At 41.5% G+C, this 143570-nt stretch overlaps 9 protein-coding genes across 12 annotated transcripts in view; 5 read left to right on the forward strand and 4 right to left on the reverse strand.

The window, feature by feature from the left end:
* The first annotated feature begins 15557 nt into the window (after positions 1-15557).
* slc5a1 (solute carrier family 5 member 1) lies at positions 15558-22530 on the forward strand. The gene is made up of 15 exons (XM_053411124.1): positions 15558-15792; positions 16358-16429; positions 17232-17336; positions 17553-17612; positions 17762-17866; positions 17968-18073; positions 18529-18609; positions 18718-18926; positions 19988-20123; positions 20217-20324; positions 20403-20553; positions 20656-20824; positions 21214-21429; positions 21547-21652; positions 21734-22530. The coding sequence occupies exons 1-15, from the start codon at positions 15652-15654 to the stop codon at positions 21946-21948; spliced, it is 1980 nt and encodes a 659-aa protein (XP_053267099.1). The 5' UTR covers positions 15558-15651; the 3' UTR covers positions 21949-22530.
* Positions 22531-26063: 3533 nt separating this feature from the next.
* Positions 26064-34371, forward strand: rnf208 (ring finger protein 208). Its single transcript, XM_053411003.1, has 2 exons — positions 26064-26831; positions 32229-34371. Exon 2 carries the CDS (start codon positions 33230-33232, stop codon positions 34007-34009), a length of 780 nt encoding a protein of 259 aa, XP_053266978.1. The 5' UTR covers positions 26064-26831; positions 32229-33229; the 3' UTR covers positions 34010-34371.
* Positions 34372-34603: 232 nt separating this feature from the next.
* Positions 34604-39013, reverse strand: si:dkey-106l3.7 (uncharacterized). Its single transcript, XM_053411925.1, has 6 exons — positions 37934-39013; positions 36334-36486; positions 35998-36160; positions 35792-35874; positions 35559-35656; positions 34604-35231 (listed from the first exon to the last, which is right to left on the reverse strand). The coding sequence occupies exons 1-6, from the start codon at positions 38540-38542 to the stop codon at positions 35120-35122; spliced, it is 1218 nt and encodes a 405-aa protein (XP_053267900.1). The 5' UTR covers positions 38543-39013; the 3' UTR covers positions 34604-35119.
* fam166b (family with sequence similarity 166 member B) lies at positions 37589-45110 on the forward strand. The gene is made up of 7 exons (XM_053411926.1): positions 37589-37700; positions 40163-40298; positions 41015-41220; positions 41907-42061; positions 42808-42925; positions 43495-43704; positions 43837-45110. Exons 2-7 carry the CDS (start codon positions 40234-40236, stop codon positions 43929-43931), a joined length of 849 nt encoding a protein of 282 aa, XP_053267901.1. The 5' UTR covers positions 37589-37700; positions 40163-40233; the 3' UTR covers positions 43932-45110.
* Positions 44956-51097, reverse strand: LOC128425346 (AP-4 complex accessory subunit RUSC2). Its single transcript, XM_053411924.1, has 9 exons — positions 49787-51097; positions 49241-49493; positions 48112-49119; positions 46762-46838; positions 46439-46613; positions 46228-46345; positions 46080-46126; positions 45202-45883; positions 44956-45067 (listed from the first exon to the last, which is right to left on the reverse strand). Exons 1-9 carry the CDS (start codon positions 51095-51097, stop codon positions 44956-44958), a joined length of 3783 nt encoding a protein of 1260 aa, XP_053267899.1.
* A 4425-nt stretch (positions 51098-55522) lies between these two features.
* LOC128425044 (liver-expressed antimicrobial peptide 2) lies at positions 55523-56631 on the reverse strand. The gene is made up of 3 exons (XM_053411531.1): positions 56516-56631; positions 56267-56406; positions 55523-55980 (listed from the first exon to the last, which is right to left on the reverse strand). The coding sequence occupies exons 1-3, from the start codon at positions 56579-56581 to the stop codon at positions 55947-55949; spliced, it is 240 nt and encodes a 79-aa protein (XP_053267506.1). The 5' UTR covers positions 56582-56631; the 3' UTR covers positions 55523-55946.
* Positions 56632-58099: 1468 nt separating this feature from the next.
* scarb2c (scavenger receptor class B, member 2c) lies at positions 58100-66679 on the reverse strand. The gene is made up of 12 exons (XM_053447747.1): positions 66397-66679; positions 64972-65129; positions 64185-64329; positions 63877-64068; positions 63678-63769; positions 62786-62905; positions 61827-62005; positions 61598-61716; positions 60296-60369; positions 59823-59874; positions 59492-59644; positions 58100-59146 (listed from the first exon to the last, which is right to left on the reverse strand). Exons 1-12 carry the CDS (start codon positions 66517-66519, stop codon positions 59108-59110), a joined length of 1446 nt encoding a protein of 481 aa, XP_053303722.1. The 5' UTR covers positions 66520-66679; the 3' UTR covers positions 58100-59107.
* Positions 66680-66748: 69 nt separating this feature from the next.
* Positions 66749-103006, forward strand: rai14 (retinoic acid induced 14). Of its 4 annotated transcripts, none has more exons than XM_053447745.1 (21): positions 66749-66796; positions 71285-71366; positions 87984-88114; positions 89849-89937; positions 90145-90209; positions 91250-91307; positions 91607-91677; positions 94334-94440; positions 94561-94745; positions 95140-95165; positions 95559-95648; positions 96030-96119; positions 96910-97035; positions 97618-97719; positions 98335-99033; positions 99235-99722; positions 100027-100195; positions 100293-100460; positions 100557-100718; positions 100806-100871; positions 101250-103006. In XM_053447745.1, the coding sequence occupies exons 2-21, from the start codon at positions 71331-71333 to the stop codon at positions 101334-101336; spliced, it is 3015 nt and encodes a 1004-aa protein (XP_053303720.1). In that variant the 5' UTR covers positions 66749-66796; positions 71285-71330; the 3' UTR covers positions 101337-103006. The 4 variants fall into 4 exon arrangements, with proteins under 4 accessions (XP_053303720.1, XP_053303718.1, XP_053303721.1 ...); XM_053447743.1 differs by lacking the exon at positions 66749-66796 and adding an exon at positions 68964-69303; XM_053447744.1 differs by lacking the exon at positions 66749-66796 and adding an exon at positions 69578-69595.
* Positions 103007-133906: 30900 nt separating this feature from the next.
* The window catches only part of fgf10a (fibroblast growth factor 10a), a 16622-nt gene continuing 6958 nt past the window's right edge, over positions 133907-143570 (forward strand). The window contains exon 1 of the mRNA XM_053411113.1: positions 133907-135455. Coding sequence (XP_053267088.1) covers positions 135005-135455 — 451 coding nt within the window. The 5' untranslated portion in view covers positions 133907-135004. The remainder of the gene's footprint in view (positions 135456-143570) is intronic.

Below are 143570 nucleotides of genomic sequence, written 5' to 3' on the forward strand. Positions count from 1 at the left end.
AAACAATTAAAAGAGAAATATAAAAAGAACAACAACTATGAATAAAACAACTTATGCAAATTTCCACGGTGTAGTAAATGTGTTCTTGGGGGTGGTGCAAAGGGTTTTCAGGGTGTTCTCCGGCCTCCTGCGTCACTTATCCTTCCTATTATTTCATAAACTTGCAGCTTTCAATGATCCGCAACTTGGGAGAGAACGTTTCGTCCAAAATCCTTGCTTCTGTCCTCATGACATAAAAAGTGTTTGTCCTCGCCGTACAATGTGGCCGCTGGAGCAAGAATAATTCGGACATAGAGTATGCAATTAAATTACTCCTGAATGAACTTGGCCTATGTGTGACGTGGTGACAGCGCACAGTGCCGTACAGATTCCACTCTAATTAGTTTATAAACCCCAGCTGACCCGACATGTCAGCTGACGGGTTTGAGTCCCCGTTTTCTGTCTTTTAAAAGCGCTCAAATTGTCACGAACACGATTTAATTCAATGCCGAAATTTATCTGATGTCTTTTCGGGGGAAATGTCAACCATTAGATGAAAACTGAGATGCTGTTATGTCTCAAGCTCTGCACAAGCTCTACATAAAGAGGCCTTCAGAAGTGTCTTCACAAAGACATGCAGACGAGACATGACACCACATTTGGCAATGATCAAAAATCTGTAGCACGACACTCTTTCCATGTAGCAGGCCGCCCTGCTAGCTCGCTGTGATGCTCACATGCTATTGATTGTTTTTCCTCTTTTAACATTATTTAGTATTGATGAAAAACAGTACAGCACTGGAATGAGGTTTTTTAACAAACTTAATTTCTACATATTTCTCCAATCAACACCCTCTCTTGGGGTCACGGGGGTGCTCTATGTGGATTGATCGAAGCAACACTGGGAATTTGTTTGTGAGATGAACATAAATACAACACAGAAGAAGGGAGAGTTCCGCTGAAATCAAGCCTTGTGACTATCATGTGGTTGCAGTTGGAGCCAACAATAAAAAAAATACAGAGTTACAGAATGGGAGAATAAACTGCCAAAGAAAAAGTAATCAACAAAAACAAATATCAAAGGAGGTATAGAAACGTTCTCTATTTATTCATCCAGACGAACCAAAGAGTAAATAAGAGGAATTTTTTGTCCAAATGGCAAAGTGGTCTGTCTAAGGACTGCTTGTCACAAGGTGGTGCTAGGCAGCTGATGTTGATTCCACTGACTGATTTACTGCAGGGAAATTTTTCCATAGAGGTAGCTTATAAACAGTCTAGTTTGAGAATCAACATAATAAGCATCATGCGTACAAATACATGTTAGTGGCTCCTGCTAATCACCCATCTGGTGAAAATCCTACAGCTATGAAAAAGAGATCCCTTATGAAATCACATTTAATATAACGAGATCTGGATTTTTATTTTAATCTGCACCAAATTGCACAAACTCATAAATATCCTTCATCTTTCTGTGCCAGATTTTTTAAACCAAGACCAATTAATTATTCTCTGACAAATCAAGAAAATTTTCAAAAACCATCCCATCTTGCAAAATTAATGTAAGTGAAATAAAAATCCTGGATCCGCCTCTTCATCTGGATCCACACCAAAGTTCTGTGGGTTCTTTCCTGACCCGTAACGCATTCTACTAGCAGGGTTTGTAGTAATCCGTCAATATATTTTTGCATAATCCTGATAAATAACAGACAGACAAATAGAGAAGAAAACAAAGGAGGAATTTAACTAGAAGGTCGATCAAGAGAGAGTGAGCGTCCCTGCTAAGGCTAATGCTATCTCATCATATTGAAGAAAGTGTGATATGATGTTAATAAGCCCTGATCAGAATTAGTTCTGCCTTTACTTTTAGATTTTGGAAACGTTAAATCATTTTTCTCTGTCGATGCCAGATTTAAGATGGGGACGGTCCAAACCTAGATTTATCATCAGTATTGAGACTTCCAATATCCAATAAGGAGAAGAGATTGAGGGCATTTTCTAAAAAGTAGTTCACAAACAACCATGGGCACAAACAGAAATTCTCGGCCCAATGAAGACAGTTGTGAAACAATAAATATCTATAATCCCTGCCATGTTCCATGGCCCTGTCTATTTCTAGGACTCGTGAATCATTTAGAATTTTGTAAAAAAATTAAAGGATAAAAAGAGAAGACGAAGGTCCTTGCCACCAGCCTTTTGCTGATAGCAAGTTCCACAAATCTGCTTTTCTGAAAGACTTTTAGAATCTCATCTCCTCTTTTCTTCGCCTCTATCTGCTTTCAGATCAGCTATTTACCGCTTTAAATCCACATATCTCCTTCTGACCCACAGAGGCTCGTCTCAATCCTCTGCTCCCGACTTGGCACCACTCCCCCCCTCCTCTCTTCGCTCCGTAAAGGAGCGATGAAAGCCGAGGATCATCCTGCAGGCTACCCTCTGGTCACTGTCTTCTCCACTGACCCCTCTAACATGAGCTTAATGTCTCCTTCATCCCTTCCTAAATGAAGTCCTAAAAAAATTCCCATGAGTGGACTTATCTTCCGCCCTCCGTGAACCCGCTCCCTTCACTCCCCTTGCGGACCATGGCTGCTGATCTGCTCTACTTCCTGACTGATATCATCAACCCCTCCCTGACATCTGGCTGTGAACCATCTGTCTTTGTGGCAGTTAAAGCCACTGTTCTCCTCTCTTGACCCGTTTGACATCTATTAAAGTCTCCTGTCAAACCTTTCTTACACGCTATGCTACTGCTTCATGTGGTTTTAATCAATCCACACATAGGATCCTATCTAAGGCAGTGTCATTGTTAGAACCATGAACGATTAAGAGATCAAATATTGCTGAATATTGAATTCTTTACATTTAAATATTGTTAATTTATCAATGTGCTGGTCCAGATAAGTGGACTTTTAAAAACGAAGTGATATCCTCATAGCTGGATTAATGATGTGACCAAGAAGAGAAGGGATCAGGAATGGAAAACTTTTATTCATAGAATGTTTTAACAAGATACTTGAATAAGCTGATTAACGGAGACGCCTCCAGAGGCAGCGGGCAGATCAGCTCAATGAGGTACAGCCAGATGTTGGGCACCTCTTCATCAATGTCTGATTTATGACGTCTTCCAGCATTGGCCCATCCTCCTCCAGCTCCGTGTCAGGACCATCTTCAAACTGATAAAAGCCTGGCGCACAGTCTGCCACAGTGCTCTCCAAGCTGCCATGGTTGAGAAAACGGATCTTGGCTGCGTCTCCTCCTCGGTGTTCTTGGTGGATGAAGCATCAACATCATCTTCCACCTGTGGCTGCTCTACAGAGGAGGCAGCAGCTGCGACCGGCTCAGTTAGAATGGCTCTGCACTTCATCTTCCTTTTGGGCTTGATCTTAAAAACGACTGGCTCCTTCCAACCATAACCCTTGAAAATTGTACTCTTTAGCTCCCACTGCAGGACATCGGTAGTTGGGTCCGTCTGGTTGCTGAATGGCTGCTCAGTGTGAGCAGGTTTGCACGTCATCTTCCTTTTGGGCTTGATCTTGAAAACGACTGGCTCCTTCCAACCATAACCCTTGAAAATGTTACTCTTTAGCTCCCACTGCAGGACATCGGTAGTTGGGTCCGTCTGGTTGCTGATTGGCTGCTCAGTTTCAGCAGGTTTGCCATTCTCCATCTCTTTGAGCTTCATCTCGAAAACTGTCAAAAATTATGTACGAAAGCGTCTCCAACCACCTAAACCCTGGGAGATTCCACTCTTTTTCTACCCCTGCAGGAGATCGCCCCCAATTTCAAATTGCACGTTTCTCTGTAATACTTTTGTCGAGGTCAGAGAAATTAAAAAGCAAATTGCATCCAGAAAGCAAAGTAAACCAAGCGAATCGGTAGCAGAGCGCCAAGTAATGACCGGGTGAACTGAGTGAACCCTGTAAACCAAGTGAGGATTGAACATTGATTCATTTAATTTATACCCACCTTCATAAAAGGATCATACACCATAAAAACAAAAAAATTAAATAAACAATTTTCACCACTTTCTAATTTTCTGCATATTTTGGTAATAATTTGAGCATTTTAAAGCCCTAAAAAAGCCAATTCATTTGCCTGAAAAATAATAATATATAATAATAATAAATTTAAGTTGATCTGATCAAAGCCCTGGTACAAGTACCTCAAAGTAAAAATGTGGAATATGGCCAAAGAGCATTTTAAAGCCCTAAAAAAGCCAATTAATTTGCCTGAATAATAATAATAATAATTATTACAATTTCAATAAGGCCTCCCACTGTCAGTGCTCGGGCCCTAACAAGCCTTTGAAGTGTACGCTATATTATATCAATGATTTATGCAAGATATCAAAATTCAGACGGTTAATCGTTTTTGAGTAACATTTGCTCAAATGAAGTTATAGACCAATTTCAAATTGTATATCTTATTACGTCTCAGATGTTGAAAATGTGTTGTGTACTGAAATAATTCCTTTTATACACAGCCAATTTGAGACCTCTGCAGGCTCAGTTGTTGTTTGGTTAGGCTTCCTCTTGTGCCAGCCGGATATGCCAGGAGACTGCAGGCCCTGCAGACAGTCTGGCCAGTGAGCCATCCACAGTCTTCCTCTGAAGCTATCCACACTGAATGTAACCGCTGTCTTGAGCAGTTCTCTATCGAGCCCAATCACACATGGCTTTTGTTCTCTTTGTGTGCTCCCTCTGAAAGTGACGCTCGCAGGAACAGTTGGCCCAGGACTAAACCTCTCGCTTGATATCATTAACAGCAGAACAATCTTCGCTGAAGTTGTGCTGCTATTGTGTGTGAAACAATACCAGGAATCTCTGCTGAAGCCTTGATGCTCCGAAAACAGTGGTCTACCTTACCTGACCTCTGGTGAAGCCAAAAACTTTGATCGAGTCTATCTTACAAAGCTTTGCCGCATCAGTTAAATATGTGTGCCAACATTCTTCTGCTGAATCAAAGGATATAAAATGGGACTTATATTTAACTCAGCAGCAAGAGGTTGTGTGTGGTTGCACATGACAGACCAGGAAAAACTAGATTTGGGGGGTTCATTCAATCAATTCATTTCATTGAATGATGAGGGTTCAAATTCTATTCGTTTTAAAGAATTAAATGAGCAACATTAGAAAAAAAACAATGCAAAACTATGGCATTATGTGGAACGGATATAAAGGCCCAACAGACAAACAAAAAAACAGCTTGAAACCAGTGATATCAATGACGCTCTGCAGAGTTTGCAGCAATTATATGTAATACCAACTCAATCATGATCCTCAAGCCTAACAAATAGTGGCCAAGAAAGCTAAATGCATCTCAGCTTATGAGAACACATGATGAAGAAATTTGGATACATTACACTCACTTGAGATACAGATTCAACAGCAAACTCTTTGTGGAGAGTGGGACTGAATTCCAACGAATCTCTAAAAAGATTCATTTCAAAACACCTTTATTTGTCCCCGGAGGATAATTCAAATTAATAGATTCCGACTGTCCTGGTAGTTGCACCAACAACCCCGACACAAGCAATATGAGCTGAACACTTAAGTATTAAAACTGTATTTCTCCCTCTTGTATTCCATATTTAAACACTCATCACTCCCAATGAATGAATGTGTGGTTGTTTGAATATGAGGCCTTCTTCTCAGGTATCTTTTCAAAGGATCACAGTAAGACTGCTGAAGCACAGTTACTGAAATTGAACAGCATGCAATGTCATACAGATAATACTGTGATATGTTCCTGTTAAAAGATAATGGGGGATTCAGTGATATATTAGACGTATCATCTGCCAATCATGGGTTCAGGACAGTGTGACATGTTCGGGTGGCACGGGGTTCAGGATGTGAGGCGTGTGCTTTCAGTTTTCTACAGATGAAAAGCACCCGACTGTCACCGCGGCACACCGTGTCTCTTCAGCCTCCCTGTGCCTCTGTGCCTACTCTTTTCAGCAAGGCAAAAATGATTCATCTTGGCACTCTTTCTTTTTGGTGATATTTTCTAAACAGCTTGCTCTGTATTCACTTGCAACACAACTCAGAAATGTAGACGGTAGAATTTTCACATTTGATAAATGCCAGCTTCCCCTGAATGTCATAATTTGTGGCTCATCTGTATCGATTAGTGCATCATCCACACTGTTTGGATGTCGATAGAAAAGCATGTCGGCATCATTAGTTTGTGGAAAAATAATATCCTGCCATAAGTTAGCCCCACTTCATTTGCTGCTCTGCCTACTGTATACAACCACACTGCATTGCCCTTATTGACTGCCTGCGAGGCTCTGTGCAGCTGCTGCTCTGGGCGTGAACTGGTGTGCCACTTTTCTACGAGCATGACCCTGATTGGCTACGGTCCTCGATTAGCTCACTTTCGTGACTAACTGACACATCAATCTGCATATGCATGTTATAGCAGCTCAGAGCTTGGATATCAGGCAGAGAAGCAGCAGTTGCTGAGACGGCCAATGAGAAAACTCAAGCTATTCGTCATTACTCAGTCATGTAGGAATTTAGCTGATGGATGGGCGTAACTCTGTCACTCAAACATTGGCGTTTGCGCAGCTGGGTTTATCGTTGCTGTCCAGCCGAAACACGTCTTACTAATATATAGTTTCACTTTTAAAAAGATTCAGTAATTTTCCAGTATTCGCTGGGCAGTGACGGTTTTAGTCACACAAACAGGAAAACATTGTGCATTCTTTGTGGAGCATCATCAGATCCGGATTAATGGCTTGTTTTTGTACAAAAGTAGGGTTACAGGTCATATCAGGCTTTGGGGAAACAAACAGTACTTGCTAGCAGGATAAGTAAATTATGGGCTTTGATTTTTGATGGGATTAGATGAATATAAAGTTATCCTTCAAAATCAGAGGAGGGTGATGCTATTTACTGTTTCTCAAATGCAGCTTTTACTAAATTGAATTGACTGGTTCAAGGGAATGTTGCACAAGAGCTTGTTGCACAATGTTTTGAACATCTTTCTGGTCAACTAATGTATATTTTGCATTAAGGAGCAAAATAGATTATTCTTCAAACTCCAGGTAAATACAACCACTGACGAGATGAATGATTTCTTTATGATTACTGACTAACTCTCAAATATATAAATCCTCATTCCCATCCACATCAAGAACACAGATGCAACCCGTTTCCCAATTTGTCTTAAATTTATCTCCTTTTCAATCGTGACCCACAATCCCATGACCCCTCATAAAGACATGATACATTTCAAGCCTCTGTAAATCCTTTCATTGCCATTTGTTCCATTACTTCACAAAGATCACAAAGATACCAATTCAGAGGAGCAATCCACCTATAATTAATAGGCTTACTGGCTTCCAAATTCTGGGCAGTCTGCCCTCCTGCCATACTTTATTACACAACTCTAAAAATACCTCTTATGCTTTATCACTATCACCATATGACCTGACATTTTTGATCATTTTAGTCTTGATGTATGTGCATCCAATAATATATTTTTTCGCTATCACTCTAAATATTGTTAACTTTGTGCATTGTTGCTTTTATCAAGGTCTTGTCTCATTGGACATTTCACAGGAGTATGAGCTAAAAATACATATCTTTCACATTTAAAATAAAATATGTTGTTTATATCCTTGATGTTTTGATATTCCAGACCTTATCTTTTGACATATTCCTTGTTAGAATAACATAAAATGGAGGTTCAAGGAGAAAGTTTGAATTTTTGTTTATACGACAAAAACCCCCAATTCAAAATACAACTCCTCCTCAGCCACCAACGTAAGCAGTTTAAAGCAAGTCAAAAGGTCTGCTGTGAAAAGGGCCTGTTTGTCTGAGAACACACTCGAAGACAGCAACAGAAATGGCTTCAAAATGGCTCCTGCATTATAAATCAGTTTATTTTAAAACCAAGCCAAATACTGTGTTTAAAAACTGACCTGTACGATATGTCTTTCTCTAAGTTTGTGCTTTGTGCACGTTTCTAAAAAGCTGTTTCATCACCTTGCAACATATTAATTGCAGTTCACAGAGGGTCAGGCAGAAGCACTGGTTGGAGATACTGACTGGGTTCTTGGGCTCTGGAAACATTATAATCAAGCTTCAAAGCAAAGTGAGTTGTTTTCACTGATGGTTGACATGAAATCCACAGACAGTGGAAGGACAAGGGGAAAGTCAAGTTTGGAGTCATGACTTTGTCTTTCCACGTGAAAAGATCAAGGACTGCGATGCACGAACGGGTACTTTATATTTATAAATAAAATTGTGTTGAATTACTTTCTTTTCAAAAGTAGGTCTTGAAGCAACTAATTTATTCAAACATTTTAAAAGTTTTATTCATTTTGTTTCATATTATATTCTTTCACTATTTTTCCTTTTTGCATGACATCATTATATGAGATGCATATAAACATCATTACACGTGTGTGGCCTTAAAATAAAAAGTCTGAGATACCGCTACACAAAAGATCACCATCACGTGCTGTAACTGTCAAGGAATCCAGACATCAGCATTTATCACATTGTAGCGGGAAACCTTTGCACATGTCTTCTGTGATTTATTGTTCAGATACTGTATGTTCAGACTGCATGTTCAGCAGGTGGGAAGGGTTCAGTTGAGGGGAGGAGAAGATTGTACTTTAGGACACCTGTGCTTTCGCTTTGTATAAAAATAATATAAAAAGCAACCAGGGCAAAATCAATTCAAGGTGTCAGATTAAAAAAATGTCGGCATTTATGTGGAATCAGAATGAATAGGCAGTTTTTTTCAAAATAAAATAAAATAACCTGCAATTTCAAAATGGAAAAAGGGAAAAATAGTTTAAATGACAGGTGATAAACAATCTTGGGTACAAACTCCATTTTCCGTTCATTTTAGGTCAATACATAAATGTTTCCCTGAAAATAATTCTCAAAGTAAATGATATTTGCCACAAAAAAAACAACAAAAAAACAGGAGAGGGGTTGAAGCTAAAATGTTGAACTCAGGAAATTGGACTGAATTTGGTGTAAGATAGTTGACAGGCCAATCTCTCTCTCTCTCTTAATGACACACTCTCCGTCCCTCCCCTGTCCATCGCCATCCTCACTCCATATCTTGCTTTCATCTCTCTCTCTCTCTCTCTCTCTCTCTCTCTCTCTCTCTCTCTGCCATTAGGCAGTAAATGGTCTCCTCTCTGTGATGGAAGGTTTTCTCTTTTTACTGTAGCTAATAGCTGCTATAATCAGAACTTTCTCCAATGAACTTTGAATCAGATGTACAATCTGGGCAGATTTTACTTTGAAATCTTCTGAAACTGGACATATTGACAGTCTGGCTCCATCATGAAAAAGTAGTAAAACTTTAACTTGCCTTACATTTTCATAATACGAAAAACGTGTACATAACATTCAATTTCCTCAAACCAAGTTGTGACGAGGTTTTCATAAACAAAAAACAAACAACAATTAGCCTTAATGTGTTGTTGTTGTTGATTTCTTCTAATAACTAAACCATGACGCTCACCTCTCTGTAGCCTCGTCCACTTGCAGACCGACTGACAGCAGTTAAATCCCACCGGAGTTCACGTCAGGCTTCGGGTTGCTGTCTTGCTGGGGGTCCTCTGTGTCCTCTCTGTCCTGGTTAGCGTTAGCATTAGCATTAGCATCCACGGATATGACATGCTTCCTGAACTTTGAGAAGCTTGTTCTCCAGTTGAAAGTCTCTTCCACCACTTTCCACTTACCGAAAAAGTATATATATATATATATATATATGTATTTAAAAAAACAGGAGGAAGCAGAAAAGGATCCTTGTTGTTTAAACTGGACTAAAGACTGACTGGTGGGACTCATGCTGAACACAACACTACTTTTTTTCAAACGAAATATTAATTTTGTTTCAATGACAATTTGTCTTTTAACAGTATTATATGGACTGTGCAGTGTTTCACATCCAGTACATACAAGTAACAATGTTTAAACGAGATTCAATACTCAATATTAACAATTACAACAAAAACACATAACCCTCTCCCCATATATCTGTGGATGTAAAATACAGAATAAAAGCAAGTACAGTAAAAACCAGTGCAATTATGAAAGGATATCTGGTGCTTAAAATACGCTAAAATGCTAAACACACTAACATTCACAAAGTAGTTATTGCTTTGTGTTAGTAAAGTGCTGATGCAGGATTGATGAGGCCATTCAGTGATTTGATAGATCTGCAGTAAAACATTATGAGAAGATTTTAAAGATTATTAAAAGATCACTGTTGGGTCATTTATACTTTTCTGTTGCTGATGTGCAGCCAAACACAACAGGAGCCGAGCTCAGCCTCCGACCTGCAGAATAATAACACAGTACAGTTGATGAAATGGAATGAAAACATGGACTCCATCTCTCTGACTGTGCTTTTGTGTTTTTAGTGCAACCAGAGCTCTTTCAGTTTATTGTCCCTCAAGTCACAGTGATGCATCATTTCTGCAGAGCTGTGTGACTGCGCCACCTAGCGGCCAACATAATAACAGAATGAAGAGATAGATAGATAGATAGATAGATAGATAGATAGATAGATAGATAGATAGATAGATAGATAGATAGATAGGTGGACACAAGAGGAGCTTCAGCAGTCTCAAGTTTAGCTGGGCATCATCTGACATTGTTTTTTGGCCTGAGAACTGTTTGGATTAACAACACTTGTTTTGTCTAACTCAGACTGATAAGGCAGCCGCACCTTACATTACAAAGCATATTTGTCCACAGCAGGCACAATAGATTTCCATATTACTGGTTGGGAATTGTTTTCAGGCAGACTTCCAGATAAAGAGTCACAAGCTAGTGGGAAAAGGTAGACATTTTATCGAAACATATAATTCTCTCTGGTTCATTCTAATGCCACTTTTAATTAGTTGTTTCAACCTCATAGTCAACATATATCAGGTGGTGTGCATGTGTGCAAAATGTGGCTTTATATTATTGTGAGGCACCTATTAAAGACTCTTATTCTGTTGCGCACACAGCCAACTATAGCTGACTATATTAATTGTGCTGTACTTAATTGCCCTCAAAGTTATTAGATATTTATTCATTATGAATAGAAAAGTGGACTGTAAAATGTCCTACTTGTTATACCATTTCAGGGTTGGGAGTTGACCCATCGGGCATCCCCCTGGGTCAAACAGCTCTGAGTGTCTCCAGAGGGATAAAAAGGTACAGCCAATTAAATAGTTGCATATTAGTGAATCTGCATATGTATCTGATTGTGTATAAAAGCTTTTAAGTGATTTCAAATTAACCAGATGGGGGGGGGGACTTGTGTGTGCAAGTTCCTGCTGATCACCAGGAAGCTCTCCCCTCACCCTTGTCTTTCCTGCACGAAATCAACAGCTGCTTGTGTGAAAAGCCCCTCATTCGTTGTCATGGCTTGTGGTTACAAGGCCCCTCTGTCACAGAACATGGAACCATGCCAGGGATAGTGTTGTGATTACAACTCTTGAACTACTGCAAACGAGTTATGCTGGCCTTCAAGTGAACTCTGCCACGTCTCTCTTTACTGTTAATTCATTGCACAGTAGATACGTCCAATATTCAAAGTATTTGTAGAACTTTCTTAATTCAGAACGTGAACTACAAGATATATCAGTAGTTTCATCCTCAGCCTGTTTGAGTGTATAAGAGTTATAAGAATGTGTGTGACTCAGTTCCAGCCCAGTCTCCACAGTGTTTCCTATTGACCGACATTGACCTGGTTCTTCGATTTGTGAGAGATGCTTTATCAAACTCTGGGTGAGGCCTTTATGTGAGAGTCGTTCAAGAAGACACAACCAGAATCAAACAAACGTTGATGGTGTGAAAATAATTTTAAAAAAAATGATCCCAACAAGTATTATTATTACTAGTATTATATTCACAGCAAAATAATAATACAAACTCACAAATTTGGTATTTTCTAATTTAAAAACGAAAATGTAGGTCTTGAAAAGAGGCCATTGGCACTGTATATTGTTAGGAACTGCCTCTGACAATTAAATGTCAAGCTAAATGTAAAAGCATAGATACGTATATAAATTCGAAGAGCCGTAGTGTATTTTAAGGCTGCATTTTAAGGCCTGGATAAATGTTTTCTATCCACTTGGTTCTGAAACATAGACCTGAAACATAGACAAAGCACAATGTGAAGCACTAACTTGAAGTCACAAGATAAAATATTTCCCATACGCCTTCCGTCTGTGGTCAGGCCTGGGGGGTTAGTATCCCTGCTTCAGTCCAGGGGCCCCTCCGCCTGAATCATACATGTAGACACATGGAGAAGATCATGTAAGATACAATTGTGACTGTCTGGACCACAGGACGCTCACCACACACACACATCGCTGCTCCATTTGCCAGGACGACTACAGTATTTTCTCACACTTTCATATAGACTACAGGCTGCTGTGTGTGAGCAGCCGACTCCTGCCAGAGATCAATTCCTCGCACTACTCAGCGCTGTTTGTTTGCAGTCTCGCTGCTGTTTGCTGATCTGATCGGCTCTGAGGCATTTTAAACACCACTCAGGCACTCGCCAGCTTTGTGATCAGATTTCTCGTCTTGGAGGACAATAGATTTAAACTGAGCCTCATGAAGTCAAACACGTCTGAGGAAACATTGACCCGTGCGGAGGTGTTAGAGGAGGGCACAGATCTCCTCTCTGGGTCTGAAATCAGCAGGTGCGACCGAGGCTTAATCCCCACCGAGCGCTGGCCTCATTCCAGTGATTGATTCTCATTCAAGTGAATATTGATTGTCCCCATTTAGAGATTTCAAGCAGCCATTTGCAACAATACTGGTCCGATAACTCCCTCATCTCACCCCAGTTATGTCTTCCACTCCACAACATCCAGGCTGAGGTGATCATTTCTCATGGCTTTGTTTGTTCCTCTGTTGGTTGATATGGAACGATAACACAAATCAAATAACATTGTTAAGCTTTTCACTTTGTAAACTTTGCTAAATTATAAAAGCAGGCAGTTTATTTGATGACTTTTTACTGACTGGAATAAGTTGTATATAGTTGTATATATAATATTCCAAAAAAAAATTGTCATTTATGTGTGTTTGATTAGAGAAAACCTAAATACATGAATGTAGCCATTATCAATATCATCATTAAATCATTATTGTGAGTGGAATCAAGAGTTGATGATATGTCAATGTCAATGTCAATGCATATACAATACTGTAAATGATCAGTTATACCTTAAGTGTTTGTTTTTGTGTGTGATTATCAATAAAAGAGATTTAATTGTCTCACGTTAACCACAAAATTCTCGATGCTTGAAATGAGATGTTTATGTTGTGCCATGTGCTTTGACAAGGCTTCTACAATGGAAGTTTAACAAACGTCCTTTGTGTTCAGTGAAAGATAACACAAATAACGATAAGCGTGCTAATCAAGACAAGGCAAGTGAACTTCCTTAGACAGCCCTAGATAATCGATTTTATTATAAAAACAGGGCTAGCTAGTTCTTGTTAATCTGTAGGATTATTGCACTTGGTTCTTAGATCTTCAGTTTTTGCAATGAATACATGCTTTTATGTTTCTGCCACATCATCGATCAGAACAACAATAACTTCCTCTGCTTCCTCGCCTGGTTCCAACTCTGCTCTTCCCCCACTGCTTCAGTGGTGGGGGAAGAGACTGCCATCTAAGCCTTATGATTTGTGGGTGTGTTAAGAGACTATAACCTTGGACTTGGATGTCATCATTAAAATGACAGATCAAGCTGCAAGCAGCAGTTTAGCAGGTCAGACCGGTCCAGTCTCACTGGGGGCATAGGTGCTGAGGTACGACACGAATGTCCTTATGCACAAATAAAAACTTAAATATTGATCACCACTTTTCTTAAAAAGTGCAGATTTTTTGTTGCCTCTTCCAAGAAGGTTTTATTTTTTACCCCAGTTTTTTGTTAGTTTGTTTGATTGTAAAAAAGATTCCCAAAAACTACTGGTTACTGTTTGGAGTATATGGGTCAGTGAAGAACTGATTCAATTTTGATCTGGATGCAGATCAGGGGATGAGATTGTGAGATAGATGCAGATATATTGTTTCTGAAACGAGCTGTCTTAAAACCAGATTTTCAATGGAGGACAACAATTCCACCTTGTGTCCAAAGATGGGTACAACAACAACGACTTATTTCTGTGATATATTTGGAGAAGCATGATTTAACAGCTCAAACTGAACAATCTCATGCACCTATTACTAACATTTCTCTCAGAAGATAGACAAGTGTTAACCTTTTTATTGTTTCCATTACATGAGCAAAGATGTGTTGACCTCATTCTGGTGCATTTGTGAGTCAGCAGGGTTACACAAAAAGCACTGAAACTATTTGCAGCAAACTTGGTGCAGCGGTTGGGCCTGGATCAGGTGAGAACAAACAGAACTTTGGTTTGAACGTAAGGTGAAGATCCAGGAATGTATTTAAAAAAAAAGTTAATGTTGGAAATACTTACACAGTTCAAACAGATCCATCATTAATCCCTTGTATTTAATCCTAATTATTTATCTAAGTGCGAGACAGACATGAATAGATTGCTCGGCCTTGATTGAGGTAAAGTCAGAGTCTAAACAATGAAAACTGCTAAATGAAATGTTTTTTATAACCCTAGACGACCGTCATCATCTCTGTTTATTGCTTCCCTCAACTAATAATTAACAAAGAAACTCTTGAGCGTATTGAGATGTCTGGTGTTTTTCACTATGGGCGGGAGCAGTCAGGGTCAAGTGCCTTTTATTTGTCATCGCATTACAGTAAATGTGACGTATTTCCATGTTGGCAGTAGAGCTCAAAGGTAAAGGACTTGCTTTCATGGCAAAAATATTCTCATGTAATTGATCATGGTATTTTACAGCCAATCGACAGAGCAAATTGATCTTTGATCCTATAAACATAAATACATAAAACTATGAATTTATTAATTTATTAATCACCAGGAATTATGGTTTATTTCTGTGACTGAACAGTAAATGTTTTTATAACACACAGTGAAATTGTTTTACTTACATTATGAGCTATCTATTCAGTTGTGTTTTTAAAATAGTATATGAACACACTTTTATTCTTACAATTTAAAGGAAACTTTTGTAAATGTGTTCTTGTTTTATCTTTATTTCTGTTATGTGTGTTTGCATTGAAATACATTTCAATTGAATACAAATTATCTAAATTTATAGCTGTATTAATTTATAATGAATTCAAAATTAAATGAATTGAATTGAAATTGATTTGAAATTGAAATGAAATGAATGGAATTGAATTGAATGGAATTGAAGGGAATTGAAAATTCTGATGCAGTTTATCTGTAGGTCCTTTGTTCATGAGCCATTTCCTTGTGGGTTAATGTTAAACAGGATTATTTGCTCGAAGGTTAAACATTTTTACACATTAAATTTTCACATGGACACTTAAGTTTACCGACCAGGTTTATTTGTACATCCAGATACAACCAAACACCATATCTGGTCATTTATTAGATAAACAACAGCCCCCCCCCCCCCCCCCCCCCCCCCTCTCCTTCCCACACTCATTTACACACACACACACACACACACTCTATCAGGCAGGACCCAGGTTCATAAAGTCAGTCTGAAGCAGGTGCTTCAGTCAAAGAGGAGCGACTCCAGAAACTCTCCTGTTCTCTGGTCACACTCTCGGCCAAGATGTCTCAAGATTACTTTGGATGGTCCCTCACGAGGAGCAACGTGAGGAGCAACACGACCACGACTGTGGCCCTGAACAATGCAGCAGATATCTCCGTCATTGTGATTTACTTTCTGGTTGTGCTGGCTGTCGGAGTATGGGTGAGTTTGTTCAGTAATTCAGACGAACATTCTTTGAATCCTTCCTGTCTGTGAATAGTTAACTCCTCTTCGGCTTTATAACTGTGAGAGATTCTGTCGGTTTGGGCCCACGATGGAAAAAGTCATTATAAACGAAGCTTTACAAAGTTATAAAGTGATTATGAAAATAAATATATTGATAATATGTGTTATTTCCTCTGTGGGAAAACACAATAAAATCATTATTTATGGGCCGATATAAGACGCTTCTTACTTTTGAAAAAAAAGACGTCTCAGTACCTTCACAGCAGAAACTTGGAAACAGAACAGAGTTCACTCATATTGTGCAAATATATTATCTTACATAACAACCTTTAATAATTTGTTAACAGCAGAGCAGAGGATTTTAACACTTATTTTTAAATTTGCATAATTTATTGCAATAACTTCATAACTTCACTTTCACAGCAGCTGTGTAATGGAAAACAATGTCATCATTGACAAATGTGCAGGGAGTGTTGCAATATTTGTTGTTGCTTTCGCAAACTTTATTGTTCCTCTAAAATGTCCGTGTCTTACGTTGCAGGCGATGCTTCGCACCAACCGATCCACTGTTGGTGGCTTCTTCCTCGCAGGGAGGAGCATGGTGTGGTGGCCGGTGGGTAACTCATTGATCAGAGAGCCACTTCCATGGATGTCGAGGTCAATCTCTTACAGTCATGACACAGCAATAACAGCTGCAGAGAAACATGCTTACTGTGCTAATTGCTGGTATAAAATATGAAGCACTAATCAGGAGTGCGTATCATCTGTTGGGCTACTCATTAATTACACTGGTTACGTGAAACAGCACAACACACGCTATGGGACGGTGTAACCACAGTAGGAACAAAGGGATGATGGGACGTCATCATCACTGATATTCATTTATAATCATTAGACAATGCTGTAACTAATCATTAATCAGTGTTAGGGCTATCAAATGCAAATGGAAAATGTCATGACTCTATACAGCTTAATATTAATTAATATAGAAGAGTGATTGGCAACTTGTTGGTATTCCAAGACAGAAATACACTGTAGGCTTAGAACACTGTCAGTGCTGATGCACTTCAGAACATTATGTGGACTCAGTGTTGGATGCAACGAAAAACATTTACATATTTACTAATCTTTCAAGTATTTTTATTTTAAATAGCTGTACTTTCTAATCCACTTTACAAAGAATCGGTTTACATTTAATCAATAGCTGTAGTTCACTAGTTTATGGATTTATGAAGAAAGTGCTTCAATTGGCAACACAAAAAAGAATTAAGTCTAACAAGTTAAAATTAACTAAAGTTAGACCTTTGGTGGGGATAAGGCTACACTTGACAAGTTCCACCTGGTGTAGTTGTTGTTTTAAATTTCAGAAAACTGTGCATCTACATCACTTTCATATTTAACGCTGCACTCCACAGATCGGAGCGTCGCTATTCGCCAGCAACATCGGCAGTGGCCACTTTGTGGGAATCGCTGGGACTGCAGCGGCCTCAGGAATAGCCATTGGTGGATTTGAATGGAATGTGAGTATAATTGCGACAGATGTTCCAATTTCCCAACTATCACCTCCTAGACAAATGTATTTCTGATCTGAAGCACAAATCTGTAAATTATTATGCGAGTGTCACTCAGCAGAGGACAGAAGGATTCACAACGTCAGAATTCAATTTTTTGCCATAAATGGTAATTGCTTATTGCTTATATCCTTGTGTGTGCCTGTATGTGTGTGTGTGTTACAGGCTCTCATCGTGGTCGTCATTCTGGGATGGATCTTTGTGCCCATCTACATTAAAGCTGAGGTAAACACAACAAATATTTTAGACACCAAAAAACACTCACTTTTTACGCACACACAACTGATTCCCCCTTTCCACATGTGCATTTACCTCTGTTGTGAATTGATTTTTGTATCGACAGTTAATTTAAACCTTATGATCTGTGTGTTAAGATCGTCACCATGCCCGAATACCTGAAGAGGAGGTTTGGGGGTCATCGTATTCGCATCTATCTCTCTGTGCTCTCCCTCTTCCTGTATGTCTTCACCAAGATCTCAGTAAGTCAGCCTCAGCCATGCCCTATAAGCTACCACCACTCAAATGCAATATTTCTATTTCATCATTGATATGAATTATATATTTTCTCTTCTCCTCTCAGGCTGACATGTTTTCCGGTGCAATCTTCATCAACCAGGCACTTGGCCTGAATATCTACCTCGCTGTTATCATGCTACTATCCATCACCGCCTTGTACACCGTCACAGGTCTGTTCACTCAGGATGCACTCGCTTCCTTCAACATTTAGTACACCGACATGAAACTCGTAAACAGCAGCCAGAGGAGTCTTATCTTATTTTCTGAATGGCCCCATGGCTGGGGGTAAAGGTAAGGCCATCCATAGACATGTAGATATATGTGCACAGCTCTTCTCCTGGGCCGTTTATCTGTGGTGTGTTGTTGTGGTTAATTACCCGTGGACTGTGATGAGCAGAGAGCGGCCTTCTGTTGCTGTTCTCTGACAATGAATCCACACGTGAACTTTAGTTTTGCAGGTTAGGCAGTGAAACATCACTTTACACGTAATACCTAATTTGGCGAGAAGAATTGGATAATGCCTGAACATTAGTTGATTACTATCCACAGTGATTTGACTATGTGGATTGGTGGAAATTAACATTTTCATTAATAAAATTGACAAAGTTATTGTTGTGTATTTTAGGTGGATTGGCTGCAGTGATCTACACAGACACCCTACAGACCATCATCATGGTTGTTGGATCCTTCATCCTTATGGGCTTTGGTAATATTGTGTTATTTTGGTTTTTATTAGTTATGATAACAGAACAAACCCAATCTGTGACAGAGGAGTAAAAGTGTACTTTATTCCACCTTGTTCACATATCTTCAGCCTTCAATAAAGTGGGAGGCTATGAGCAGTTCCAGGTGCGCTACATGGAGGCAGTCCCTTCTCAGACGGCTAACATCAGTGCAAGTTGCTACGAGCCTCGGGCGGACTCCTTCCATATTTTCAGGAACGCGATAACGGGAGATCTGCCGTGGCCTGGCCTGGTGTTCGGACTCACCATTCAGGCCACTTGGTACTGGTGCACTGATCAGGTCAGTCCAGCGAATCGGCCGAGCAGTCAGGGCCTTTGTCTTGTCTTGGGAATTTGGTGAAAATGTCTTATGCTAAACAAAGGTTAACTGGGTCCCTCCACAATTTGAATGGGTTCTTCCTTGGTACATGTCCCATCCTTCCACCAAGTTTTGAGAAAATCTGTTTGATCAAACCAACAACAGCGAGCAACATAACCTTCTTCCAGGAGCCAATCCATTTATAAACACTACCACCAATCCACGATCACAATCGCACACACACCGACTCATTCAGCTGATTACAGCCCATTTGTAAACACATAATGCATCTTTATCTCTCCTGTTTTTGCTGGACGGCGCTTAAGTGGGCTTAGTTGGCCGGCTTTTAGTTGCGCGATAAGATAAGACGTAAGATACACACATGAACACTTTATGGTCAGTTTCCCTTTATTCCTGTTCAGTTAACAAAGGAGAGTAACAGTTCAGTGAGCATGTCCGATTGGCGTCCTTGCCTTAAGGGTTGTATTTACTCTGCAAATATTTTGAGTTGAACCTGAGACGTAGACACTAGTTTGGAGTCAACAACCATTTACCCTTGACTGTATCATGGCTCTCTGCCGGAATACAGTGGATGGCTCTCACTTGGTTGGGGGTGATTTGCTGCTCCAAGTGAAGGAGTCTGGGTTTCGCAGGGTCTTTGTTTCTGTTTGAGGGGAAGATGGAACTGAAGATGGACAGGGCTCTTAGTGGTTCATCTATGTTCCAACCCTCATGGCTATGAGCCCTGGGTAGTGAATCAAAAACGGACAGGTGAGGTGGTTCAGGTATCTAATCAGGATACTTCCTGGGCACCTTCCATTAGCGTGTCATAGGAGGAGACCCCAGTGTAAACCAATAACTGGAGGGACTACATATCCCATCTGGCTTTGTAATATCCCAGGATCCCCCAGGAAGAGCTGGAAATGTGGCTGAGTAGAGGGATGTCCGGGAAACCATATTCAAACTGGCTACCTCCACGACACTAGGCGGATAAGCAGAGTAAAACGGATGGATGGATAATGTCTCTGTCTTTCTTTCGGTAGGTCATCGTCCAGCGCTGCCTCTCAGCTAAGAACTTATCTCACGTGAAGGCCGGCTGCATCCTATGTGGCTACCTGAAGCTGCTGCCCATGTTCCTCATGGTTTTCCCTGGAATGATTAGTAGGATCCTCTACCCCGGTAAGTGTGTTGTGTTTTCTTTTATTTAAATAACCAATGAATGAAGGATTTAAATATTCTCAATGGTTGCTGATCTTATTCATTGTATTCTAGATGAGGTTGCGTGTGTGGAGCCAGAACTATGTGAGCAATACTGTGGGGCCAGTGTGGGCTGCACCAACATTGCTTATCCAAAACTGGTGGTGGATCTCATGCCCAATGGTCAGTCGCATTTGTCTGATGCCTTTTTCTAAAAGTTATCTACTTCTCCATTTCAATCTGTTATTCTGTCTGTTTCAGGTCTGCGAGGTCTTATGCTGTCTGTGATGATGGCCTCACTGATGAGCTCACTTACGTCCATCTTCAACAGTGCCAGCACTCTCTTTACAATGGACATCTACACTAAGATCCGCAAGACCGCCAATGAAAAGGAACTCATGATTGCCGGCAGGTAAAACAACACGCTCGGGGGTTGGGTTCAATTTGATTTCTGATTATTGTACAAATTCCTAACTGCTATTATTCCCATGTGTGTGTGTTTGACTGTGTGTAGAGTGTTTATCTTGGCCCTGATTGGTGTGAGCATAGCGTGGATCCCTGTGGTGCAGTCGGCCCAGAGCGGTCAGCTCTTTGACTACATCCAGTCCATCACCAGCTACCTCACACCACCCGTTGCAGCCGTTTTCCTGCTGGCCATCTTCTGCAAACGTGTCAATGAGGCTGTGAGTTTCCATTTCTACCGCATCTTTATTTACACAATTCACTTGTTATCTGTAAGAGTCCACACCCAAGGCAACGGCTCTGTGACACGCTATGGCCGATTAAGTATTTGGAGTGTTTATTAAGTTAAAGATGTTAGTTTAGGGTGACATGTCGCCTCGCAGCAAGAATGACCAAGAAAGGTCATTTGTAAGAACTTTTTACTGCTTTTCTGACCTCTTGTGGAATCGAGTGTCTTCTCACAGTAAAGCAGATGAACATCATGGACATAATATGTTATATGTTGTAAAAACATGGAAAGCCTTTTCATTTTAAATGTGAACACGTAGCCTCTGTTGGATTTTTTGTTTTCAGTTTGAATCCATGTATCTAAGTTTCTTTCTTTCCTCAGGGTGCGTTTTACGGCCTCACTATTGGCCTGCTCATCGGCCTGTCCAGGATGATAGCCGAGTTTGCGTACGGCACAGGCAGCTGCGTCAATCCCAGCAACTGTCCCACCATCATATGTGGCGTCCACTACCTCTACTTCTCCATCATCCTGTTTGTGGTGTCCTGTATCATCATCCTGGGCATCTCTCTCATGACAAAACCCATCGCAGACGAACACGTACGTGACTGCTGCTGCGAGATAAGGCCAGATGAATCATTGATTTACCCGCAGCCATTTACACAAGGACACTGCCATGACAAACGTTATAAACATTTCCCTTGGTTGTTTTTCTAGCTGTATCGACTCTGCTGGAGCCTGAGGAACTCGACGGAGAAGAGAGTAGATCTGGAGGAGGACCAATGGGTTGAAGACAACGATTCGGACTCTTTGGAATTAGAAGGTAATCAGCAGACGTACATTACAGGCACACACAATCGCACACTGGTTGGTTTGCCTCACTGATTTTTCCCCCCCTTCCCAGAATCTGAGGAGGAGCCCGGCTTCTGCAAGAGGGCAGTGCTGCTCTTCTGTGGCCTGGAGCACAAAAAGGCCCCCAAGCTGAGTCTGGAGGAGCAGGCGGAGCTGCAGAAAGCGCTCACAGACACCTCGGAGAAGCCGCTATGGAGGAACATCGTCAACGCCAACGCCATCATCCTCCTGTGCGTGGCTGTTTTCTTCCATGGGTATTACAGTTAAAGAAACTCCACTCACTCCACTCACTCCACTTGCTATACGGTAATTTATATTTAAGTGACAGGATTTTTGCATGGCTGTAATGTATGATTAAACAAAACAGTAAGTATCTGTCGACACACAACTCTAACGCAAGAACTGTCTTCACCTGAATTCTGCTCGTTGTAGTAGAAATGTATTTATATAAGAACTCGATTAAATAATCAAAAGGCTTTTAGCATTAGCAATAATGACAACACGTATTCTTACTCAACCCAGTGACCGCTCAGCCACAGCATTAAATCTAGTTTCTAGTTCTAATGAGTGTAAATGCTTCTTTACAGTTTACATGTGAGTGACAAACAAGTGACATACCCCCCCCCCCCCCCCCCACGGCCCCTTTTTCTAATATTATTGTCTTTTATTTCGACATGCTGCCCTAAATCATGGAAAAAGACATCACATGATAATTAAAACGCCTGTAAATGACATGTAACACATTATAAATGTAGGTTTATGTACAAAATATGGGATTTTTTAAATTCTTGACTATTTCTGTATTAGCTACCTCATTCTACCGAAGGACTATTTCCCCATTATGTGTGTTCAAAGTCCGTGCGTGGTGACAGCTCTGAGATCTATGCACCACTACAGTTTGTTATTTCAGGTGTTAATGAATAAAAACGTCTCAGGAAACAGAGGTTGTGAATTACTTTGTCACTGTCTGACTTTCTTTACTGCCCCCTGGTGGCTGCTGCTCTGATTAAATCTGCTCTCACTCAGGGTAAATGATCATCCTTTTATGTGCTAGTTAAATAAATGCTGAATAACACATGATCACTTTTTTATATGCCGCATATCTTAAGAGACATCCGCCATGATGGTTCCAAAAATATTTATACCATCTCTTATCGCTTTTCTCGTTTAACCCTTCATAATTCCTCACAAGCCACATATCACCTAATACCTGTTTGACTCATTAGTGAAACAAGCAGCGGTTAAAGGTCAACATCGACGACTGTCTCGCCCTCAACAGTCAGGCCCCACGGATCGGTTGTGGTGCTGCAGCCACATTAACTCGCGGTGACGAGGACTGAGGAGACCAGACAGGATCTGAATTCCATGAAAATAGCAAAGACTGGAAAGTTTGTGAACGATGAGTGGAAGAGGATAATCTACCAGTATTCATGGCTTTTCTTTAATAATAGTAAACAAGTATTTCAAATACACGTTTTCTGTCAGTTTCTATACTGTTTCAGGGTCGGCTTCAATCTAAGAGTTTTTGTCAACTTGATCCAGAGGTTAAATCTCTCCCAGCAGGGGCGAGATGATCATTTTCAACATAAGATGCACACTATCTCTATTAAGATTTGGCTACCACTCCTCTGTGATCCTCAAACAGAGCAGTAAAGATGATAGATAGAGGAAAAGGAGTTAACCCATACAATGAGCATATGCTATACATTAAAACAATTATAATGCAGTTAAAAAGAGAGAAGAAAAGTAACAACTCTCTCCCTTCAAATGTTTATATGAGGAAATGCACAAACGCTGCAGAAGGTACAATATTTTGTGCAGCCCTGATGTTAGGAGATTGAGATAGTGCATCATCTGATTGAAGATTAACACCTTTGAAAAATGTCCATTCTGAACCTTTAAAAACACATACAATCCATGGAATGTATATGAAGATAAGTATATGGTAAAAACATGGTGTGACGCCTCCTGCTGGCACAAGATGCAACATTACAACATGCCCGTCTCTTCCTCTGTGCTAACATTAGCCTAACAGCTATAGTGATGTTAACATTAATGCATTCAACAATAAAGTATGTAACATTAAAATGTTCTGAAATGGTGTATTATATGCATGATGAGAACTTTTGGTGCTTTGATGCCACTGCTTGAGCACTTTTATTTTGGTAAGGTTGTGAATGCAGGAGTTAAGTGCAGAGTATATTGTGCTCTGCAGCTGAAGAAGAAATCACGACGTGTTGACAGAAATATGCCCGAGGCCATTTGGAACCTTGGTGCGTGTGACAGGTCTCATTGTCCCAGCAGCTACAATTATAGAAGTCTTCAATGCCTAATCTCTGAACTGCACTTTTATCTGAAGACAACAGTAGGCATTTTATTAAAGGAGAAAATACACTGCAACTTTGTAACTGAGCAACTGTGACTTTGTGCTGCACACACATTTCAGGAATGTTTCGGGTTCACAGCTCTCAGCTGTTTTAATGATTTGTTACGAAGTTGCTCATTCAAGATTTGGAGCCATGTAGGTGTACTGAAAAATAAACAATGCTGTGGTTTTGAAAACGTTTTATTTTGTATTGTTTGTTGTTTTGATCTGGATTAATTTGGCTGCTTCAAAAAGAGGTAAAAACGTTGAATATAATTTGTCAACTTTTAGTAAACAGAGATTTTCTGTTTATTTTCAAGTTATGTTTCAGAATTTTTATCGAGTCTGATTTGAGCCAGAAGCAGAATCATTAAGTTCATCACGAGTGTCAAACTGAAAGATGTTTTTTTCTTTCAATGTTTGAAAGACTTTGATTCTTATTTAATAATTCAGTAGATTTGAATGTAATTATCCATGTAACCATATAACTTAGTAAAAATTTAATTTAATAATTTAATAATCAGTCACCGGCAAAAGGAATGAGTGGCATGAGAGCACAGAGGACTCACACAACTCCAGATGCTCCAAAATCCCAAACTACATCTTTTATATATTTCATATGTGGAAACATTCAACAAGACGTTGTGGTTGGTGGGGTTTATTCAGTTGTAGGCTCCTGACTGTGAGGCCACGGGGATCAAACCCCCTCTAACTCTGGACAAAACCAGGTGATTCACTGTATGTGAAGAAAACAAGTTTGGACTTTGCCTGGAGGTTTGTTTCTTTTCTCTGTTCCTAAAAATAGGCTCAACACATCCTACACCAGACCATTGCAGGTATCTGAATATCATCGTCTTTTATCAAAATGATGATGAACATGATATATTTACCTGAGAAAGGCTGCGGGCTAAAATAAATGAGAACATGACAGAAAACTGAAATAACCACAGTTGCAGGAACTCGGATTACATCAGTGATGTGTTGAGCTGATTCTGTGGCTCTTTCACAAGCATCTCACTTCTGAGAAGCCTGACGATCTACAGAAGTGAACTAAAACACAGACAGCTTACTTCTCAAACTAATCTAACATGCAGCCATTTGGTGATCAGACGTTTCAACTGGTAACTTATTGCCCTCATTACATTATGCATGTCATGGCCACATTATGTAAACATAACCCTCTTACAATGACTGACAGATCACAACAGCATTTGATCTGAAGATTATTTATTGGTCAGCATGGCGGCTCCATGCAGCAGATACAAACACCCTCATTATGCAACATCGCTGCGTGTGCAGATCTGTGGTGGGAGCTTATGATGCTGCCTTCAAGTCACCGAGTGAATTTATAGAAACTCGGCCGTGTCAGATTTAGCAGTCAAGTCAAGGACGACTGAAAGCAAATGACACCTCTCTGCTGTACTGTTCACATTTTGTGCTTTGAGGCAGAGCTTGCAGGAATCCATTTCCAGGCCTCGACAAAAAAATAAATACACAAAGCATGTCGTCGGTGCTGAATGCGATGGGTCTGGTGTTGTTTTTGCTGCAGCCTCCTGTCAGCATCCTGACAGAAAATTAATTTGAGAGTGAATTTATTACTTTGTTTTCATTTTCTGAGATGAGCTGCACAGTGTAGATTAGATCTATATCCTCCTGAGCTTCCTGTGTGTCTGGCTGTGTGTGTGTGTGTGTGTGTGTGTGTGTGTGTGTGTGTGTGTGTGTGTGTGTGTGTGTGTCTGTATGTGAGTGTGTGTGTGTGTGTGTGTGTGTGTGTGTGTGTGTGTGTGTGTGTGTGTTGATGCATATGTTCATTGGGGGGGAGGTGGGGTGTGTGGGTGGCATAGTTGACGTTCCTCATCGGCTGAAATATTTTCTCTGGCAACCAATAACAGTGATCCTGTCTGCAGAGCCACTGCAGTGTGTGCTGCAGTGAGAGAGAGTGGATGAGAGGGAGAAAGAGAGGGAGTGTGTGCGTGTGCATGAGAGAGAGGGAGAGAGAGAGAGAGAGAGAGAGATGGAGAGAGAGAGAGAGAAGAGGGGGTGGGGAGGCAAAAACAAGCCACATGCATAAGGAGGGAGCCAGAAGCCCAGAGACAGAGAGGGAGAGCGTGTGGGAGCGTGCATGTGTGTGTGTGAGTGCATGTATGTGTGAAAACACTGCGCATGTGTGACTGTGAGGCGCACTGACTGAAGCAGACAGAGGAGGACGGAGAGGAGTAATGAACGGCAGCTGAGGCGAGAGGAGAGGGACACAAGGAGAGGAGGTGTTTCACTGAAGACCAGAGGAAAGAGACAGAAAGAGAGAGAGAGAAGCAGCACAGATCCTCAGGTCACTGCACACAAGAAAAAGGCAGAATAATATAGGCTCAGCAGGAGAGGGAGAGAATAGAGGGATGGAGGGAGAGATACCAGAGGGAGACGAACAGCCACAGCTCATCAGAGGAGGAGTGAGGGCGGGAGAGTGAAGGACGAAGGTACCAGGGAGGAGAGGAGAAGATGCAGAGCTCGACGAAAGCCGCCCGAGACATGACGCATCCAGCTTGCAACAGCCTCCTCCATCTTACTTCCCCTCCATCTTTTCCTGCCCTCGCTGCTGCTCGCCGTTCACCGTGCTAGAGCCAAATGGGTGGAGGAGCGCATCCTCCCTCTGGCAACACATCCCCCTGAACAAAGAGACAGAGCGGCTTGGGTTTAACATCACGGGGCAGCATCAGCAACATCGACAAGGACTGGAAGAGGAGGGCTGGAGAAAGGACTGGAACAAGACGAGTGTGTAAGCAGACAGGTGAGGATGAGGAGAGGCGTGTCAATCTTCATATTCTGTATCTGTGTCATCATGTTCCAGATGTGCGACGCATAGCGCTCCTCTGACTGTGTTGCATACTGACACCTATTCATCCCTCTTTGTGAAAGGACACATTAGACAATCTTTGCTGTTGGCTTTGTTGCTCTGAGCTGGGATTTACAGGGTTGTTGCATCATGGCCGTCCATTTTGCAGACAAACAAACACACACACACACACATGGCTGCATGAATGGAGGCATACGTGCCCACACACACCTGCACCACCCTCTTATCTGAACAGACAAATAGAAAAGGTTTGAATGTGCAAACATGGCCGTGATGATGCACGAATGTGGGTGCGGATGGTGTCACGCAGGTGTCACTTCCACAGCGGTTATGACATTTGACAGAACTCTGCACACATACTGTGGGGGGGCGGGGGGGGATGGGACGAGGAAGGGAAGGTGGGGGTGACAGGGACAGGGCAGGAACGGCCTGTTCTGTGGTTGTCAGCAGGCGTCTCTGTGTTGGCCATACATTGGCGCAGCAGTGAGAGTGCTGGGTACACCATGCTGCGATTGCATAACTGCTGCTGCCCCCCCCCCCCCCCCCCCCCCCCCCAGGCTCAAGCTGCTGCTCCATCTCACAGCGTTCCGAACATTTTAGCCAACTCACCTCTATCCCCCCTGATGACCCCCCCACCCCAGCCCCCAACCCTCGTCGAGTCATGCAACATCAACAACCCAGCGCTGAGACGGCCTCCTTCAAATATGAAAATCAATCACCTCAGTCAGTCAAGTCACCGGTGCTTTTGCAGAGCTGAGCCTCTCCCTCATTAATCTTCCACGAGGTCTGTGTCGGCGCAGAGTCGCTGGTTATCGCTCAGGTTTTTCTGCCTGTGTGGCAGCTCTGCCATGTTGCTGTGGGGGCAACTCAGACGAGAACAATGAGCACTTGAGTTGTAATGAATCGTGAGGCAAAATGGCCGATGTCTGCCATGAATGAACGCAACTCCCCCACACGCCCACCAGGCAAAAACACAAACACTGGACTGCAGGTGTACAGAGCACATGCTGCAGGGGATGACAGTGTGACGGACTATATACATCATCCCTCTGAGACAAACACTATATCTGGAGCTGGATTCTCCAGGAGTCAGAATGTACTTGAATGTGCATCAGCCTTAAACCAACCCACTGTAACCTGCGCATGGGATTTATTCTGCAGAAAATGATTATGTACAAAAAGTCTTTGCATTTTAAGTTTTGTGTATTCACAGAAAAACCAACAAGATACAGAGCTGCATCTCTCATGTGCAAATAGCATCCGCCTGCATGCAAACAATTCACCATGTTTCACTAAATCCCTAAAAGCAACATTATTGCCACAGAGAGGAGATGCGGCCGGCCACCCTACAAAAAAATCTGGGGATTTGTTCCCAGATTACGCAAAATATATTATGTAATCAAAAATATAGAGCATTGAAAGCCCACACGGACTCGAGCACCTCTGTGTTGGCAGATGTGTTTTACCAGCCGAGGCACGAATGTGGATACAAATCTCGACATAGCTGCTGACATACTGCAGGTATGTGGTGTGTGGGCGCACAGAGACCCCGGACCCTGCTGTTCTGATCGAGAGGGAGATTTTCATTCAGAGGAAAGAGAGAGAGAGAGAGAGAGAGAGACAGAGAGAGAGAGTGAGAGAGAGAGAGAGAGAGAGAGAGAGAGAGAGAGGGTCTGTATGACTCATTCAGAATATGGTGCCCTTCTCTTGCTCTTCGATTTGCACAGGTGGAATCAATCCAGTGTGTGTGTGTGTGTGTGTTTGTGTTGAGGGCGAGAGAGAGAGAGAGAGAGAGAGAGAGAGAACACAGTGGGTGTGTGCAGGGCCTGTCCCTGGCGTGTGGGGCATGTTTGTATTTTCCTCTCCTGCAGGTCAGGTGTGTGTGTGATTAATCAGACAGCGTTGAATCTAGACTGACTGATAGTGTGTACGTTCAGAAGTATTCCTCTTCTTGGCTCCTGTCTGCTTGTTATCAGTTTGTTTGTGAGTCCACTGGAATGTAAAGGGTGGTTCCGTGTACGTGATGGGAGTATCTCTGAGGATGAGAATGTTCTAGGTGGGATACGTGTGTGTGTGTGTGTGTGTGTGTGTATGTGTGTGTTTGTCTGTGTGTGTTTGTGTGTGTGCGTGTGTGTGTGTGTGTTTGTGTGTGTTTAATGGCATGAGGAATTCGCTGCTCAGACAGACTCCTCAACATCTCTGTGGTCAGCTCTCCTCTTCCTCCTCTTGCTTGTGATGACGAGGTCAAATGCCTGCCATGATTTCATTAGTGTGATAATTCCTCTGCAGGGAGAGGAACCAGAGATATGTACACACACACAAACTCACACACATACACACATAGACACACACACACCCTCTCATGGTGCGGCAGTTTTAACTGTGGTAATATGATGGCTGCATGGGCCCGAGATGAGCTCCTTACGTAACCGGAGAGAGGGCTCGTGTTGATGAGGAGGAGGCTGCGCCAAAGTGGGCCCATCAGCAGGTCGTCTGCATCAGTTATCAGCCCTTTTCATAGCACTGTCACCAAATTAGAGGGTAATTTTAGCTGCTTCATCTCCCCCAGGCTCAAAGGCTCCTCTCATGCAGTCTGGCTGCTTTATCAACTCGAACCTATCGGCCACAACCAGACTAAAGTATTCTCACAAAAGCTGTTCACAGCCACAAAAAGCAGCTGAAAATAGAACATCTGAGAGAGAGAGAGATGTGAATTGCCTTCATGGGAAAACAAAAGTCAACCTGATGTCGGATTTTCAGACACTATATCTAAGAGTTTGAAAAACTCTAATTTAAATATAAGTATGAAAAAAAAATCTTTTAGATCATAACTTTTTTGTTATTATAATTTCTTACTTTTGGACCATATACACCAATGCCTTATGTCGATCAATACAAAAATGTATAAATACAAAACAGTTTGATGAAGCCAGAACTCTCAAAATGTGAATTATCCAAACACAAGCAAAACCTTTTACTATTGTTTATCTGTAAACATCTCTTCATATAAATAATAAATAAGACTAAGAATCTGTTTAGGTATGAAACACCAACATATCGGACAGGTTTAGATACACCGTGCCAAAGAGACCATATTATTGACTTTATTTAAAAGGTTAAAAACGTATTATTATTATTTTGAAGGTATTTGTTCTAAAACAAGTGATTATTAATTTCAGGATATTCTGTTCTCACCAGATCAATTGGTATTTTCGAAGTGATACAAAATTCACAATGATCTTTGATTATTCTTTGGTGATGCAGGAAATATTTGGTGTCACAGCCGAAGCCATAACTGTAAAATTGAATCTTAAGATATTTTCCAGTATCTTTACTTTGGGCCTGATAGGGAATCATAAAAACATTCTTGAAGGTGGTTTCTCAAAAACGTCTTGTGTAAATATCCTCTGACAGCAACAAGACGAGATGCACCTCGGTGAAAATAATGTAATATTTATCTTTGATGCTGATTCCTCTGCAAATGTGTGTGAAAATGTGCATGCAGCGGGATGAGAAAGAAAAAGGAAGCTGTTTTAAGTGTTGCAGCACTGCAGGGATGCAGAAACCCATCTGGTGACTCTGTGTGTTTGAGTGTGGAAACACGTCGAGAGATTCGCACAGAAAGATGAAAGAGGACAAACAAACGTCTGCTTCAGCATCACATATATGTGCCCAGTGCGTCACATGAACATAATCGACCAAACCACCCGGGACTGTTATCTCTCTCATTCAATCTTGCAGGTTGGGGGCAGGAAACCACTGAGAGGTGCATAGATAAAGAGACCATAAATAGAAACCAGGACCAGTGCTGCGCTCGCTCCCTCCTTCTTTCTCTCTCCTTCTCCGCACCATGTAGGTCACCTCCTCTGCTCGGTTCTTTTATTTCTCCCTCTAAAGAATCATCGCTCATGACAACCGCGCGCTGAATGAGAGATGTGTCATCCTCCCTCTTGTGTTGTTTGGCAGCTATTGTTTCGGTCATGCTAAAAACTCGTCCTCTCTCATAAACCCACACACAGTTAGACACAGGCCCTGCACGCAGAATTAAAAAACCTGTTCCCACTCAGGCCAGAGAGGAACTGACGCAACTCGCGAGGCCATTGAGTGTTGTCAGGAAACAGGAGCCGTGATGAGAGCAAGGCCGCAGCGTGTGTCACAATCACCTGCTCGGAAAATACAGTGTGTGGTAGACGTTAGCCTCCGGTTGTTTGTCAATTTAGTCATAATCAGCACTTTATAGATCAGTTTAGCTTACATCCTGCATTAAGGCTCTATTTTTACATATTAGTGTCTCTTGCTCGTGCTCAGGAAAAGATTATTTCCAAACCAAGCCCATCATAACATCAGCAGAACGACAGAACTACGGAGCAAATTAATCTTAACCCTCCTTTCAGACGTGCAGCAGTGGGAAGGGAGGACGCTGCAGGTTGAGTATGATTGACTCAGTCCCAAGCAATCCATGTATTTTTGAAATATACATCAGTGTGATAAGAACTACCGTAAAAAAACATTAACATAATTTAACGTAGCCAATACTTTGACTTTTTAGTTGGTCCATGCCCTATCCACTAACTTGGAGGATATAGGGTTTATATAGATATATACTGCAGCCAGCCACTAGGGGGTGAGACACTTTGGCTTCACCTTTGGGGAACTGTTATGTCGTCCATATTAACAGTTCATGGTTTCAATATGTGCTTCACATGACCACACCTTTTATGTTATAAGAAACACATAGGAAATGTTTCTAACACTGTGTCAAGGAAAATGGTAAAGATAAGAAATAATAGTTTTGACAAATTGTTTACTGCCCCCTTGACCCAGAACCTACTTACCAAGCGTGACTAAAAATAATTTCATTATAGAAAACTAACATCTCAAAGCCTGTGTTCTGTCGTTACTAAGTTTAGCAAGTCCTCCATGTTTTTTATCTCATTTGTATTCCATGTTAAATGCCATTGAAATTCAGCAAAACTAGAAAATGTTGGTATAGTGGCCAACACTATCACCACGCAGTTCAAATCCCGGTTTGCCAAAGGGACTTTCTGTGTGGAGTTTACATGTTCTCTCTGTGTCTGGGCCTCATCCCACAGTCCAAACACATGCAGATTATGGTCAGGAGACTAGGAGACTCTAAATTGTCTGTGTCTGTGTGAATGTGAGTATGAACGAGTGTACGTTGGCCCTGCAATACGTTAGTGACCGCCTCTTGTCTGATGTCAGCTGGGATTGGCTCCATCACCCCCATGATAGATGATGGAAGGATAAAATATTTAATTATCAGTGCAGAAATTTGTATTTGATATGAACTATATTTTCCTTTTTTCACAGGAGGATCGAACCGAAGGAATCAGTTATCAAGTCGGACTCACTGAAAAAGGGAGACAAGCACAGAGGCACCTTGCTGACCGTTACCACTTCTGCTGCTCGGGTGGGAGGACTGTTTGAAAACCAGAAAGAAGAAACACCCTTCCCTCCCACCTTTGAGGAATTCAGGAGTCTTGGAGCTCATTCCAACAGCTCTCTGGAGCACTATAGGAAACCTCCCAGGAGAAGACCTCCCTCCCTCTTATCAACGAGCCACTGGGAGGGGTCAAACAGGGTCGCCTGACCAAACTGGACCAAGAGCAAGGAGAACGAGGTTGTTCTCATTTTCAGAGAAACACACTCACAGCGAAACACAAGGAAGTTCAGTGAGTGTTTTAAGTGAGACACATGTAAAGGCAAGAGTTTCCCTTAGCAGGCCACAGGATCTAGTTAGAGACAACAGACTTCTTGGACTTATCTGAACTGCCAGTATACACTCCCTCACCCCCTCCCCCTCTCTGTGAACACAGAAACCCACCACCCTGTACTGTATGTATATAAGAGCATCTGTGTGCATATGAGATTATTTATTGATGTCCACCGAGTCAGAACATATCTTTGTGCTGAAGTTCTAACTGTCCGTGTGTGTGAATCATTGTTTCTGTAACTAGTGGTTACTGGTCAGAGACAGCACAAGAAACTATCTTAAAGTCGCCAACACTGGTTCGGTTCTGTAAACCGGATAGTTAAATCCTCCACATATAAGCTGTGACAGTGTGAGAGCTGCAGGTTGTGCTGCTCTGGCGGAGCTCCACTATCTGTCTTCCCCTCATAAAGACTCAGGCTGACAGGGGCGTACACCAGGGGGGGTTTCTGAGGGAAAACATGGAGGAATCCATCCGTCCCCATGTCCCCTCAAATGGCTGACTTCAGACCAGGAGCCCAATCCGTTTCCCCCTGTGCAGAACCAGGCAGGGGCGTCAAGCGCTGATCTCTCTCTCACGACCACCTCCACGCACGTGTGAATGTCCTGCCTCAGGCGTCAGACCGTCACCATCCCTATGGACACCGTCAAGATCATCCAGTCGGAGAAGTTCCCCAGAGAGTGCCCCGTGCCCGTCACGCAGCCCCGCTATGCCCCGCCCCCCAGAGTGGCGTGGGACGGCGGAGGCGAGGGCCAGATAATCGTCAACCAGGCCTGCAGCGACCTGACCCTGGACATAGCAGTGTCTCCCAGGCCAATGGTGTCCACCCCGGCCCCCGTGACGCGCAGGGAGCAGAGCTTCCTGGCGCAGCGCAAAACCAGTGCCAACGAAATCTGCTACCACCAGTTCCAGTACAAGATGGAGGACGTCATAGTCAACCAGTACGTGCTACGCTCCTCCTCAACCTCCTCTTCCACTTCCTCCTCGTCCACCTGCTCGGGACCCGTCATGCCCTGCGAGCCCCTTGACTGCCCCACCTGCGGCCACACCTACAACTTCACCGGCAAGCGGCCGCGCATCCTCTCCTGCCTGCACTCGGTGTGCGAGGAGTGCCTGCAGATCCTCTACGAGTCCTGTCCCAAGTACAAGTTCATCTCTTGCCCCACTTGCCGGCGCGAGACGGTGCTTTTCACTGACTATGGCCTGGCTGCTCTGGCCATCAACACCAGCATCCTGAGCCGCTTGCCCTCTGACCCCAACGGGCCCGTGCAGTGGGGCGGGGAAGCCGACCGCAGCTGCTACCAGACTGTGCGCCAATACTGCCAGTCAGCCTGCACCTGCCAGATCGCCAACCCCTTGGCCTCCTGCGGCATCATGTAGGCAAGGGGGGGCACTGCAGGTATGACTCGACGTGGGCCCCCCAACACCACTCTTATCGTCTATAAGCTCGACCCTTTCTGCCAATTCCTTCCCCCTCACACACACATACAGTAAATAAATCCCTCCACAGATGTTATCTCTATATATTTAATAGCACAGATTGATGCTATGTGGGACTAATGGATGCTGGTGGTTCGATAAATAGTAAATACATGTATTTTATGTATGGACTGGAATCCTATTCGCCCTCTCTTGTTTGGTTGGACGTGTTTGTCATTGACATCTCTTTACATGGGAATGCCAGGGGAGGTCTGTCCCCCCCCAACCTCGGTGAATAAAGATTAAATAATGATAAAAGGAAACGCTGTGTGGCCTGGACTTGTTATACGTCAAACGAGAGATTGCAGCTGAAGATTAAAGCCTCTTCGTCCTCTTATTTATTAGCAGTAGTATTTTGTGACTTAAATATTTGTCTGGGGAAAGTTCATGGATTGAATAATGATCATAGGATATATTTTCTACTGGATACTGTCCAAAGTTTTTTTTAGGGTTTGTGAAAACTCATTGAAATGCATTAAAACACATCCAAATATATTCAATTTACAAAAAGTTTATTCTGAATTGGTTTAAATGCCACACAAATTAACATTTTCATGTTTTCTGTTAAACATGAAGGGGTTATTACATGTTATAAACCCACATGTTTACCTGCACACAAAAGCAGCTAAACATCTTTTCATTTCTCGCTAACTTTTTTCCAAACCGGAACCAATTAATTGATCCAATAATTTAACAGCAACACCGAACGAGGACGCAAATAAAGACATTTTTCAAACAAAAATAAAATTTATTATACAATGAAATTTATATTTATGGATTATTAACATCTTATGTACAGGACGGAAAAAATATACATTTATTTTATTCTGAGTTGCACAAAATAAAAAAATTTCAGAGTAAAAATGAAAGCAGGTATACAGCGTAAATGCATGGTGGGCAATAAATTAACATGGCAGATTGCTACATCACATGGGCCAAACAGGAAGTAGGTGAAATCAGTGATCCGAGCATCTGGGTCCACTGCAGAACCAGAACCAAAAGGTCCAAACATCACGGCTGACTCTGTGTTTCGTTAAATACAGGCGAAGGCTTCCTCCTCCTCCTGAACAACATGCTGAGCCGTCTTCGGGTCGAGTTTTTCTCAGATGACTGCATCTGCTGGCTGTGGAGATAAAAAATTAATCAGACGTAGCTGAGGAAAAGCAATGTGGAAAACATGAGGAGGGGGGGGGGGGGGGGGGGGGGGGCTGTGTTTCATGAGGAAAGGACAAACTGTTCAAGAGGAACAAATCCAGGGACTGAAAATGAACTCCCACCAGCGGCTCTGCCATCACTGTGGGCCTCTGCCATCACTGTGGGCCTCTGCCATCACTGTGGGCCTCTGCCATGCTTGAGCAGCACATACGCTTCCCCAGAGCAGCTTGCATCACATGAGATGAATAGCACTGCTTCCTCAGAGGAGGTTATAAATGCTTAATTAATATTTTACCCCTTCATTTCTCTCAGAAAAGGCTCCTCTCTTCTGAAAGATGAGAATTTGGTCCTCCAGTTCTTGTTAGTTCTATTGCTCTCCTCTTCTGTAGACCCCTGAAAAGACATATTGAAATATTTGTCAAGCATTTGTAAAAAAATAACATATTTCTGTGAAATAATATCTGTATTTGTTTGATTGTATTCATTACAGAGATTAAATATTATATTTTGCATTAGAGTGTATGTTACCTCCTGTGGATGCTCTTCCTCTATCCTCTCCTGCAGGACATCTGTGCTCAGATGCTGCCCCCTGCAGTCTGATTTTATCTGTCCTGCACCGAACACACACATGCACAACATATTACACAGCATTCTACTCTTCTCTCTTAATACAAGGGGTCCATTTCTAGAAATATATTGAATATATAAAAAATAGCAGGTAGAGCATGACTTACTTAAATGCAGCGTGGTAAGCATTGTGTCTGAAGCAGATCTCTGTCGAAAATGTCCATAAGAGTTCCTCTTAACCTGCTGGGCTTCACTGGAACTGGGTTCTTCGTTTTCTGCATGTCCGTCCTCCTCAGCAGCTTCACAGTCAGGTTGACAGCTGTCAGGAGCCTGAAAGACAATGTCTTCATGGTTTAATTCAATTCAACCCTCCAGCGGCAAGAAGACATCTCGTTCTCCACCAGCTCAACAAGCCTGTGTCATGTTCACGAACCAAGCACCGCGTGATGACTGTGACAGCTTCTTAATTGTCTTGCAAAGATGCCATACACAAAAGTCTTCACCTGCACGTCTTTAAGTTCCCGCAGGGCGTCCATCTCCATCCGCAATGCTCGATTCTGAATCTTCTGTCTGGCGATGTTCTCCAGCATTTGGCAAACCTGCTCCAGGTAGCAGAGCCCAGGACTCAGGCCCGTCATGTCCTCCTCACCGAGCTCCTGCACAGAGCATTGAGAGAGAAAGTGTTATGATATATAGTATATTGATTTGTGGTTATGAGTAGACAAATGTTTATGACCTAGGTTTTCCTATGGCGCCACCATGAGGTTTACATATGTGGTTCGGGTGAAACAACCATTTGACAAATTTCACACATTTATGATAACTTTTGTGTTTCCTTCATGTCTCATACAGAACCATCACCAGGTCAAATCTAAGTTTTGTCCAATACTTGGTGTTTATACAACATCAGCCTCTGTGGTAACCCGAGTAAACTGAGATGTTTACCAAGACAAACATCATACCTGCAAAACATCAACAGTGTGTACATGTTAGCATGTTGATTTAGCATTTAGATCAGAGCACTCACATGTCCAGGCATCAACTATATACAGTATAAATAAAGATGGACGACACAACAGCTCAGCCAGAAGTGAAGCCAAATCATCTTGGTCGCCTCAGAAACCCTGTCTCCTCCATGTGAGTGGACGGGACATGGACCAAACTAAAAAGACAAAGTTCGCTTGACTTTTTCTTCATTTTCTTTTCAAAGATGGTTTTACAGCTTTTTATCATTTAAATAAAGTGAATATAATATTTTAGGCTTTGTTTAACTTTTTGAATTCATTCTCTCGTTTACCTTTAAATGAACTTTGTAAACAACAAAGGATAATCTCAACCTGTTCCGTCAGAATGTCCAGATGTGTCACATTTTCGATTAATGCTTGCATGCATAAGGTGACAATGGAAGTGTAATTAAATATAATTATATGTTAATCAGGAATATATAATTATATACATTTAATTGAGTAATTACAGCTGGTTGGTACAGTTTCTATTTTTCCTCAAACCCTGATCCTCATACAAGGAAATAAACACAACCATTTTTTTAACAATGAGACTCAGTGACTAATATGAAGAGGAGCCAAGATGTCAACCATTGTAAATCAAAATCCAGTCTTGAGTCCAACTTTTTTCCCCGGTGCCTTGTTAACAACATGTCAACCTTATTTCAAAGGAACTTCCCAGACTGCTCCACGTCCCCCACTTCCATTCCTCTCATGCCTGTGGGCGTACACCCAGCTGGGCAGACTGGTTTAAGGTCCCTCACACCACAGATGGACTCATGTCAAGTTGCGTGCATTAAAGTAATCCTGCTAAAGTAATGACACACCCGTCTTTCAACTCGTGTGTTGAAACCCTCTAACTGTAGGTGAGAAATAGAAGCTTTGTTAAACTTGTTTGACTTTCTTTCATGCTTTCCTTTAACATTTATAAGCCAGTGCTGCTGGGCAGGACCGAACATGTTTGGGTGAAACTGGTGTAAGTGTGAAAATAGGAGAGCAAATGAGAACAACCCTTTTCATTGACGGGAATAAGACGCTGCGTAGATTTGTCTCCGGCTTTTCCAAGAATGACAACACAGTTTGGTGTGTGACAGCTCACCTCTGGTTTCGGCTTGTCCCACATCAAAGACATCGGCCGTCTGCAGGTCTCTGACATCGGTCGGAGGGACGCTGACTGGTTGAGTGTCCTCCCTGGCCCAAAGCTATCTGACCTTTGACCTCTCACGAATCCTGTTGAGTGCCGTTTGTCCAGGGAAGATGCTCGAGGCTGTCTCCTGAGCACCGCCTCCACCATGAGGAGCTCTGAGTTGTCCTTCTGATTTTTGGAGTCAGTCCTCTGCAGCGCTTGCTCCACTCTCGAATGCAAGGCACTGGAGCCGTCCGGAGATTTGCTGGGACAGAGGCTCAGGGACGAAGAGGAGAAGGAGGAGGTTACAGGACAGGACACTACAGGAGACAGTGAAGTGGAGGCCAGAGTGAGTCCCATCCTTTCTGGCATGAAGGCATCTATCTCTGCATTATCTGCTGAGGTGGTGGAGGGCGAAGCAGGAAAGGATGTGTCCGTGCTGGCCGTCTCCACTCCAGAGTCCACCGATTCTGAGCGGAAGTTTGGTCCAGTGTCAGAGGACGGTGTAGGAGATTCTGGGTACGTGCCTCCTTCATTCACCCAGGCCTCCATGAGGTTTCCAAAGCTCCTGTAGAGATTCATCCCTTAAGGTTTCTGTCCCTCACACCTGAGCAGGAACAGGAAAGAGACGCACTCACCCACGCCGTAATTAGCTGAAGTGAGGTGGTGATGTAGCATTCAAGACATTCCCAGAGATCCACCTCCTTTGCTACACCACGCCCCTGCCCATCATCCGTCCTGTCACAGAGCCATGCTGCATGTTCACACCTGCTGCTTCCTGTCACTGAATATGGGAGAGGTGCTGTGACTCACCTTCACCAGTGTTTGACATGATTTATATGTCTGAGCATCTGTAAGAAACCCCAGAAAAACAACAAGAGCAAGTCAGGACCTGGCTGCACGGATTTAACCTGTGTACACCCTGACAGTCCTGCAGCAAAGGCAGTAATTACAGAGGAATGCCGGTAAATATTAAAGACACAACAACAAGTCTGTGGGCTGTTTTTAAATATCCCCAACGAGACGACACGGAAACAAACACATCTTATGAGCCACACGTCCTAGTGTGACAACAGACGTTCAAATTCCTTTGTGGACATACAGTACAATGGTATGTGTGTGAAAGGAGTGTGTAACAATGAGCTGGAACAGATAACACGTCTGTTTCGTCATTACTGCAAACTGAGATTTACCTGAGACTGCAGGAATGTGTGTGTGTTGGATGTCTCAACCGTTGATATGATCTACATTCCCCAGGCGAATAGAGAGAGAGCAGCTTAGCTGAAAAAAAAAAACAAACCCATTCACATCCTGGAAACACAAAACAAAAGCAGGTTTATACTGAGTCACCGCAACTGTCTGGTGAGATTTATATCCACTGATGTGGTAATGATTGTTGACAGAGTTATTCCCTCATCAAATCATATGGGACTTAAAAATAGGGAACACTCCTTTTTCCTGTTAATGAATCTGTGATCACAACAAAGTCTGCACATCATATCTGGTTGTATGGACATTCTATAATATGGAGGATAAGATAGCTTCTATGGTCTGTCATTGTACAATTATCCATTTATTTGTTTCCCTATCTTTATTTTTCCCAGCGTTACAAGATGGATCAATGTGTTGACTTTCTTGATACATTACACACATGCCTTGGTATTTTGTGTGGACTTTAGAGTTTCATTGTACTTTTCAAATAAATATATTGATACATGGATAAATAAATAACACATGGTTGCTATTTTACAGACTAATAAATAAAAAATAAAGTACTTTTGAAATTACATATATTTTAAATTGTGCAACTCTGTTGCTATGGTAAAAATTTTTTGCAGAAAATACTACTAATATATATATATATATATATATATATATATTCTATCAGTGAGAGCTGAAGAACGTCTCTAGGGGCCATTGTTGAACATCTATCAATCTATCTATCTTTTCAATTTAACTTTTTAATATAACAAATACATATACAATATCTATAAGGCAACTTGTTGGCTGAAGTAAATGATTGTTATAGTCAGTCAGTGGGTTACTGTAACTGAACTGCGTTCAGAGCACAGACCAGCTGAGAGCAGCAAAGCTCCTCTGATGACTTGCTGTTGGACATCATTGTTGTCCAGGAAGTTTTCGGTTTCAGATTGTCGACACTGAGCTGTGAGCCCCTGTGCGTCTTTGTTTGATTCTCTGTAGCAACCAACACACTCCACAGGCAGGAGGCCCCGGACCTCAGTCCTCAGCCTGCAGCCTTCAGACGGAGCAACATGGAGACGTTTGCCCCCAAACTCAGCGAAGCTCTGCTGACACCTGATCCACATTATATTCCGGGGTGAGTTCACGTCTGCAGATACGATAACGCTGAAAAATATTCTGAGGATTAAAAGTAATCCCACGTAGGCTCGCTGCTAATTGCGCTACATTACGTTTGTTTGGGGTTAGGCTTTCTGTAGACTATGTTTGTCATTTAAGGGAGGCACACATTAATTAAATTACATTTTTGAAGCCCTAAATTAATCTAAAGAGACACAATGTTAAATAAAACTGAATTTTTATTGATTAAATGATGATATGTTAAATCATGAGTTGAAATCAAGTTCAACTCAAACAAAACATTTCTTGTTTATCTATTCTTAATTGTGGAAATACAATTATTTTCAGGGTGCCAACCTGATGATAAACAAATATTAAATTTAAAAATGTATTTAATGATTTTAATGATATATTATTGATTCACCATTGGTTATTTATGAAATCACGATGAGGTAATATTGGAAACGCGATCAGTTATCGCAATTATAATAATTTATTTATTCAAAGTTGACTGGTAATTAACTACCAAAATATTTGTCTTAAAACAGTCAAATCCTGTATCCCTTTGCTCAGACCCCCAAGTCTGGTGGAAATTTATTTTTCAATAATTCTAATAAATAAACCAATTGATCCATTGTGTATAAAAAATATAACCTACAGTATACTTTACATTAAAAAACCTTAACATATATAAACCTGCGACACCTTTACTACAGATGCTTCTTTACTTCCCAGGTATTCAGGGTATTGCCCACAGCTGAAGTTTCACATGGGGAAGACTTACAGCCAGCACACGGCCGAGCTGCTGAGCAGTCCTGATGTGAAACACTCCAGTCGCCTGGTCCTCCACACGGCTCCGTCTCCTTCCACTGACACAGCTGCTCTGACACTGAGAGGCATCCCCAACGGTAACCTGAAGAAGGTGATACCTGGATACACAGGTATGTGTCACACACTCATCACACTGGGAGTCAGCAAAGTAACCGAACACCTCATGGAAAAATCATTTCATACTGGAGACAAACAAGGTTTTATAACAGTTAAATTCACTTTAACTCTTTATTATTTAGTCATGATGTGACTGCATGGCTGGTGGCTTCAGGTGTCAGTTATAAATAATGTCAATTAAGCAACATGAGAAGAAATATTCTGTTTACAGCTGCTAAATTATAAAGTGAACTAACCAGGCGAGTGCAGATGTATTGAAAATCAGGATCACACACACACACACACACACACACAAACACACACACACACACACACACACACACACACACACACACACACACACACACACATACCACACACACAGTTGCATGAAGGGGTCACAGGCTGAAGCTCACAGTGATATAATGAACTTTACGTGTGGTGTGTGACTGTTTGTAATAAGACCAACTTGGGTTTGCAGTGGTGTTGTTAAAGATTAAGTTGTTTAGTAGTTTTTTTTTATCTATTTATAATTGCTGTTTCAAAATGTGTTTGATTTCTTTATTGTGTAATTTGAAAGGGTTCGCTCACTCAACACACAAAACAACTCCTGATAAGACATGTGCAGTAGATAGCCTTATTGTTTTATTTCAGATTAAGGTGAAAACAAACCCTTTAATGTTGCTCGGTGCCGTTTCAGGTTTCATCCCGAGGAGTCAGAACTACTTTTCCCGCAGCTTCTCTGACGTCTGTTTTAAAGCTCAGGCCGAGTTTCACCAGGAAAGAGAAGCGAGGAACCTAGAGCGGTCAACAGAGCTGCCGCTTGTTTTCACCTCCACCAACCGACAGTTTGAAGTAACCCCTCTCTCACCTCTGTCCTACACATACATGATCACTGCACCTCAGAGTAGGTTCACTCTGGTTCAATTATCCATGGTGGAGCTCTGCTGACACTCACTGTGATGTAATCCTACAAATCACAAACAGAACGGGAGGCCTCGACAACAACCACGGGCAGATTCACCCATTTTATCTCTTGATTTATTTATTAGATTAGATTCAACTAGATTCAACTTTATTATTATTGCACAGTAAAGTACAAATACAACGGAATGCAGTTAAGCATCTAACCAGAAGTGCAAAAAAAAGGCAGTAAAGTGCGTATTTAAAGTGGAATGTAAATAAATAAGATATGTACAGTAAGAAATATATATGGAATAGTACAGTATTAACAGGTAATGTATGATATAAGAACTATGAGCAGTAAGAAATATATATGGAATAGTAGAGCATTAACAGGTATTGTATGATATAAGAACTATGAGCAAGATAAATATATAAAAATATATAAATGTGAATATACTATAGGCGGGATAATACAGTAGTAAAAAAAGTAACAGTGTAGTGTATAGTGTATATGTATTTAGCAGCATATCCACACCTCATCTATATAAGTTGCCAATGTTATTCTTATTAGAGTGTTTGTATTCATTATATGGTATCATACAGAATCTCGCATTCATAAGAATTATGTTACATTTTGTAAACCGTCTAATAGACTAATGCATGTTTTAATTATTCTCCATCATCATTCGACCCAGAGACCAAAACGCTCCCTGACAGCCAACAAGGTGGTCTCCTTCAAGCCGTCCTACACCCCCGTCACCATTTCACCGTATTCAATGGACGATGATAACCAGCACAAGCACTTTATTTCAGGTACAAGACAGAGTTTGAGTTGCTAAGCATGAAATATGCACGATTCTTACTGCATGCTTCAGCTGTAACAGGCCTTAAATCAGACTCCTTGGACATATATTAAAATGTTCAATGACAAAAATCATGAATGCTAATTTAAACATCCACACAGAGCAACATTATTATTCATCTGTGGTCACAATTTCAATATTTAAATATCGTTTGAGCTCTGTTTTGGTCTCCACCAACCCCATAAGAAAAATCTCAATAATGGTCAGCTATGCATGTCACTTGGTGGTCGGCAGGTAGCTCAGAGTTGGTTTATTCACAAAAATAGATTAATTTAATAATTATACTGACAGACTTTACGTCACAAACAAGCTGACAGATGCATAGTCCGAAAATGCTACTTGCCAAACTTGTATGGCTAATTAATTAACAATAGCAGTCAACATGTCAACAAAGCCAAACAAATATTCAGGTTGTTAGCTGATAGAATTTGAAGCCGTGCAGGCTGTAAAAGCAAAATACATACAAACAAAGAACTACTAAATTATTCCTCTGACTTTATGACTAATGTTGTTTTTTAGGTTTTACAGGGCACGTGCCAAAGTCCCGTTTCTTGATGGGTAAAGGTTACCCCATCATCACCAAAGAGGCACTGATCAAGTTTGGAAAGGAGCAGCGCAGTGACTCCACGTCCCCGGAGACCCTGAGGAAGGACAGTACAACTCCTCCCATCCAAACCATCTACCAATCAAAAAGCGGTGTGGTGCCATCATTCACGGGACACATCCCAGGTCTGTATCAGAGCGACCGACACATTTAAAACCACAAAAGCCTTGTTTTAAGATATATTATAAAGTTAATTGAAATGAATCACTCATTGAGAGAAAAGCATAAATTACGTCTAATGATAAATCATCCCACAGGAAACAAGTTCATGTTCGGACACACATTTGGTCAGATTTCCCGGGAAGCGCTGGAAAGGTTCCGCATCGAGAGGCTCCTTCGAGAAAAGTCCTAAAACTGTCAAACACTTACTTCTAATGATCATAACTGACGTGATGGAAATCTAAGAATTCACATTTACACAAGAGCATCTCAAGGCCCCAGGCAAAAGGGACCTGTGGGGCCCTACATCAAACCAAACCAGGCCTAACAAGAAACACTTTATACATGACAGACATTCTCGTCATCAACCAAACCTACATTCAAACACAAATAAACTGCATACAAGAAGAAGACAGGTAAATATATTAGGTCTTTATTAACAGAGTTTGATTGTCACTGGGCATTAGAGGAAGCATTCAGAGGCTGAGGAGAAAATACTGTGGTTTAATATCACAGACTTCACATTACTCAATACAGGGAACATATTTTGTTACTTCTTATCCAACTATCAGTCTATCAAAATATAGCTTACACACATTTAGGTACCTGAAACAGCCGGACAAAGGCTTACAGTTGTGTAACTGAACAAACCTCACATGAACACACTCATTATAACAAACTATTGCACACACTTGCAATTCTAGTGCCAGAAATGTTTCCAGAAGCTCATTCTACGGCTATAAATACATTTACAAGAGAAAAAGAAAACAGAAACCAAGAAACACCTATAGCAGCCGACTGCATGTTTTTCCACTCTTGCACCTAAGGTAAATCCATGCTTGGAAATTTGCTAAAAAAAACAAGTTGATAAAAATCACTGACATTACAAGAGGTTGGCGTGTGGCACATTTACCACTTTAACAGTGTATTGCTTTCTTTCTTTGTTTTTAGACGATCAATAAGAGGAAGGATAGAGACTGACAGTGTAATATGGGAAATTGATGATTTTGTACCACGTTAATGTTTAACAGTCTACTTTGGGTCATTATTCACATTTTATGATTGATTTTTGCCCTAAAGGAAAACAGATTAGAGTAACAGATGTGACTACTTACAGTTCTTCCAGGTGCAAACTGAGGCTTTGGCTCTCGTTCATCAGGAGGTTGAAACTTTTGTTACTACAGTAAATATGCCTTCACCCATAGGGGGCGTAGTCTTCAGTAGTCCTTGGTCTTGTTTATCTGTGCTGCTACTATTTTCATTGACTTTATGGATTGAGCCAACAGTCCAAGCTGCGATCTGTCCAAATGGAGCCAATGGGATGGTCGCCTGAAATCAATCACACGGAAACGTCATGAAAACATTGTCAAACTTTCACCGATCTAAGAAAGAAAAACTGATTAAAGTAGTGTAAATAAAAAAGAACAGAGTCTGTGCTTGTTTTGATTGAACAGGGTTCTCACCTTCTGGTTTGTGCTCCGATGTGACTCTGAGAAACTGTCTCTGCTCTGGTGGAAGAATCCACCGCTCCAAACAGTTTGGCCCAGCGCAGCCCCCCCTGACAGGGGCTCTCCACCTGGACACAAGCCGACGCGTTCAGGGTCCCATTGTCTTTATCTCTCCTCGTCTCTTCTTGCCCAGAATTGTCCATACTTATCTGAGACCAAGTATCTGAATAATTCTGGCTGCAGTCCTCCCCTTCAACCACATCGTCCAGGAGGTCAGGCTCTTTCTGGCACCACTCTGGAATAGGAGCTAGCCATGGACTCCTGTTGGCCTGCGTCCCTCCACGTAGCTTGTTTGAGCTTGACTTGAGACGACTGGGTGACTCTTGGTGATGCACACCTATGTGTTGTGACATCTTGGTTTGCTGACTGCTGTGGCTGCTTTCCACCTTTCTGTCGGCTTGCAGAAGTGGCCAGCTTGTCGCTAGGAGGGCTGAGCACGGCTGAGGGGGGGAGACCCCCTGCTCCTCAGGACACAGCTGTCTGCTACGCAACAGTCGGGGCTCCAGGAGCAGGTTGAGGTCAAAGGGCAACACGGAGAGCGGCTGCAGCAGAAGCAGCAGTTCCTCAAACAAGGGCTGACACTGGCCCAGTGACATTGACAGGAACCCCCAAGAGTGGTAGTATGTTGTTATCAAATCTGTGGAGTTCAGAAGATACACAATAATTTGTCTCAATAAGTCAAAACTGTTATTTATAATCATTTAAGGGTCTCAATGGATGCTAAAGGATGTGTGTACGTCAGCAAAATGCTAAACACAGCATGCTAACATGGTCACAACGTTACAAGTGACGCTGCTAGTTTAAAGAAAAAACATTAAAGTCGGTTCACTCACTTTGTTGACTCTGAAAGTGACTGAGCCAGAATTCCAAAGCTCTTAAGCTGAAAAAAGAGCAAATCAAAATCAAAAGATAAAAAGGTTTTCATGTACAGTAATTTGTATTAGCATCATTTAGCATCACTCAGTCACAGTTGGTACTTACTTGAGCAGACCCATTATGAAGGCCCTGAGTCTCATACAGTGGCTGGAGAGCTGGGGAAATTGTTTGATTTTGGAAGCCAGGCTGTGGAGGACTCTGGTGGATGGACCTGTCAACATCGAAGAGAGTTCATCAAAGAGTCCACAACAAGGGCTGTTACATTCACGACAGTCGCTTTGAATCCCATTCACTCCATTAAGCTACTCACAAATACCTATTCTGGTGGAGATGTCCACCAGCGTCCAGGAGTGGTTGCGTCGCTGCCCGATGATGAGATCCAGTTTGTGATCCCTGAGCCCGTCCTCTAAAATATTCTGGATCGCCGGACACAGATGCTCCAGGACCAGACCTGCAATGGTGGGACTCCAAGAGCTGTTCCCCAGACGCATCTGTGCCAGAGAGATAAATAAATATGATACAGCACCTCTCCTGCTGACTCAGGTTATTTGACTCCAATCCTATAATGTAAGTAATGGCAGTTTGGCTCTTCTCCATTGAGTCACATCCCTCGAGGGGCTGAGCTCTGCCGGTTCATACCTTTTCTTCTGGATCTCTGCTGCTGCCAAAATGAGCCATCATCAAATCCACCGCCCTGCTCACAGATCTGAGCAAACCTACAGACAATACACAACAAAGAGGTTTTGACAGGTTGAAATTATAACTGATGCTTCATGCATTCTATTGGCTGATGTGAAACACTATTAAAACTCTAGAAATGGCATTATCCCTGTCAGGGAGGTTACGTTTTCACCCCCGTTGGCTTGTGGGTTGGTTCTATGTTCGTTGGCAGGATGACACAAAAACTACTCAACTGATGTCCATGATTTCTGTACATCATTGCAAGAAGAAGCCGTTAAACTCTGGTGCTGATCAGGATACTTGTCTTTTTAGGAGAGTGCAATGTGGTGCAGAGTCAAATCAAAATCAGGATCTAAATGATTTAAATGTGGTTTCATAAGGGGAGAGAGCTGAAAGTCTTATTTTTCTAGAATAGGCTGTTGACCTGTTTCCAGTGCAAATCAACTTGTTTCAAGATTCTCCCACAATATAAATTTTAGTGCAGCGATTTAATATCAATCTTAACAATGTCAGCAGATTTATTTTTTACTTGAAAGACTCACATTTTTTAAAATATTTTCCTCATTATCTAGGTCAGTGGAAAGATGAAAAAGAGAGAGAGAGAGAGAGAGAGAGAGAGAGAGAGAGAGAGAGAGAGCGAGAGAGAGAGAGAGAGCGCTTTCAGAGTTTAACCTATTGCTGAAATGCAAATGTGAATGAGAGCAGAAGATAATGGAGTCAGTTTTCCATTTCAGCAGTGACCCTGATTGAATTGCCTCTCTCACAGTCTGCCTTTCTTCATCTCATGGCTAGCCTCTGCAAATGTCACGGTGAATTCTTTATGCATGTTGACGCTGCCTGCAGTGCTGCACCACACTTCCTCTCCACCGCTGCTGCAAATACCTCCACGGACAATCGCCCATCTCAGGGTTCACGTTTATGTAATTACATTGGCACCAAGCTTCCATATGGCAGCACTGAGACAAAATGATTAGGTGCGTGATAAATCATTAACACCGTTTCTACTGCATCATTCCCCCTCTCGCTCTCGTGCAGCCTCACTCACATAGGCTGCAGAGCAGCAGGCTCAGCCAATCCCGAGCAGGGAGAGTTAAAAATAGGTCATGTTTGAAAGAAAGCCCCTTCAGGGTATCGAAGGCACTGCTGCAGCACAGTGAGATTTTATTGCTGTTCTCAGCGGCTCATCACTGAAGCCAATTCAATTACGGTGGAATCCTTGAGTCGTTCCTGCAACTGAGTCACTTTTCACCCCCATTCAGATTCTTATGTGTGTCATACACCAGTGTGTCTGTCACAGTTGACCCTCACCTCTCCTCTGAAGATGGCTGATAGACAGGGACTCATAGGATGTTTCAGGCGAGAGGCAGAACTCGGTTGGCGGCCGGTCGCTCAGGATCAGAGATTCACTGTGCTGACTCTGACTCTGTCTCCCACTGTGCCCGGCAGAGTCCTGCAGTTGCTGTGGATGGAGGCCGGACCCAGAAGAAGAGAGCAGAGAACCCAAAGAGGAGAGAGGAGTGACCGAGGAGAGGGCGGCTGTGAAGCTCCCGTGAAAAAAGCCGGAGTCGGCTGAAGGTGTAGCTCTGCGCTGGGGCAGTTTCTTTTCTGTTTGTGAGAATGTGGGCGTAGATGAGGAGACCTGAAGGTTTGGGTGACGTGTGTCAGTGGTTAGGGGTAAAATGGGGGGTGTATGAGAGAATATTGAGTGGTAGGAGGTGTTCTGGGGCTGATGGTCGACGTAGCTCTGCTCAGGGGTGAGCTCGATCAGGTCCTCGTAGGAGGGAATTCTAACTCGGCTCGACTGATTTGGAGCCGAGGTCAGATTTAAACAATTGTTAGTCTGAGTTGTGCCTGAGCAGGGGCTTTTTTTGTTCAGCTCCTGACTCCACCTGGGCTTTGAGCTGCTGTGATATGGATCCAGGCTGCTTTTTGATGTGTACGGACTACCAATTCCTTGGCTTCTGCTGGCCTGGCTCCACGTGTGTCTGCGGCCCAAGCACTCCGGGCTCGGCGTGCAGGTGGAGCAGGAATCAGAGCTTGATGGGCCTTCCAGGAAGATGGGGCGGCGACTGCCCGTGGGCGATGGCTGAAGATTAGAAAAGCACCGACTGCTCTTGCCCTTGCCCCTGCGGCCGGGCTCGGAGCTGCTGGACTTGCTGCTCTTTTGGTTGATGTACTGCTCCAGGAGACAGCCCAGGTGCTGCGCCTGACTCTGCTGTTTGTCAGCGGGAATCAGAATGAAGGGCTGAATGGGCAGCGAGGTCGGCCTCTGGGCTTTACTGTAGCGCACCAGTGCGTTTTCCACTGAACACGCACCTAGGAGGAGGTAGAGGATAAGAGAAAGAGAAAAAGATTTAGGATTTTACACTGAACAAAAAGTGCTTCATCCATTTTTGATATCTTTGCATGGGTATGTGCATTGTGTTCCCCTTCTTACCCCCCTCAGCAGCGTCAGTATAACAGGGCTCCTGGCTCAGAATCACAGATGGCTGTACGGACGCACCACTTGTGTTGTGGCCTTTCCTGCTATGTGGGCTACACAGGCTGGGGCCCAGTGAACAGACGTCCCGGATATTGTCTGTATGTTTCCTCCTGCAGAGTCCTTTGTCAGTGGAGGTGGAGGCAGCCTGGTAATCATCAGTCTGGAAGTGGGAGGAGAACATGTTTTCTTTTTCTTGATCAACTTTGTCCTGAGAGGAAGAGAAAATATAGAACTGCTTTAGTTTAATGAAAGCAAATCAACAGTCCACTTTTAAGCATTTATAATGGATTATACTGTCAGGTAGCTAAAAGCTTTATTCATTTACTAATGCTTTACAGCTATATGAGAACCTAGGCTGCGAAATATTAATAATCGCTCATTGTTTCTCTTTAGGGGAAATCTGTATCTAGTGGATTTAAATGTGGTGTTATAAGGAGACTGTTGCTTAGCATATGTATCCACTCTACTGCACACAGTACAAATCAGGAGTGTCTTAATTACCTTCTTCTCTTCTTTGTGCGGTCCTTCTTTCACATAATGGATGAAGAGGTGCTCGGAGGGAGGGAGGGGGCTGCTTCGGCTCGGACCCTCTGGGCAGCTGTTGACGCTGGACCAGGCCGGGCTGGGCGACTGGGAGGAGAGGTCGCAGGTCACAAGCTTGTAGTACTTCTGATTGGTCCCAGTGGCCAGTGTGCTCTGACTCTGCAGACAGGCAGTCAGGTCTGATACCTCCAGAGAGGAGAGACCCGGGGGCAGCGGCTCCAGGGAGAACAGGTTACAGTTAGAGTCGAGGCCCTGAGGTGACCAGCGGCAAGCAGGGGGCGTCAAGTCGACCTCGTCTTTTTGGGGAGAGTTACCCGTCATGTCAGCTTGTTGGAGGTCCCCGGTCCGAGTCTGCGGGACAGGGTGGAGGTTGAGGAACACAGATCCCTCATGCGACTGAGATGGGGGAAGTGCAGGACTGATGAGGTCACGGGGCGTGGCGGGGTTGTTGCTCCGGTTGTACATCGTGCAGAAGTTAACCAAGACGCCATCTGAACTGTTGCAGGAAGAGTCGCTGACATACTCTGTGTTAGGCATCACCTCCGGGGAACATTTGTGTCGGTCGGAGTCCTGCTCTCCTATCACCATCCTCGTGACACCAGATCTGTTCCCATGAGAGCACTGGGGGTCAGTCTGCAGCGAGTCCAGGGGGTCGGGCTGGTTAGAGAGCCACTCTTGGTCGCTCTCATTGCCCAGCACGGCTCCTTCCTTGCCCCATTCACCCTCCATGTCTCCAAGGGGCACGGCGTAACGTCTGGCACCATTACTCAGTGGCCAATTCGAATTTCCATGCAATAGAAAAGAGGAGTCCTCGTGATATTTGTGCAGATTATCTCCATCGCTATCCTCATCCTCCTCGTCCTCATCGAGCTGTGTGCAGGGGAGGAATGAGTTGTGCGACCTCACGCTGCCTCTCACCTCGGAGCTTTCCTTCTTCAGGTAGGAGCTCGTCTCCTCTGGTGACGAGGTGGAGTCGTATCTCCCGCTGCTGTCGCTGGCCCCCCCCTCCTCCTCCTCCGCCCGGTCCTCATTGAGTCTGCTGTAGCTGCTGGAGAAAGGTCTCCTGCCACCGACGAAGCCTTGCTCTCGGTTGAGCGCGTCCTGCTCTGGGAGCGACACAGCTCGGGTCAGGCCTGCGGAGCACAGACGGCCGGACCTCTTGGCCGAGCTGCACAAGGCCTGGACAGGAAGTTGCCATGTGGGAAGCTGGACCACAGGGAAGTGGCACGCTATCAGGGTGTCGCCTGAGAGGCTGGATGTTCCAATCATAACGCTGGATGAAGTTGGATCAAGAAAACTGGCTCCATGTTCCTAAGATTAAATCCTGCAAGAACAGAATCCTTTGTAAGTGTAGTAAATATAGACGAGTAGAAAATAGATCTGCTCAGATCAAGCACAGGCTGGTTGTCGAAATCTGATAAAAAATCCATGAGAACATGATGAGAATTAAAAATGGATATAATTCAAACGTTAATGGATCTTTAATACACTTCCTGAGGCTCTTCAGACATTATCAGGAGTGCAGAATTTTTCATGCAATGATCAAGTTGAACTGAGGGATTCCATGAAGGATGAGGTGACATTATTTCCAATTTCATTTCCTAAAATTTCAACATTTTGAATTTTTTCCAGACAATGGTGACAGGCTGTATGTAAATGTTATTTGTATGAATCATATATTTGTTTGCTGCATATGAAGTGTTTGTTTTCATCTCCCTGTGAGTCGGCTGCTGGGTTTTCTGGCCTCAGTGATCTTTGTGATTCAGGTCTCATCACAAACACATTCATGAGTGAACACGGCTTCTGTAGGTGTCAAAAATAATCCAGTGGCTTTTCCAGCTGCAGAGCTGAAACAACCTCAGCGCCTCAGGGATCCAATTATTTTATTTAAGTGGTTAGTGAAGAAAAATGTGTGTTTCATTCTGGCGTAGGAGCTGCAGACAGAGCAGAAAAAAGATAATATCTAGAGAACACCTGAAGACTCCAGCTGTCAGAGTCTTCTCCATCACTTCACTCCACTGGTCCCCCAGTTAAACTGTGTTTTCTGCATCTGGCCCTCAGCCCCCAACACAGCCAAACCTCCACGATTCAGTCAACCATTTACTAACTCCTCCTCTCGCTGCCTGAGCCAACCAGCGTCTCCCCCACTTACTCAGCTGTTCTGTAACTAGGGCAGCTGCACTGCAGAGATGCTCCTGGCTCTGCTGAGAGTAAATACTTTTCCACATGAGTTTAGTTAAAGCCAAGAGTCGTAGTCACACATTCTGCTCCTGATTGAGGACGCACCACTCTTAGTAACATCATAGTAAACGTCATCTCTTCATGAAAAGCAACACAAAAATCATTTCCAGGTAAACAGGTGATTAGGAAAACCTCAGGAAACTGGATGTGAAATATTTGATGACACTTAATCTTAGAGAAGAAGAAGACAAAGTGAATAGAGATCATTCAAGTCATTAAATATGATCATTGTTGCAAGGATACAATTATACACTCTTTTGATACCTGCCTTCAATGGTAAGACATAAGCCTGAAGCTGTGTTATGAATTTAGAGTAGATGGAAAATCATGTTGGAGATGAATTCGTTTAGATGGAATTTAACCTTCATTTGTGTCACAGGCCTCAGTGCATGGCTGTTAAACCTCTGTGCTACTGTCGGCAGCCACATGATGTGTAAACAATCTAAACATCTGGCACAGACGACCACGAGGATGTAATCCTCTTTATCGCCACGCCGCTACAATAACAACACCCTTACCATGACAACAAAGAGTCAACACGTCAATAACATGCTCACAGGCAGTAACACACATATACAGAATCCTCTCATCATGAGCACCAGCTATGATAAAGCACAGAACAGACAAATCCATTCTTGAATTTAATTTAAATTGAATTCTCTTAAGCTGAAAATCCCCCCAAAAATTCTCTAGTTTTATTTTAAATACATATAATGATATTCATGTTGCTTTGAGGTGCAGGGCAGATTATCAGTGCATCCCTCCATCACCAGAGGGGTTTTAATCTGCATTGTAAAGCATGAAGATCAATACTTTGATCCAATTCTGTTTGCTGTGTAAAATGGTTTTGCTCAGACCACCCAGTTCATGAAGGGATATATCAAAATAATGTTAAGAAAACCACGGTCGTGTTGTCATCTGAGGCACCTTTGAGGATTTGTGTGTCTCTCTGTGTGTGTGTGTGTGTGTGTGTGTGTGTGTGTGTGTGTGTGTGTGTGTGTGTGTGTGTGTGTGTGTGTGTGTGTGTGTGTGTGTGTGTGTTGGTCCATTCTTCCCTGTGCACTGGTCCCTAATCACCAAGTTGGTGTTTTGTCATCACTCTGAATCCAACACAGCTCCTGACGCGTACGTGGAACAAATTTAAGAAACGTGTTTTTCTGAATAAATCATAATAAAATCAATATGTTAACGTGTAATTAATGCCTCCTGTAATGTGTTATGATGATATGATTGAATTCATCCATTTTGTTGCGTATTGTCACAGTTCAACAGTTCAGCTGCACAGGAAACTAGGACACTGTGACTAACAATTTCACTGCAAAGCGGAGACGACTCCTTTGAGTCATCGCTGCTGGAAGTCCCCTGAACTCGCAGCATTAGAATCCACGGCCCAGAACTCTGTCGTCTGGATACTGGAGCGCCCTGAGATGGTTGTGATGAAGGGAACTACTTCAGTGGAAAAGTCTGTCAGGTCGACTCAGTCGTCTTGGAGGAGGAGACTGTGTGTCTGTGAAGAGGCGTCTGACTTTCTGAGTGTCTGAGTGTCTGTTCTTGTCGTCGTGACAGACTCCGACCGTGATGCTGCTGATACGTCGCTACAGCTCAACTCTCACTCACAACTAAGTGACATTGTGTGTGTGTGTGTGTGTGTGTTTCATTTTCAAAATTTGTATTTCCTCGTTGGGACCTTTTTGAGCTTGTCAGGGTGGAGACCTGATGGGGACCAAGGCCCAGTGCTAATCAAGCCATTTCTGAGGTCCGGGTTAAGGTGGTAAGATGTGAATTGTGGTTAGGTCAGGGCTAGGCATGAATTGATCCTGGTCATGGATAACGTTAGGCATGAATTGGTCATAGTTATGGTTAAGGTTAGGCATGAATTGGTCATATTTATGGTTAAGGTTAAGGTTAGGCAGGTATAGGGCCTGATCAGGCATGAATTGGTCCTGGTTCAAGTTTAGCATGACTGGATCCTGGTCCTAGTTGAGGTTAGGCCTGTATTGGTCCTAGTAAGGCCTAACCCTAACCCTAACCCACAATGAACAGAAGTAATAGCTAATAAGGATAGCTGGGCAAACTGTGTGTGTGTGTGTGTGTGTGTGTGTGTGTGTGTGTGTGTGTGTGTGTGTGTGTGTTTTGGATATCATAAAGAGAATAATTTTCAAATAAAATATTTAAAGTGGCTTAAGAAGGACAAGTTTGCCCATAATACTAGCATCAACATCTTCATCATCTTCATCATCATCTTCATCATCCTCATCATCATCATCACACACACACCCACCCTCCTCATCCTCCCCTTTCATATAAACCAACACGTACCTGGGAGGAGTGCTCAGTCTGAGGTGATATCCCTCCGCTCCACTCTGCTGACTCTGACCTGCAGGTGCGGTTCGGTCCAAAATTACGCAACCAAACGTTTAAAAAAAAAAAAACATTCGCGACCTCGACGAACCTTTGACGTCACAGTGAACCAATGCTTCCAGCTGTAGAACCAGATGTGCTGACCCGGTACTTCATGAGTGTGACACCGCGGAGCTGCACCGTGGAGCCGGTTCGGACTCTGAGGTCCGGGGAGAAGCTGCGGTCCCGATACCCACGCCGGCTGATGGAGGTAACGCGTCATCGCCGCTTTAGCCAATGAGAAGAGAGCGAGAGAGACGTCTCTGCCAATTGGAGCATCCAAAACACCAAGCAGGAGAATAAAGGCTGTAAACACCATATATTCATGTTTTGTATAAAATAGATAAATATATATAGTAAAATATAACCAACAGCCTAAGAATATCAAATACATAACAAATGTGACATTTAAAAAAATCATGTTACTCTTCCTGTTCCTCACGTTTTTAATATTTAAAATAAGACTTGTTTAATATTCGCAGTTTAAAAGGAATAAGTCAATGAACTGTATTTATTAATCTGTTGTTGTTTGTCTTTTGGAGGCAATTAAATATTTCAGAAATGGGATAAAAAGCCACAATAGTGTGATTAAAGAAACATAACTTGAAAACAAAAACAACATAAAGATTCTTTCTACCACGATAACACTTTTTACTCTTCATATTTTCTCCTATATAACTGATGAAAATTTTGTAATTTCACATTTTTTATTTGTTGATTCAATATCATTTTTATAAGTGAACACAGTGTAAAGTGCAATAACAACACATGGGGCTGATGCATTATTCAGCTCAGTGAACATGGCTCAGTGCGCCCTCCAGTGGTAAAAATGAGCAGTCATCTATTCCTTTCAGCGTCTCAAAAATGCAATATTAAATATGTTGATTTCATTTCATTATTCTTGGTGTTTTATTATTAACCAATACTTTATACCCAAGTTATTTCATCTAACTGAAAGGATAAAAATAATTATTAATAATTATTTTATTAGATTTTTTTTATAGTTAAAGACAAACAAAGCTTGGGGCAAAGAAAACTCTTTAGATGCATATATATGTATTTGTAAAGTATATTTGCATATTTATATTTCTTACAATATGTACAAATAAATATATAATAACAACACAAAACAATAAACTCACAAACATTGTATGAATATGTATATTTTGTATTAAAATCATGTTGCAGATGTGAACAACCTGTCTATGGACTTCAGAGAAACACTAAAGATCAATATCAATGGAGATGGAGCCATTTTACTGTTCATGTGGATCCAACTTTTACAGCTTGTTTTTGCTGCGGCTCCACATCAAAGGACTCTGACTGATAAACAGGATCCAACACTTCATCAGTTCAGGCCAGAATATCACAGCAAACATTTCAGGTTTCATTTTGACGAAGGTCCCTTCAGTCCATGAGACGGAGGTTGTTTTGCAGACAGTTTCCCTGATGGAGTTGTGTTGGTGTATCTCCGTCTTCAGGTGGACATCCAGAAGGAACAGATATTGTTCCTGTGGAGATAAGGATCAGCTTTATGGCAGTGACTTTATGACACCATGTGGAATGCACGTGGACACAACTACACACGCTGCACAAATATAGTAAAGAAATGGATGCACGAAAGTCAAGGAAAGGAATATTATGTCTGTTTGATATTGTATAGTGTCATTTGATTGCAAAACATTTAAGATACAGATTTACTGATGTTAGAAGCCTTTAAAATTATAAATAAAAATCTTGTGAGAGTTATCTGTGAGTGCAAAAGTCTGAAAGCGTCACACGTGTGCCCGGCTCTACCTGCAGTATTGTGTGACACACTCGTGCTGATCTCTGCAGCTTTCACCGACGGCCTTCATGCTGTTCCAACGCCACAACAGAGATCGCTTTGTCCGCACGATCAAACCATTCCAGTCTTCAGGCAGAGGCAGGGAAGTGACCTTCGAGATCAAACATAAGACCCTTTAGGAGCTAATGATGACCCTCATGATACAGTGTGATATTAAAATCACAAACCGCAGACATACAGAAAAGAATCTGTGAACTTACCTGGACGGCACAGATCAACGACAGGAGAGCAGTAAGAACAAGGATTTTCTCGTGGAGAGTCCTCATGCTGGGGGCAGGTCAAACCTTGGAGAGATGCGGGCCTGGTGCTCTGCCCCATGCCACTTGTATTTAAGTCTTTAATCGGATCGGGGAGGAGTTAACCTCTGACAGAATTTATAGATTCGTTCTGAGGGCTGAAGTTTGGCAGAAGAAGTGGCCCCAAATCAAAGCCAACTCTGGAAACGTCTCTGCCTGGTGGTGGTTATCAGTTTTATAAAGTCAACAGAAGTTTATCTTCAGGGAGCCAAAGTACACCTCACCCTGGTAATTGAGGGCAATTCCACGTTGGAGGTGTCGAACCTGAAACCTTAACATATGTCCTGAGCTGTAAACATTCACGCTTTGTCCTCGTGCCTGTCGCCTTCTTCCTAATTCATGTGAGTTACATCTGGACTAGGGGAGAAGTAACATAAAAACTCTAACAAAATTAAAGGTAAGTAGATGTGCAGAGAGTGAATCCCTCCACCAAGGCCCCACAAACACCTCAAAAAACCACAATTAAATTTATCCAAATAAATTAAAGATTATTGTTAGGATCTGCACCCAATTGCAAACACTTTTTTTTAAACAAATTTAACTGATTTTTTTTAATCTAAATCCATGAAATAACTCTATCTCACAATGGTAAAGTAAGTGTTAAAGAAATCTTGGATCGACCTTCTGTTCCAGATCCACACCAAGAGTTCATCCTCGGTTCATGGCCCCGACCTTCCACATGGAAAGTAGTTTTTGTGTAATCCTGCTGAGAAAACACCAAACATTCAGTAGAGTGAATTCCTCCAACATTCCCCTTAAATCCAATCAAGCTGCACCAGCTTACACACACATAGATATCGACTCCCTTACTATGTCTGCTTTTGTTGATCAAGATCCATGAATAACTCCCAGAGAAATTGGGGATATTTTCAAAAAAATAAAGAAAGAAAAAGGACTGGATTGATCCCAAAATGTGATGGGTTCTTCCCTGACCATTATCGCATATTTCCACCAGGTTTTGTGGTAATTTGTGCGATCGTTTTTGTGTGATTGAGCTAAAAATACAAACAAAAGTAGATGAAAACATAACCTGCCTGTTGGAGGGAAACCAGACAAGCAATCATGACCCTGGTTTATCCAGAGATGAACTCGATGAAGTCCTTTTTTTCAAGTTAAGTTTCTGTCTGGCTCGGTCTATTTTTTATTTATAATTAAAATAGGTTGAAGCGTTTGGAAACATGATTTTTTACTTTATTGCCAAGAGTTAGACGAGAGGATGGATACGGCCTACAGCCACGAGGCAATTAGCTCAGCCTGACATGCAGTGGAAACAAGTCTTTCCTTTATTAGAGGATACATCTGTTGAAGTAAATAGGTGTGTGTATGTTATAATTGCAGGTATAATTGTTTCAACACAAATTTCCAATATCTGCAGACTCGTCATAAAGCTGCAGACCAAGAGTAAAGGGCTGACGATATGACACCTTATCAAGTTGGTCACTTTTGAATCAACCCCCGTCTGGGAAATAGGAAACACACCCGTGCAGGTTCAATGAATCACACACAGTTTATTGAAGTAGTGACGAGACACTGTGACAAGTGATAGATATGTGACCTGTTAGGAGTAACCTGTTATTACATACCGAGTTAAATATGTAGAAGCAGAAGTGTAAACATGATCTTTAACGTACAAGACAAACGTCACAACATGAGACAAGCTTGACAGAGGTGCGTGTTGAACAATGGTTAAAAACAGTACCTTATAGGGACATCCTGTATAGTGCTGGATAGAAAATCCATTAGCTAGAAAGTGCAGTAATTAACCACACAAACCATAGACCATGCCTAGTGGTTTTGAAAAAACATTATAAAATGTTATTTGGCAAACGTTTATCAGCAGGAAGCGGTTTATACACTGACTTTAACATAATATCAGTAGAATGAAAAATCACACTTTCATGCCAACATGTTGGAAGTAGTGGTGAGTATATTCCTTTATGAGAAGACAGAAACTGAGCCTTTATTTACCACTAATGTTGAAGTAATACTATTTGGCTGTCGGAGTATTTACATGTTGATTAATGTGTTTTCACTGAAAGCTACGATCCACAACTTGGTTTTAAAATGAAATTCATCTGGTTCACGGTAGAGCTGCAGACACGACTCAACAAAAACATCCAACTAAACTTTCTCCGGACACCAAACTCCTTCGATATCAACATGACACTGGATCTAATTTAGAATTTGTCAGAGGGTTTAATCTGTTCAGGTTTAAAAATCCCCTACTTATAAATAAAAACAAAAACACTCAATTAAAGAACCTAATATATAAAAAAGGGATTTAAACATCATCACTAATTAAAACATTAGTTCCAACTGAGCAACAGACAACACAAAAGACAGATTAGAATAATACAGGAATCCTAGTTTACAACGGAAACTGTGAAACTGTTACTTGGGGTTTAATGGTTAAAGCCCTTGGAGCCGCTGAAATGTTGAAATGTTGAATTCTACTGAGAACATGGCAGCCGTCGTCTTTTCACTTGCAGTTTGGTGCTATGATGAGAGCAGTGGCTGTCGCTCAGCAGGAGTGCTCTGGAAAAAACAGAACAAACAAAAGACGGTTAACGCCGATAGAACCAGATTCTTTCATTACTGTTCTCTGCTGAGTTTTGTCCACATCCACCCGATAGTGTTGCAGCACTAAAGGTTATCCCCTCTGGAGGTATTTATATCTGACCGGGATTAAATTTTCATTTTCTCTCTCCAAAAGGTTTGAGCTTTTCCCTCTGTAATCATCCTGCAGGTATCTCTGACTCCAAAACTGGAGGATCCAGATCTGCCACTACTGCTCAAATATTGCTCTGTTTTATATCAATTTAAATGGAATATTCTAGGGAAGTTTTCACTTCTTTCAAGTTGCTCATGTCAAACACTCACGTCAGGTTCCTTGAGTCGACACATCAAGAACATGAAGATTCCACCCAGAATGATGCCAACACCAATCAGCATGAATGGAATGTTCACCACCACATTCTGCTCCAAGGCGATCGCCCGCAACTTCAACACTGATGTGTCATCAAGGACGACGCTCTGAGAGGAGAACAGACCACATCAAAAAGAGCTCATCAGTCTCATCCGCCATTAGATCCAGAGTGGATGAAGCAGACATTTACTTTTGAAAAGACAAAATCATGTATTGAAAAACAAGAGTAATTAAACTCTAATAAGGAATCAATGTGTGTGTGTGTCTGTTTGTTTGTGCACCTACCTCATTTAGGTAAACCACAGGAAAGACCACTGTCCTCACGTTTCCGGTTTGACTGAAAAAATAAAAGAATTCCCAATGTTACCTATAATATTCATTGACGATAATCCTGTGAGTAATTTTAAGTAAAAAATAAAAAATGGCAATAAAGTGATATTCAGAAACCAAATGGTGGCTCTATCCATTACACCATAGTGAACATTATAATTTTTCTACATGATATTAGACATCTGCTGTTTGATCCTTCAGATTCCGGGCAGATGCATAACAAGTCTCCACTGTCCAAAAGTCCATTCACACTGATGATGGTGGCATAATTCCTTTACACTTATCTTACTGGCAAACCTCCCCACACGTAGGTCGTCATCGAGCCACTACAGCTTCATTCTGAGTTAAAGTGTTGATGGTTTCTATTCAAAAAAGAAGCTGCATTTAAATAGCTAAGAGGATGGTGATGAAACCCATGAGGGGATTACCTGAAGGCGGGAAGCTGCTCGACGTACACGTTGATCTGGAGCCGCTTCGCCGCCTGCAGAATGATTCCTGTCAGCTGGAAAACAGAATGAGACCAAATGAGAATGAGAACAAAAAGGTTTAATGGGAACTCAACAGTGGTGATAAGTGTGCAGAACTAATCTCAGACTGGTCATTCCTCATCATAGTGTATTTAGTACTTCCATTACAATATATACAGAGACAATCAGTATTGTGTACAAGGTTATTAAGGTGCAAATATTTATCAGTAAATGAGTTTTCAAACATATATTCAATGTGACTGTTGTAACAGGAATGTGCATCGTTACATCTTTATTGTAGCTGGTGTGAAGATCACAGCCCTGGTGTTGGTGGTTTATGTAGTTTGCAAATACACATGAATATGATCAACCCTGGATTTATGATATGCTTGAGAGAACTTTGATCGGTCGCTGTGATCTCATTTAGTATCATTAAAATATTGGAAGGAGCATAAACAGACAAAAGAGCAGCTTGTTTACTGGGTTCAAAGACTCTTGAAATAGCTCCACGTGTTGTTAAAACAAATTAAATGAATAAACCATTCCTGAAACATTTCACCCTCTTTTATATTTCTGCAACACAATCCATTTCTCAAAATTTAGTTTGACTGATCAATGCCTGTGTCAATGCAGAAAATATTATCATAAAACCAAGCAAGCACTGACTTACTGATAAAGTCTTAGACCTCAAGTTATTTATAACTGCACAAACATTTGAGAGTTTATGGTCTGTTTCATGCCACATTCAAAGTTGTGTCATATTCAGGAGCAGACATTTTTATTGTTGAACATTTTGTCAAAATGGTCAATATCTTGATTCATGTTTGTGGATGTGGACCGGTGGTGCATGATACCACCACACACACAAAGGGAAATTATATTTTTATAAAAAATTATAAAAATCTTTTAATTCCACCACAGTGATCGGACATCTGGCTAGATGTTGTTCTCCTGTAATGTTAATGTAACCCAATGTTAATGTAATGTTTATGATTTTCTGTATCTTAGATTTACCACAGGCTAAACTAAGTGATTATTACAGAGCTGTTGAAGCTTATCTCTGATGGCAGCCGATATCATTTTGAACCTCTTTTTACAGACGCATTCACCATCTACTGGTAGATGAATGTAACTGTCACAAAAACAGATTTCAAACCATCTCTCTACTCCAATGCAACTCATTTTGACTGTAAACTAGTTTCTCAAAATAAAAGGCTTGGATTAGAGGTTAAACAAATGAAGTGTTTCAGTTGAGCTTCCTACCGGATCGATATCGATGAACGTCTCGTGGTACTCCTTCTTAGGCACCATGCCAAATACATCCTTTACAATTTGCTCATCTGCCTGGTAGAAGTGTGGTGAAGACATAATGATGGGAGCTCCTAAACAAAGAAAACAAATTCAGATATTCAACAGTACTGGCAAAACCCCTGGACCAAATTTGCCTTAGTGACACAATGAAACCTTGTTCTGTTTTGTATTTTTCATGTACCTTGTTTGCACACACTGACGTTCAGCAGCCCAGAGCCCAGGCACTTTCCAGCCGGGACACAGAAGCCGGCGTTTGCTGGGTTCACACTCATGTTGGCAAAAACCTCGCTGGGGGGAACGAAGCGATACCCGTTGATCCCCTTCACGGTCACATCCCCCTCATACAAGGCGTAAAGAGACCTGGGGAAAAGAGTCAGATGCTGGTTAATCTTTGCAGGCACAAATACATTCCATGAGGATGAAAGTGCAACAAAAGTGTGTGTAGATTTCTACAGATCTGCGGTGAGCTGATTTACTAAAATCCTGATTACATCCCCACTGACTCAGAAACTGTAACCCTTCCTTGACGTGCACCTGCTTCACTCAGTTCTGACGTATGACAGAGAGCTGATATTAGTTTCTTTAAGCAGCTCTAAACAGGTATCATCGTAACAGTGACCTCATTAAAGAGGCTAATTCTGACCAGCCAGGCTAAACTGGTGCCCTCAATCCAATATCCAGACCTGAATAATACAGGGGGACGGCTTAGGGAGACAGTCTTAGAATGATTGTGAGTGAAGCTGCTGTCCAACTCAAGCCAGGTAGATACGGACTGTATGTAACAATAACATCGACATCTGAACATACTCATCAGATGAATATATGTGATGATTTGGTTAGTGCTGAGTAACACTGGTGAACACACAGCACTCAGTCTCCGGGCCTCGTGGCTGTGAGGCAGTTGTGTAAAAGTGTCCATCTTCTAATGGGCCGTTTTCTGGACTAGCTTGTCCAGGAAATCGTAATGTGAGCTGCACGGAGTTCGTGTCCCACTGTCTCTGAGACGTGTGCTTCTAGCTAGTTTTTGCAGATCACAGACATGTACAGTGGAAAATAGTCATTAATGTGTGACCCAACAAGAACCCAGATATCATTTCAGAAAGGTTCAGCTGAGTCAGGAATCCACATTGCATCACCCACCTGCACAGGTCGGAGGTGAACATGTAGAGAGTCTCGTTCTTGGTGACGACTGGGTGGAAAAAAGCTCCGTTGGTTCCATTGATCATGTTGCACTCATCAGACGTCCACCAGTTCAACGAGCTGTAGACGTGCACAATAAAACTCCAATGTAAGTTCTCTTATTGCATCAGTGTGTCATTTATTTATTGTGCATTTTAAAACCTGGGTGTTGCAGGAATAACGTCGGCCCCAGCACTCCAACAGGTCATCACTTTTTGTTTTGCAGTTTGATTGAATGGCTGCTCACCAGTGTGTTGTAATAAATAGGTCTTAAAACTGTGTCAGGTTGATATTACGCGATGGGAAGCTAAGCCAAAGCTGCTGCTGCTGCTTTTGCTGAACAGTCGTCCTTTGTATACTAAAGGAATCGTCCAATATTTGGGTCTTTGTGCTGAGCTTCACTAGCCACCTGTAGGTCTGTTTTTAAATGACAGATAGAGGACGAGAGTGGCAACGATCATTAAACTTTACTGACGCAGACAACAGAAGAATCTGATACGCGTGATAGACTGAGATGAAAGAAAGATCTGCAAGGGTAGAGAAAGACGATGAACTCTGCTGTGAATTCTTTAGATTAAAAAACTGAGGAGAGACTGAGAAAGACTTGATGAACTTAAACAACCATTTTATCAACTGTGATGTATCAAAGGCATTGAAGAACTAACAGGAACCTCACCTTCTGCTTTCTTTATCTCATCAACCAGAGTGAAACAAACCTTGATCACACTCACGTTTGATACAATCAGGTGCTCATCCCACAGTTAAATTCCATGTAATCAATGAATTCTATTGTTTGTATAGAGTGGAAGTTAACTATCCTGTTCTCCTGGAGGAGAGTGGATTGAGTGATTACCTTTCCCCGTTCCACGTGTCCACTCTGGAAAAGTCCTTGTAGTTTTGCTGTCCAGTGAAGAAAACATAATCACCATCGTTGGAGGCATTGCTCTAGAAAGAAAAGAAAATGAATAAGGGCAAGAGTGAAAAGCTGTTCTCATTGTTCAAACCAATTATTATGCTTATTGTTTCTTTTGTATACAACAATATCCTGAAACCTTATAGAAGAGTCCGAAAACAACATCCAGTTCCGGTTTTATAAAGTGGAGGGCTTTGAGCAGGGGGTCCTCATATCCCCACAGCAGCTCCCCCACTGTGCGGGTGGTGAACAGTCCTTCACCGGTAGCCTTCATGTAGGAGGAGACCAGATTTGCTTCAAAAGCGGAGTCTTTGACCATCTCCATCACCGTCTACAAGGAGGGAGGAAGAAGAGGAGTATAGTTAGAAAAATATGACTTAATACAACCACATTATGCTGTGAAGTACTCACATATTATCTAGTTAAACACTGGTTCCTGCAGCTCACCATGGCAGGGATGTTGACTGTCCGGATGAGCTCTGTCTCTGGACCTCGGGACATGTATGGCTGGAATATGTAGGTTTTAGTGTTGACTGCTGCTACTTTCGTGTCGTTGTCCAGGAAGTTGACTTGCTCCATAGGTCGATACTCCCTGTGTGGGGAAACCGAACAGTCGACTGGGTGATTCTAAGTTTTACGAGTTTGCAATGACAACAAGCTCAAAGTTCAGATCCAAATAAAAATCGGGATCTAGTGAATTTAAATATGTTTTCCTGAGGGGAGAACATGTGTCTGGCATTGGGGGAGGAATGTGTTCTGCTGAGTGCCATTCTATTTTGCCCTAAATCAATCAGTCTGTGGATTTTACAAATATTGAACTAGTGAAAAATGTTAACAAGATCTAGCGGTATTCGCATATTCAGTAAAAACTGGGGTCTTTGATTTCGTGAAAAGTAAAATGTTGTGTTTGAAAATTATATCGGATATCTCGTTTAACTATAGGTGTAATGCATCTGAGCAGAGGTTTCCTTTTAGATATTTCCCTCACTGCCTAAACAATTGTTGAGCAATAGTGACGACTTACATCAACACTTTTTTCTTTTTTTTACTGATGTGACAATTTAGCTTCCTCTGCTCACTCTTGTTAGGAGGCGACATCTTGAGTGCAATCGTTTTAGTTTTCCCTCTTCAGGGGCCGAGTGTCTTTATTCCTACTGTAACATCTGCACTTCTCTTTCATTGAATAGACGAATAGAGAACAAAAACTGAAGCTTTGCTCCTCTTCCACTTTTACCTGTATGTATACGGTCCAATCTCCATCACAGCAGGTCTGTCCCCATCCAGCACCTCCAGGGGATTGGTCACATTAAAGAAGTAAAACTGCATGTAGATCGGTGCCGGTGGATTCTCCCAGGCCTCAAACGTTTCAGTGCCATTCTCCAAAACTACTTGCTATGGGGGACAAAGGTCAGTGGGTTATTTTTACTGTGAAAATTTGCAACAGAACAGACAGACTATTTTGTGCTGACTAAGGTGTCCTCACATCATATGACAGATTTGTCTTATGATGATGGGTGTCACCGCAGCTCTGTATCAGCTTTGTCCAGACTTTATCTATAGGAGAGGTGGCTCACAAAACTAAGACTAGTGAATGTCCTTGATATGTTTGACTCTATTTCCCCCTCAGTACTACCTTATCTAAGAAGTCATGTTTGGTAGAGTCAATGGTTTGGGCCTTGATATCTCGAAAAGTATTTATTTAAGTAACAATATGACACCAGGCCTTTTTTTGTCCTGATTTCATTGTGGTCATTTGTCATAGAGTCATAAAAGACGGGGGCATAAATATTGGTTTGAAAAGGCTTTTAAATGACTTTGAATTACAGAAAATATGTTTGTCTTCAATCCTATAGAGTTTGAAGAGGCTGGGAACAACAGTTATACCACAACATTAATGACTCTCATTCATTTTTTTAAGCTATGAACATGAATCATCTAGGGCAGAAAAACATGACCTCATAGGATTGGAACTGGGATGTTTTACAGGACTTGGTTTCGAAACCCATTCATGATATAAACATTATCTGGCTTAAAATAAACCAAACCAGTGTCATGTGTAATTACTCAGTCGTATGTGATTTAGTTAACATGTGTATCTATAGCTTCATATTTTATTTAGGGTATTGATGGTGGTTATAAAGCACATCAATTATCCATTTATAAATATGATAAATAATTTTATATTATTTCAGGTTAGCTCGTACAACAGGTTATAGAGACAGCAAATGAAAATCAGCTTGTACAACCAACTGGCTGATTTACAATATCGCTTCAGTTGATTAATGATAACTCTCCCTCTTCAATAAATACAGAAATGGGCCCAGGTGGATTTTGCTGTTCAAATATTAGATGTTAGAGTTTAGAAGCATAATGAATCCTCCTCCATGTTGTTTCTGACTGTACAGATACAGCTGCTCGCACATGTTTAGCTCAATGACTCTGCAATTCATTTGTATGTGAGTCAAAGGTAAAACATTCAGAAGCTGCTCGACCACATTCTTCCTAATAGTGAAACGCAGTCAGGGAAATGAAACTGAGCCAGTGTCTCTGTTGTGTAATAAAAGAGGCAACATTATCAACACAACAACACATGTTTACTGTGGAGATCCAGCGATGACGCCTGTTGTTTGAATCCGAGGCTGAAAACTGCGACACTCACCTTTTTGACCATCGACTGCACAAAAAGTGGGAACACGTTAGAAAGCACCAAAGCGATTCCAGCGATTAAAAAGAACATAGAAAAGACTCCGGTGCTGTAGATGCAACATGATTTGAGGAACATGATGAGACAGCAGGAAGATCAGTGACACACAAACACACACACAGCTTTCTGTGAGCGCTTCCTCTGTGTGTGTGTCTGTCGGAGTGTGTATGTGTGTGCGTGTGTGAGTGTGTTGTTTTTGTTGTCCTCCCAGGAACTTGCTCGACGAAGCGAAGACAGACTTCCGGGACGAAACACTCCCCCTACACCACTTCCGGTTTCCTCGACAGTCGCCTGCTCTCTGAAGCACGAAGTAAATCCCGATCACGCGTCAGACGATGTATTTTAAATACAACGTGTAAGTTATATGATATTGACATGTTACAGTGCTCTAACACACAGCTGCAGTTAGACAACATGGTCATTTTCTACATTAGCTGTTCGTTTCGGACAACATGCAGGGGGACATCTATCTTGCACATAAATAATCTTTGTTTTCGATCACATGACAGTAGCCTCAGTAATAAGACCTCAGTCGACCCCTTTCTGGATTATTTTATTTCATATAAAGGGTGAAAACCATTGATATACATATAATACAAATTATGATTACATGAGATTAACATCAGGCTTTAATTCAATAGTTAATGCAATAAATTGAACATTTGCAAATGTGACCTAAGTGTCTAGACAGGATCTACGAGAAAATATAGAACCATCACCTTTAGTAAATGTTTATATCAACACAGAAACCAAGCTAATTGAAACCAAGCTAACCCTAACCCTCTGTCACTCATGAAATGTATGTGTGCAATGTCTGCATTATATATAGGTTTCAACATAGCTGAGCGTAAATCTATAGATTAAAAATAAGTGAAATATGTTATAACATATGCAAATAGCCTATGTTTCTATTCTATTACCGTTTTAAAAGTGTGGATTTACTTTTAAAACGTTGTATTATCTATTACATACATTAATAATTCCTCAACACCATCATGTAGTAAATAGACGTTAATTTTATTTTTCAGAATTATTAAATGCATCTATTTATTCGTTTTAACTGTTTCTTCCTCTTTCATCTCCTATTTTGTATCATTTTCTATCTGCTTGACGTCATTGTTAATATGCCCACCATGATCTTAAAGTTTAATGACATATTCTCCACCAGATGTCACTGTCTCCACATTGAGGAGATAATGCCACCGCCTACGCGCTTTGCTGCTTTATAAACTGGAGTCATTGTACTTGTTGAGTCATAATTCCACATAAAAGTGGCCACTCCTCACCTCAGATGACTAACCAGTGATATTTGTGTATGTTCCACTGTCATTCCCCTTTCATCCGGCTGATTACACAGAACTCATTTGAGAGACAAAGCTAATATACTCATTAATACTAACAAATATTATGATATCTGCCATGTTACTGTTTGTAATAGACCTAAACAAGCTGTACATGAATTATATACACTAAATAGACTTAAACCTGGGCAACTTACTGTTTACTTTGAATGATTAGTTTGTGTTTTCTGACACACAAACAGGGAGGGAGCCTGGGTTGATTATCTCATCTTCCCAAATAGCATCAGTGTTACAACATCACAGCTCAGACACGTTCTTACCTGCATTAATAAGTTTCATTGCAGCACTGTTGACACATCAGCTCATAAAATACACAAGACCCGTCTGACTGGCAGAGTTTCACAACTTAACAGAAGACAAACACTGATACACACCAAGTCCAGGTATCGTGTTACCGGTGAAACAGGACAGGCTGTAGAAACTGTTAATTAATGTCTCCTGTGAATCTGGAGGAGCTCGGTCAAGTCTGAGATGCATTATGGGAAATGTAGGATGTGAAGAAATGGCTCAAAACAAACACAACCACATAGACCCCAAACAACAAAACAACGACAAAAACCCTAAACTAGAATACCTCAAAACAACTGGAAAAAAAAACTAGTGACACAAAACTATACTTGACTCGAGAAAACCAACCAGAACTGGCAAAAACTACAAATAGACTCACACAAGTCTGATCCCTTTGTCCCATCATTCGACCAATGATGTGGGAACAACTTGCTATAGGATGAAAGTTTGTTGCATAAACATTTATACGATATATTAGTTTTGGATAGAGTGGAATAGATGAGGAGTCCTGATCCAAACATGCAGATTGTGGTGAGTTAACGATAACACCTTTAAAATGTTCCTACACTTGATCCCTGTCCTGACTGCGTGGGTTTGAGGGAAATGTCCCTTTAACCAGAACATGAATGGAGGAACACTGGAGGTCACGAGAGCTCTGGGGGGAGTGACGTCACTTTCCTAAACCTGGGCAACGGCCCCTGAGAGAGAGAGAGAGAGAGAGAGAGAGAGAGAGAGAGAGAGAGAGAGAGAGAGAGCGAGAGAGAGAGAGAGGGGAAGGGAGAAAGGGAGGGAGAGAGATAGAGTTTTAGAGGAAGAGTGAGAGGAATGGAGAGAGAGGGAGTTTTAGAGGGAAAGAGAGAGAGAGAGAGAGAGAGAGAGAGAGAGAGAGTTAGAGGGAGAGAGAGAGAGGGAGAGAGTTAGAGAGTTAGAGGGAGGGAGAGAGAGAAAGATTTAGAGGGAGGGGGAGAGAGAGAGTCAGTCCACGAACAGCTCAACTTTTGAATGTGAGCGAGCCGAGCTGAGTCGAGCCGGGTCAGCGTGTAGCTCCGGACCAGGCGCCCTGTGTTTGCTCCCCGCTGTGTGCACCTCCTGCTCGGCGTAGCTCTCCCCAGCGGCTCGCTGTTTCTCCCCGGTTCGGCAGCTCATGTGTTTTCAGCTCAGAAGGCGGCGGTGAGTCCTGCGTGTGTCCCGCTGTCCCGCTGCTCTAACCCGGGTAAGATGACCGTCCTCCGGTCCCACGTCCTGCCCAGTGCATTGATTTCATGTTTTATCTTCTAGAAGCTTCACAAGCGACACATTTAACAAGTAGCTGGTGCGCGGTCCCGCGGAGCTGTTACAAAGGATTCAGTCTGATATTCAAGTGTTTTGTGTACAACGATGCAGGTCGCGCGCATTTCATAGTTACGGTGCTGGACGAGCTGCAGCCTTTCCTCTGGTTTATTCACTTTCATACTTAATGTACACGCACGACTTCCACTGTCTGAGGAGCTGATGAACACATGCAGGTAACGAGTGGCTGCTTGCTGCTGTGGAACCAGTGTTGTGGCTCCTGCCTCACTCACTTCACTAGTTTGCTTTCTTTTCGCTACATTTACATTTGTACTATTACCGTTAACTTCTGATATGTATAGAGATGTTCCACTTCTTCTTGTTTATGGTTTTAAACTTGCATGCTAAACCTCTTCACTTATGGACTGCTGCTATTTCCCGTTACATTTGAATAATGTGCTAGGACATGTAGTCATGTGCTGCCACAGGAGCCAAGAGTGTCCTTGGTTTTATTGATAATTGAAAACCGATCATAATCACTATTGCATTATTGTTTTTTATTTAAATTGTTCTAATATTTGTCTTCTAAGTGAACTTATTTATGAGCAGAGTGACAACGGCTTGATGAACAGCAAAACACAAATGGGAGGAAGATCAGTTAAGATTAAGATTAAGATGCATTTATTCGTCCCAAACACATGCACAGTCATGCAAAGGCACACTCATGCAGGTAGGGAAATTTAATCTCTGCTTTTGACCCATCTGGTGCAGTACACACAGAGCAGTGAGCAGCCGCGTACAGGCGCTCGGGGAGCAGATGTTGGGGGAGTAAGGTGCCTTGCTCAGGGGCACTAGACAGGGTAGGGAGACTCTTGGATTTTTTTTGGACAGATCAATCCAGGTTCGTCTTTTGTTGTCTCTCCGTGGAGTTGAACCAGAGACGAACCAGAGACCTTCTCTGCCCATAGTCCAAGTTTCTGCCACTAGACCACCGCCTCTCACTTTTTTTTTTTTTTTTTTTTTTTTTTTTTTTTTTTTTTAAGATTAAGATTTTTTTTTTAAGATTTAAGGTTACTCCTCCTCACTGTCTTGGCACAACTCTTAAGTATTATATCCATATTGGACTTCTGCTATTGCTATTGAAGAATATTATATTGCAGTAGTTATTGATATTGCCTTATTACCTTAAACATCTCAAACTCAATTTTCATTCTAACTTAGGGTTTGCGAACCTTTTCTGAATACAAACATTTGAAAAGTATTATCCTTAAACTACCAAATCTACCAATCCGACCAAACTACCAGCCCTCATGGTAATAAGTCTAAATGCTATACTTTTAGTTGAAATACAAGTAGACAGGTCGGACCAATAATGAAGTAAGTAGGGCAATTTTGGCTGGAACTCTTGCCTGGGACCAGGAATGATGAAACTAGAAAATTTTAAAAAGGCTCTTACAGTGTAAATATACAGTCACCAGACATCTCAAAGGGTTCGGGGGTGATTTGAAACATCCCTGTAGGAAACGATCCAAAGCTGGATACCATTTCCAGAAACAGGTTTAAATTAGAAATGCATGTGTTTTTAGTGCATTCCTAAAAAGTATCTATTATTACCGTTAACTAATTTCCCCATTATTTCTAAAGCTTGAGTTTAGAGTGTTGTGATCCAACTCATTATGAAAACACTCAAACTGTTAATGAGCAGCATATTTTCAGTTTTTATCAGAAAAACCAGACCATGGTCACTTTAACTTCCTGCTGCTGCTCTGCACATTAACTGATATCGACTGTAACTCGTGTCTAGTCCCAACACGGTGCAGAATCAGGTAGTTTGGTCTCTTCAGAAACTCTGAATCTCATGTGAACATGGAGTAAACATCGCTGGGGCCCGAGTTTAAACATCTGGATTTCTGTTTCCTTCACAGCCTTGACTGTGCGATAGAGTGAGTGACTGCATGGACCGGACTGAACATGAAGAGCCTTAAAGCCAAGTTTAGGAAAACTGATGTAAGTACTGTAACATATGTTCATGGCTGTATGCAAAGTGTGTGCACACGCGTCTCCTGTGCGTGTGCACGTCTACATTGGCTGAGTCAGTGTCTGTGCATGTATGGCATGAGCAGTGGCAGATGATTTATGATCGAGCTTCTCCACCGTGGGATCAGCAGGGCCCGGTGGCTTGTTGATGTTTTGCTGTTTGTTTAAGAAAAGAAAAACAGTTCTGGAAAGTAAAATAAATGTAGTTTGATGTTAGTGTCTAATCCATTCAGAGCTGCCATATTTTAAAATCATGCCATGCTCAATTTCACATGACAACTTGTCGGCTGTCATGAGCCGAGAAACGGGGTCGTAAGGTTGAAAAACCACGATTTGTGGTGATATCGATATGACACAGACTTTCATACAGACAGACAACACAGAAACCGCACACCTCTCATGTTGAGTCACTCTGAAAGTTTTTTTTTTTATCAATCCTACAAAGACCACAAATATACATTTGCACTCTGACTCTGCACTGTCCCGGATGAGGATCGGACCCAGTCGATTATGACTCAGTCTTTAGGGAAGGTTGGTTCAGTCAATCACTCGGTCACAGCCTAAGATACTCTGCACTCACAGGAAGTGAGGCGTCTCCGCAGCATCTGACTCATCTGCTGTCACGGTGTCCATAATGACACAGAGTTTAATGCCAGACAGGAAAAGTCTGGAGGTTTGCCGGATGAAGGGGATACGTTTCAGGGGATTGAGGGAGTGTCACAAGACTTCAGGGGGGAAATGGAGTGAAGAACCCAAAGTAAAGAAGACACTTGTTTAATGTCGACCGTTTCCACGAAATTAGGAGTGTGTGGCGGGGCAGGATGGCGAGCGCCGGTTAAATAGCATGCTGAGACTAGAGAGAGAGAGAGAGCGAGAGAGAGAGAGAGAGAGACTGTCCCACAGAGGAATAATTAAGTGGAATACATGCCTTTACTCAATTATAGCCTCAACATACTTCACTACAAGTCATAAACAGAGCATGGATTATTATAGAGAGCAAGTCTTCTGCACTCCAACTCTTTCATAACGAACAGAAAACCGAAACTGCAATTTTGCATGCGCCTATGTCCTGATATTAGTAAATGATTACAAGTTCAGTCAGCTATGTAGCATAACACAAAAGCGTCCATTGTTCTGGAAAATGTTGAGTCCAGGATTGGGCCGCAAAGGTCAAAATCATTCCTCCTCACTGAGCAAAACGGTTTGAGGGCTGTTCCACCTTTTTACTTTCAAGTCAAAAGCTGCATCGTCACGGTAAAAGAAGTTTGAGATTGATGCTCCCTGAGTGAAATGCTCGTCTGCGCTAAAGGAGCCCGGCTGCAGGCAGATCTGAGAGAAGAAAGAGAGGAGCGGTGGATGTGGATGTTGCTTAGAAACACGACTGAAGCCGTTTGCAGTCACGCATGCCTTTGAGAGTTCACACCCACATACATTGTCGCAGTTGGACGGCTTGGAATCGCTCATCATTTTTCACTTTATCTTTTAATTGTAATAAATTCCCTATACATCAAGTTCCCTGCGAAAAGTCCATCTTCCAAATCGATACTAGAGCCTGTCTGTATGTATGTCATGCTGCGTTTGCATTGATTGTGTCCTATAATTAACAGTGTGTTCCTCTCCTGCTGCATGTGTCTAAAGAACTACGTTACAGATAAAGTAGTCGCACAACTATGTTTGCAGAGGAAGCCTGGCTAAAACCATGCCACTATTATTCTGCATACCTAATGATTTAAATAATGTTCAGGATCAAGCATGGCAAACAAAAAGCCAGAATGTTTATCTGTTGAGCCAAGAGTCATTCCATTGCTTTTTATAGAAACCCTGAACAACCGTAATAGAAAGAAAATATCTCTTAGGTTCTATTTTAGGCCGAGTGTGTCAGTGACAGATTACCAAGGAATGTTTCCCCCCTAAAAACAGCCCTTCAGTCTTTCCTTTTACAAAATAACAGAAACTTAATACCCTTGTAAATAGTTTTAATGAAGTCATGACATTGTCAGATAATGTGTAATGGACTAGATGTTTTAGTGTCGAATATTTGCCAAGTGCTTCAAATGCTGAAAGCATAAGGGAGCGGAGGTCTTAAGTCAAACACCTCTGCAGCAAGAGGCCTAAATAAAATAGAAGAGTGAAAAATGAGACTGAGAACCGAATAGGATGTGTTTTTACTGTAATATGAAGCTAAATGTAGAGCTGACTGATAAGGCACAATAATAAAACCCTCACTGTACATTTTTCAAATTTAAGCTAGAGACCACAACATAGTTTAATAATAAAAAAAAAACACGCACTCTTTTATTTAAAGGTTCCAGTAAATCCATCCCAGTGAACCACCAATACCAAAGCCCTGGAACCAACTATGTAGAATGCAGCCAATAATGACTATATGTACATGGACCAATAGTCTGACTATTGACCTTACTCGGAATAAGAATCTGATTATGTGTGTCAACATTACGTCCTACTACCTATTTACCAGGGCATGCATCATCAAGCAGTTGGTTATTGTCTCATCCAATAGGATGTTAAGATGCAATTAAGAAGTAGACATGTTATTGTTGCTCATTCCATGTACGACCTTATTTGTGTAAAGGAAATGTACTGTTTATGTGGCAGTCTTATTCAGACTATTGTCTTTAACACTGGAGTATTGGCGACCATGTAAATGTGTCTAATGCTTTAACTGCTCTGACATGTCTTAATGTTTGTAAAACCTTAAATCCCAGTTACATGGTTCACACCACGCAAACAATTCACCTGTTCAACTTCACCTGGCACACACAGGCTTCATTAATTTTACACTGTATTTCGGACTTCATGAATTTTTCAAACCTGAGAAATAATTCATGATGAACAGCAGACATGGTGTAACAGTTTCTGCACAAGACGTCTTCAATTTAATGCAGTTGTACAATGCCATTTGGGTTTAATCAATAAACTCAGGTAGGATAAGAGTAACAAATAGATACTGAATATAAATACACAACACCTGATCGGCCTTTATACCATTAGCTATGAAACTACTGCTGATATTCACATGAGCAACTGTATGTACTGATTAATAAAAGGAAACTGTCAATGTACTTAAGGCACTAACACGACCTACCCTTAACTAAGTCAATATATGCTATCATGGATTTAATAACCTGACGTTGTCCACTACATTCAGGTTTGATAAAAACAGACCTTATTTCCAATAAAAAAAATTACCTTACCAGTGTGTTTAATTGTCTGAAATATGTCTGACCATGCAAAACTGTACAGGCATTCAGACTCAGCGGAGAGTGTCGACAGGTTAAGTAGATCGGCTTTAATCAAACGCTGCACTGTGAATTCACTGTTAGGCTAAGTAGTGTGAAAAGGCCGCCTACAGTAAAGGTGCTTTTCAATCTCAATATTAAAGAAAAATTATTGCCGCACAAAGGATTAACACAGAGCAGCTGAATTGTGTGATTTTTCTCTCAGATTACACAGCAGTGGGGATAGAGTAATAAAAGAGATCCTTGCACTGCAGAAGAAACACACGTGCTGCTTTATCAGAATCTGTGAGCAGGTGTGTAGGTAGTTATGCAAGGTCAAAGTGAATCAGCGGAATTCTTTCAAGGGTGTGTGTGTGTGTGTGTGTGTCCAAGCATGTGTGTGTGTTCTGTTATACTTGCAGGTCTGTCTGCTCGACTCTGTGCCATTTTTTCTGTCTTTTTCTGCTGGATTAATTCTCTGGAATAGATTATTGACATTTTCGTTTTGCGGATCAATTCAGATAATCCTATTCGGCCAAACAGCAATTATAACAGTGAGTGTAATGGAGGAGGTCCAGTGTGTGGGTGCGTGCGTGTGAGCAGTGTTAAAGACGAGCAGACGGTGTAATCTGGTTTCTGGGAACGGGTTTGGCAAACAGACACAGACAGATTTACAGGCTTCAGATGTGTCTGAACAGTCAACTGTCATAAATGCTTCTGCTGTCATCTGCACAGATGATGTTAATAAGAATGGCTCTTTTTTTTTATCATGCTCAAATTACACCTCATTGATGCAATTTCTATTCAGCTCCATCACTTTCACTTATTTATTTATTTTGACAGAGATTTTTCTACAAACCCTGTTTTCCATAGATGCTAAAGATCCCAAATGTGAAATGTTGTTAAACCCACAGCATTTGTACAACAGCTCTGCCTTGAAATACAATAAGACTTTGTGTTTTTGTTAGATTTAGTTGCAATGACACTATATTCAGTTCCATCTTTCAGGAATTTTCTATATGTAATGCTAGAAATATTGTTTAACAAAAGAATAATTGAATTTCACTAAGCAGCTCTAAAGACTTTACTATAATACATTACATACAGTGAAGCAATGGAAACACCATTCTGTCATATAGAAACAATTTGAGTGTTTTTGTTGAGGGTGTCTTGAAACAAACTTAATCTCAGAACAGTCGTGTGTAATTAGAGGAATCTTAATTAAATCTCGCCGTGCGTGTCGACCCTTTGAGACCACGTTCACAGCTCGGTCCCTGCTGTTTGAGCGGAGCTGCTCTAAATGACTTAATTTACTTACACTATTATCTTCCTCTCAGCCCTTCACCACCATCCCCCAGGCACATTAGTGGCCGCGCTACGTGCACACACACAGTTACACGTTCCCAGTCTTTGTTTGTTATCATCTCTGTTTTCTATTGTTGACAGAGGTTCTGGTACTAAACCCTCACCCAGCCCTTCATACTGTCGCTGTATTAAACCTCCTCCTGCAGCTGCTAGACTAAGCAGGATTACTGAAGGCGTACACACACACACACACACACACACACAGACACACACAAGCTCCTCCCCTTATCATCCACTCTGTGTCTAATTGATGTGTGGATTACGCTGTCTCCTCTCACTCCAGACAGCTGTTTCGTGGCTCCAGTTCATCCCGACTATGTGACACTGGAGACTAAACTGCGGGTTTACTGTTTACAGCATCTTTGGCACCTATAGGATCTGAATGGAGCTGTGTAAATATTGGAGGAACAGAGTCCTGCTTATCAAACGTTGTAAAATGTGTGTGCTGGAGCAGCTCCTCAGAGGGAATCACATGCTGATCATCTGAGCGCATTTCTGAAAAATGCCCTGAGCACTGTTCGGTTGACATTAAGCTACAATACTCCCTTGGCTTCGGAGTACGTCAGGGAATATTTAGCCATTAGAGAAAAATGTTACACCCTACTTTTTCCATAACAGTTGAAACATAGCTCAGCCACAATATAAAAATCATTATATAGTAACCTAATAATGTAGCAGTCCATCAATTATAGGTTTCCTTTAAACTGAGGCGCAGCCTGAAGTATCTCCACTTGGCTCTGTTTTATTTGGCCCCAGACTGACGTGGTTTGGCATGGAATGGTTTCTTCTGGCTGGGTGTAGCAAAAGGATATTAGTACTGAGAGGGACAGTAAAACCTCAGGGGCAGCCCGTAGCATTAATCTGGTAGAGAGAGGAGGTGGAGGAAGGGTGTGTGTCAGTCTGTGTTGGCCCTGGTCAGCAGGAGATAGTTTGAGGGATTACTACGACTCTGTTCACACTCACTACAGACACTAAATTCAGATTGTGTCCAGAACCAGGGTGAAAACATGTAATTCAGTGTCAACACATGTAAAGTGTAAAGGCCAGGCTAGAACAGAGAAGGGAAATCTGTCAAAGAGAGTCAAGCTGTTGCCTTCCCATAATCCAATGACACGAATGGAAACGGAGCGTTGATTAATTGATTAGCTGATTGACAGAAAATCAATGTGCACTTATTTAGCCCATTGATATCTCACTTTTAAACATAGTCTGGTTTTAGCTTCGCAAATGTGGAGATTTTAAACTGATTATATTTGGGTTTTGTTAGTCAGACTAAACAAGTTTGATCAGATTTAAGAAATTAAAAAGCATTTTACCCCATTATTTGAATCTTTAAACAGTTCTCCACTTTTCAAAAACATAACAAGCTACATACCACAATAACAATACCAGTACTGATTTAATACAAATTGATTATCACATTTGCAAACCTGCCTCAGGTCTTCTTTTTAGAAAGAGGTCCTGTGGTGTTTGTGGGTTTGCGCCTCGCTGTCTGGTATGTAAACGTAATGATTCCATATTCCATATTTCAGTTGGCAAGAGCATTTGGGTTTGCAATCATAGACTTGGTGGAATTTGAACGTTGCGCACACGCACACACACACACACACACACAGTGGGTTGTTGCTGCTCATTGACATAACTCAGGAAATACAGCACTCATTAAAACACTGGTGATATTCAAGTACAGCTTCTAGTAAAATGTGCTATTTTACAATTTCGTTACAGCAGAGTATTGTGACATCTTTCTAGTTTCTTTCTAGTTTCAAGTTACTGAAGTCTCTTGTCTGTGTTTGTACTAGTCTACATGCTAACAGTAGCATGGTGTGTGTGTGTTTGTGAATAAGTTAAATTAAATCCACGTCTGGGCAAAAGGAAAATGGTTTAGAGTCTGTGTAACCATGGGTCCAATTAGAGCAGGACCTGCTGGCGGTATCTCTCTATTCCTTATCGCCTGTGTAATGAACTGCACACATACAGCCGTGGAACCTGCTCACACACTAAGCAGTGAGCATGCTGAAGTGTAATCCTTGTGTCTGTGCATGTGTTTGCATGCTCATTTTTGTGTGGGTGTGTGTTTGTGCATGGACTTGTTTGTTTGCTTCGTGTGTCAGGACACTGGTGATGATGTCTGCTGATTTGTGTTTATGAAAATGTATTTGTGCAGAGATACTTATCAAGTTGCAGTGTGGGAAAACTCACTGCACTGACATGTCCGTTGACGTGGTTCAAACCATTGACTAAAAAGATGGATGACGTGATAGTTCTCCATCGCCCCCTGGTGGCTGCCTTCAGAATAGGTCATAAACACCCACAACCCCCCCACCCACACATTACTCAAACATTTTCTCCAAGTAGTTCTGTCATTTTATGGCGCTATTTGTTTCCGCAATATTTTAGCTTTTTTTTAATGCAAAGGGTGGAAGTGGAGATGCGTCGTCCATCTTTATATTCAGTCCATCGCTGAGACCTACATGTAGACGTCGCAATGATGTAAGACACAACTAATCCCTGATAATGATGGCGGCACCAGAAAGATGGACAGAAGCAGATAAGATGAATGAGGAATAGTTAGTTCTAAGCCACAGGGGAGGAGTGGTAAAGACTAAGGAGAGAGCAGAGACACAGAGGAAGACGTAATGAGGGACAAGAGCTGAATAAAGGAAGAGATGATTAAAAGACCAAGATAAAGGAGGAGAGATTGTGGATGATGGGAAGAAAGCGACCCAGAGAGAAACCCCATTTGTGTAAGGAGGGCGGGCGGCACCCCCCCCCGGTTCAGACTGGTTGTTTGGTTTGGCCTTCTCCGAACAACTGGAACAATATTCACGCTAGGAGATGGATAGAGGGAGGGTTACACTCAGTTCACCTGAAAAAACGATGAGAACTTTCCTTCACGAGACACTTTTGGCGATGCACTGCTGTGATTTGCTGCTCACTTCCGAGAACTGTTCCCACTCGTTTGTTGGCCTACATGTGTTTTTACTTCTGTCTAATGATTTAAGTGATGGAAGTGAAAGACAGCTTTATGGATACAGCTTTAAAGTCAAGTAGCCAGATGAACACAGTTTCCTCTTTTTTTAGGTTTGTCCTACAAAATTGTCAAATGTGACCAAGGAGCTCAACAATGGTCAACGAGGCCTTTTCACTCTTCTTTGAGTCCTTCTTACCCCGACTGTTTGTGAGCATCTTTGGACTGCCTGCCCTTTCTCAACTGAACTGTACAGTATATTTTTGCCTTACTCCACTGACTTTATGACCAGCCCTCCAGCGTAATGAGGCTGGTCGCTTTCCAAGTCCAGCCGTGTTTATTTATAGGGCAGGAAAGGCTATTTGTGTCAGGAGGAAGTGTTGCATGAGGGCTGCTTTTTACTGGAGGTCATCTTACACCCATAAATGACCCAATGCTGGACTTCTGCATCAATCCTTTATCTTTAAAACAACTTTTCAATGACAAGAAGAATGTAAGCACACATATTTCAAGAGTTACAGCAGCAGACCTGAATACGAAATTCCTGAAACTCAGCTTGTGCTCACATATTCTGTGAATGAGTCCATGAGTACACAATGGCTTTGTTTTCTTAGAGTCATGGTGGCCTCGTAGTATTTTTGTAACGACACAAGTTGTTTATAAGAGGAGCACAAGAGAGGCTCTAAAATGAGAAGTAATTAGCGGGGTCAAAGGGAAATGTTTGGAGTAGAGTTAGAATAATGGGAGTTTTTCAAGGGCTGATACTGAAGTGAAGTGAGGGCAGGACAGGCTGATGGAGGACTTGATGACAGTTTAGTGTTTTTCTTTTTTCCTCCTTGTGAAATTTAAGTGGAAAGACTCCCCATGTCTTATTTTAACTGTTAAATACAATGGAGTTCCACTGCTGTGTGAAGAGTTTTAGGGCAAAGTTATCAAATTTGAAGAAAAATATCAAATCAAAATTGAAAAATGACTGAAATAACGACTTTAACTTTAAATGTTACATTATTGGTTTACAGTCATCAGTCAGCTGTGTATTCTTTAAACTCCAAGATTGTCTAGAGTGCGGCTCTAGCTGCGATATTCTTTCTGGACACACCCAACCGAGCAGAACGGAGCTCGAACTTGTCCCGAGTTCAGGCACATGCGTTGTAAAGAATCAAGCAGACGACTGAACCCGAATTTAATTAAAAAACTTTTGTCCGAATCCAGGCCGACTCATTCCCAATAGGCTCGGGTCAGGTATCCACAAACTAATGCACGTATATTGATAATATATTTACTGTACCAATGTTTTCTAATTATTTGAAAGAAACAATTATTTATTTATCCCCAAGGGGAAATTGCGGCATCCAAGTCAACAGTGCAAATGTAAAATCTAAATCTAAAACAAAGTTGCAAAATAAGAGAAATGTTGAAAATATGTTGCATTATATAAACGTGTGGTCCAGTTTGGTGAAACACATAACAGCATGTTTCATTATGAGAGCAACCATCTGGCCTTTGTTTAGCAGTCGTGTCTACTGACTCTCTTATTCTGGGTTTCAGAGTCTAGTAAACCATTGTGGTGTGTGTGTACGTGTATAACGTGTGTGTGTGTGTGTGTGTGTGTGTGTGATCTGTGTTTGTGCTCCGGAGGACAGTAAGCAGTTTCAGCTGTAGCCCCAGAGAAAGGATGTATTGTTTGAGGACAACTGAGCATCTGCTTTGTTGCAGATAAGGGGTTTGAAGTTAACAGCCACTGCTGATCAAAAGGCTCTGATATTGTAGATGTGTCAGACTCTCTTTCCTTCACCATTTCTTTTCCTTCTTTCTTGTCCTGTACATTGTTCAGCCTTCCAACCTCTCCCTCCTTCCTGTCTGTGGTGCCCTCCCATGTCTCTCAAACAAAGAATATTCATGCACTGTGTATGGAAAGTGTTATTTCCCTCTGGAGTTCAATCTGTGTTGTTTGTGGGTTTTACCTCCCAACTAACCTACTTTTCTCTATGCATGTATTCAGCTTTATCTCTGATCTCTGCATGTAATAACACGGACGACACAAAAGACAAATCTACTTTAGTGTGTGAATACTACTGTATTTTCATTTTAATAATCCAGTTTTTTGTCCTTTCCTATACTCGACATAGCCTGACTTCCTTTCCTCTCCATGTTTGAGCCTGTGTCAGTCCCTCTGTGAGTTATCTTTAGCCTTAATGCTTCCTCACATCTATTTCCCCTGTTCTTTTCTTGGCTGTTTTTTGTTTTTCTTGCCCTGCGAGCAGGCGGACCACATTGCTCGGTCTTGTCCGTCGGACGCTTCAGTCCAGAGTGAGATTTCCTGACAAATACTGGAGAGACCACCATGAAAATTGTGACGGATATCTTTCATTCCCAGATTATGACTACAAGTCATGTTGGTGCTGCAGCCAGATCAAGTTTTCCTTGAAATAAGACTTTAATCCACAACAAGTCATCTGGAAAAGTCATTCTCAGATTTCCATGAAATTTGCCATGGATATGCATGATCATTTTTCTATCTTCAGACTTCCTGTTGAAGGATTTACTTCACGTGTGATGTGTTTTTTTGTTTCACCTGAGTTCACATATGTGCACAGCTTTGAGCTCCTGGTTTATTTGCTTAATGAGTTCGAGCTTAACTAAGTTTGACTACTTTATATGTAGAATATAAGTGTTTGCATTGGCGTAAACAGTCAATCCTGATGATTACCAAGACAAACACCTTTTTATCTATAGATCAACAACGATGTTATTTTGTTGTCTTTATTTTGGGGGAGAATACATAAGGTTTCTTAAACAAATGTTTTTTTCTCTTAAACTCTGTCTGCTAAGAGTGACCGAGCTCTACAAACAAACAGAGCCTAATACAGGAATGACTGTTTCACGATCTTGGTTTGTTTTTCCTCCGGAGAACTGAGAGAGTTCAGAGGAAAACAGAAAAAACACTCTGAGCAGAAGTGTTTATGCAGCGACCGTTAGATTAACACACTTGATGCACATCTGTTTTCTTTGCAATTTAGCCTGAGATGGAAGGAACGACTCCACGTTTGAAGCTGTGATTTCATATTTTTTTTTCAAGACATCACAAATAAAGACAAGTTTAGCACCTGGGAGGAGAGGAGGGGGCCAAAGGAAAGACAGAGGTTAAAATATAACCTTAAATCATTATCACAGGATATAATTGGTAGTAAAAGGTCTCATATATACCACTCCAATGTTTCTTTGTCTCTCAGCATGTCTTATTGCTCCTTGCTCTCTCTTCCTTGTCCTTGCAAGCCTGTCTCAAACCTGCACAAACAGGAAACACTTAGTGTTATCAGTGAAACATTTATGTGTCATTATAAGTGTCAGGCTTAAGACAGAGGGAACAAACATTAGGGTCCACACCCTGATCCCATTGTAAACTCTCTTATCACAAACACCTCCAGGTTCTGTCTAGAACTTGGAGGAGAGGCAGCCGAACAGACGAGGAAACAGAAACGAAAGCAGGGCAGGAAGTGAGATCCATTTCACAAAGACATAGGACTTTATTGGTTAATAATCTCAGGATTAGTGACCCTATGACTTGTAGCTGGTACAGAATAATGTGGGCTAAGCTTAAAGTTTTCAGTACAAGCTGATATTGTCCAAAGTCATTTAGAGTTCATGTGTCGTGTGCTTGTAACCTCTGAGGTCATGTTTTCATTGCCGTTTGTCTGTCTGTTACCAGGATTACAAGAAAGCAGCTGAACAGATTTTTTAGAGAAACTTGGTGGAAGGGTGGTGGGGGGGGGGGGGGGGGGGGGGGGGGCTGGGCCAAGGAAGAACTCATCAATGTTTGGAGCGGGTTTGATTCAGAAGGCGGATCCAGGAATGTTTTTTACACTTTCTTGAACATGGTGAGAAATGCCTTTAGCCTTGGCGGAGGTATGCAGACTCTGAGCTCCCTTGTAGTTTCCCACACACTGTGTTTGTACAGTATTTTACTGTTTACAGTATCAGGAGGACGAGGAGTAGGACTGCAAATCATAATTATTTTGTTAATTATTCATTATTATATTATTGTCATAATCAATCTGCAGTTACTCTTTTGTCTGATTCATTCATTTGGCTGCTGAAACTAAACAATGCCGTTCACAATTTCCACTTTACTCCAATTGACAGTTTTTTTTGCTGTAGAAAACTTGAACCCACTGACACTTTTTCAGTTTGACCCAAGGCCCATGCTGACTTTGCACGATTGCTCCCATCACCATCATTTCATCAACCTCCTCTGTGTGTATGTATGTGTGTGTGTGTGTGTGTTTGTGTGTGGGGCCGAAACTGGAGCAGTGCATTCCGCTCCACTTAAACCTGTCCATTACTATGCAGTCTAATTCTATCGGTGTCATGCTGCTCGTTGGTGAAGGTCCGTTAGTTTTTTTTCTTCTTCAGCCTATTAAAATCACAGAGACCATTAGGCGAGATCATGCTATGCAGAACATCACGAGGGTCCCACTGTAAGTCTTTCTGTTGGTGCTCGTAGGGGGTTTATGTGTTTGTAGGAGTTAGAAGTCCATTCCAGTTTTTCTCGTCACGAGACAATGTCAACTGTATACGTGTACGTTTTTAGATGGAGATGTTTCTTGCACGTTAATAGTGTTTTAAAAACCGACCTGTTTGCCTTGTCACATTATGGATGTTTTTAGATTTCCTTATTATTTAATTGTCTCTTCTTTCATCTTTGAGAGTGACCATTATGATGCTTTGTGCTCAAAGAGGAACTCCTACTTTACACGTGTCCTCGTGAACTCTGCAGACACGTTGACTTCTACAAAACAGCTGTGCAGATGTTGCGAGACTGGTTTCTCTGTCGTACCATCCCATTAGTGTAATAATACATGGTAATAAACAGCAGCGGTGCATATTTCTGACTGATAGAGAAAGGGAGGGTTGCCTCTGCTCTGTAGACATAGCTGAGGTTCAGATGAGGTAAAAGCTTTTGGAGAGTTGTGTATCTGTGGAATGAAACTTTTGCCAACAAGGCAGTTATAAGGAGACACGGGAAACTGGGCTTTCTACTCTTCTCTTTGAACCAAATCTTCCTGTAGTGTCTTGATGCAAAGTAACTGACACCTTACTTGTCAGTTGCTTTGGTAGTTTTCTAGATGACAATGACAAGTTCTGAACCAGGAAAATAAATAAAGGCGTTCCAGTTTTAAAATGCTGCTTTAGCCCATACCTTCTTTATGGCGCTCTACTTTGAAACCACACTACAAACTATCTCTTGCAACGTGGCTTCTTATTGCCCCGTTTGGTCAGATGTGTTTGTGTGGTTCACCGCCTTTCAAAGCAACTCTGCCCCATCTCCCCTTGGCTGCTCTCTAAATCTTAGGTTGGTACATTTTGAAGATAAACCTTTAGCATGGTGCATTTAAAAACCTGTATTTTGTTTTCTATGCAAGACATTTCCCAAACATATGCTGCCTGTAGCTGAATGAGTGTGATGACTCGCAGTATTTTCAGTTTTCAAATCAGTCTGTCACTTGTGACACACTTTTCCAACAGAACAACTCATGATCACAGTTTAATACTATTCGCTGCTCGAGTAGTAAACAGGAACTGAGATTCCACATCATCTAAACCGGGCAGCAAACTGAAGATCTGTATATTTTATTTTATTCTACTCTGTGGAAAATTTACTGATGTTCTGCATCATGTCTATGTGGAGAAAAACTTTGCACACATTATTTTATTTTAGACTGTTGAATGCGGAAGTGAAAATTCAATCACAGTTCCTCACCACAGACTTTAAATTAAGATGAACATGACTGCTCCAAAGCATCCTGATCGCCACCTGGTGGCTGGCTGAAATATAGGTCATAAATTCCACCTCCTCCATGTTAGCAAATAAAAATCAAAGCACACATCAAACAATGTTTTTCTCAATTATAGTTTTGTCATTTAAGGTAGTTCTGTGTTCATTGTTCTGATAAGTTTAATCTTAATTAGTTATTTGATATAATTGGGGAAACACGTGATAATTGAAAAGCTATCACTGACTCAGGATCGGTTGAGTTTATGAACCTTACTACCGCAGCTCCATCCCCTGGTGTCTGCTGTGCAGACTCTGGTTCCAAATGCACAAGATGTCAGTGCTTCCATCTTGGGTATTTCTGCTTAATTTCTGGGTAGCTGGAGGTGATTCCCTGTTCATCCTAATTTACAGTCTATGATCTTCACATTAAGAGGCAACTTGTCCTTTTTTCTTTTGAGATCCGTTCCGGTTACTGAATTATTCAGGTGAACAATAGACAAGTTGGTCATAAATGAAACTGTAGAAGCCTGACTGAGGTCATATTACGTGTCACTTCACCATCTGCTGGATCCGACTGCTCCTGTTTTTCAAACTGTCATACAGAGAAGCAGGCGCTCAATTACAGTGATAAGTTCCACCCTTCCTGATGTTCTCATAACAAGATAAACAAGCAGCATCTGTTTCAAGTAAATGTTGTATAATGTAAACAGTCCACTATTATAGTTGCTCTACATTCTCTTTGATGGTTTGGATTAGAGGCAACAGACGCAGGTTCTTCTTTCTCTTTTCAGTTCCATCACCATCTCTAAAGTTCACCTATTTTTAGTGGTTGATTGCCTCAGTGCTCTTCACGCTGATTAAATAACACATGACTGTCTGTATGAAAATCATGAGACTCTTTATATCATCACACTGGGAAGCAAATCCAGAGTCCACCTCTGAGAAAACACTGCGCTGTTTGAGATGTGTCCTTTATAGACTCCGCTATCTTCCACTGTGTCATGTTTCACTGGACACTAATCACAGTGTCGAATGTGTTCCACTTCCACTCACGCCCCAACCCCTCAGTGACCTCCTTTAAGAAATGTTTAACTTATTATCATACAAAAAAACATGTAATGAACCTTTCTGATGTCCAACAATTCCTTTCCCTGCATCTGAAAAAAACAAGCTATTGAAGAATCAAGCTAATGAAGAGTCGTCATCGTTCTGCCAATATGTGCATTCCCCATTGACAAACTCTGTGTAAATACCTCTACACATCTTTGTTAACACGCAGCATTCAAACACTATTAATACAGAAGCACTGCAGTTTGCAAACAAATGTAGGATATTTAGGTTTTTCTGAGTCAGTTTTTTTGTTTCGTCGATGTAGGTTTATAAAAATAAAATTCACGTGGTTCATGTATGCAAGAAAAAAGAAATTGTGCAGTCTGAATGTTCTTAGTGAACTTTGATATTTTGGAATACTCTTGGAGGTGTATGTCCATCATAGCCCAACATAGATTCTTCGTTTTCACGGTTCTGGTCTCAGCTGTGTGTCCTTATATATCCCGTCTGTTATTTCCAGTCAGCAGGGAACTTTCTCATCTTACACCACCTCCTTAATATTATCTCACCTCTTGCTTTAATTCTTTGAAGCCTGGATCACTATCAGTCTCTGATATAGAGCGTGTATGTGTGGAGTGTTTACAACTGGACAAGAATTAATTTTCCAGACATCCTTGCGAGAAAAGATAATTCCTTCACTCTGTCATCATCAACTTTGTTTAATTCGCAAAACAGCAACAATTTCTTGTGTTTCATTCCCTCCACATTAATGACTCTGTGGTTCTGACTTGATCACCCTTGACATTTCAGCGACAGCAGAGATTTTCCACCAGCTTTGCAAAATCTATTGCAGTGACTGGCTTCACAGAGGCTCTTCACACTATGTATAGCTGTGCTGGCTCATTGCTCTCCTGAAATAGTGTACAGTTCACTTCTAGTATTTATGGAGTGTCAGAGCTCAGAATGTTATCATGTGTGTTGGTCAGGAGGCTATCAGGTCAAATTTAATACTGCAGTGCATCCTAACATGCACAGGTGGCTGCACGGAGAGCTGGCACTGCCGATATGTCTGGGGTCCGTGGGTTCAGTCCTCAGATCAGTGTGCAGGCTTTTTTCAGTCTGTGCCTCTCATAGGGAAACAACCAGTCGGCCAAACCATCCTGAATCACAACAGAACTGTAAACTTATTCACAACTCAGTGACTCAAGGTGTCTCCATATAATCTATGATCGTTTGAACTTAATACTCACTTTGTAATATCGCAATTTTTAAAAAATACATATACACCTCATGCCACCAGTTACAACCCCACAGACAGCTCCACGTGAGTTAGATCTCTCAAACTGTCATTCTTATCTCAATGCTGATTGTCGAGTAACACTGCCTATCTGTAATATTTAGCACAGAAATACATTGTAATCCAGCCTTTGTATAAGCTCTGGTTCAAATAAATGTTGTTTATGGACGTGCTTCTTATTCCCTTATTCCGGATTTTTAGTTTGTTGTAGTCTGAGTCCTAACTCCTCTTTATATGGTTATTGTTGTAGCTGTAGTCCAAAGCGCTGTTTGCTCGCTGCATCTTGTGCCATGTTGGAAGATGGTCTCTGTATGAGATCATGTGCGAAGCTTTCCAATTACTGACTAACTGAGTACCCTGTCAGAGATACAAATGTGGGGCCTTTTGGTTTGTGTGTGTGTGTCAATGTGTACATCCACAGTCGATCTTGATTAAGTGTGTGTGTGTGTGTGTGTGTGTGTGTGTGTGTGTGTGTGTGTGTGTGTGTGTGTGTGTGTGTGTGTGTGCAAGCTCGCATATGGACACAAATGTTTTGTGTGGGCTGTTGCAGAGCCAGGAAAACATTCCCCCCCTCTGAGAAACATTACTCAGATTTGGGGCATCTCAGCCATTTTGGCTGCAGAGTAGGATTTGCTAATGTTACTGTTGATGTCGGACAACAGCCCTTCATTGTGAGGAATGTGCCGCACACTGTTATTAAAGAGAAGGTGAAACATTGATGCAAGATACTTTCCTAGAAACAACAAACCATGTGGACATCATGAACATCCCAGTGATTGTAAACCTAATGTCCTAATGTGTAAAGTGTTGTCCCGATGATTTTGATATCAGCATTTTGTCTCACCTCATTTCTCTCGTTTCCTCCATTTCCCACCTTTATCCTCTTTAGGTCAATGAGTGGAACAAGAATGACGAGCGCCTGCTTGCTGCGGTGGAGCACGGCGAGGCGGAGAAGGTCGCCTCACTTCTCGCCAAGAAAGGTGCCAGCGCTGTGAAGCTGGACACTGAGGGCAGATCAGCGTAAGCGTTTTGATTATTTTCTACAGTAAACAAATGCAAACTGGCTTTGGTAAATAATATCAATCTAGTAATTTGACTTACTGCTTGTAGTGCATAGCAGTGAATTCAGTTTCTCATGTACAAGTACAGCAGAAACAAAGAAAGACATGCAGCGTTAGAATTGTCAGAGACGCGAGACAATAGAGAGCAGCACCATCTTTTGATTTATTGTGAGATGGGCGAGGCAGCTTTAATCATAAAGAGAAATAACTTGGATTGAGATCATTTTATGAAAAGGATTAAAAACCAGAGTAAAATCAAATGTACCGATTTTAGTTTGTTCCCATTCTCTCACTCACACAAACATTCATACAGTGCATCTATGTGCAGCACGTTCTCTATTAAACATCACCCATACACTGCCGGTACAGCCGCCCTGTGGGCAATTTGGTGTTCAGTATGTTGCCCAAGGACATTTTGGAACACGGGATGGGGGATACTGGGATCGAACAGCTGGCCCTCTGGTTAGTGGACAACCCGCTGTACCACTGGAGCCACAGCCAAAATTGGAGCTATTCAGGCACAATCTGGGACTTTGGTGAAACTGAATCAAAATAATCATCCGGCCTTGGAGATTTTTGTGTTTTTCTTTTAAACTGAAGCATTACATGAGCCTCCACCGCAGGCTCAGATTCTCAAGTCCTAAGCTTTAGAAATCACTCTCAGGCGCTGCAGCACAGTGTTTAAAAATGAATGGCTGATCTAAAAATACAGCCGTTTTTCTTATTTCCAGAAAGGTGGACATTTTGCAACCGTTCATTCAGCTTCCAGGACATTCAGTGTTTTTGAGAGCCAGTTCATTTGGGGCAGAGGCGGTGCAGCTCGTTGCCTCACCGGGTTGAGATTGTTGATAACACAGAGGCTCAGTGTTAATATTTGACCTCTTTCTTTTTCTGAAACACAACACCCGCTGACCTGAATGTGTTGAGCAGCTCACGCAGAGACAGGAACATCAACACACAGGAACAAATACCCGGAGCGCAGCGAATGTGCAGATTTTCACATGCTGAAAAACACCACCTTTTTTTTTTATTCCACCAGCAGTTCGCATCCTTGACCTTTTTGTGGGTGTGTGTGTGTGTGTGTTTCTGCCAGAAGACAGAAACACACACACAGATGCATATTCGCAGCTTTTGTAAATCAAGATGAATGCGGTGGTTCGGGTTCGCAATGCTCCGATCCTTTCAGAACGCACAAAGCAGGAGTCTACAGTATCTCTATGGTGATAAAACCTGATTGAAAGGCATGTGGGCATAGCCGTGCGTGTCTATGTGTGCGTGTGTATGTGTGTGTGTGCATCCTGAGCACACCAAGGGAAGGCTGGGGAATGTGTAGTGTTTTTCTAATTCTGCTCGCTGAGCTGGAAAGGGGTTGTATTGATTGCCTACTGCTGCACACATGCACACAAAGAGACACACCATTCAGAGGGGGGGCTTTTTGCATAAAGGGTTGATATTGACTTGTGACATTCCTGCACACGAGGCAGCGCTTTATTTCATAAACTCCTGAAAGTCACATTGACCAAAAGGAAAGTTTAGATTCTGAAATCTGGTAAATTTGTTTGTTCAGGGGAGATGCTCAACACTACATGTTTACTGATTCAAAACTAGCAAGAAATAATAATTGACATTAACAAAGATCTGTGTTTATGTACTTCATCTCTAATCTGTTTCTTCTTGCTTTGTGCTGATGAAGTCTTCATGCAGCAGCTGCTCGAGGTCAGACGGAGTGTCTCTCTGTCATCCTGTCTCATGGAGCTGATCTGTCAATCACTGATGCTGCAGGTACGGATCTGAACTGCTGCTAAACAAGTGTGAATTGTTTAGAATGTGTTCTACTGGTTATTGGGTTTTAGGTCTTGATTCAAGTCTTGTAACATTTGAGGTCAAATGTAGGATTCATTTGTAGGGACATTTATCCCTTAGATCATTTCTGTAGGCCTTTTTTAGTTTTTTTTCATAATTTAAATTTCTTTTTTGCTTTATGTTCAGGTTTGAATCCATTACACCTGGCTGCCAAACACAATCACACCGAGTGCTGTAAAAAGCTCATTCAGGTAAGATAGACAAAGTGAAGGAGGCTTTCAAAAGCCAACAGTGTTTGATTCTGTGTAATAATTGTGTAGTGTTTCTTGTCTAGAGAAATAGTTAGGAAAAAGAGATATAAAACAAAGAATGATTAAATGGCCGACAAATGCAGCAGGACGATTTCCTCTTGAAAGCATCACTCGGTGTAGAGAAGAAACAAATGTGTGAAAGCAGTGGCATGAACTTTGTGAAACCTTTGGTCAGAATAGTCTCGATATTCTGTTACGATGACACACGCTCTTCTCTTTCTGAGAGGACACTCATTGGCAAAACTCATTCCCAAGCGCCTTATTCTAACCATAACTATCACAACTAAACAGCAAATTCTTACCCATCCTAATGTTAAACTTATTTCAACCCAAATTCTAAAACTGCTAACTCTTAAATAGCCCTTGAAGTTAGTGAGGACTGACCAAAATGTACTTATTCAGTCAAATTGGCCTCACAACAATTGTTTAAAACCAAATTTGGCCCTCAACACTTTAAAACACACTCAGCTTTGATTTCATCAGTCTGCAGCATCTCACCGACACCTACCTGCTCAAACGCAGCAACTTTTAAACATTCCTAAACACCCCCCCCCCCCCTCGCCCTCTAAACCTTTTTTGTTCTTTGAGGGTCTTAAAAACACAGGAGTTGAGGTAAAGTTGTGCCAGTTCGTTGCCTGGATTTTAGTAGTTGCAAACTATTATCTGGTCGTTAATCATTGACAAAATGGAATGCTATTATTTTGTAGGCATATGCAATTGTACATAGTTTGCAAACATGTGCAGTGAATTCACAGTATTGTCTAATATCACTTTTAAATTGCTGGTTTCAGTGCCTCAGAGGATAAACTCCATTCTGACATTTTGAGTTGTCAGATTGATTCGGACAAACTCAGGGTTTATTGTCTGGAAGGTTTTGAAAGTCAATTAAGGGAATATTACATGACACGACTTTCCTTTGTTAAACATTCACTCATGTGTGACATTGATTTGCTTTTCCAATACATTCCTTTTCTCTTCAGAGTAAAAGTCCAACCGATGCTGTGGACAGCTCAGGAAAGACGGCGCTGCATCACGCTGGTACGTTTGTCACTGACAGTTAATTACAACAGAAGAGCTTCCGTTGAATATTGATCTGCTTAGAGAAGAACGTGGGAAAATATGTGGTGGGATTAAGTTTAGACTCAGATTTTACTTGGAGTAAATCATCCACTATGTCTGGAGCTAAGTGATTACATGTGAACTCAGCCCAGTTAGAAATCAGCCAGGTGAGACAGAGGAGATAAAAGCATCATGCGAAATTCAACGAAACCAAACAAGACCAAGCTGCGATCTGTGTTTTCTGTCATTGTCTGACTGTTGTTTTGTTTTACCTTCAGCTGCCAGTGGGAACATCCAGACCGTCCAACTGCTGTGTGAACTCAAATGTCCCATCAACCTGAAAGATGCAGTATGTGCTTTCATTATTACTTCCACTCAATCTTCAGCAGACATATTTTTCCTGGCAGGGCAGTAACTCTCTGTAACAGAGAAAAGAGCCCAGAAACAAACGTTCTTTTCAGTCTCATTCAGAATCACTGACTCCACTCCAGGACTTTATACACTCTGGATTTTCTTTAGTTGTTCTCAGACTTCTTGTTTCCTAAATTACAGCTTTTATGAGGTTTATTAGGAAAGTAGAAGTAAAGTATTGTTGTCTCAAAACCAATAGAAAGCAGATGTTTCTCACAGCTGTAAACTGACAATATGAACCATCCTCATAAACGGACATTTCCTGTCAATGTCCCTCTCTGTTTTATGATGGGTTAAAATTGTGTGCATATGTGTGTTTGTGTGTGTGCGTGTGTGGTAGAGGGTCATCGTACTTTTGGAACTCTGTTCTCAAGCCTCAGACATGTGGTCTCCATTGCAGTGATGCTCCATGCCTGTGGTTTTTACCCAACTGCAGTGTGTTAGCATGATTGTGTGTGTGTGTGTGTGTGTGTGAGAGTGCGTGAGCAAGCGAGAGAAAAGAAATAAAGAGAATGTGTTGCACATTTATTTCCCTCCCTTTACTTTCATGCCACAGCTGCTGCTAGGAGATAATCAGTCTACATGTACACATGTTGTTTCTTATTAAAAATATTGCAGCCTTGTTACTTGTTTATACATGTAACAGATTCTATGTTGTGGCTTTTGAAAGTAGTTCATGTTCTCACTTAACCAAAGGCTGGTGGGATTATAAAATGTAAAGTAAATGGTTTCTTCTGAATCCCAGTACAATCGGAGCAGTCAGCCGCTAAATGCTTGTTTTTCACTTCCAACAATTGTCTCCATATTGTTAAAAAACTAAGAAGCTTCTTGGTCAAATTACACAATTAACAAAAAATGTCGTTTTAAGTGTTAAATGCAAAAACATCAAACAAACCTTTGCTACCGTTTTCTTCAGTTATTAAGAAAGTGTGTGATATCAGTTTCACTCATAACATTTACTTTTCTAGTCATAATCATCTGTGTGTGTGGGTCGGGTCCATGTATTACAAATGTTGTTGCGCCCTAAATCTGTAGTCACATTGTGGGAACTTGTTTTCCTGATAGGGACAAAAAGCAAGTTCCCACGACGTAAATCATTCAATTCAAAGGTGACAACATGTTTTAACTTTAGGTTCAGTTTAGATTCAGATTAGAGCAAGGGTTAAGGTTAGGTAAGTAGTAACTATGGTCAAAGTTAGGGAGAGGGAGACGTGAGCAGTTGTCTCTGCCTTAAGTCAACATCTATTGAGAACCTGAATCAGTAAAGAACACATGGCTGTGTCTGTGCTGGGTAGAAGATGCCAGCTTGTTAGCCTCAGGTCTACATTACCGGCTACAGCACACTTCTATCTCTCTACTCGATCTGGATTTGACTTCAGTAAACACACAGAGATAAAGTGGAAGAAACAGAGGAAACATGTTTCAGGTCCAAACATGTGTCAGACAAAGTGTTTATAGAAAATCAAGCCAATGTAAACTGAAGTCTGCTCAGAGACGTTGGTACGTTGGAGTATAAAAGCTTCCTTATGTTTGCTGTTGGAAAGAAATATATTTCTCATTTACTGACGAGAAGCTCGGCCTTGATATGATTCACAGACGTGGTCTGAGATTTCTTCAACAGACTTTGTTTGAGTGGGTGGGAAACTTCTCAAGTACTTAACTTAAGTATGAATATGTACAGAATTGTCACTTTGACACTTAATGCTTCCAGGGCTATATTGTATTTTTACTCCAGTACATTTATTACTAGTTACGTAGTTATATAGATATTTTACATAGAAAATGAATGTGATTAAATTATAATGGTGCGTGATTGTAGATGTAACTTAACTGGGGCAATTAAAAAGTTTTCAAACTTCCTGATTCCCTCTTAACAATATAATTGATCGTTGAAAACAAGTTCCTGGTCAGTTTATGTTTGTATTGTGGAGAGATATGCCTTCATATCTCACTGTTGAGTCATTTACTAAAATCCATTTCATTTCCTACTTAATCTCAGGAAGTCAATGTTCTTGCCCTGCACTGAGACTTACAGGCAGCAGCTCCTCTCATGCCGCACGCTGCCCTAAAAAAATCCCAGCCAGTCAAATGTTTAGTTTGCACTTACGTAATAAAAGGTTAAGGTTAGGTCAAGGTCGTTCTTGGGGTTAGGATCCGTCAATCCTGGGGAGAAGGGTTAGGGTTAGGGTTGGATGTCTACGTTGCATGAAATACTGCCCCAGCTGCACAGCTCAGGGAAATAACCTCTTCTCAAGCCATTCATTTAAAGTAGTAAATATATAATTTTGGAGTTTGCTGATCTCTCTCTCTCGCTCTAAAACACACGCCTCTACGTAGTGGAACAATTTTAGCTTTTCTGTTCATCTGCTGGGAAATTCACTTTCAGGAGCAGATATTCAGTCCTTTCTCACATGAATCTGAGACTTCTCTCACCACACAGACACTTACTTCACTCTATGTTTACGCTCTCGTCCTGATGTCACAGACAAGTTATGCAGACTACTGCATGTTTTCATACCAATCTGTGATATGTGGGTGTATGGTCGCTCCATTAGGATGATCTCACTCATGATTATCCTGTCTGTGTGTCAAAGGATGGATTCACCTCCTTGCTGTTGGCGGCTAAACATGCTCCTGCTGAGGTCTGCTGCACTTTGCTGGACTGTGGAGCTGAAATCAACGTTTCTGACAACAGCGGCAGGTACGAGCCGAATGACGTCTTCTGCTGAGACACAGAGAATTCAGGAATCACATGCAAGAGCAGTAAAGACGGAGTAAAGATACTTGGATGTTGCACTGATGATGGATGTTTGTGTCACAGATCAGCGTTGATGTTGGCCAGTGAGTCCAACACAGCGTCTGTTGTTGAAGTGTTGGTTCACCGAGGAGCAAACCTGTCAGCGGTCGATTCACAAGGTCACGATGTCACACACTACGCCAAACTGTCAGGCAACTCAGAGGTGACAACTGCCCTCAGTGCCGCCCTCAGCAGACAGCAGGTCTCAGGTGAGAGTCACTCACGGACGTATTGACTCACGTTTGTTCCCTGGAGTTATTTTGACCAATGACATGATGAAAACTAATCACAAGTCTTTACTATCTCTTTGCCTCGACATCACAATAGTATACAAGTTCATAAATACACAAAAACACATTCACATGCAGAAGATTCATACGGCTCTGATTTCAATGCAGTCAACACTGACACCTGGAGGAGTTCAATGGTTATTACAGTTTCTTTATGTCTGCATTGTTGTACCTTGAGGTAAGATCTCTCCAAGAGAGCGTACTGCCATTCTCTATGAAGTGATTACTACCCGTTTGAGTATTTTCAAGAAAGGCTTAAGTTTCTATTCTATTTTTTTATTTTTGATGTTCTTCCTATCTTTGTGTTTGACAGACGCAAAGTCTCCTAGAAGTCCTCAGGTAAGACATTTTCTGCTCTTTACCTTTTCAGATCCTCACTAACAATCATCAACAAAAAACATTGGAGCTTATTAAACCAATCAGTTAGAAGAAACAATTATTTTAGTGTTGCAATCTGATAGATGTTCTAATAATGACCAACAAAAGCCAAATGATGTCTATAACTTAGTCGTATAGCTTCTCCTCATGAGCAGTAGTTTAGTATCAGCTTATGTAAAGTGTCAATATTCAATTTCTCAGCTTATAAAAAAAACCTTTTTGCCATTTTTGTCTTACTGTAGCACTCATTGATTGACAATCCTCTTACTAACCAGCACCATCCTCTTCTTTCTCTCTCTCTCTCTGTCCGTCCGTCATCTCTCTTCTCCTCTTTCTTCTTTGCCGGCTCTTCAGCATGATCAAGTAGCTAAACTAAGTGATGAACGGATCACAACTCCAAAAAAACGAAAAGCACCTCCTCCACCTCCCATTAGCCCACTGCAGGTAAATGCATGAGTCTGTTCATCTTTCTGCTTGAGTCAGTTCTCCACTCTTCACATTTGCGCATGTCTGCAGTAAATACACAGTCCCACTTACTTGTTGTTTGCAAGTTACCTGATATATAATTGTAATCTCGGTCCGATAAAGAAAATAGCTAAAGGTTTAAAAAACAAACAAACATGGAAGTTAATTTGATCTGTCTTACGAGAGTATGATATATAAATGTATTAAAAACAAAGGGATAGAGCAGTAATGACTCATTTAAATGTTATAAAAGGGAACTAAAAATGTTTGCGTTTTTTTTATCTGAGTTTTTAAAGGTTTATGAGGAAAATTAAACAAGTGATCAAACTAAAACTCACCAACTTCATCCCTCTTCCTCAGAGCTCAGGACCCTCCTCTCCTTCAATCGTTACCTCCACTGGGACTGTTGGTTCTGACAAAAGTGACACGCCCAAGAAATTCAGCTACAAGGTAATTACATAATCAAGTAAAATGCCTCCAGCACTGTATCGGTGGCAGCACAGTGGGAATAAGGAGACTCACCTGACTCAAAGTAATAAATAAAACTCGTTTCAACGTCCCAGGCAGGGTTTCCACAGGCGATTAAAAAGACTAAAACATTTGAATGTGACCTTAAAAATACTGAATTCTAGGTCTTAAATATATTTAGGTGGGTTTTTATTTTGTTCACATTCATTTAACGCTACTCTCTTTGTGCTTTGAAATTGGTTTTATTTTCAAAAAGGAATATTTTGACTGCCAGCAGAGTAGTTCCTCTCTCAACAATAGATAGTAGTACGTTATAAAAAAAAACTACAATCAAGACCTACTGATAATTGATCGACTACTAACACAACAGTCAGAATTTATCACTCTACACTCAGCCTGGCTGTGGAAAAAAGATAAGAGATAGCCACTGTCTCTGCCTCTAGTTTTTGAGATAGTGGTGTTTCAAGGGTTATTTTCTACTCAGCCACTTCACCTTATCTGCAATCGTGGAGAGACTAAAGTAAACCTGGGACTCTGATATTCTCTCACATCAGTCATACTCATCTTTAACTTCACCCCATATGATCTTAAAATGTCTGAAATTCAACTTGTTGAAACCAACAGAAACCAATGAAAATGTGTCAATTTATAAGTGGGTCAATTTACCTTCCTCTCCCCTCTCTCTTTTACTTTCTCTTCCTCCTCCCCTTCGTCCTTCCTGCCACCCCTCACCCTCTTGTCCCTCTTTCCCCTCCCCTCTCTCACTTGTAAGGAGGATGAGATTCGAGGAACGGCGCTGAGAGAGCAGGTTGAGAAGCTCCACGAGGAGAGAAACATGTTGCTGGACACAATTGAAGATCTGAAGCAGACAGTGACGGGTCCTGAGCTGGATACTAAGGTGATAATGACTCAGAAACACTTTAGTGACACGCTGACGTTGGGAATCAGCAGATTTTAGAACAGATGTGAGGACAGGAACCGTGGCCTTGGAAGAACATGAGGTCAGACTTTTGTATGAAAAGCACAACACTGTACTCACAGTGTTGAGTACAGTACTTATACAGTGAATGTATTCCTTGGTGTATAAACAGGTTGTAGATGGATCATCATCCACGGCTACTCATTACATGTTATTTTTTACCATAACTAGATAAAAAAAGTATTTCAGAACCTTTAAGTTGGATATAACAACATGAGCTGTTCAACATCGGGGGCTCCTCGAACTTTGAAGAACTTCTTTTCTGTGTCGCTCAAAGTTAAACTAAACTCTGTTTCTTTAAGTTTAATACTTAAGTCTGTCAACAGACGACTGCTGAACCTTTTCACCTTAGCATTCTTTGAGGAGGTCTAACCTTCGACGTGTCTCGACTGGTTTTGTTTTTCAGCAGGTAGCGAGTGGTCCTGATCGCTGCTCTGACGCCTCTCTGTGTGTGTGTGTGTGTGCACGTAATATATATGTGTGTTTTGTATGTGTTGACAGGTCGAGCACAGTATTACAGCATCTGAAGCTCTTGTTTCTGTTCTGCAAGCCAAGATTACTGCTCTTACTCTGGAGAACCAGACACTTGCAAGTAAACTTAAGGTATGTAACCCCCTCACTAGTGTTTAAGTGAAATCTTTGAACAAAGTCAAGTTTAGGGAAGAATATTGTACACCATCTAAAAAAGAGCTGAAAAACTTAAACCACGACTGAAACTTGCTTTTGTTTGGATATAACAATGTCATGTAGAAATAATGTAGTTATTATATAATAATAATACAAAAGTTAAGTAAAATTTAAAGTAAAAAAAGTAAACCAATGTTGCCGGCACATAAGTTCCATCATAGTTACATGTCCCCATAAAGAATGAAAGAGTTATTGGACATCGACATCTTTTATTTTCAGCGTCTTGGGACCTGATCAATTCTAAGACTATGTAGAGCACACAACTCAAGGCCCAACAGGCCCCTAAGAATGCATCAAGCTAAATGTGCAGACTTTCTGCTGATCAATTAAATGCTTTATCTCTAAAAATCCATGATGAAATTTAATTAATCAGAAAATTGGGTGCAAAAGATATAAATAAATAAATAAATATAATCATATGATGATGTTTTATTTATAATGACAATGAATGCTTCATATTTCAAATTAGAATCATAAGACACATTTTAAATATAATCTCTCTAACTTCAGTTTGAACTTTTTTACCCTCAGAAACATCCGTCTGTCCAAGGAAACGAGGATCTGAATGAGAGCAGTCGTCCTAACAGCATGGCCTCCAACTCCTCCTTCCACTCCACCCAGGATGAGTTTGAATCACCACCACAGGTCCCCTCCACCAGCCCTCCTGTTTATGTCAGCCAAGAGGAAGAGGAGAGTGAGGGAGGAAGAGGAGGAAGCAAAGAAGAGATCAGACTGTTGAGACAGGCGCTGGAGAGCGTCCAGGTGAAACTGCTCGAAACCAGGAAGGAAAACCGCTCGCTTCACGCTCAGCTGAAGCCCGAGAGAGAGGAAGAGCAAGAGGAGGAGGAAATTGTGACGGAGAAGGGACGGGAGGACGAGTTGATGGAGAGTCTGGCAGAGCTGCAGGCGAAGCTGACGGACACTCAGGAGAGATACCACCAAGCTGTGGAGGAGGTGGAGGAGCTGAGGGCTCGCATGGGAAAAGAAGGAAGGGAGATGACGGAGAAAGAAGGAGCGCAGAGACATTCATCGTCCACACTCGAGCAGCTGAAGGCCCAGCTGATCCAATCAGGATGTGAGCAAGAGAAGGCGGCTCAGCGAATCAGAGCGCTGGAAGAGGAGCTGAGGAGGACAGAGGAAGAAAGACGGAGCGGGAAGGAGAAAGTACAAAGGAGTGCAAAGATTGAGGAGCTGTACAAGGAGGCACAGAAGGAGATTAGGATGCTCCAGGTAGAAATGATACTTCTCTTCTGACTCAAAATGATCCATCTCAGTTCATTCAGTCGTTTAAACATTGTTTTTAACCTGTTCTTTCAACGTTTTGCTCAATCATTTCATCTTCATCATTAGTTTAGTCTAATTAAGTCACTTCTTTAATTTAATGACTTCAACATTGATTCACATTTCTATTTGTTCTCTCCTGTTGTTCAGGAGGCTCTGAGGGGAACGGTCCCTGTTGAAGCCGCAGCCAAAGACTTTGAAGAAATGAAGGCTGAGATGAACGAGGTGACAGCCGGGCTGCAGCGTCGCTTGCTGGAACTCTCGCACTCCTACAGTGAAACCAAGAGTAAACTGAGTGCTGCTCAGAAGCAGGTGGAGGAGGCCCGAGCTGAGAGCAGCGCTCCATCGTCTCCCACTGTGGAAGAACAGCAGCAGCACGTCCAGGCGCTCAGCATCAGGGTGGAGGAGCTGCAGACTCTGTTAGCCGACGCAGAGAAGAAGCACGCGACCGCTCAGGAGGAGATTTCAGCTCTGAAGCAGGAGGCAGAAGCTCAGGCGCAGAACAGCGTAGCTCTCGCCGATCACACACAGGTGATGTCATCTCTGGGAAACGCCATCAAAGAGCTGGAGAGCCAATCAGAAGCCCTGACGGAGCAGCTGCACCAGAAGAGCTTGCAGGTGGAGGCGCTTCAGAACAAGTGAGGAGAGAAATGTGATCAATTCTGTAAGATGGGTTAATACAGCAGTATAACATTAAACATTGTAGTAGAACAATGTAACTTAAGTACTTTTACTATAAGTTTGTATATATGTAAAAATGTAATATACTTATACTTTATTGCAAATTGTCCATGCTACTTTGTTCTTATTATACTGCACATACTGTATATGTGCAGAAGCAGCAGAAGCATCTTGTTCGTGATCCAGGACTTTAGTACTAAAAGTTGGTTGATACAAAGATAAATGTTCTCTTACACTTTCTGTTTCCACTTTCCTCCAAAGAATGACATCAGAAAAAGATGTCACCCCAGAGGTGTCAGTGTCCCGTCTGGACCACGACACCATGCGAGCTAAGCTGGGGGGCGAGGTGACCCACTTGACCCAGCTCCTCCAGGGGGCGCTCAGGAAGCAGGACGAGATGGCTCTGGAGGCTACTGAAGCATGGCAGAAGGTTAGAGAAAAGAGGAGAAGGCCGAAAACTATGTGTGGAAACTAAAATGCATGTATTTCCAAATACTTACCTGAACAATATGTTATCCTTCAATCAGGCGCGGGAGAGTCGTGCAGAGTGTGAAGCCCTGCAGGAGCTGGGGATTTCCAGGGAGAAGGAGAACCAGACGCTGTCGTCACGGCTGGCCGAGGCCCAGGATGCCGTGTGTCAGCTCAAACAGCTGGTGGAGAACCACGTCGCCTCGGAGAGGGAGAAAAACAAGAGGGTCAGTAATCTGGTCACCACTGCAGAACGCTCATCACTGTAGTACCTCATGAATCCCTGTCAACCTCGAACGTGTCTGTTTCCTGTTCTCCCTCAGATAGATGATCTGTCACGGGAGGTGGGGAAGCTAAAAGACGCCTTGAACAGCCTGTCACAGCTCTCCTACAGCGCCGGCTCCCCCTCCAAGAGGCTGCAGCAGAACCAGCAGCAGCTGGAGACAATGCAGCAACAGATCAAACAGCTGCAGTACCAGCTCGCTGTACGACCTCTTCTACCCACGTCAAAGTACAACACACTGTAGTACTCATTTAAAAACCATCATGTCTAACTCTTGGTTTCTCTGTAGGAGTCGAAGAAGCAGCACAATGAGATAGTGTCAGTCTATAGGATGCACCTCCTCTACGCTGTCCAGGTAAATTCAGTGATGATTCATTGCGAGTTTCCAACTTAATATTTTAAAAATCAATCAAACTTAATCTGTGTAGTTCCTCTCATACAGGTGAGTGCAGTTCAAAGTGTTTCTCAATTGAGTGGTGACCAAGAGTAAAAATAACAAATACAATTTTGTAAAATGACATACCATAGAAAAGATCTTTGAAACTATAAAACAATATAACATTTTTTTACAACATATATGCAGTACCACGAGTTTGGAAAAAGCTCAAAGCTGCAACACCAAAGGTTTTAGGAACATTTCACCCAAATTATAAACAACCATATTTTCTGACTTAGTATTTGTGGTATCTCATCATGCTGACAGCTGACTGACCCTGTGTTGTGTTTCCTTCAGGGTCAGATGGACGAGGACGTCCAGAAAGCCTTGAAGCAGATTCTGATGATGTGCAAGATGCCAAGTCCAACCAAGGAGACGTGCTGAGACTCACGGAGCCTCCGCTCGCTCCAGAACAATGAGACTGAAGTCCAAGTGATCCGCTGCTCTCAGATGCGACTGTCACCACAGCCTCTTCCTCACGTCCGAACCCCCACGCTGCTCGTGGCGATCACAAACGCGGCCAACGCACGGTGCCTCTGAGTCAACCTTCAGTATTTCTAAATGTTTACAGTCATTCGTTCATCGCCTTTTTGACCCTTCTGTTTCTTAAAGTCATCAATCTCAAGGTGCAGGATGTTTTTGAGGAAACTCCAGAGCAGCATACAGATACCGTACATCAGCCAACTGACCATTCAGATGAATGGTCACCAGCCAGATTTATATTGTACGTGCATGTAAACACTACACTGAAAATGTGCAGCAACCTTAACTCGACATGCAGATGCACAAGTGCCACAACGCAAACATCTGTACGCGTGCACCATTACAGCAGATGTGCCTGATGGGGTTTGCTTCTGTTACAACGATCACTTAGAGGAAAGAAAAGACTCTGCTGACGCTGCCGTTTCTTTAGTATCTATTTTATGATACAACAGTGTTAGTTTTAATGTTTCATGTGTTGTCCACATGTTACATCTAAATTATTTGTTCCCTGATAACAATGCATGTGACTTTGCTTCAGCCCAAATCACAGATGTTTTTTTTTTTTTTCGACCGCACTTCTTTGACGAAAAGCATGAAACTGTTTGTATTACTATTTTCCTATTAGCACAAAACATGTATAAACATGTATTTTACTGAATTGGATTTGTATGTCATGTTTTCTATGTTACTGTACTGAAAATGAAAAGGTTTGATAGCTGTAATTTAATGGCCTCGTTTTGTGTCTGTGTGAATGAGAAGCTTTTTTTTCCTCCGGTCTATTTGATCTATTGACACTTAGATTAGTTTATTTTCCTGTTAGTATTCACATCTAACACATAAAGATGTAACTGTTTTCTGTGTCAACAACAACAACAACATGTTGATAGTTAGGAGGCAAGTTCTTACGTTTCTTCTTCTCTCTTCTACTGTTTTCTTCCATCTTGTTTCACATGCCTGCACTTACTAATCACCGTTTTTTTGTGGCTCTAAAGTCCTTATAGAGAATATGTCACCATTAATATCATTAACTCAGTTGTTACAGAGGCTAATCTCACTGTTTTTCCCCATCATATTACTTCAAAGTCTTTTTGTTTGTGATTTCCTTGCTGGTAAGAAAGTTTTTCCAGTGTCATTTCTTTATTCAGGTTTTATGAATGGTTTTCACATCACTCCTTTGCCTTAGTACTGTACTTACACCCTCAGCTGCCACCTACACTTCAAACACAACCAATAACACTGTGTAACTTGACGTGAGCTGAAGCTTGGATGTGACCGATGCTCCAGCCCTCACGTCTCACCCAGGATCTTTCTTCTTTTTACTGAACATGATTCACACCTGACTGAGATTCTAAGATTTGTAGAGTAAAGCCTTTGCATGTCTTTATTTCATCGCTTGTAAGATGTCAAACAACTTCCTCTCTCTCTCTTTCTCTCAAGGCCTTGACTGAACTGTTTGTACAAAGAAAGGGAAAAGAAAGAACAACTCTAACTTAACAGTTTTGTAGTGACGTGAAAATAAGATTTTTGCCGATTGCTTTTTTGGTCCACATGAATAAATTTCCAAGATAATGCACCATTGTGTGACTGTTATAGTTGTGACTGTTTGAAATTACCTGATTATTGTCAGGAAGGTGATATCACTTCTGGAACATCACCAATTTAAACTTTCACAGATGTATTGAATTTGTGTATAAACAACAGCTTGTGTTGTAATAGTCTTTTTGAGATCAGGCAGACCACTTGGGAATATAAATGTTAAATCATACATTTATTTAATGCAAAGTGATAATGAAGTCCAACAGGATAAGACTGAACAGGCAATAAATGACCACTAGATGGAGACCTTTAGCAAAACTGGGGCTCCTCTCTCCAAAAGTTACACCCTCTCACTGACAAATTAAAGGAAAAACTGAATAAATGAAGAGAGAAATAACAAATTGAATAATTTGATAATAAATAGAGTATCTGAATAATTTACTGTTTCCCTCACGGTCAGTAGAACATGAAAACACCAAATGAGGGCATGTTTTACGCCAAGGAGTACTGAAGTAGTTCTTGAGGCTTGTGTCGGCCCTTTCCTAAAGTCACGATACGTTTGTTTTTATTTTATCTATTTATTTATTCTACATGACACATTACATACATGTTCTGTTTCTGATCTTCTCCTCAAACACATGCATCCCGGAGCCATATCAAAACACTTAAAAACACTTCCGAACTTGAGGAACTGGGCAAATGAAAAAAAGATCAGCTGCATTGTTTGTTTTTTCTCGTCGGGTTCGGCACACCTTCCTCCGTGTCAACACTCTGTCCTCTGTCAGAGTCCACTCAGCTGCGCCTCTCAGAAGTCCTGCCAGCCCGACTCTGGGTAATTTATCTGCCGTTCTGTTTCCTCTAACCGGTGGCACAACCACTTCGTTTCCTGCCCTGGCCCTGTGTTCTGCCTGCTGGGCAAACACACACATTGCCCATATGCACAGAAAAAAGCACACACCTCTGCCTTTACACGACAACTTCCTGTCAATCCAGCTTTTCCAACACGTTCTGCCCTCGGGCCTCAAGGGTTAGAGAGTTAGTGGAGAGAGATCTAATGCTATGATCCTAATCCAGGGAGAGCCCATGTTTGTCCAGCATCCCGGGCTGCAGTACAATCTTAAAGTCTGTTGTGTGTGTGAGCTCGACCAAACTGAAATGCTCAATTTGAAATTATGCAAGGCGGATGTTTAAACATGGCACTTTTCTGGGACTTTTCTGGGACAACCCCCCCGTTTTCTTTTAATTTCACTTTAACTTATTTACAAAGATTTGAGATAAAGATAAAACCTTATTTCTACACAATGTCACAAATATGATCTCTATCAGGTCATTTCACAAGTTACAATAAAATAAGAACTGAAACAACTAGTTAATAATTTAACAAAACATTTTTAGAACTTCGATGATCCAATTTTGAAGAGTCAGAGAATCAGGAGAAAATTTTACCCAATTTGTTTTACAAAACCATCATTATACGATGTTACATTTCTTTGTTAGCTCACAAAATATTCGTTGTTTGGACACTGGCTGTTCTTGACTAGAGCTGATGTAATAATGATTCATCTTTGAAACAATGATGTTCAAGAATTTAACGGATTAATCCCATAAAACGTGAAAAGACACGAGTAGAGGACCCAGTTATGAACCCTGAGGAACCCCAGGGCACAGAGAGGGAAATAAGACTATCAAAAAGAACAATGAAAGACATAATACATGAATGCAATAAAAAAAACATAAGCAAACTGCTGTAAAATTTTACAGATATCCAAGGAAAGTAGTATATAATTCAGTATAGAGAAACAGAGTTCAGTGAAGACAGAGTTTAGACGTCGTGAAGAAGTCATTACAGAAAGGTCAAAGACCAGGAGAGGAAGACTGTGGCGCAAGGAGGAAATGAGCGGAGGTTGTAACCAAATAAAAAAAAAAACTGCTGAAGCAGGAGTAGCAGATTCAGAGTCTGAAGTGTGTATGTTCAATCACTGGGACGATGACTAATCTGCGACTAAGAGACTCTTGTGAAGTAGCAAACAAACCTGTATCAGCTGCCAGAGGTATGAGGGGAACCGGATGAAGATGGAAATGAGGAGGAGAGGAAGCTGCTGATTAAGAAGTCACTTCTCTGGTTGGTCTTTTGACGACTGTAGCTCACCACTGATTAAGCATGGCAGCAATAAATTCAGTTTCAGCTGCCAACGCACGACTTTTAGAACCTTTTTTAAAAGTCCGATATGTGTCTTTACTCACTCACTTGTTTATGTAGTATATTTCCTCCTACTCACAGTTTGTGTGCTTAGTAAATGTTATTGAATGGCTTGTGTCTAAAGTGCGTCATCGCCTGTATGCTTGCTCTCGGTGAGCAGGTCTTGTGCTGTGTGTGATACAAGTATCGGTACTTGTATCAGCCGCTAGCATTCGTGTAGCATGTGTAATGAACACAACTGGACTGGGACTATTGAGCTTGAGATATAAATAAGTTATTTCTCTTTAAATTTTTCAATGTCGTTATTGATATCTGCATTAGAGCGTAGCTTAGGGATGTTTTTTTCTGTCCATGTCCAACCGACCACAAAAAAACAAACAAAATCCCAGACCCATTAAGGCCAATACACTAATACTTTTTTTTATACATTAATAATCTCCTTAAACAACATGTATGTGTCTCTACATCTACAACTGATTATTTGTTTTTTGACCTTCTGATCAAGAGTTGAATTTCATTGTCACAGTCAACCGTGCTAAGAGCCTCACAACAATGCTAGGGACAATTATCTGTTGGCATCCAGGCTCCTTATTATAATAAATAACAGCACATTGAGCCTTGTTGTCATCTGGTAAATAAAAGGAAGAACAATGTATTCTCACTGATTCTTGGCACTCAAAGAGACCACAGGAGTGTTTACAAATGTATTTTGACGTGCTTAAAAATGGCGGAGTAATTAAATAGAACATGTTTGATTCATTTACAAATTGAAATCTTATTCTCATTTCTGGTTCCCAACTGTCACAAGCTCATCTCTCACTTCACCCACTTCTCCATCCCCCTTCTTTCAACTTCTGCATCCTCTCCATTCACTCCTTCTGTTACACATCTCTATGGTTTGTCAACATTGTTAACGTGCTCATGTTCCTTCTCATACAACCACATTTTATTGTTAAGCAATTAACTGATGTGTGCAACATGTTGCCGCTGCGTTCGCCCGTTTAGCCCCAGCCACCAACCCTTCAAATGGTCTCAGTTTGTCTAATGCAGGCTGGCCTTGAAATAGGACCCTGCAGTCCACGAGTGGAGGGGCGTAAGAAACGCATGCTGCTTAATTGCTGCAAGATGTAACCTCGCCTGCAGCCTACTGTGGCCTACAAACACACACACACACTTAAAAAGCACGCAAACACACAATCAAACATGTAGTATATGCAACAAAAAAAACACAAACTTCTCTAAGTGTGTTACTACATTACAACACGGCGGGTTCAGGGCACGGGCCCAAACTTCATAGACACATTATTTGTTTGTTTTTTTGGTGAAAAACGAGGTTTTAATTCCACTACGAGGTCGTTCTTTGATAGAGAACATTCAAAAGTTCTTCTCTCTGAAGGAAACCAAATGGAATCAAACCAAATCGAAATGACTCAAAATCTGCGGGTTGCATTTCCTCGAGGCTTCTTACGAGGATGCTCTTTGAACCAGAGTCTAATGGATAAAAGATGATATTAGTGCAAAGATGCTTTTGTGTAATCTACGTTTGGCTCTAGGTGCAGGCACATGAAGCTTTGCTGAGCAGAATTGATGATGAGGATCAGAGAGACAGGAGATTTGAGCTCATACACGAAGGTTGTTCCTGTAGCCAATGAGCTCCTCTGAATTACACCATCACAGTATAATATTTCTAGGTTTGTTGACTCTATATTTAATTTATTGGACCATTTAATGCTGTCCCTCAAAATCTGAAATGATAAAGAGTCTGTGACCATAACACACGTCCATAGAAAATCAATTTCAGAAATTGGAAAAGGTGACTGTAACAGTACGCCGGAAAATTTCCAGCCGGATAATGTACATTTATGACTCAAATCTAGCATCACTGACTGATTTACTCCCATTTTGATTGTCACTCCGGGCGCCGCACCAGGATGACATCACAGATTACAGCCTCGCTCTCTGGTTTCTTGCTTTGGGGGGAAAATAAACTCCATTTAAAGAAAAGGGAGAGAGATTTGATGGTGCTACGCAGTGATGATAGCAGATGTGATTTTCGTAAATTGAGTGGTATTCCCATGACAGCCAGTACATCGTCCATGGGCACGCTGATGAATTCCCCTGACATCATGGCGCTGACTGCGGCAGTAACCCGGGTCAGTGAGATACAGTTACACTCACGACTGTGGAAGACCACAACACAGTAGACCACAGGGACCCCGCACAAAAACACTGCAAGTAGAGGATTTAAGCGGCTGTAAAAGCTACGGCTACAGGAACAGAATACAAAATTCTTGTATTGTGAATCGAGAGAAGTGAAATCAAATAATCTGCAGCTTTGGAGAAAAACAGTTTGATTGAACATCAGTTTTGATAAGTGTATTGATCATATTCAACCTGGAATCAATAATAAATTATCACACGGCTGCATCCCACAGCAGAAGGCCTGTTTTTCTTGATGTGGGATATTTGGACGCGATCGTTGATGTGAGAGAGTTTTGGCTGCGGATCCAAACCCCAGAGATGTTTATTTCTGCATCTGATTAAGTGAAGAGTGATTGCAGCAATACTGTCTGGAGGTGGTGTAATAGCAGTGGGAAGAACGAGGCCTTTGATTTAGCTAGTTCCTTTGCGTTTTACATTATGGCATCTTACAAATATGTTAATAGTGAAGTGAACTTACTCGTGTCACAGGGGAGTTACACTTTGCTTGGTGAGCAGATCACACGGGATGTATAAACGTATGATCACATGCATGTCATGAAAGTTATGAGTCTATGAACGTTTGGCAGGCAGCCAGGAAACAGAAGGGTCTGTGTGAGAGAGATGTTTTGTGCAGTGTGACAATTTTAAATCATGGGAATAGACATTATTTTACTATTTATTGTGCAGTCTGGAGAATCACTTTTCGCAGCTCCACATCTCCCCCACGAGTCTCTCCCAGTCCAAACAGACTTTTCATATATCACTCGTGTGTATACCTGTGCCCTGAAACTGTGGAGAGCCTGTGATTTAATTACCTTCCCCAGTGCCGCCGTTCCCACTCTAGGCCGTGCTTCCAAGTTTCAGTCCCTCACGTTCACCGCGGCCTCCCCACATCAGGTTCTGATGAGCCTAACTGCAAACACGTGGTCCACGCTGGCTCCCCTGACAGATGGGACAATATCGTCTTATTAATGACAGAAAGAGAGAGACAGAGGGAGGGACAGAGAGAAGTGGGGAAGGAAAATCCTCCCTCCTCAAAGGATTCCTGGTCTTAAATAGCTCAACACTGAGCTGCTGTCGCTTCTGAGGAAGTTATTATAGGAAAGGCAGCACATCTGTGTTTGCATAATGTCCTCTCAATCTAACTCAATACTCCGCAGGGCTTAGCCCCCGTGTCACTGCTCCGGACCTGGTGGCACACTTCTGAATGAAATGTCCAAAAATATATGGATAACCCTGTTGTGTATTTTTTATCTGAGGTTGATTTTCAGGCTTATTTAGGAAATTCATATATGTGCTTCCAATTTTGTGGAAAACTTTGACTCTCTTGATTCATCACATTTATGATTTTAAGAACACAGTTATTATAAGTACATGAGTTAAAGTGTTTTTTTTTGCAGAACTTTGCAGCTGTATAAAAATAACAATTCCCCATAATATAACTTAATCTTGATCCAGGTAAGCTTAAAGAACATTTGATGAATGCATTGACAGAGTGAGTTTCTTAGCTGCTCTTTTCCAAAAGCCAGGGTTTTATCTCCCACTATAGCAGTTTGATCTTCTCGACTCTCGGGCAAACAGCAGACACAAGCCCAAAGACAAAAACGAGATAAAGCAGAAAAGCCATTTCATTATTATTTCATTATGTCGACCACTATCGGGAGATGTTCATCAGCCCCTCTGTTCCTGGATTACGAGGAAAACATCCTGAAGCTACAGGTTGAGTCACAAAGGCCAGATTCACCTGCACCGAATTACTCAAGGTTCCCGGGGATATGGATCCCACCCGCGCAGGAAACATCGAGCATGTGTATTTCGCGGCCGTATGGAGACGAGTCACCGGGCAATGGATGCGACCTCTTTCCTTTCAAGAGTTCAAGTTGAACGCCGCTGCTTGAGAAATAGCAAATCTCTGCAGCAAGTCTGGTGGAAAGACTTTGCAGAGGGAGGTTGAAAGGTTTTGGGTTTCTGCATACTTGGGTGCATTTTAGTGCAAAGAAAAGACATTATTCCTCTTGAACCGTAACTAAATACTTACTACGCACACGAGAGCACATGCTGAGTGACAATTAGGTGGTCTACTGCTTAATGGCTTCTTCTTACCCCCAGTCACCACTGATTCACTTTGTATCAAAGCACCGGAAACTACATTAACAGTGAGTCAAACATCAACAAACCACCTCTGTGTCTCTTTCATTTTCCCTCACAAAACACACACACACACACACACAGTACAGTACCACAAACTATACAGGAAGGGGTCTCTGAGTTTGTAGCCAGGTGACAAAGAATTTACAGGCATGTTGCAAGGACCTGTAGATCTGTGCTTTTGTGTGTGTGTGTGTCAGACTGTGTGAGTGAGAAAGACGGAGGAAAAAAAGGGTCTGACACTTGTCTATGAGCGCCTTATTAAAAAGGTGAGAAGTGAGTGCAGTGTCTGGAGGAGGGGGTTAATTGTGCTCTTAAAAGAGGACTTCAAAGTGGGGCTGGTGTCAGGGCTGAGGGGCATGAGAGGAGGAGGAGGAGGAGGAGGAAGGAACGATACAGTAACTGATGTCAGGAGTTCAGGGGAAAAGAAAAGCTGGGAAAGGGCAGAATAACTAGTAACTATAGTGTTGAGGTGCGATTGAAGAGAAAGAGGTTGTCAAAGGAACTGGTTGAGAGAAGTTGAGGTTTTCAATGAGCGGCTGAGAGATGATTTAAATCAGGAGCAGAAATATACTGAAACTAAGAAGAAAAAAAAATGTAAGATTGATAGTAACTTTGAAAAGCTGCTACTGATATAACTGATTCCTATTTTGATAAATAGATGACAGGAATCCCATACCAATAGTGCAAGCTGTATGAATATACCATGTGTCAGCCTCGGTAGCAGCGTGTCTCTGAGGATGGCAACGTCCAGCTGTCAGTCCACCACTTTAGCACAGACTGAAATTGACTGTACTGGATGAATTTCGATGGAAAAGCCATTGGACGAAACACCACAGGATGAATCGGAGCGACTGTGGTTATGCTCAAACTTTTCATTTTACACCACCATGTCGATGACTGTTGGATTGATGACTATGAAACTTGGGACAGACATTTACGTCCCCCACGAGATGAACAGTAATAACTTTGGTCTTTCCAGTAACTTTTTTTTTTCCGTTCCACCATCGGGGCAAGATTCTACTTGGTCCAAAACCTCGGTTTATGACCGAAAACCTGTATAAATAAGGACATTCCTGAACGGCCTCAGCTGTACTAGAGAATGTTAGCATGACAACAGAGCAAGTTATGATGAACACGAAAGGGAATGATACCTGCTCCTGTTTTTTCAGTTGGTTATCTAATTAGACTAGAGATATTTGAACGACCTCAGACATGTGAAATGTGAGTATCACACAATAAACACACTGAATAGCGTGTCTTCAGTTGAGGAATTGGAATTGAATTGCTCAACCACATGAAAGCACAGGTTTAAATGCACCCAAGATTCATTGGGGACCAGCAGACCACCGACAGAGGGGGTCAGGGACGCTGAAGAGAAGTGGAAATTCACAATTAGGTGCAACTTTTTCAAACCAGTGATGGATCAGTAGCTGGGCAGTAGAGACACAAAGCTGATTTCTCCTCACATTATTCAAGACCTGTGGATGGAGTGAAGACGAGACCAAGGGAAAAGCAAAAACAAGGAACTTTTTTCTTCTTCTATCTTCTCTCCTGTTAGTGTTTTTTTAGACCTACTCAAATGAGGAGTGACATGAGCGGGGCAGAGCGATTACATCTCAGTCAGATCACAACCCTGGAGACACATATTAACCCCGAGTGCAAACTTAATCAGGATAAAATCATATCGAGACACAATCTGGATACAGGACCCATTTTAATACCGGGTGTGGATGGAGTCAGTGTGTGTGTGTCTGTGTGTGAGCCCTGCTCCCATCTTTAGTTCTACTGGTTAAGATAAACATTAGTGGCCAAACTGTGATAAACCTTCACCTCTTTGATATTAACGGCTCTTGTCCTGAGCCCTCATGCTCCCTGGCCCCCTGATTGGCTGCATTAGATGTTGGCTTAATGTAGCATATATGATTGGACATTACCATTGTTCTAATTAGCCCCTCTAACAGGCAGCTGTAAAGCAGATGGTGGAGTCGAGCGCTCAGACTAAACACTCCAGAGCCGGAGGAGACAGATTCACATTATCCGATATTCAGTGCTGTCGACTGGAAACCACATCACATTTACAACAGCAAGACACAAAGTCATGTTTCCCTTTCAACGTATCAAACAGGTTTAAGAAAAGTCACAAATATCTCTGACTACATCAAATGCTGAGTGAATTTCAGTCTTAAAAATCAGAGGTACAGAAGTTCATGTTCAGCACTGTGGACAATGATTGTATAAGTCAGAAGCAGCCTTATGAAAAACAATGACTTGTTATAAAATACTCAAAAGAGAAAGATGCAAAACAGAAAAGAAAAACTACTGATTACACTATAACATGCAATATAATTTTTAACTTTAGCTTTTTAATCCCTTGCACACGAAATTAAAGATCAACCAACAACATGTGTTACAATCAGCACCATCTCCATCTGCCTCAACTATAAAATAAGTTTCTAAAAATTTTTTAGAAACCAATTTATGCAACGAATGATATATTTTTCAGCCACTTGGGGCAGCAAAAACAAGCTGAAAACACTGATGTTTAAACCCCTAATAAAAAATCATAGAGAATAGTTTCCAATATACATATCCAAATCAACATAAGAACAAACAGTTTTTAGACCTTTTTCACTGAAAACAGTCAATTAGATCCGTGAGAACGTGGGACATAAAATCTAAAGTTTGATGCTCCTTTACAACAACTATTTATTTAATAAAGAAAATAAATCTAAATGAATTTATTGGGTGATCATTCTACCGATTGGTACATTGACAACTGCCCTTCATCCAGTGAGGGTCTGTGAAGTGATTTTTTCTCCTAGTATTTACAACCTTTGAATCAAATCACAGCAATTTGAGTCATGCACACGTGTAAGAATAAAAAAAAAACTTAAGTTGGAAAATTTATGGTAGAAAAATAACAGGTTTAATTTATGTCCATGAAGAAAACGTGAAACACTTTAAGACTCATGCGAGCCACATTGTGCTCTACATAAATTGACGGTGAGGGCACATATTTTGGCTCATACAACTCAAGGTGTCAGATATATTCAGAAAATCTTCTGAAATATTAAAACCTGGGTCACATCGGCAGGTACAGTTGCACACTTTAATAAAAGTCATGCAAAACAGAGTGCTTTCTATGAACAGACTTCAAGGCCTTTTTCACGAGAGCTGTCCAAGGCATTGCTTCAGATTTTTCCAACACAGATTTGTAATCAACATTAGAAGTTTTCCACTGATTCATGGTCCATCCATGTTATTTCACCTGACACTGATTACTCTCCTCCTGGACAGATGGTTTTGCAGCAGTGGCGTTGAGGGATTTTTACCCGACCGCAGTGGCGAAAAATGAAAAAGAAAATATCATCTGTAGCTGAATCAACTTGGCCCACGGCGCCTTTGTGTCTTTTTCCATTTTTGAGAAAGTATTTCAGCACTGTTTAAACTATGTGTCCCGTGTAATGTGCTCGCAGGTATGCCATCAAATACCCAGAGACTTTCTTGGTGTGCAGATCATAGCTATGGGGGATAATTAGTGTCCGATTGAGTCCACGATATCCTGCATCTGCAGTCTCCACTGAAGTGATGCTGGTGCCTACTTGACACTATAATGTTGGCCTGTGAGGTATTCGCTCCCAGCATCCTTCTGACAATAATTACAATGATTCATTTGGTTTTATTGTACAACCGACGTCTCTCTTTGTGTGCGTCTTGGCCTGGGGAGACCCAAGTGTCTCTAAGTGACAGATCTTTAATTACAAGAACAAACAAACGACACCGCGTACATGTGTTCTGGTTTACTGTAATGAGGGAGACACCAGCATGAAAATAATGTTGTCATCCGATTACTGAGAGAGAGATATCCAGTTCTCAGTTTTTATCTTTCGCTGCGCTCGCTGTACAAAGCAATCATCATTACTGTAAGTTGGGTAATCCAATCTGCAGAAATTGCTTTGATCCATTGATGTCACTGAGGCAATGAATCTACATGTACTTAAAGTAATGAATTAGACAGAGGGTATCTGGCCCTTACACTCACTTCTCATCAGGCCCTCGCAGCAGTTTAACCATGTGGTTCTGATCAGTTAAATTAATCACCGTTTATCTGGCTGAGGTTAAGTTCTCACTGGGAGAAAAAAAAGAGAAAAACGCCTAACAATCAGGATTCCGTCCGCGTCTCGCTCTCCGTCTCTGTCACCTGCTGCAGCTTTGCTTGTCAAACGTTCGGAGGGAGAGGAGGCTTGAATTACAAACCAAACTTTGTCTGCGAGCTACAGTCAGGTAACAGGCCAAAGGAGCCTGAGAGCGGCATGCACACACTTGAAACAGTGTTCTTGTGCATGTGAGCATGAATGCTAGAGTTCTATATTCCCACTGCGTGTGTGTGTGTGTGTGGGCGGTGGAAGCAATGCCTTGGCCTTTGGATGTCTCTCATACGTCAGAGCCTGTTAGTAAACGATTAATCAACAATGTTATTTGGGCTATTACTGTCTCATAGTAGTTTTTCCTGGAAGCTGTGGAATTCATCTCTACAGCTGGACTTCTGCAAGATCTCTCAAACGAGTGACAAAGCAAGTGGTGGCGGAGCTCTGCAGTGTTGCAACAGTCACTTCTTGAAAAGTACGCACAAGATGAAATATAGCATATCCAGAGACATTGTTTAACCTCCGCCTCCAAACTTTGCAGAACATCGCACAGAAACTAACTTTTATAATGATAACAGCATCGTGATCTGAAGCTTTCAACAAATTAGATTTAAGACTTTTTAAGAGCCTTTTTAAGACCGTAATAAATTAAATTTAAGACCCGTCTCAAGTATGATACATGTAAAGGGATCTTGGTGTCTTAGAATTACTTACACTCCCCCATAATTTAAGATAAGGTGAATTAGCCTGGTAGAAAATAACCCTTGATGCACAATGTTATCTCACAAACTGTAATGTAGGTACATGAATCCATAGTTTTTCCCACAGACGAAAGTAGTGAGATAAATTATAACCAGGGTTTTGTTGACACCTCAGTTCCATGTTGGTCTTTTTTAAATTACTAATGTCTCTAATCAATGAGAGAGAATTATAATTAGTGTTGAATGTTACCATAGTAACAACCTAGTACACAATATTTCAATATACTTTTTAAGCTTTAAAATTCATATGATTATATTGTAGAATTTTTTGAAGACCCAACTGAAACACTGATATCAAAAATGAGTGTAACAAACAAAAGTAGTACGAGTTGCTATTCGTTTTGACAATTTAAATTATATTTCTTGTATTTAAGTACTTTGGTCTTAACTGACAGAATGTAGGTGCAAACACTGAGGTGGAGTTCAGTCTTTGGTCTCAGTGATGATATATCTATTTAACCTCTCAGTCCATCTCTCGGAGATAAAAACTTCACCCACTCGTTTTTATCTCTCGGACAAATTGTTCACATGACATCATTGCTTGTTGTATATATCACAGACTCTTCCCCCCCCCCCCACACACACTCTTCTAAATACTGGCCTAGAATGTTTTTGCTTAAAATCCAAGTGAAATTTGTCAAAAATGTATTAAGATTCATTTAAAATCTCAATTAATAAAAGGCTATTTGATAAACTTCTTAATTTAGATAAATTGTGTGTTTCTGGAGGTTCTGCAGTAACATATTCCAACATAACTTAAAAGAAAACCTCTCTCATAAGCTGAGAACTTCTCCTCCCAACAAGAAGAAGACTCCTCTTGATTTCACGCTAGTGGCTGGATATGCAGGACGAGTTGGGACAGACGTATATAACATTAGACATATTGACAGATTTACCACCCAAAGGATCACTCCATCTGCTGGGTTAACAGTCCAACAGATGGGCACGTTGTGGATAGTTTGAGTTTGTCGAAAAGATTTAAGATGATAATAAAACTTTAGGAAATGTCGATTATTTACTGGGAGCATGAGAAAAACGTTAGATTGAGTGGTTGCGTGTGTGCATGGGTTTGTGTATAAATGACCATAAAGACTTTGAGAGGGGCTAAAAACAAAACAGACACGCAGGCGATGAAAAAAGACAGAGAGACAGAATGTGGGGGACCCAGTCCTACTGAGCTAACTGAACTGGTATGACCTGCTGCTGGAGGTCCCTGCCTGCTGAGCTGACACCGACTGTTGGATGGCTTTAATGGACTCCACTCAGGCCAAGAAATAGTCTGATAAAAATGAATGGAACTCATTTTCCAATGCATATCCAAAGATTAATTTTGAAGATGATTTGAAAGGATCTTCTAACACATTGCATTTACAAAAAAAAACATTTTAACGTTTACATATGTGGAGAGCAGCTGCATTTCACTCGTCCTCATAATGGGCTCCTGGTGTTTCTTTCAAAAGGAGCAGTAGTCTCTCATTTTCAATCTCAATATCAATTACAGCTCCGGCAGGGAGGTTTTGTTTTCATTGCTGTTTGTCCGACTTATACCAAGATTATGCAAAAGCTACAGATCCAGTTTAGTGTTTAAACGCTTTCGAGACTTTTCTGGCATTGTCACAGATTTCCAAAGTAATAATTCATGAATCTTGATGAAGAATCCCAGCATCATATTTAGGGGACTGAAATCTATGAGAATGTACAGTTTGATATATGTTGGTGGTGATTATATTATACTTTTTTATAAAGAAAAGATTGTAATGTTTACATGAATCTATAGTGTGTTTCATGTCTGGTGCTGGAGGTCAAACTCTGAATGAAGAGTTGCCTGAGGCGCCAGGACTGTAATGTAATTTACATTCTGCAAAAAGATTTCACAGTGATTGACACCAATGATTGACAGCTAGTGCAGCTGGTAAAAATATTAAAAACACTTTGTGAAACGTCGGTCATAAAACCAAAATGACATTCAGCTGTAATATGACTACAGACTAAAACCATAACTCCATGTTCAACATTTTGTTGACGCATCCAAAACAATCTCTTCCCTCTGCAGATTGTTGCTATACAACAACATCACCTGATTGCAATCCTTCTCTCCTAAATGCACAAGAATCATACTTACTTCGAACTCTACATGGTTTTGTCGCTTGAATATTAACAAATGTTGTTTTGGGGGGTTTCTGAAACTGCCAATGTTGTGGTTTTTCTTGGTAGCTAACTCTCACAATGGTCAATGACACAAGGTCTCAGGAGAGTTTTCAGGACTGGTGCTCTCAGCTTCTGCTGTCAGAGTGTTATTGCACACATGGCCAACATTAAGGCAGAAATTATCATTGTTTTACTATGAGACATCACATTGTGCATCAACACTTTAGTTATGCAATATCCTGAGTGCCAAATCAAAGTGAATCCTTTCTTGTGTATGGGTGATGCTTGAAGAAAGGTCCTGAATGATTTCTGCTACAATACACTCTCCCACTGCCTGTCTGCTTTAACACAAATTCCCTTTTAACCAATGTTACCCTCCGCTTCACTGCAAAGCCTCGATGCATTTGTGTTAGGGCTTATCTTGTAATTGTGTTTGTTGTAAATGTGGTAAAACACCATCATGATAACAAAGATATTTATATCTTCAAGCTGAAATGTCATGCTAATTTAATGAACCATCATGGCTGTCTATCATCTGGACAGGTGAACGACGTAGAGAAATTGCTTCAAGCTGAAGCTTCAGTGAGCCATGATCCAGGCCCCTCCTGTTGACTCAGCGGATCGTCTCGGTCCACTGGACCCCGTCAATGTCAGGTTAAGGATTAAATCCATAATCAGACTTGATATAATGAGGTTTCAAACAAGCAACCCACTGGGAAAAGGTACAGTAATCCCCGGCCAGTGAAAGCTTGAGTAGTCATCAAATCATGTGTTTGTTTTAGGCTCAGCTAGAAATGGCTGAGGGTTCCAATAATGTTTTTTCTCAGATTAGTTAATTGTCTCTCGACAAGCAAGCGTTACCCAACAAGGTTCATAAATAATCTGTGAAACATCTCAAACACTCACAGTCTATAAAACCAGTTAATATAAGAGGCACACTCACTCTTAGAGTAAAGGTTCAGTGTTTCTTGTGAAACCAAATCCTCATATGTCTTGTTATGTTTCAAAATAATGTGCGAGTCCATGAGATACAAGCATATTGTGTGTGGTCTCTTAAACTGGATGAGATTTATCAGCAAGACGAACTTAGAGAAACAAAAAAAAGAAGTTCACACAGAAAGGAAATTATATACAGGGTCAGAGGAGAGGCAAGCGGGAATTTGTAGTACTTCTATCAGTTAGTTACTTCAGAAAGAAGAATCACTTCTTGCAGATGAAAAAGAGGAAAGAATGACACTAGTGATTAAATAAAAACCAAAGACATTTGACATTCACCTATTGTATCGAGGAAAAATGTAAAATAAACAAAAATGCCGATTGGGAGTCAGGTCATTTAGTCTTACTGTAAAGCACAGCTGTCATCAGTCTTCTCTTCTAAGTCTGTTCCTGCTCCACCGACCCTCCTCTTCCATTGACGTAAAAAACATATCTCCCTGTATCATGCATTCATTAGTAAACCTGCGGTTACGTCACTTTTCCCCCTTCTTCCCTCAATAAATAGTACTTTTCCCACGACTCAACAGCTTGCTCGCACATTTGTGGGAAATGCTGCCTTCACAGGAGGTCTGTGACAGGCGAGAAAATGCTACGTCTCTGGGAGGTAGGATTATGAGGGTTCCTGTTGAGTCAGCTGAGCTGCCGGAAAATTACAGAACCATTTTGCAGATTTTGCTGCACGGTGAAGAAAAGACCTGTCCACGGCAGCAGCAGGTGGTTAATGTGTCTCTGATGACAAAACTGTGCAGCCAGCTCAGCTGTCCCAGTCTGTCAGTCCTCATGGCTAAAAAAGATGCTCAGTTAAAGCTGGCTTGTTGCTCGGCCCCAAATATGCCTTACATGCGCCAGATGCTCCCCAGATCACATCAAAGATAGACTAAACACTGCTGACTGTGGCCAACCTCTCTGCTGTTTACTGTGATTCTGCCACATCTTAACAGAACGTGTTGGGCTGATGTAGACGACAATGTATCTGACACATTCACTTTGTCACAGGTGGCTTTAGTGGGCTCCAAAAGACACAGATATTTGGTATCTGGTACAACGTTGTGTACAGTCATGATTTCTCCTTTGAATTGAAGGTTGTTGCTCTGACAAAGACAGGGACACAACGAGGATGGGCTTAGAAGAATGTTAACCCCAAAAAAGAAACTAGGAAAAAAAAAACGTTTCTACTTAAGTGTAAAAACGTCAACTGAACTTGAATGAATGAATGGCTGATGTTAACCATGTGTAACACCACCCATAGAGCACACAGACGTCACACCATGAGGCAATCAAATTAAAGACAGAACTAAAGCATGAGAAAAGTTAAAACCAAGAATTAACCAGAATGGCACAGAGGACATAATCTTCTATCGAACAAACATCGTTGTCTGAAGTTCTTTTAGAAGAAATATAATAATTTAGCTAAATTAACCATCTTGAATGGCACACTTCCACCGAGGCCCAACAGTCTCTTAATTTCACACCCTCACAGATATCAGTTTCCTAAATATGTCAGATTTTTTTCTTCCCTCACTTATACCACATCCTTCCACCAAGTTGTGGAAATCTATTTATTTGTGTTTGTTTAATCTACTTACCATCAAACAATTGCATAAAAAAAAAATAATCTCCCAAACATAACCTCCTTGTTGCTAAAGAGGGATGATATAACATCAAAACTGCTTGAATCATCACATCTAATTAAACTCAGTGAGGATTCAGACAGAACGCCACACTGTATTAAAACAGCACAGGGGCTTTTTGTTTACAGCAGTAGTAATTGTGAGTTTGTGATACTTAACCAGGATTTTACCAATGAAAATCATCACAGTGGCAATTACTTCAACAATCACAAAGTAGATGATAAAAAGGAAGTGTTTGCATGTATTTGAACGATCACTGAAGGATTTAACTGGAAAACATTCAGCTGCGGCAAAAGCTGAGCCTCAAACATTTCACTAGAAAAACATTAGACTTTTTTCTTTTATCTCCTCTGACCCTCTGGCTCAATTCAAATTGAAGCATAGGATCCATTTTATCACGCAGGATTCAGTCTGAATATCGCCTTACACGGAAAAGATTAAAGGAGTCAGGAGTTACAAACAAGAGAATTAAATCTTGAAGTGTAAAAATAAAATGCAGGTGCTTACCCTTGCCTGTTGCCGCAGTGCTGTTTGTTTGTCTGTTGTGCAGTGGGAAAACCAAGAGAAAGGAAATGGGTGGGCAGAACAATCTAAATAATCAGTTTCTGGGAAGATGAACAAGGGTACAAATAAAAGGTTATGTAATAATTAACGTTTGTTGCCTTAAAATTTGTTACATGTGTAAGGTATTGCTGTTTTGAGCCCTGAGGTGCTGTGCGTTGTCCAACTTTGCTGATGTAACACACACAAACACACATATGCAAGCTCTACTGTACCAGAGCTGCAGGTTTTAGCCTCTGGAGGCTCCTATCACTCCACAACCTCAGACAATTAAAACCACAAAGCAAACAAATGTGTCCCAACGTGTTTGTTGTGTACAAAGTTCATGACCTGTATTGCAGTGAATCTCATTAATCCCTTTCTGTTCTATTAGCCATGAATCATCTCTTTGGGAAACATGTGGACTCAGTTGGGTCTGCATCCAAAACATCAAAGATCTCTGCGTGTTGTTGCCTCCATATGAGGGAGTTGGCCTCAGCAGATGCTTTACACTCTGTAAAAAGCCCTACAGACTGTGAGTGTGTTTGTGTCTGTGTGTGTGTGTGTGTGTGGCGGAGAGAAAACAGCCAACCCAAAGAGAAGACACATGCTCATGGTGATGACAGAAGTCAATATACACTGGTCACCATATGAAAAACACTTAAAAGGATTTATCACAATGAAGTCTCTGAACTCGAAATCGTCTTATCTTTTAGAAAACATCCACAGTTCTCACTATGCCCCGATTGCTCGGAAAACGTAATAATAAAGGAACGGTCTTCTTTCAAGGCTTTGCTGTGACTAGAGGTCAACATATGGAAACATGAAGCAAATCCACTTTGACTAAAGCTGCTGCTCAGTGACAAAGGAAGCAACAGACCTTTCTTTTAAAGAAAGTGTGACATGTTGATTTAAAGAAAAAGGATTGTGAAAGTCAACAAAATCCTAATGTCCATTAGTCCATCACGCAAAGCTACACTTTTCATTTCCGTCTATAGCAATCAACCCCAATCTCATTTGTTCCGACTTTAAAAATGAAAAGACCTCAACTTTTTTTCAAAGAGCGGATTCATTTCCCAAAACAACTGAGAGCGGTAGATTTAAGATAAACAAAAATAAACAGCGCACTTGTTGGAGACTATTTTCAGCTGTGGATTTGTACTCGTGGTAGCAGGAGAGTGTATATGGGATTGATTCAAAATAAACTACAGTGCCCATATAAACTGCAGCTCGTAACAAAGGAGCTCTATGGTACAGAGTAAGATCTAATAGGCTTTGGCTCAACCAACAATACTTAAGCAGGAACAATACTTTGTTAGCAGTCTGGTCTCGGGATTTCCACCAAACTTTAAAAGATTGAATATGAGTCGAGAGAGAACCATTGTGGATAGATTCAGGATATACATTTATAATTTCTTTAACTTTATTAAATTCAGGATAGATACAGATGCATTTTTTTTTCCCATAGGATTTTTTGTAAAGGAGTACAGTTCTGTCTTTCACCAGCAGACTTTCTTAAAATAGCAAAATAATAAATAAAAACTTGATGTTTTTTCAAAATGTTTTATTATTTAGGCTAATATTGACAAAAAAAGTCAGAAAAATATTTAACTTCATAATGGGTTCCTTTATCCTGAGGCCACTCGTGTGGGTCTCAAACCACAAGCTGAGCTGGAGTAAAGTGGGATTTGCCGTGAGTCAGGACAACCACTGCGGGAATCCATGACTCAAGGCATCAGCAGCTTGATGAGGGGAAGCCTTGCTGCACCGTCCTCATAACAGGCAACAAACCGTTGTGATGATGAAGCGCAATGACTCCTTTCATGTGAGACAAAGTCTCATGTCTAATGGCCCTCTAATTACTGGAGAGTGTAAACAGGAGGAAAACACTACAAACAGACAGGGGGATTAATCCTGGAGTAAGTGTTTGTTGTGGTCTACAAAACCGCGGGTTCATCTGTGTGTTTTATGTGCGAGTGTGCGCCATCATTGGAAGCAGCTCTTCTGATGCTATTTGAGAACGTTTTCTGTTGGGAGCTCCAGCGGGGAATCAAAGTGACTTTGAGCACATGTCACAGGTGTTCATGCAAGCCCTGTAAAAACTTATTACAGACAAATGACAACTTCCATCATCAATCAAGCATCACTAACAAATTAAGACTGAAAGGAGACTGGAGTACAGGTGTTTACATGAATGTCAAAACATTTCACTTCACTACTCGCGGCTTTCACACTACGTCAGCATAATAAGACTTGGAGTGAACCTTCTAAGGGGCTACAGTGCTCTGTGCAGCAGCAGCACAGTGAGCACTATGATCTGTGAGGGTACATTTATATTAGTTTTAAACTGACCTTTAAGAAAGCAAGTGTTGGAATTGGGATAAAGCCATATTTTGATTTAAGGAAATAGTCCACTAAAATCTCAAATTCTTCCCACTTGAAATGTGGCTTCTATATTTTTTGTCGTGACTATGGATCTGTTCAGATTTTTCCCCAGCTAGAAAACTAGTCAGCCCCTCGAATCAGGTCTTTGAAGAGTTCACATTGAGCGATTGGCAACAGCCGAACACTGATTTGGCTCTGTTCTTTTGTTGGTGACATTCAAAAGTTTAAAACCTGGCTAAAAATGGTGTAGTGTGAACAACTTATACTAATATACTATATTAGCTGATAAACAAACGGCAATGAAAACGTAAACTCCTTGTCGGAGTTTATAATATTTGTAGCAAATATGATTGAGGTCACGTATTCTAATTGCTAATTGGCTAACATAACCCAGATGAACGTGAGAACCTTGAGTCTTTTTCTTTAGACAGACATGTTTGAAATATCTTCAAATACCAGAAACATGAAAAGGAAAGATTGATCTTTGAACTGAAGTGCCTCTTACTGAGACAAGGGCTTAGCAGGTAGATTCAAGAGCATTTCAAGTGCTTCAAAGTACTTTCAAAACATTTCCTACTTCTTTTTTTCCTTTGCTCTTGTATCATCGACTACTGAACGCCTTTATCTCATCTGTATGGACTTTTTTGGCTTTGGCTTGCTTGCGTGCCTAGACAGAATGCGTTTTGCAGGGCTTTGAGTTGGCCGTCTATTGTCTACCTGTGTACCTGGGGACGGCTGCACGGCTTCACCACATTACACGGCTTTGTATGCCTCAGTTTGCTCTCTCATCAGAGACCAGACATAATTGCCTTTCAACTCCAGTCGCCCTCTCTTCTCCTCACTAATGTGTTGTGCGGGGGGAGGTATACTCTTACATTTAGCTGCCGTGCATATGTATAGGACACAGCTACAGGTGAACTGGTCACATGCTCACTGAGCATGTAGAGGGGTTAGGAAAAAGGACAGAGGAGGGGTCACTGACCCATTTCAACCTGATACCTGAAATCCAACCGCAGTGCATGGAACAGGGCAGGTGTTTGGTTCCAACGATGGCCAAAGTAATGGACAGGAGTGGTGCGTGTGTGTGTGTGGTAGGGCCTGGTGTGTGAGGGACAAAATCCTCTATAACAATAGGAAGGAGATTACAGAACTTCCCATGCCTCACTCTTTCCTCTGCCCTCTAACCCTCATCTGACCTTTTAGAAATAATCTGTGTGTGTTTGTGTGTGTGTGTGTGTGTGTGTGTGTGTGTGTGTACATGTTTTGTTGGACCTTTAGGACCTTTTCCAGAATGTCCAATGAGGCTAAACTTATTTTCTGAGGTCGTGGTTTAGTCTAGGGGTGAGATGGGAATTGTGATTTGGTTAGGGCATGAATTGATCATGGTTAAGGTTATAGCTAAGGATTTGGCTGTCAATGAATAGATGTTAATGCAAAGTCCTAGTAATGATAGCTGCATAAACCTGTGTGTGTGTAAAGTTGTGGCAGCATCATATCAGGGGAGAGGATTTTAAATGAAACAAGGTGCCCCGCCCCCCCACCTCTGTAGTCTGAAGTAGGACAGTTTTCGTGCTGCAAAGGTCTGGGAGCATTTTGGCCAAATAACCAGCTAACCTCAGCTCACACACACACGCGCACACACACACACACGCACACACCTGGCCTCCATTTTACCTCCTGCACGTCATGGCAGTCACTCCTTAAAAGTTTCCCCTGCAGAGGGTTTCTCAAGAATATTCTGTGACGCATTGTGGCACGGGTCAAACAAGAGGACACAAACACAGCACTAAATGTGTTTATGAAACAAATTTAAAAGAATGTGTAGCATCAATATTTCTGTTGGCAACAATAGGCTAATCATGGAAATCCATCCAATAATAAAAAACACAATATTAAAACAGCAATCCACCCAATAACCTTTGAGATCTTTCAGTTGGAACTAGTGGTCCACTGATTAAACAAAATGACCGAAGGACCACCGCTGATCTGTGTAACTACTATGACTAAAAACACAACACAGTGAAATGTTTAAAATAACTGTTTTCATTCTACAGGCAGCACTGCTCTGGTGTATTTGACTGATAAACATTAGGAATGTAACATGTAAAGGAACACGAGGACATGAAAGCTTTACAGACTTGACAAATACCTCTCCTGTGTTTTCCTGCCTTCAGACAACATGGCGGCTTTGCTCTCGTCTTTTCCTCTATTGAACCCGCGTATGATTGGTTCTGGCACTCATCACGCCTTTTAATGATAACCACTGATTGGTCGCAGGCCTAGCTCTGCTTTCAACTTCCCGCCTGGTGAAATAAACAAGAAAAGAGAATTATCAATCACCAGGGACAATTACCCTCCTCTCTTCCTCTCCTTCTAACCCCATCTTGTATACCTTTTGCTTTTTGTGCATCTTAAAATCCATTTTCATGTTGACTGACAAACATTGTATGATTTGTAACTATGCATGCAGGCTTAATTTTTGCCATTTCCATGAATGGGAGTTTTAGAACCCACTTCATATGCAATCAATAACAGAGCACTAAATCGTTCATGTTAATTTAAAATCACAAAGCTAAACTACAACAAGTTTTTGAAGATTTGGTGTTTATTTTTCATGTAGAGTTTGAGTGAGTAAATTAATACAGATTTTTTTCCCCCTCTTTAATTATTTTATAAAGCTGCATGGAAGCAGCTATAATCATTAATTTATCCGTCCGCTCGCTTTCTCTGAAACCAGACCTAATCCACCTGTTGCATTATTCACCCGGAACCAACACTCCCAGTCCGGACATCAATATTTCAGTGAAGATCATTCACCTCTGCTGGGCTTTGCTCAAACAGTAACGGAGGGAGATGTGGAAGTTGATAAGTTACGGTCCACAGTGGATTTTGCTCTAGATTTAGTTTGAAGTAGGTATATATATTTCTTTGCAAATATTTTTATGTCAAACTTTGGTAATATTTTAAGTCCCACTATTCAGCATTTAAAACAGCCTTAAAAAGCTCTCATTTAATGATTTATAACATACTATGATGAAATTAAATCAGTTTGAAACATTAATTATCATCACATCTGTGTTTAACTATCCACGGGTACAGTTCTAGTTGTTGATAAATATATTACGAAATTCTTACAAACTCTATATTCTAATGTAAGAACCCGACAGGCATTCCGTTTTTTGTGTCCGAATCTGACCCGAGCTTGATGTTTTTTGCGATTAAAAGCAGATGCAGTATAGAATCGAGTAGGTAGTCCAGCCAACATGGCCAAACCAGAGTATCATTTCAAAAGTTTGGTCCAAACCCGGCCACACTCTAATGTGGTGGAGGGCTGGAGCAAATCCAGCCCGTCAGGGTAAGGTAACAGAATAAATGAATAGATTAAAATGCTCAAAATATAATGATATGATGTGGATACATGACTAATATCAAATAAGAGATATACCTCATATTGTGTGTCAGAAAATACTTTTTTTGTTCTGAAATGATGACATTTGTAAGTTGTAAAATAAAGTTGCACTGACATGACCTCTGCTGTAACTTCTCTCGTCAGTTTCAGTTCCACAGCAGACAGTGATGGTGGCTACAACTTTTGAAACTGAAAGGTCACAGAGTTCATTCACCAACACTCAAGTTTGCTGCCAGTAAGTTAACAGCCAGTCAAGTGATGGGAAAGAGCATCACTTCAGTGAAACGCAGTTCTTTAGCATTGCTAATGTATCATGATAATTAGCATTCCAGTGGCAGTTGTGTTTAACATTCTTGCTTTTAGTCTCCTGCTTAGGCCACGCAGTAATTACTTCCATGTAGTTAACATTATTTAAATATGTTAGCCATCTCAGCTTGTGGAAGCACCGTTAGAAGAAGCTGTCAGCAGTGTTTGGCAAACTTTCAAAACTTTTGGTTTACATCTCAAAATGTAAACTCAATCAAAGGACGCGGCACCATCTGATATGGAGAAACGGTTTGAAATTTAAACCAGTGGTTGACAAATTAAGTATGAAACCGACTGCAGATGGATCAGATGAGGTTTTCCGATGTTATGTAAAACTTGCGCCGGCTCTAACATGGACTAATCTTTGAGTTCAACAGTAACTGCTCCTTCCCTTGTACCAGTGAACGTTTTACATCTAAAAACAGGGGTCAGTTGCATCCGTATATATTCTTTATGCCTGCCTGTGACCTGTGCTTCCACTGATCCTAATTCTTGATCCTAACCCACATCAAGCATTAATTCTGATGTTAGTTTATACTGACCTCCCTGAGCCAACACACGAAAGAAGCAAAACATACTTCCGATCAAGGAGGTCCGCAGCCATTAATAAAATCAACACCCGCTGCACACACATCCTTCGTGCTCTGTTACGTTTATGTTTCGGAGGGTTGTTTGTTTGACTCTACGGATCATTATGGCATCAGCGCTCTTGGTGTAAGGATATATCTGTAAGGCAGATGTCAGCGGGTTATGGTCTGGTTCGCAGATGCGAGGTTTGGTGTCTATAAACCAAAATATGGCAGCACTTTCCCTCAAATGTATAATTAGCTCCGTTATGACTTCATCTTGAGTCATAATTTTCTGCGTGGCGGTAACGGTTCCTTCGCAGTGTCAATTTCAGAGGATTTTGGTGGATGAGGAAGAACAGCAGCCCTGCACCAGGCTCAGTGTTGTTGTTTTCACTGGATATGACCCTTAAGTCCCCTGACCTCCGTGGTTGCGTTTATGAAGAAAGATTAATTGTGATGTCTTCCGCCAATGATCATGTGCGTCAACTCCTCGAAGACACCATTGCTAACCCCAGAGGACAGTCCTCATGCGTGGCTCATATGACGCTGCACAATTTAATTTTTAAACAATAAAACATGGCCCTGAATGACAGAAACCAGATCAGCAGGAGTGTTCTAATATGAGACTGCTGTTGACTGAAAGAGAAGACAGTGCCGACTTTATGCGTTTTGTGAGCCTTGTTCACGATTATAAACCTGTCGGAAACACTGTTGTATGTGAATCATAAAACTCCCTTAAGCCTAAGCAGCAGTCTCATGGTTCTATGTCACTGTCTCAGAACATCTTTGTTTATGTGATGTGAAGGTCGTGTCTCTCTGCTCAGGAGTCTTGGCGTACCTTCTAAGGCGGCCAGAGAAAGAGGTGTTTACTTATGTTTCTCTTATTGCTGCAGTTGACGCTGATCTGTGTTTGTTTCCATTTTGAGTGCATGTGGTAGATTAAGATGGAATGACAAAAATAATGCACCCAGAGGGAAGGGGAACAGAACAGAGCTTTAAAAGGACTCAACACTGCTCCAAATTCAAACTGCCCTGGCTTCTCACTGATGGTTCACATTGACATGTATTCATGCCCTTAAAGATGTTATATGTGATAATTCTTCACCAAAACAGAACGACTGGAACCATGTTCTATATTCTGTTGACTTGTATACCTACTTTATCCAAAACATCTAACAAACTGTTCAAACCTAGAGAAATCCACAATTTTACTCAAGGTAATGGGAATTCCAATTTGGTTTTTATTTAATTGCATCATATGAGCTTCACTTGTGGCTTTGTCCATCTCTGCTATAACTTCAGAGGAAAATGAAGATGAAAGACAAACAGGCCATCAGCCAGTTACAGTGCCTTGCATAAGTATTCACCCCCCTTGGACTTTTTCCCATTATGTACTGTTACTAACTGGAATTCAAATAGACTTAAATAAACTTTTTCCCGTTTGATCAACAAAACATGCATAGTACTTTGGAGGTGCAAAATAAATTTTATTGTGACACAAACAATAATGAGAACAAAAAAGTTGACATCTGTTGGGTGCATAAGTATTCACCCCCCTGTGTCAATACTTGGTAGAACACCCTTTTGCTGCAATTACAGCTGCAAGTCTTTTGGGGTATGTCTCTACCAGCTTTGCACATCTAGAGATGGAAAGGTTTGTCCATTCTTCTTGGCAAAAAAGATGAAACTCAGTCAGATTGGATGGAGACCGTCTGTGAACCGCAATCTTCAAGTCTTGCCATAGATTCTCTATTGGATTGAGGTCTGGGCTTTGACTGGGCCATTTTAAGACATTAACATTCTTTAATCCAAACCATTCCTTTGTAGCTCTGGCTGTATGTTTAGGGTCATTGTCCTGCTGGAAGATGAACCTCCGCCCCAGTCTCAAGTCTTTTGCAGACTGCATCAGATTTTCTTCAAGGATTTCCCTGTATTTGGCTCCATCCATCTTTCCCTCTATTCTGACCAGTTTCCCTGTACCTGCTGAAGAGAAGCATCCCCACAGCATGAGGCTACCACCACCATGTTTCACTGTTGGGATGGTGTGCTCAGGGTGATGGGCAGTGTTGGGTTTTCGCCACACATAGCGTTTTGCATTGAGGCCAAAAAGTTCAATTTTGGTCTCATCTGACCAGAGCACCTTCTTCCACATGTTTGCTGTGTCTCCCACATGGCTTCTGGCAAACTCCAAACGGGATTTTTTCTGGATCCCTTTCAACAATGGCTTTCCTCTTGCCACTCTTCCATAAAGGCCAGATTTGTGGAGTACACGACTAATAGTTGTCCTGTGGACAGATTCTCCCACCTCAGCTGTGGATCTCTGCAACTCCTCCAGAGTAACCATGGGCCTCCTGGTTGCTTCTCTGATTAATTTTCTCCTTGTCCGACTCTTCAGTTTGGGTGGACGGCCTCCTCTTGTTAGGTTTGCGGTTGTGCCATATACTTTCCATTTTCTTATGATGGATTTTATGGTGCTCAGAGAGATGTTCAAAGCTCTGGATATTTTTTTATAACCTAACCCTGCTTCATATTTCTCCACAACTTTATCCCTGACCTGTTTGGTGAGCTCCTTGGTCTTCATGATGCTGTTTGTTCAGTAATGATCTCCAACAAACTCTGAGTCCGTCACAGAACAGGTGTATTTATACTGAGATTAAATAGCAGACAGGTGGACCCTATTTACTAATTATGTGACTTGCAAATGTGACTTGTGAATGCAATTGGTCGCACCAGATAGAGGTTTCACAGTAAAGGGGGTGAATACATATGCACTCAACACTTTTCAGATTTTTATTTGTAAATAATTGTGAAATCCATGTAATATTTCCCCCCACTTCCAAATGATGCACTATTTTGTGTTGGTCCATTACATAAACTCACGATGAAATACATTTTAATCTGTGGTTATACCATGACAAAATGTAGAAAAGTCCAAAGGGGGTGAATACTTATGCAAGGCACTGTACCTGTTTTCTCCTTTCACTGTTTGTATTGGTCACTCGTGATTGATCATGATTACTCATTACCGTTCGATCATGGTTTGTGCAGCAGTTAGATTTTCATTGGTGGGGAAATACTACAACTCCCATGATTCCACGCTACCTCACAACTTCATAAAACCACGTCTTTTCTTTTTGTTTTGATTAAGAGACGCCTACAGAGGCCGTAGTATACATTCTACTTTTAAATGGTGTTTCCAGTGTTTACCATTTAATGCCAAGACTGTGGTAGCACATGTACAATTTGGCAAACGTTGTTGTAGATGCAGGAAGTTCTTGGTTCTGGGTACTCCGGCTTCCTGTCACAGCTCAAAGACCTTTAGACCGGGCGAAATCTAGTGGTCGCTCTGAATTGACCGTAGGTGTTATTGTGAGTGTGAATGGTTGTTTGTCTCTGTACGTCTGCTCTGTGATGGGCTAGCAACCTGATCCAGGGTGTACCCCACCTCTCGCCCGGTGTTAGCTGGGAATGGCCCCAGCGGAGACGGTGGGAATGAATGGATGGATTTTGTAGATACCACTTTTGTTATGCGCGACAAGCATACAAATTTTCCGCCAGCAGGCACACCTGGCCTCACTTTGCATTGGGTGCACATGATATCGTACTGAATGCTTGTTTAATGGGCAATCAACCACCCGGCAGCTACCGCCAAAGATGAATCAAGTTCTGTGGGAAACACTGGTATCTCTAGATTAGCGCACGGTAAGATCTCCTTTTTTGTCTCAGTGCTTTAATGTGTCTCTAATTAAAGTTAACTGCCAGGGTCATTTCTGCAGAGCTGGTTTGAAGACCATAATGTGTTCAAAGCCACCAGCTCAACCGCGATGAAACAATTAGAATCCCTGGGCCAAACTGCTGTACCCTAATGGCGTTTTCTTTCTCGACATGAGCATATCAAGGACTTATCCAAGGCATGACCAGCGGAGCCAGAGGCGACCTGTGTGTGCTGGCATCTGCAAAGCCACTAACATTTACAAGTGTAAAATCTGTGTAGCTCTTACCCATTTGTTTTGGGTGATGACCCTGGATCAGCAGATTGACTCATTTACTCCTACAAGAGGAATGTGGCCTCATCCCCCCCAAGATATATAATAATAATAAATCTATAATTTAACATTTTCTCAATACTTTTTCAGGTGCTTTAAAATTTCCTGTAGCAAATTATGATGCTATTTAATTTAAAGCAAACATAATTTAAATAACAATCCTTCCCAGAAAGGGAAGCCCCTACAGCATTCCTAAGTAGTTTTAGAGGTAGAAAAAAAAGAAAGATCCAATATGTGGTGCTTCAGTGCATCCAACAAATTGTTTTCTGGTGTGACGAAACATTTTCCCTCATGGACAACTGACTTTCAACATCTGAGTCTTGTTAGGACGGTTACACACAACAACAAGGCTGCAGGGCGAGGCACTGAAGAGATCAGTCAGTAATTGATCAGCAACTGATTATTACTTCAATACTGACTGATTCGTGCTAACGAGTTCAACACAGCAAAGGGTCTGAAAATGTCAATGAAACAAAATATGGGACAGCTTGAACTTTGTGTATTCTGCATGTGCGTGTGTTGTTATCCTACAACCCAAATTCAAGCCACAGACCCACTGACCAGATGTTATTTCTTCCTCTTTGTCCCTCTCCCTCTATCTCTTGGCATTTTCTGTCTCTTCTTGTCAGTCCTTTGTTCCTTCCCGCAGAGTTTCCATTTTATTGCTCTTCAAGTTCACATTTCTTCATCCGTTAAGCCAGAGTTCTGCCTTGGCTCCTTCTGTCTTATCAACCCTTTAAAGTGCCTTCTAGTAATCACTCACTCACTAACACACACACAAATATACACCGAACTTTATTTTTTATTACACACCATCATACACTGTCGGCTCAGCGGTCGGGTTCAGTATTATGCCCAAGGAAACTTCCGCATGCAGACTGGAAGTGCCGGAGATCAATCTACAGACCCTCTGGTTAGTGCACAACCTCATCTACCTCCTGAGCCATGCATAGCTGTCCAAATATAAGACCTATCTAATATGTTCTTGAGTAGTGAATCTGTGAATTTCTTTAATTAAAATGGACAATCTTGTTAATGAAATGGCAGATCACAGAAAAATGTCCATCATTATGTACAAAAGATGTCATCATCAAGAAAACCACCATCAAATATTCAGACTAAAAATGTTATAAGAACCAATGAATGTTTGACACTTTAACCTAAACAAAGTAAAAATTTATATTTTTGTGTCGATCAATTCATCTTTTCTTCTTCAAGAATATATAAACAACAAAAACGTTTTGGATTTTATGGCAATAGTGTTATATTATCTGCCAGACATTATAAAAGGATATGATCGTATTCACATTGCTGGGATTTGTTCCATCTTGATGCATTCATGCATCATCGCGTCTCAACACTGTCAGGAGCAGGTCTCCCCTTCAGAGGATCATGTCTGAACATGTTTGCCTCAGGTATTCTCTCACACCACACTCAGCGTCTTGTTACGCTATTTGACATTTATTAACTAAGAACAATTTATGAGGTCTAAGACGAAGATCTTCAATAACATGCGGCATGTTGAAGAGCCACATCGTAAAGTGCTGTCCGTGGTGCTGAATGCTGTCAGCAGGTGTCGACACATAAATGGTCCTGTGGTACCTGAATATATGAACATAAGGTGTGCAGCTTGAAAATCAACTGATTTAAAGATGAATTGTTACCTGTGGAAGTTGATTAATGGTTTTAAGTAATTTCTTGTGCAAAAATGCCAAATGTAAACTGAACATCTTTGAACTTGGTTTGATCGGACGAAACGTGCAACATGAAGACATTATCTTGCACTATAGGACATTTGTACAGTAATTATTCACTAGTTTCTGACATTTTATTGACCAAACTAATGATTCATTAATTCACTGTTTATTTGGTATTTAACGTATATCAAAAATGACCCATAGATACTGGAGCCATACAGGAAATATAACACTATAAAGTTGATGTGAAGGACAGATTGTTGGCAGCATCGAACATCTGTAAATTCTCACTTCCTGTACCACCTTGATAGAGGACAATGCAGAGGTGCAAAGCATGATGGATTCACACAGAGGAACTAAATGTAGGAGGAGTATAGGAGAACATCATAAGTTTGCAGCATACCTTAAGCATGATTCAGCAGAAGCGGAGAGAAGAGGCGGAGACATGGCTGTTGTCTGACAATGTGAAAAGGAAATTAAACAATGCTGAAACCAGACAGTAGACCGAGATTCTTAGGAGGTGAGACGCAGCAGAACACGAAAGGTACAAACTCTTCCATCCAAACACAGAGAGATGTTTATCTAAAGATTAAGGTCTAATGATTCAGGTACAGAAATATCTAGAACGCATCAGCTGAGAGGAACTTGACTCAGCTCTGAACTGATCTGTGCATCTTTAACTCCACACACACACACACACACACACACACACACACACACACACACACACACACACACACACACACACACACACACACACACACACACACACACACACACACACACACACACACACACACACACACACACACACACACACACACACACACACACAGGGTAGATAAGATGACCAAGAGTTAATAGTTTTACTCCTTATAATCTCTACAGAGGCAAGTGAGCAAGTGAATGCAATATGAAGAGACATCGTTTAATCATAATGTTGCCTGGGGTATAAAAAAAACCCGTTGTCATTGAATAGATAGTCAGAAATGACCCTATTTAATTCTCTCCTTCAGTAATCTCCTCGTTTAAAATAAAAAAGGTGTTTTGTAAACAAACATGATCATATTTGTAAAAAAAATTAATATATATATGTTTTGGTTTCCTGAGCTCTCATTGCTTTACTAATGGAAAACAACTACTTTTCATTTCAGAAATAACACAAATACATGTAAATCACAAAATGATTATTGTAGTTTGGGCCTAGAGGCCTATATCTTACACATATTTTATTGTCTACATGGGTCTTGTGACTATTGTGGCCCAATCCTCATTAAGTGATCACACCTGCGGTAAAAGTTATGCTACTTTACTACTTTAATCAGCTCAAGATGGAGTAGAACCCTAAAATCCCCCGCCAAAATAAAAGAGGTCTGTTGTGGATTGGGAGAATCATTGGGCTCCTATTCAAATCATTTCAAACAACACTCGGCTGTAATCAAGAGCACGAAACATCAGAGGGATGGACCAAACTAAAAGAGAGATAGAGGGAAAGACTTTCTTCCTTCTTTTGGACCTGCTCTGCTCAACTGGTAGGGCTTGGTCTGGAAAGGGGAGGGGACGGAGAAACGAGGGAGAGGGAGGGAAAGAGAAAATGGGGGTGGGACAGACCCCCCCCCCCTTCCCTGCACACACACACATGCACACACAAACACACATACGTACATGTGCAGACACACATGCACGCACACGGCTCTTCAAAGCCAAGTGGTTTTCACAGACATCCAATTACACTAAGAGATGACATCTGGCGAACTGCAGCAGATAAATAAGGTGAAAGGAAAGACAAGATTCAGTAACCTCAGAGAAACTCCAGATAACCAGGCAGAGCGCCGCTGATAGAGATAGGAGAGAGGGAGAGGCAACTGAAAGAGGGGGGGCCAGAGGAGAGGGAGCCACACACGGGAGGAAAGAAGAGAGGCAACGCACTGCTCCAGCGCTCAGAACTCCGAGGTAGAGAGGAGAGACAGGGAGCTCCACTCACTGACAGACGCACAACAAAAGAGGGCAGAAAGACGAGAGGTCCCGGACTCAGTTACACACTCAAGTGACTTCAAACCAGCTCCGACAAAACAAGAGGCACAAAGAGACAGAGACAGAAGAGAGAGAGAAGAAAGTCTGGATTTTGGGACTCTTTAATTTTTTTTTTACTGTGGCCCCTCTTGCCTGGATTTCTCTGAACATTTTATGAGAAGCAGAATTATTTTATTTTTTTCACTTCCTGTTTTTATTTATTCAATTTGTAGTCAACACTTTGCCATCTTATACCCAGACCTCCTCCACCTTCTTGTTATCCACCCTGGACTGAAGGAGATGAACGGACATGTGTGTGGAGTAGATCTTTAATAGCATATGAATGAACTGATATTTTCACTCTGAGTGTCTTTGGATGTGAGAGTGAAACTTTAGAAAAAAGGGAACTTTAAGAGGCTTTGTGCAACCAGGAGCCAGAAGCAGCAAGAGGACAAGGAGAGAAGCCCCCGGTTGTTTCCGTTGTGAGGTGACCCGAGTTATGGATGTTGACGCAATCCTGAGGAATAAACAGCACCGGGGACTTCAGCAGAGTCAGCCACAACACTGAGGGCTTCCCCACCACCACCAGCTGCACCCAAGACCAACATTACTGACAACTCTACATCAGCTTAAGTGAATCACTGATCAATCTTCAAACCAGACGTTCTATCACTTTTCCACCACAGTGTCGGTGAGGTTGTGGGTCCCCAGACAGAGGAGGTGTAGTCGCTGTGCCGGGGGAGTTTCTCCCACTCTTGTTTCCTCTCCCTGCACCCAGCTCAGCATGCCCCAGCCCCTGTGCACCTCCACAGCTCTCCCAGCTCCACTACCATGTGTAGATGGACAGTGACACAAGGTGCACCGGTTGCCTGGTTCTCCTCCTGCCCCTGCTGCAGACCTTCACTCCTCCTCCCCCTCACCTTCCTTCTCCTGCTTCTCCTGCTCGGACCTTCCTCATCCTCACCGCTGTCTCCTTTATCATCACGGTCAAACCCGGGCAGGAACCACAATGCACCGGGAGGGACTCCTCCTCACATCTTCATCCCTCACCCGCCACCTCCCTCATCACCCGCTCCTCTGCATGCATCTTCTGCGAGGTTGCCACGGGCAACCAATGTATCATCGTCCTCTGCGACGGTTGTCGGGCGCCACGTGCGGAGCAGCTACAACCATCTACAAGGAGACGTGCGGCAGAGGAAACTGTTCTCCTACCAGAAATTCTTCCTTCGCATTGACAGGAAAGGGACGGTTAATGGCACCAAAAGCGAGGACGATCCGTACAGTAAGTGAGATTTGTCTTGCTCTTGAATGTTCTTTATTTGTACTTTAAATTTTAAACAGCAACTTATGAGGATTCGAAACTGTTCTTTCACTTTCACTTATGCCCACAATCTGCCAATGAGTACAATACAGCAGAAGATGCACTGGCTGTCTCCCAATAGGTCTACTGTGTTTATATGTGCAAAGTGATATTCCTGTTTTCCACTCCTAAGCAACCGTGCACATGAAGACCGGTGACTGGGCAAAAGAACAAATAACAGAGCTGCGTGCTTCTCAGCCTCCTCACCATGTGTACAAGCAGGCATATTTGCCAGACTACAGAGTTTAAGAAAAGACAGCATGACAGTAGGTGATTGGGAAAGAGTGGAGAGGAGAAAACAGAATGAGTAAGCCAAGTAGATAAATAAAAGATGATCCACTGGAACCAATTAGAAATTGTCCAAAGTCTGTTCTTCCTCTTTGAGGAATTATCTGAAACACAACTATCACCAGTCCCCCAGGGAGAACGACAAGAAGACTAACTCATTGCTGCTATTGTGCCGCAGCTATAATAGTAGTGGGCATATGCTAAGTATGAGGTTATACTGACTCAGATGTAAAGTAATAACCTGCTCATTCTTCTGGTTGTGCATTTTGCGGTTTTTGAAGTATGATTTTAACTTCTATTTATCCTGAGAGGGTCACTTAGCACACATGCTCTTTTGTCAGCAACACTCAGTCTCACATTCACACACAGCTCTTGAAATATGTTAACTCTTAAAAGAAAATGACTTGATGAATGCAGAATGTACTCATTTTGCAGAATATTGTAGATAGTGTACATTTTGAATGAACATAATTGTGACATATGCGCTGGTAGGAAACTGAACTGCACCACAATGATGGTTGTATGATTGCTTGCAAACTTCAAGACATCTGTACACTAGCAAATTAAAAAAGTTTTAAGAACTTTTAAGGGCCATTATAATCATTTATGACTGATCCAGAACAGAAAATCAGATGTTCATTCTGAAGTCCACATCTTTATCTTCTAGTTAAACACATCTGGAAGTTCTCCAGGGCTACCACAGTCTTCTGGTCTCAAAGCAGCTCAGAATAGTTGCTTTGCCCCGAGGCCTCATTGACAGTAGTTGCTGAGGGAGAGCAGAACAGTACTCCCACATTTACCTGCCCAGAGTTTCCCTGCCAGTTAACAGAATCAAATGGGTGACGTCCAACACACAAACTAATCTCTTTAAGATGAATACAACAGGCCAGCGCTGCATTACGCCCACTGCGTGTGTGAGAATCTGTAACAGCATGTCATGCATGCGTCTCTGAGAGTCTAACCGCATATGAAGATCTTTATCACTCGCACACCTTCATACACATGTCCTAGGTTTGAATGCATGTGTCTGTGGGTCTGTGGTGCTGTACAAGCCTCTCCTGCTGAGCGCTCACACACTCGCGCACACACGCTTGAGCACAGAGAGGCCAGTCTTGCACATGGCCTCCATATGGCAAAGCCCACTTTTATTAGGGCCAGGGCCAGTGTGAATATGTGTGTGCGTGTGCATGTGTGTGCGTATGTGCCACTCAGACACCAAGGCTCTGCCAGACATGGCTGAAGGAATTTCAATTAGCGTCTCTTCCTCCCTCCCCTTGCCTGCAGTCCTCTCTGACACACACACACACACACACACACACAGAAACATGCACACACACTTTTACACACATACAAATTAAGAGTTCAACCATTAGAGTGCAAACAGTCACCAACTATAATGGCATCAGGTCATGGCATTAGAGGCACAATCCATCAATTTCAACAGCTCTCGTCTTGATTGTTGTGGGAAATGGGTAGAAACTCTCCAGAGGAAGAAACTTTAAATAGGAGGACTTTACGCTGGATCTACCTGATAGCAAGTGCAGATGTAAAACATGTTTCAGATTAACAGACGATGGGTGGAAACGTGCTGCTTTGGCTGTGAGGAAATAATGATTATATGGTGTGCGAGTGCACAATGCCACACTATAGTGATTGCATCTGTGCAGGGACTTTGAATGTACAGGAGTTTGCACACTTAGCTAATGCGCCACCTTCTGATACTTTGCATGTGCTTTAAAATCTGCAGAGAACAAATTGTACCCTTCAGAACATAATTAAATTCTCCTCCCCTAACTGAGAACGACGATGTGGTATTTGACATACTAGACAAGTTTTTTTACACATGACCCTGCTCAGGAGCCTCGCAATATAATGTGTGCATCTACATTTGTATTGTAGTTTTTATGCTACACACTATGAAAGTTCATTATGTGTAGGATTATTAGTGAATTAAAACAAATGTTTCAAAGCTGCACAGACTTATTGGGAATTTTGCCTTTATGTGCTTATCAGAGACAAATGTTTAAGATAATGCCTGCAACATACTTAGTCACATAATTAACCCTCATAACACAGGATGCTACAATTGCACCAATGTGTCAAAGTCAACTCGCATGTTGCATATCAGGAATTTGACCCCGGAGCTCATTGTCAGAAATGGACCCCTCCTTTAAGGAAAGCATTAAACTGGAAAAATAAAGTGTGGGAGCAGTTGTTAGTGCAGTTGTCATGGTCTAGTAGTCTGGTAATGTTCAGGAGGTCAGATTGCAAATGAGTGTCATTAGATGGTGTCAGAGGTGATGAAGAAGTTTTAGGTGCAGCTCCGGGGTCGAGGCTCTCCTCCGCAGCCGAGCCTTTCTAATCATCTTGTCAAAGCTGGGGGCAATACGTCACTCAGGGTTAAGGTGGTGTGAGTCAGAGCTCACCGGTGTGTGTCAGGGTTTGTCTATTAGAGTTCATGTGACCAGTGCCCGTCTGTCCATGTCACCTCGTCCTTCGTAACCCTGCTGCATGAGCCGTCACGTGGTTTTATCGGTGCTGCCAGATCTGTCCTTGTTTTCTTACATCCACGTTGTCCACAGACTGTTACACTACGTCTACAAACACACAAATACAATGTACATGTGTTTACAGTTGGACCACAGTTCATTTATTATTAAATGGTGCCAACTTTACTTAAGTCGGAGCTTTGATTCTCACTGTGGCCACCCAGACTGTAAAATCTGTCACACATACTTATTGTTGACATGAATCACAGTGGACACATTACCCACTGACATGAATGAATCTCACGCTCCAGAATTTATGGATAGTCTAATACAGGGGACGTTATTTTGATTTAGGGCAGGTTTTTCATGTCCGGGCTAAATACACATGTCTACCCCCTCTGGTTTGACCTCTACCTATTGACCCAAGTCAGGAAGCTTTGTTAATGGAAAGGTCAACACCTTACACAGTGCATCACTTTTAGCTGCTTGGTTACTCAGCAGCCACTGTTAGCTATGTAATGTAGGTCAGGGGATACAAATTTAGAATTCTTTACTGTTAACTTCAGAATAACATAGTGTGGTAGTCTAATACAGTACAGTTCTATTTTCACTGAGGAGGAAACGTGTTCTTTTACAGAAGAAACTCTCTCAGAAGAAAAATTTCTGCCCGTTATTGATTCCTGAAGGTCTTTATTTTCTCTTATAAATCTGCAAATTCAGTAAGACAGTTTCAATCTCATTCTAAAACTAATCTGTCTGGATCAAATAGCGTCCGTCAGCATCTTGAAACAAGACAAATTAAGGCATTTCGATAATATGCAATTGATTCTACTACATGTACGAAAAAATGGTTTATTTGTGCTAGAAGACGCTATTATTTAATTCCATTTGCAGATTCTTCTACTTTGTAATTTAGTTACAATCCAAATGAAAAAAAACGGGGGGAAAATACTTTAATCTGTTGTTTTAAATGCATGTAAATCTTTATCTTTCTCCTCTGCCGCCATAAACCTCCAATGACTCAGCAAGTTTAAAACAAAATAAAAAGTTTTCCTTCAATTTATCTCCTTAAAATGATTCCCTTCTACACCCTTTTTTCCGTCTCTAGTGGTATCTTCCGGTGTTTTTCTTTCTTGATGAGCATGTTTAGAGTTCTCGTGGGAAAAGGTAACAGTGTGGCCCATAAAAGGGAGTTATGAGGAGGTATTGGATGCACCAGAGGTTAGTGTCAGCATTGCTTTTCATTCAAAGTTACTCTGACATCTTCATGGACTCCCCCCTCTCCAACGGCCGTAAATAAACGTGCTGTGCAAATGTCACTGCACAAGCTTGTTCAGGAAAAACTGAGCCCATCATCGAGAGCTCCTAAAGCTGCCAGAGCCAAGTTTCACATCAACAATCCCATTCAGCTGCAGAGTAAACACGATAAACATACACTGCCTACACGCTCCCGCCTCGATTTGATATCTTGTGAGCTTCCCTCTAACATCGATTTTGCTTATTGCTGAAGAAACAGGAAGTAGTCTCAGATTTCCAGGTTGTTATCTGACTGTAAGAATGAGCAGCACTGACGAATTCAGATCAAATACCTTTGGTTACGTACAACACTTCCCCATAGTGATGCTCTGTTAATAAACTGCAGCAGGAGTCTGGATCAAATCATGTCAGTTCTCATTCATGACTCCTTCTTCCTGGAATCTACTGAGCAAATACTGGCTGTGACCTGGAGAAACAAAATGACATAATATTGATTATCTTACATAAGAGAAATTTGATTTTATTGTAGGTAAAACAGACTATGAGCATTGATAATTTATAGCAAACTTTTAAAGAAATATGGATTAACCAAGTGATTTCTTGGTATTTACTGGTACTAGTTTAATGGCACTTTACAAAAAGTTGTTGCACAATCTTTGATGGCTTGAGTCTGAAATACTTATTTGGGACTAAACATTTAATGTGAGTCCCAGACATCAGGCCAAGAAAGAACAGACTGCACCTACATTTGATGAGGTGTTGGTTACACTCTGAACCATTTTACAACAATAAAAATAGACCTAATCTAAAACTCTTGAATCTTTCAAAGGCACTTACTTGAGTTGTTATTCAATAAATTCTCTGGAAAATCTCTCAATAACTTCAGTAATAAAAAGACGACCCTCAAATTTTGCACAAAATCCATTTCTAGTTGAAATAGTCATCAAAGGTGTCCACATGGATTTGTTTGACACTAAAATGTATTGACGAAACCAAACTTTCTAGTGAATCTTCAGTTTGTTGCCATTTTAAAAGTCACCAAGTTGTTTTACAGTTACAGCATGAGATTGCATTATGTAGATTATCAAAAACATATTATAAAACTCCTTCCTTTCCCTGTCCTCCCTCGTCAGCACCATTTTCCATGTTTCACATGCAGCAGCTAGTGTGAAGGTCTCGAGGTTCAGATGTACAAGTGTCTTTGACCCCATCACTTCCCACACAGGGTCATTTAAAGCATGTGTATGATAATGCTTTGGAAGTGCTCACATGCAGAGCAGAAAACGATCAGAACAACACTGTTTTGCATCAAGATATTTTTTTTCATTGCTTTTTAAAACTCTTTTGCCAGGCGTCACTGAGGACAATGACGGGATCCGTCTCATTTTTTCATCACTGTTTACATATTTCCTGACACTGCAGCCCAATATTTCCCCCATCAATTCACTCCCCTGTCCATTAATGTGTCAGCTACAACATGACTGAAATGGGAGCCAGATTTCTGTAGGCAGACGGAGGTAGCGTGGCCAAAAGCCCCACCAGTCCGGCACCACCTTAAACAAAAGTCTTTCAGCAGCAAATCATGTTTCTGTAACGTCCTCTGCTTCGTTGGAGCTTTCCAGCTCTCTGAAGAGAAAATGTCTCCAAACACAGAGAGTCGATTACTGTCCACAATCTTAACTCAGACATCTTTGCTTTGATGGACAGCTTATTTCATTGTTTGTGTTATGTGGAGGATTCTTCCATAGTACAATCATATACCTCCCAAGTGATACTCTGACATACGTCTCAGTCTAATACTTCTGCTTTCCAAACAACTATCAAGCTTTGGTGCAAATCATCTTTCCAATGAAATATCTGGAACCAGAGTTCATATCTTTAATATGGAGAAGTATCATCTGTATGAATTCAAACATGTTGCACATTCAGCTCAGTCCCTGGCTCATCTCACGAGATGTCCTCCCAGTAATCCAGCAGTTTGTTGCAGTCTAAATAACAAGTCATCACATTCCACAGTGAAGTGCAAAACTGAATGACATCAATGTTCACTTTGGAGTAAACATTGAAGGAAAAGTGAAAGAAAAGTTAAGAAGTGGAAATTGTGGTATTTGTTGCGTTAGAATGAAACTCATCTCGATGGCCTCTGATGTGATGCTGCATCATGTCAGAGGATGTTCTAGAAAATATTGTAGTAATACAAATCTATCTAATATATTGAACTTAAATATTCTGTAGTTTATTCACTTTACTTGTTTTCTCTTTGTAAAGCCATCACACCAACTTCACACTGTAAATTGAGCGTGACAGTGACCTCTTGCAGAAGAAAAGAACACAACTTCCTGATGACAAATTAAGATGTATTGCTGCAACAAGCATTGCTCACAATTTGTTCATATATTTTTGATAAGACCAATTAATCATAGCTGCAAAGTTATTTTCTCAAACTAAAAACATCCAGCCCTGAAGGTAGCTTTTCTCGACCAGTAACTGTGCTGTGCAGTGCAATGGAAGCCTAATACTGAAAGTGTCATTTTGGTGTTAGCCTGGTGCATGTGAACAGGCAGAATTCATGGCCAGTAAAACAGCAGGAGGTGAAGAATAGCATCTGTGAAAGATAACATCCAGGGCTGCCGCCATATAGACACCATGTGCTTCAAGAAAAGCCCCCTACCAAATACACACACACACACATCATGTTCCTGCTCCCCTCCTATACTCTCTCACTCACCCCCAACCCTGCTACACACACACACACACACGAAAGTGAGGCTCTTAATGGAGTCATCAAAGGTAAAGCTGAGAGCTCAGAGCAGAGTTCAGAGAGGCACATGGGCCAGTCTGGCCATTTGAACAGAGAAGGCAGGAATGCCAGCTAATTACTCTCTCTCTGTGTGTGTGTGTGTGTGTGTGTGTGTGTGTGTACGTACATAATGCACATGTGAGAAGAGACAATAGCTTTACACAGAAAGCTGGATGGGACAATCTGAATAATATTTATGCTTGTCTGTGCATAATATTTGTGGTGTAAGATAACAAGCTGGAAGTCCGGAGCCAACAATGCAGACCACAACAGTTGGGAAACATCGCACTGGCAGCTGAGGAGTAAATGAAAAATGTGTAAATTGCAGACAACCGTCACAGCACTTTGACTGCAAACAGAACTCCCGCCGTGTCAGGCCTGTGAAATGTTTTGACAGAAACTGGCAGCTTTGCCACTTTATCATGTTACAAAGTCAACTGTGTAATCACAATATCTCAGGTGGTTATGTTTTGTTTCTCCTCTTTTTTCTCTCCTTTCGGTCAAATCACTGTGAATTTCTGTCGGTCTCCTCCCAGCTGCTCACAAACGCATGTGACTTAACCCGCTGCGGTCTCGCTGCGCTCGGAAAAGTGAGCTTAAATTATGCGGACCGGAATGATGAGCCACGCAGACGAAACTTAACGCTATCTGTCGGCTAGACCTCCGGTATTTAAAACACTCAGGTGATCTGTTTTGTTTGAATCCAGAATATTCTGGGCTTGTTTTTCTTAAGGAACCTCAAGCCAGATCCGAAATAACACACAGCCTGAACACTGTGCGGTTAAGGCTATTTCTAAGGGGAGACGGTGATGTGAGTGCTCCTGTCAGGAGAGGAAATAAAACCATTATGGGGGCAAGAATAAGCTAAATATCACTGTGAGTACATGTCAAATATAAATGGAAAATATACTTGAGAAGGAACCCAGTCAATGAAGCGAACAAAAACACTCCTTTATCTACTTGATATGATTTATAAACCCCAAAATTTAATAAATACAAAATAAATGTTGTAAAAATAAATTACTTTACCAATAAATTGCTTTTGTGAAAATGTTTTGACTGTGTTCAAATCAGAAACAGGCCTGTGTTTTCTCAGGTTCAGTCCTCCACATCGGCTTTGATGTGGCAACTTAACACAGGATGATACTGTTGTCCACCACATCAAGTCTAAACCGATACCTCAACGCTCCTCAGAACACATGA

This window comes from Pleuronectes platessa, chromosome 19 (genome assembly GCF_947347685.1).
Source record: "Pleuronectes platessa chromosome 19, fPlePla1.1, whole genome shotgun sequence".
Taxonomy (NCBI): Eukaryota; Metazoa; Chordata; class Actinopteri; order Pleuronectiformes; family Pleuronectidae; genus Pleuronectes; species Pleuronectes platessa.

Excerpts from the sequence above, each read along its gene's own strand:
- rnf208 (XM_053411003.1), top strand. The coding sequence starts at position 33,230 with ATGTCCTGCCTCAGGCGTCAGACCGTCACCATCCCTATGGACACCGTC.
- rai14 (XM_053447745.1), top strand. The coding sequence starts at position 71,331 with ATGAAGAGCCTTAAAGCCAAGTTTAGGAAAACTGAT. Across the intron at positions 94,441-94,560 it reads GTTTCTGACAACAGCGGCAG|ATCAGCGTTGATGTTGGCCA; the intron begins GTACGAGCCGAA and ends TTTGTGTCACAG. Across the intron at positions 95,166-95,558 it reads AGTCTCCTAGAAGTCCTCAG|CATGATCAAGTAGCTAAACT; the intron begins GTAAGACATTTT and ends CCGGCTCTTCAG.
- LOC128425346 (XM_053411924.1), bottom strand. The coding sequence starts at position 51,097 with ATGATTGGAACATCCAGCCTCTCAGGCGACACCCTGATAGCGTGCCAC. Across the intron at positions 49,494-49,786 it reads CGCACAAAGAAGAGAAGAAG|GACAAAGTTGATCAAGAAAA; the intron begins GTAATTAAGACA and ends TCTTCCTCTCAG. Across the intron at positions 46,839-48,111 it reads CAGCCATCTTCAGAGGAGAG|GTTTGCTCAGATCTGTGAGC; the intron begins GTGAGGGTCAAC and ends TATTGTCTGTAG.
- fam166b (XM_053411926.1), top strand. The coding sequence starts at position 40,234 with ATGGAGACGTTTGCCCCCAAACTCAGCGAAGCTCTGCTGACACCTGAT. Across the intron at positions 40,299-41,014 it reads GATCCACATTATATTCCGGG|GTATTCAGGGTATTGCCCAC; the intron begins GTGAGTTCACGT and ends TTTACTTCCCAG. Across the intron at positions 41,221-41,906 it reads GGTGATACCTGGATACACAG|GTTTCATCCCGAGGAGTCAG; the intron begins GTATGTGTCACA and ends GTGCCGTTTCAG.
- slc5a1 (XM_053411124.1), top strand. The coding sequence starts at position 15,652 with ATGTCTCAAGATTACTTTGGATGGTCCCTCACGAGGAGCAACGTGAGG. Across the intron at positions 18,610-18,717 it reads CTTCATCCTTATGGGCTTTG|CCTTCAATAAAGTGGGAGGC; the intron begins GTAATATTGTGT and ends ACATATCTTCAG. Across the intron at positions 20,554-20,655 it reads GAACTCATGATTGCCGGCAG|AGTGTTTATCTTGGCCCTGA; the intron begins GTAAAACAACAC and ends GACTGTGTGTAG.
- si:dkey-106l3.7 (XM_053411925.1), bottom strand. The coding sequence starts at position 38,542 with ATGAATCTCTACAGGAGCTTTGGAAACCTCATGGAGGCCTGGGTGAAT. Across the intron at positions 36,161-36,333 it reads GGGAACTTAAAGACGTGCAG|GCTCCTGACAGCTGTCAACC; the intron begins GTGAAGACTTTT and ends ATTGTCTTTCAG. Across the intron at positions 35,657-35,791 it reads AGGAAGAGCATCCACAGGAG|GGGTCTACAGAAGAGGAGAG; the intron begins GTAACATACACT and ends ATGTCTTTTCAG.
- scarb2c (XM_053447747.1), bottom strand. The coding sequence starts at position 66,519 with ATGTTCCTCAAATCATGTTGCATCTACAGCACCGGAGTCTTTTCTATG. Across the intron at positions 64,069-64,184 it reads CAGTCAACATCCCTGCCATG|ACGGTGATGGAGATGGTCAA; the intron begins GTGAGCTGCAGG and ends CCCTCCTTGTAG. Across the intron at positions 59,147-59,491 it reads GTCGACTCAAGGAACCTGAC|AGCACTCCTGCTGAGCGACA; the intron begins GTGAGTGTTTGA and ends TGTTTTTTCCAG.
- LOC128425044 (XM_053411531.1), bottom strand. The coding sequence starts at position 56,581 with ATGAGGACTCTCCACGAGAAAATCCTTGTTCTTACTGCTCTCCTGTCG. Across the intron at positions 56,407-56,515 it reads CGTTGATCTGTGCCGTCCAG|GTCACTTCCCTGCCTCTGCC; the intron begins GTAAGTTCACAG and ends TTGATCTCGAAG. Across the intron at positions 55,981-56,266 it reads TGTGTCACACAATACTGCAG|GAACAATATCTGTTCCTTCT; the intron begins GTAGAGCCGGGC and ends TTATCTCCACAG.